General features: G+C 39.1%; 1 protein-coding gene and 1 long non-coding RNA gene across 3 annotated transcripts; one reads left to right on the top strand and one right to left on the bottom strand.

The window, feature by feature from the left end:
* Positions 1-28,503: 28,503 nt before the first annotated feature.
* On the bottom strand, positions 28,504-131,962 carry SPATA6 (spermatogenesis associated 6). Of its 2 annotated transcripts, none has more exons than XM_084787077.1 (13): positions 131,705-131,962; positions 109,775-109,912; positions 108,645-108,693; positions 92,382-92,423; positions 91,300-91,424; positions 88,240-88,320; positions 84,908-85,201; positions 80,646-80,733; positions 78,815-78,855; positions 67,946-68,130; positions 63,443-63,566; positions 51,123-51,214; positions 28,504-31,755 (listed from the first exon to the last, which is right to left on the bottom strand). In XM_084787077.1, exons 1-13 carry the CDS (start codon positions 131,753-131,755, stop codon positions 31,575-31,577), a joined length of 1,491 nt encoding a protein of 496 aa, XP_084643203.1. In that variant the 5' UTR covers positions 131,756-131,962; the 3' UTR covers positions 28,504-31,574. The 2 variants fall into 2 exon arrangements, with proteins under 2 accessions (XP_084643203.1, XP_084643204.1); XM_084787078.1 differs by having other exon boundaries at positions 63,515-63,566.
* Positions 130,077-135,330, top strand: LOC311600424. Its single transcript, XR_014780245.1, has 3 exons — positions 130,077-131,555; positions 134,068-134,247; positions 134,859-135,330. It is a non-coding gene; the product is annotated as an uncharacterized lncRNA (long non-coding RNA).
* The last annotated feature ends 8,849 nt before the right edge of the window (positions 135,331-144,179 follow it).

The following is a 144,179-nucleotide window of genomic DNA, read 5'->3' as shown; positions in this document are numbered from 1 at the left end:
ACAGAGAGTGCACTAAGTTGGTCAATCTGAGAACCCTTACTCTCCAGCTAGACTCTTGAGGATAAGGACATTTCTACTTCAACTCTTGTAGTGGAGTGCAAGATAGTGGAAAGGTAAGAGCCTCATGTGGGGAGTAAATCCACGTGAGTTTTGCTCCCAGAACCCCAGATCTGGATTCACCAGGGAGAATTCTAAGTACTGGTTTTTCAAGGGATTAGTGAGGTACTGAGTAGAGACAGGATCTGAGGAAAACAATAAAGTGATGTGACAAGAAGCTCACAAGTGAGGGTTAGCTCTGAAAAGGACCTCAGGGGAAAATGAAACTTACAATGAGGTTGGAACATATTTAAGATCCTATATGGTGTCAGCAATTACCATGGTACATTGAAATAAAAAAAAATGTTGCAGAGGTGATGAACAAGTCAACTTTGACATAGTGGGTGCAGGGAACCATGGAGTTGACCTGGCCTAGCATCATGAGAGGCCTGTGTCATGGGTTTTTCAGGCTAGAGTTCATGGTTCCTGGGGCTCCTTTCATTTTCTGAGAGTCTCAGACACTCCCTTGAGCAGTGATGTTTTCAGGATGCTTTATGTTTCTCGGTATGTTCCCTTGGAAGTTGAGGAAGCATACAAGCTTAAGAGGACAATTGGTCTTAGGTATTAATCTTGCTTATCCTGTAAAGTTTGCAAACTTCATTGTACCCTGGCAACTACAACCGTATAAAACAGTATAAAAAGTCTGATTGCTCTCAATAAAACTGTCACAGTCTCAGTCTTGCTGTGGTCCCCTCCAGCTGTCCTGGGTTAATTCCTCAAAGTCAGTATCCGGTTACTTTGGCCCAGCAAGTAAGCTCAGGCATTTGCAGGTGAGGCTGAAAGAAAATAGATATTCGAAATCCTGAATCCACCTCAAAGTCTTGGGTGGGTCTAACCATGGGTACACAAGTTGACCTCACGTGTGTGCGTGTGTGTGTGTGTGTGTGTGTGTGTGTGTGTGTGTGTGTGTGTTTGTGTGTGTGTGTGTGCAAGTGTCTATTAATAAATGTGTTTGTCTCATTTTTGTCATCTAGAGAAGACTAGAGATCCTCCCTCTACTTGGCACGATCAACCTGTTACCTCCTCCCCTGTACCTCCTAGCTCCTGCTCACCTCAGTGGCTTACTGATGCCTTCCACCTAGTGGTCTGTGTCCTTTTGAGTCCTCACTAGCTCTGTTATTTCCGCCATAAAAAATATCATGCTCACATCAAATCCCTTTTCATCTCTTCTTTACCATAGATCAACGCACTTTAAAGATGGGCACTGGGTCCACCCAGGGATTAAATATATCAAGAAATTTAGTAAATGCTCAAAAAGTATCAGTGAATGAGTGAATATTAAATTATTGAGTACATTTAAAATTCATGAATTCACTATATAATATTTTGCCTCTGTTAATTTTCTGATTTCTAACCATAACCAAGACCAATAGTTAGGAGCAGCTGAAAATCCTGCGGGGCATAGGGTCTCATTAAGATCCTATAACTTCTACAGGAAAGTAGGTAAGCCAGAGAGCCCAGTCACTCCCATATGAGCTGCAAGACAGCACAAGGTAAATGAAAAACAAAGAAGCCTTCACACTCAGAATCCCAGTGTATTTGGAGGCACATCAGGGACAAATAAAAGGTATTTCAAAGGCGATGAGCAATCCTGCTTTGACATAGGTTGGGCTGAAGGAAATGACATTTGGAATCCTGCATCCACCCCCAAGATCTTGGGTGGATCTACCTTGGCCATACAAATTACCCTCACTTGTCTGTCATTTGTGGATGGTCTCCAAAGTTGCACGTCAGCCTCCCACACTGCAATGCTTCTGTGTCCCCTTTACAGCTCTATCACCTCGCCATGCTCTCAGCTCTTCCAGTGAGGTCCTGTTCTGAGTCTCAGGCTCTGCCTTCTTATGTGTGAGTATATAAGAAGTCGCCCAGCCTATATCATATGCTATTTCAGCATTGTTCTGCCTTCAGTATGTATATGGTGAGTGTAGTGTGTGTGTGTGTGTGTGTGTGTGTGTGTGTGTGTGTGTGTGTGTAAAGATAATAAAAAACACTCTGCCAGCCAACTCAAAGGGAAACTGTTTGCCCACTATGCCAGCTAAAGGCTCTTCTTGCAGCCATTTAGGGGCCCTTGCTTCAGTCCTCCTCCTTTCACTGCAGGAGGAGCGGTAGCAGCTCAGGCAGTCAAAGCTGGCATCCTAGTTTGATTTTGCTACCTGTCTCGTGGTGTTCCCGCCATACTTATTTCGGTCTCTTCATTCTTTGATCGAGAGTGAATGCAAAGGTTTGATCCTTTCGGGCTTGACACCACGTATTTCTAGTTGGATTCCACACACAAAGAAGGCAGAGCCTGTGGGTGGTCATAAGGAGGTGAACAGGGGAAACGAGTCCCATGACGGATGAGTGGTAGCAGCACAAACTGTGCCACAGTGGAGAGTCATTTCCAGAGTGGAAACGGCTTTGCCATAAGGAATAAGGACATTAAGTAGGAGCTTTGCCCTGTGAAGGGACAGATTAAAAACAAATAGTGTGCTTAAAAGCATCAAGAAAAAAAAATGTTTTGAAGGCGATTTGCAATTGAGTTTGAACCACAAAAAGCACTTGGCTTAACATGGGAGACTTACGGTGATGTCCCCAGGTGTGAGCGTTCGCATCAGTCAGAAGAGGGCGGACGCTACTGGAAGGCCAGGTAAAAAGCAGTGTAGGGTTTCCATTAACCTAGAAGGAAAGCAGCTCTAGACTTCCAGCAGTGAGATGACTGTAATTTTCTCCTTGCTCCAGGGTAAAAGGTTGGGAGAACTTTAAAGGTTATATATAAATATAAATCCTAGTGACTTAAATTGAGGTAGTTACAGTTTACGTTCATATTTCAAAATCAAATCTCAGCTTTAGCCCAGATTCACAAGAGTAAAAATGTCGGACTTTTTACTGTGGTCTTATATTAAATCGACAGCTTTTGCTGAAAGGGGAAAAGGAGCGCTCTATGCCTTACCTCTTGAATAGAGTGTTAAGAACTGGCCCATCTCTTAGTGTGGTCTGCATATAAACTTCGGAGTTACAGATGTTTGGAAGGGGAGGTCCCCTAGAGGCCTCTGCTATGGCCCTCCTGGTCTCCTGGCCTGGGTCAGAGCTTTCCCAACATCTTCCCCACACTGTTCTAACTCTCTGTTCACACAGCTCCTGTGAACAGAGCCAACAACCTCCTGAGGGGCAGCATCCATCACCAGTGCCACATCTTCAGCTGGAAAGTTCTTCCTTTTTATCAGCTAAATTTGCAATTTTCAACCAAAACGAACACTATTAAAAAAAAAAGACTTCCAGGGAAGGATCTTCCCTGGAAGATCAATTTCTTCCTGAAGAAAGAGTCCAGGAAACGGGGAACTTGTTGCAGAGGTACACCTCTGTCTGAGATTGGAGGTATGGCCTGAGAAAGGAAAACGACAGCTTAAAAACAGTCTTAATAATTCTACAGAGAGCATCTTCACATCATCCCTCTCCTGTTCACTCTCAATCTCGTTCTGAGGTGCTGTCTTTTATAAAGAAAGAAACAAAGCCTGAGGGACGAAGGACAACATCCTCATAGCCCTGCCTCTGCGATGCCCTTCTAGTCCTCAAGCCTGGACTTCTAACTGCACAGTCAGCCCCGCCTCCACTGCAGCATCCGCTTTCATGGCATTCATTGTGGATGCCCTTCTCTGTCGGGCTTATGTGATAAATGTGAATGGTATATATTTTGGCATTATAGAGAAAATATAGGCCAGGCAAATAAAGACATCGGGCATTAAAAGTAAAGAACAGCAAACTACCTGGTAGAATTAGAGATGCTGCCTCCATGGGGGAAACATTTGTCTTAGATTCTGACCCTTAACTCTTTTTCGTGAGATTTCTGTGCAACAAAATAAGGTGAATTATATTCAACCCCAGGTTGGGGTGCGTTACAAAGTACAAGGCAAGACAGGTAAGTAAGAGGCTATACATTTGGGGACCCAGTGAAGTAGCTGGTGTGGCTGGAACACAGTGGAAGGAGAATAAGCCAGCTGAGCCCATAGAGGAGCAAATCATGACACTAATGACGGTGGGGTGCAGCATGATAGCGATGATGCAAGAGTGAGTTAGTACCAGACACCATAAAAGAAACTAATATATCCAGGAAGCATCCTATCTGTTTAGTAATACCATTCTGGCAACAGAGAGAATTATGGAGTCAGCAGCTCCTATAGGATGGGAATTTATGAGACCACTGCCGTATCACGGGAGCAATAAAGGAGCATTTCAACACGGGCTTGATAAACAACATGTGGTAGAGAACCATGAAGTCATAAAAAGGAATAAGCCTGTGCTATACACTACAGTATAAATGGGCTTTTAAAACACTGTGCTTGCTACAATAAGCCAGATGACACATGTTGCATAATTTCGCTCACACAAGATAAATCATAAGATAAAATCAGAGAAGTTGCCGGAGGTGTCAGAGAGAGGGATATAGGGCATGTTGAGACCCGAAGTATGATGATCAGTAAAGCTTCAACCGTGGGCAAAATAAAGGAGAGCTTGATTTCCATCATAAGCTAGCCTACACTATTTGTTACCATTAGATAAAAATAAAATAAAATAAATAAACAATTGCATAACTATTTCATGTTATGTCCAATTCATATGTGAATTTTATGTGCAGTTTTATGTTTTAATGTGTCAGCTAAAAGTTAAAAAAAATATCAAAGTGAAATTTAAGAATTAGTACACATAACAAAAGGATATCTTCCTTTGAATGGGAGCTGAGATTGGGGCAGTTGTAGGGAAGAGGGATCAGGGAGAAGTGAATCAAATGGAGCTTCCAAAAGCAATCCATTCCGTTAAGGAAAGTGCTTGACATTCAGAGATACAGGGCATATATCTGGCCTGGATAGGAAAACACACACACACACACACACACACGCACACGCACACGCACACGCACACGCACACACACACACACACACACGAACCAATAGACTCATAGATACTGTGAGGGCCTCACTGGTATAGCACTGTGTATCCTTCTGGGGCTCAGTTAAGAGCTGTCTTTATGTAACTGTCTTTATGAACTTTGCTTGGCAAAAACACTACCAATCTCACACACTTAGCTCGGGATCTGCAGCTTAGTAGGGGAGAGGTGGTGATGCTCCTTGTGTGGACAGAGATATACTTGAGACATTATCCTGTGGAGTAAATGAGAAAAGGAAGTGATGGAGCTTGTCTATGTCTAGCCATGCTTCTAAAGGGTTTTTACTGTAAATACTAATAATAAAATTTGGTGTGGAGTGAGAGTAGTGAGGACACTGGAGATGTGCCACCAGAATCTCAAAGAAAAAGATCTAGAGGGATGAAGGATGGCTCAGCTGTGAAGAGCACTGGCTGCTCCTTTAGACAACTGCAGTTCAATTCCTACCACCAGAGCTAGCTATTCAATTCTGGATGCTCTGGCGCCCTCTCCTGGCCTCTTTAGGTACTGTATGTAGACGGTGTACTTTCTCAAAAGCAGGTAAAACACTCATTTACATAAGTTTAAATTTAATTCTAAGGAAAAAGAGAAGAACTGGAGGGGTGGGTAGTGGCAGTTCGAAACAGAGACAGCCCTCACCTACCAGCCTGGTCAGGAGCTGCATCATCTGCAGGGTCTCCTTACCTAGGACTCACCATACTAAGGGCAGCCCAAATTCCAGAGGCTGATAAGCACAAAGGCATTGGCCACTTCAGCCTCACACAGGACTCTGAGAAGCCAGAGATTCCAGAGATTTTTGTCAAGCCCACCATAGACCTGGATATCAATTTGACATCACTATCCATTCCTTTACACTTTCTTACCCCACACTGGGAAGGATCCAGAAATACTCCTTAGTCAGCATCCTTTACTTCCACTGCAATCACGGAGTATGGGATTGGACCAGAATGGAGAACCAGGCTCATGCATCTTTTCATCTGCCTATGTGTAATACTTGCTGTCATCCCACGCTATGTCTCTGAAGATAGGCTCTGGCTGAACCACAAACCACTCCATTTCCTTTACATCATGGGGTGTAGCTTGTGGCTATTTTTTGTCTTTCAAGACAGAGTAGTAATCGGCTTCAATTAACCCAGTCAGACAAAAAGACTACGCTGTGTCCCACACGTGCCTTCTTCCAACCTTCCCTACAGACTCCCACAGCAAAAGCCATTAGGCCTTGTGTTTTATTTTCTCTCTGCTGCACCCCTGAAGTGTTTGCTGATATTTGAAGCCTGTTAATAATTGTTGTCCCCTAGCTATGTTTCTGAATCTTCAGCCAAGTTCATGGTCATCCCATTTTCTGAGTCAGACAGTCTAATCAACTATCTGGTCCTAAATAGCCTTGCTTCTAGACATAGAAGAGGGAGGGGAGAGGGGAAAACCTCTAAGTTTCAGGGTCACAAAACTAGTAGAAAAATGCTCCCAGTGAAAACACTGCGTGGTCACGGAAGCGAGGTGTCACTAATCAAAATAAATATACTTGTGACTTCTATGCAAGGACATGCATGGAGAGAATGATCAAAGATTAGAGGAGGAAGAGTTACAGTCCAGAATGTTTTATACCTGGGGGGTGGGGGGTGGGGGGTGGGAAGGGTGTGGGCAGTAATCTTCATTGTTTTAGTTTTCTTTGGCTGGTTTCTGTCTTTGAACCACAGCTAGGTAAGCACAGTGTGTCTTTTAATCTCATCTCTTGTAAAGATATACAAACTCCCACAATAAATAAAATTTCTAGGGAATTAACAAATTATAGGCGTAGCTGTCTGATTAATAGAGGCCGATCTCCACCTTACTGTGTGCCAGCCACCACGCAAAACCCTTCTGTGTGAATCACAATGCTGTATCCCCTCTGTGGTGTGTGGGGGGGGAGCTCCCATGGCAGTGAATACAGTAACCCTGAGGTTTAACATTATTTACAGTGTTTCAGATCAGGGAAGGGCTGAAGAGACCAGTCAGCCGACAATGCACACTGTCCAGCAGAAATCTGAAGGTGCTGATGGAGCCTACCTCTCCTCCCCTTCCTACACAGCTGTAAGGATAAAGAATTTAATAATCATGACCAGATGGATAGGACTAGACTCTGAGACTACTCTATAACATACATACTCTATAGCTAATTTGGAGAAGAGAGCCAAGTTCTTAAATAATAAGAATCACCAGCCAAGAAAAGATGAACACCAAAAATATGAGTGGGAAAAATAAAATCTATGTGCAAAACCCTAGGTTAAATCTCTCTAAAATGTAGAATAGGGTCAAATAAACTCATAACAAGGAGAGAACCAAACTGAGACAAACTAGCTTAGAGAAGGCCACACCGCAGATGCAAATGGCTCTTCCCTACCCCAGTATCCATGCAAGTACTGGCTGGTCCAACAGCTGCTGTTCTTACTGACAAGCCAAATTGTCCAGCGAATACATGTATCAAGGAATTAGACAACATGCCTTAAATATATGCAATTTCAATCATATTTTAATAAATCTAAAAACACGATATATGTTCAGCAAATTTAAGAAGACTGGGTTGAATTAGTTACTAGAACAAATTAAAATATATCTCCAGTTATTTGAGAAATTCACAAGGTCACATAGCAGACAGTTTGGTGCTTTATGAGTTAATATTACACAGAGAACAATAATTTTCTTTAAAGGCACTAAAGTCTTCTAATGTTGCCAGCACTGCCTTTCCCAACCCAACTTCAATAAAATCCTCATTGCTTCTCAGCTAGCTAGCTCATCTTCTTTTAATTCTCCTCAACAGAGGCATAACAGCTTTTCTCAAAAACACCTGAAATGGTGTGAACACTTGTGTAGACACTTTCAGAGGACATGAAGAGAGATGCAGCATTGCTGAGAATAAAGGGGTGATCTCTTTTTACACTCCCCAAACCCCAGTTTGAACTTTAATAGTTATATTAAAGAACTGCTATTTCTATTCCGTGAGTTGTGATTAAACACCACCAAGTAGTATCTTTATTATAGCCATCCATGTGGGGCAAGAATTCAGGTGCCACTGGAGACAGGAGTTTCAGGAAGGCCACGGACACCTAACATGCCAAAGTGTTCTGCAGTGTCTGCAGTCTGCTTTGCCACCACTTGACAAGCCTCACAGGCGAGGACAGGAACGAAACGAGCTTGCATGGCATACAAGATGCTGCCTCCACAAACGCCAAAAGGAAATAAAATGAGCAGCTGGGACATATGGCAGCAAGCTGACAGCGTACAGAAACTAGTTCCACACGAACAACAAGGAACATCTTGAAATGCTCCACACATATGTGTTTTGGCGGGGGGGGGATAAGACTGAAGTGTTTCATAATAAAAACAGGACAAAGTGAACTGTGAGCGCCGACTAAAGTTTTAATTAAAAATGAATTTCTAGCCTTCAATGTGAATATGCAATATGGTTCACAGATGGGTTTTTATATTTAAGCCTTATCCTAACCAAAAAAAGGAATGTGAGGCAAATAAAGCTTCTGAGAATGGCATTGAGGCTGGAATGTATGTAAACAGTGGAAAGTTCTGGAACAAACAAACAAGGAAAGAAGAGCAATCCTTCTGTCAGCCACTTACTGCTTGCACACTGCATAATCTGATCACATGACTTACCTTTGGTGCAAACACAGTTTTTCCAAGTTTAAACATGTGCTAAACAAACTAGGAAACAACCTAGTTTCCAACAATGATAAACTCTTAAATTACTTTGTAATATATCAAAGCAATAGCATAGAGCCAATACAAAATTCTTGTATCATTTTAGAAAAAAAGAGTACCTACAAATAAATATATACATTAAAACAGTAGGATATTTTCAAAAAGAAAACTGAATATTATAATGATATATAGAAATTTGCAGTAAAGTATGAAAAATATCTCCAAATTACCTCCACTGATTGGTTTGTTTGTTTGTTTGTTTGTTTGTTTTCATTTTTACTAATTTCTGCATTGGATTTGATTGTTCCTTTTATTTTAATCATTTTGAGGTTTGGCTCCTTCTTGTTTTCTGAGGCCCTAAGAAACATAATTGTTTAAGATATCCCAGTGTTTACTTTTTCTTTATATATGAGTACTTATAGCTATGAATTTCCCTATTAGTATTACTTTCATTATGAGGGTATGTGAGTGTATTTCCTCAAACAATTAATTAATGCAGGAAGACTCTACTCAGAGTTCACAGCACCTTCTGACAGGAGCCCAGATTTAAAAAAAATTGAGCAAGAGCAGGGCTGCTTTGGCCTGCTTGCCTTAGTTCTTTGTTGGTGAGTGCATCTGCTTTATTGTTACCAATGCTGCTGCCATACTTTGTTGACATCAGACAGAATCTAGTTTCTTTGGCCTTCCAACATGGACTGAATGTCAGCAGCAACCCAGAAGTCCTTTAGACCAGACTGACACTGGCACCTAACCTTTTGGACTGAGTGGGTGGCTGGGTTCACAGCCTCCCTGAATGCAGACAGCTACTTTAAGACTGCTCAACCTGCTTTATGTAAAACAATCTATATAAGTACATTTGTACTAGATTCATCTGTCCATTCTGCCCTTCTAGAGAACCCTCACTAATAAAGCTTGTGTGTAAGAAGAATAGTAAAGCTGTATAGAAGTTTCCTCAGAGGTTAGTCCTTCCGACTTGAAGGAGAACGTCTTAAGACATAAGATGTAAAAGGAAAGGGAATCAAGAAGATATTTTAGGGTGTACTGTTTACATGGAGGTGAAGCAACAGGTTGTTCTAGGGCAGCAGTTTTCAACCCTTTCCCAGGGGCTGCATATCAGATATCCTGAATATCAGACACTTACATTATGATTCATAACAGTAGTAAAATTACACTTATGAAGTAGCAATGGAAATAATTTTATGGTCGGGGGTCACCACAACACAAGGAACTGTATTAAAGGGTCACAGCATTAGTAAGGTTGAGAACCTCTGTTCTTGGGTAAGAAGAAGCACTTCATCCTGCAGGGACTTACCATTAAAACAGAAAGTAAACACCACAAAATAGCTTCAGGAAATACCTGAGTCTGAGCAGATTCGCTAGACTTCCCCCATTCCCCAAGAGAACATAAGCAGAAAAGGATGGAGTCACTCTCAGATAAGCCAAGCTGCAAAGAAGACTCTTGGACCAGCCAAGAAGCCTGAAGGAGGCAGAGACAAGCCAAACTGCCTAGAAGAAAGTAAGGCCAGCTAAACTGCTGGGAGAGAAGGACACTCTCCACCCTGTTGACCTGCTCCCTGTTTCTAACTCTGGTGAACTGCCACCCATGCTAGAGAGGGCTTCAGTGATACAGCTGTCTTTGAGGCATTTCTGCTCCTGTAGGTAACCTGCCATCCATCACCTGTAAGTAACCCCAATAACAAGCTGGACATGGTCTGTTATCAGTTCTCTATCTAGGATAAGCATGTGTGTGCATGTTGCATCTCCCCAGGAAAGTAACAACGTGTACACAGGAGTAGTAGGGGAACCAGACAGAATAGTCATACAGCCTAAGGGAGCAACATATACACTAACTCAAGGCTACTGCAAGGTGTTTCTGCAAGAGGGAAGATTCTAGAGTGAAATGTATTTGTGTGTGTGTGTGTGTGTGTGTGTGTGTGTGTGTGTGTGTGTGTGTGTGTAAGGGAAAGAGAGAGATAGTGAGTTTTGTATATATACAATATAAAAATAACTTCAAAACATAAAAATAAAAATATATTAAAATTTAAGAGTTAACATTTCTTCCATGGTGGGATAACTTTTATCTTCTCTCATTGATGTTTTCTTCTCCCTTATGTTGGAGTATGGTCTGGTGCTTTGTGTTTGTTAATTGTTTTTCCCCAGAGATTCTTACTGCAGACTATCACCTACCTCAAATAATTGCTGTTTAACCTTGCCTCCCTGTTTGATTAATAAAGAAAGCCAGTACCTGGGCAGGGCTGGAGGAAGGTATGCATGGTGAAGGTTCACAGACTTTGGGGGACAGAGAGGATCTTGGGAAAGAGAAACAGATGGGACCAGAGGAGGAAGAGGGACAAAAATTGCCACAGGATAGAAAAGAGCCACGTGGGCCCAGAGGAGAAACTCTGAAGTTACACATGGATTTTTAAAAAATGACCCAAATGAACAATCTTAGCCAATTTTCAGATTATGAATTGGAGGTAACCAAGATAGAAAATGTTAGAACGATGGCATGCAATAGAGTCTGAAGGATATTGGGAGGTAGTTTAGGGGGTTAATATCTGCCAAGCCTCAGGTAAAATAAGGCTTATTCTAAAATACAACAGGTGTCTGTGTCTTTATTGCTTGAGAAAGAGGGTTTAAAAATATGACTATAATAATTATAGTTTAATAATAAACATTTATTAGGTCATACCATTAAAATAGCAGCAACACCCTTGTGGTGTGTTATGTAGTGAGTTGTGCTGATAGACTTGTGTGTACAATTTTACATTTCACCATAAACCAATTAACCAGACATGGGGTACCTATTGCCCCCATGGAGCTTAAATTAGTTACCTTTTGAGTCTTTTGTGTTAGGATTGCACTGAGTCAGTGGTGTAGCTCTCAGTTCCCTCCTTGGTCTAGTTCAGCAACACTCTGGTAAAGGAAGGATGCCCATCTAAAGGGTTCTCACTGACCTCGGCAATGGCCTTAGGAGGAAGCTTGCCCTGGCTTCCCAGTGTCACACACAAGGCCCCTTACTTTATGCCCACAGAGGAGTATATGGCCCTTGGTTCCACAGCTCAATGCTATAGCTCTTCTTCAGCCTGTTCTGTGGTCCTGGTGTGTATGGGGAAAAGAAAGTGTAAGCCATTGTCAGGTGCTTCCTAGTGATGTAAGCTACACCCTGTTCTCTGCTTCAAAGTCTTCGGCTCCCAGGTAGTTCCACCAAGCTCGTGGTGGTTCCGGTGACTGCTTTGCATCTCTGCTGTGCAGACATGTGGGAGAGAGAAGGTATGCTAAAGTTCTCCACTGGCTTCACAAAAACTACTTGTGCTGAGTTCCACACACCAGTTCCCAGTTGCCCCTGACTGCTTCCTTGCACAGCCTTTTACCTGGATTGATAAATTCATTCACATCTATGTGCTTTGTAGGGACAAAGGCTGGGTACATGAGAGAGACTTATCATCTGCCATCTTACTTGGAAGATGAAAACACTTGCCATAAAACCCATCTCAGTCATTCCTTAAGGCCTGTCTTCTCTATCTTCAGAGTATCACCATACCACCCGCATCTTAAGCATTGTGTGATACCTGAACAGTGCATCACCACAAAGGGCATCATGGATGATGGCTTCATGGAAGATGTGCCATGAAGTTCTTCAAAAGTACAACTAAAGATTAAATCTTTATTTAGGAAATACTGATATGTTTATCAAAATATATTTTACTAATCTTTGGAGTTTAAGAAATGGTGCCTGTTACCTATATGGTTCCATTCTTGGATCCAAAGCAAGGAGAGTGCATACCTAAATGTCTCAGGCTATACACAATGAGTGATGTGTTCTAGTCACTCAAAGTACAGGCACCTAACGGACACTAATGTGACAACAACTGGGTATTCTGTTCTTTTTTCTTCTTGAAAAAAAAATTTTAATCCAAACACTTAAATCTACCTAAAGTCTTTTCTGTGTATTCAAACAGCAGGGGTTTAAGGTGAAAAATCTTTAGCAATGGGTTCAGGATTTAATGCCAGAAAATGCTTTTATATTATCAATATTTATTCTTGAAAGTTCACCTTAAGTTTGAGGGATTTTTCTTCAGGTTTTTAAAACACAGTTTAAGTTTTAACTTTTTTTTCTTTACATTTTTAAAAGATGGTTTAAAGGTCAATTCAGAAAGTATATCTTACAAGTATATATTACAAGAAGTTTAATTTCATTCAGAAGCCAATATATTTCTTGTAAATGATCTCTGATGTTTTTCTTCATATGAAACGTCAGATAAAAGCTCAGCTTGTCACTTATGGGCACATACCACAAAATTCCTAACCTTAGCTTTAATTTGTCCTTTGGAATATCAGGTATTCCTGAATAATAATACTGTGAGAACCAAAAGGCATTGTTTAAATGCCCAAAGATGGTTTTGGAAAGAAGACAAAGTTGAAATGTTATAGGAATAAAAAGAAAAAATTTGGATGGATTCCAACATGGATTTCAAGCATGCCTTGGACCTAATATCACCATTTTTGTAGGAACCAGGCCCGACTGGGCTGCCTGCCTGTCTTGCTGTTTCATGTCCTGTTTCTAGCAGCTTCCACGTCTGTGCTTATGTTGGTTAGCTAGTCATGTTTACTGCTCCGAGAACGCGCCCCTCCCTTCCTCGAGACTTTTCCTCCTGTGTGCGATTACCTCTTGAGGGATTTCACCTGGGAGAAGGATTACAGGTTTTGCTGCCTATAAGAAGGCTCTTTGGAACTCTGGGGCTGCGGCTGCTGCTCTCTTAGCACGAAGGACCCGCTGTGTTTGTGTGTGTGTGTGTGTGTGTGTGTGTGTGTGTGTGTGTGTGTGTGTGTGTTGTGTGTGTGTGTGTATGAGTTAAATCCACAGTCCCTTGCCCTCAACTCGGTACCGTGGTGGCGCAGGCGCCACACACTTTTGCCTTTGTCTTTTAACCATACTACACTGTCTCAATTTCTGAATGTACTGTGTTTCTTTGTGACTCCAAGCAAACTCTAAAACACACCTCTTCTCTCTGATAAAACCATCCTTTAAGATCAAGATGAAGGGCTGATTATTTGACTCCTCCCTTTATTGATTAGGGACGTGGTAGCACACACAGTTGTCTCCTACATTGCTTATGTCATGTATGCCCCTAGTGCATTTAACCTTTATAAAATTATTCTTTGAAAATTTCATACATTTGCATAAAACATTCTGGTCATATTCAGTCCCATTCTTCATCCTCAACACACCAACCACCCCTATCTCTTCCAACAAGTGCCATTCCCACTGTTTTACCTTTTGTTTTTGTTTTGCTGTTCACTGAATTGAACCAGGGCCTCCTTTGTTGACATGGGTGTAGAGCTACCCACTGGAGCATGGAGAACTCACACGTAGCTACCTCACTGGTGATGTAGGGGAAGTGGGGGCTTTAAGGGTAATGGCAGCTTTGCTGTTCACTCAGGTGAGACTGGGTGGAGGCAGATGAGCCGGTCGCTGTAGCTAGTCTATACTACAATTTCTTCCTTTTGCAAAGAGAATGTCTACTAAGTCGTTGTGTGCTAGATGCATATACATCATATGTTTTGTTTTATTTTACAGGCTCTTGTAATTAAAGATTTCATTTACTCTTAAAAGAGAGATATTAACCAGTACTGACACTATTGAAGACATATGGACTTTTGAAAAGAGAATAAGTGCACTTTGCATTATAAGATAGCCATGAGCCTACGAAGCCAGGGATAGAAGGCTGTGTGTGGACTAAATGGGAAATGTTTCCTTTATGCTGGTTTTTTTTTGGGGGGGGGGGTTTGTTGTTTTTTGTTTTTTTGTTTTTTTGTTTTTTTGTTTTTTGTTTTTTGTTTTTTGTTTTTTGTTTTTTTTTTTTGGCTACTTAGCCTTCACATGGCAGTGGAACTTGATCTGGAGCTGGAAAGTGGGTCCCTGGCATTGAACCTTAAATTTTCTTGGCCCAGCCCTACTACCCTCCATCCACTTCCTGATGGCAGGTGAAATGTGTCCAGCAACTTCAAGCATCTGCCACCATGTTTTTCCCTCCATGATGATCTGTGTCCCCTAGAAATGTCACCCTGTTCAACTTTTTTTTCCCCAATTTTCTTCTGGTCAGGTATTCTGTTACAATTATGAGTAATGAGTACACAGACTTTATAAAACCTAGGCTGTTAACATATTACAAACCTTAAGTGGAAGTAGACCTTCCAAGCACTTGGTGTTTGATAGGTAAGAGTCCCATAGAGCCAAATGTTCTCTTTGTACCATGTTCCCCACATAAACACTTGAAAATACTTCCTAACTGGCCATATTTCCCCCTTTTTTGGCAAAAACTCAAAACAAAAACAAAACAAAACAAAAAAACCATAGTTCTCTGGGTTTCCAATAGAACCAATATGATTTTGTGTGGTTTTGTTTTAAGATTATCAACAAAACCTCTCCAAATTATGCAGGCTCTATGCCAGCACAAATTCCTTATGAGGGACAACTGTAGGAATAAATTATATGAGATGCACTGCCAGGACACAGAAGAGAACAGGAAAGCATAATTTTTCCACTCTTTGAGAAAATTTTAAATATTTTTAGCCTGCCCACGTGAATGTGAAATGGTGTGAAATGGTGGATTCCTTTACAAAATAACTTTCTACTTAATAAGATAATTTATTTCTAAAAGGTGGAAGGAACTACATTAGGTGATTGTTTTAAAAATAAGCATCTTTAATGAATAATAAATTACCAGTTAGATGCTGCTGCTGCTGCTGCTACTGATGATGATGATGATTAATGTTTTTGTACATCTCTTAGTAGATGCATGACATTGTTTTAAGCAATTAGTAATTGATGAGTAGTCTTTAAAAAGTGGTAGCATCTTCATTTTATACATGAAACTGAGACTCAGACATTTGTCTGAGGACAGGTAGTTAAGCAATTGAATAATTTGAATTCATTAGTATGATTGCAGAAGCCACGTACTTAACCACTGTGCTACTTTTCTGGTCAGTGATAATTCTTTTGCAGTAATATGTGATAGCTAAGTATAATACATGCACATACACTCACGTATATATGCACAAGTATGCACACACTATAATCTTCCAAAAATTAGCATTGATTAGTCACCCTCACTAAAAATCACCTAGAAATCTTCTTCTGGACTACATATTCTAGTGTCAGTTCAAGAAAGTGATTATGTCCCACTGTTTTCTCCAGCGCGCTCCACAACAGAACTCTACAATTACTCTTGTAAAACATAACTGTGATAAACCCCTGAGATGTCTATTCTTGGTTATTAACTTGGCTATATCTGAAATTAACTAAAACCCAAGCTTCTGAGCACACCTGTGAGGGATTTTTCTGGACTGGATCATTTGAGGTGGGAATTCTCACTCTAAACCTGGGCCACATCTTATGGTGGTAGCCTATATAAAGGTCATGGAATAAAGAAGTGCTTTCTCTTCGTCTAAGTGGCCTGACTCTCACTGGCGAGTTAAGTCCTTCATTGATATTAGAGCTTACTTTTTTGAGATTCTAATGTATACTGAATACCAGCTGAGACATATAGCCATATAAACCAAACAGTTATTAGATTCTTGGAGACATTAGGAGAAAATGATTGCTGGTCTAGTAGGACTATACTCTGTAAGCTACTCTAACAAATCTCATTACATATACACACATATATACACATATATACATATATATATATACATACATACATACATACACACACACATACACACACACACACACACACACACACATATATATATATATATATATATATATATATATATATATATATATATAAAATTTCCTTTCTCAGACACCTTCAAATGAATCAAACAGGGAGGGAAGAGGAATGAGAAATCAAAAATAGGAAGGGATAACTAAAACTAAGAGCCATTTGAGAGGTATTATGGAAACTTAATACAGCAGAAACTTCCTGAAATATACACATATATGAAGGGAACGTCAAATGATGGAGAAGATAGAGCCCCAACTTGATGTCTCTTGTCACCAAATAAAGCTTGTAGTACCCCCCTTGCAAGTTGGAACATGTCTGCCTGCTTCAGTGCTAACAAACACAGCAGTGACAACTTTAGGGGAAAACCTGGACCTCCTCATTCCTAGAGGCCACCGTACTGCTATCATGACAGATGGAATCCATTCAGGCTGCAGTTTCCCTTTCTCAAACTATGCATGCAGTAAAAGCACTAGTCCCTAAACATGTCAGAAAGAGCCCACAAATACATTACCCCTTAGTCTTTATACTTCTATGAAAAAAAAAAAAACGGTGGTGTTTATCCATATCCTAGTCCATGAGTAATTGAAAATCAAGTTCAGAGAACTTGTAAGTGGCTGCCTGTTATAAGTGAGGAATTTGTTTCCTTGACAAATTTGGAAGCCTGAAAAGGTGCATCTATTTCTTTAACTCTCTTAACCTAGGTCGTAAGATGCTGTCTTTCCTTGATAATTTTGGAGGCCTGGAAAGATACATTTATTTTCAATTCTCTAAACCTAGGTTCTAAGATACTGTCTTTCATGAAAGGCTTTCCTTTTTACTCTGGACTATATCAAAGCCAAGAATACTACTAAACTTTTATAAGTTCTTATATCGACAGAACTGTAGCAATGCCTGACTGTGTGGTTACTCACCTTGCTGAAGAGGATGACTGCGTGTCCCAGAGAGTACCCCTGGTATCACTGCTGCTCTCTATGAACTCTCTCGGGTCAGTTAAAATGCATTTCTGGTGGCATTTCTTACAGACATTTCTCTTTCATTGGTTGATGGCCATGATCCCTTCTGAGCATTTGGATGTTAGAAATTTGCCATAGATTTTAACATATTTCTATGAGTCCACTTCTATTTTAATCCCTGAGGTTCCTCTTGAAGAGATACTGACTACCATTTGAAGCATAGGAAGGAGAACAGAGTGAGGCTAAAGTCTGTGGTTTGCCACTTAGTGCCTGGACTTACAGCGATGAGCTGCAGAAGTTTGATCCTTAATGTATAATCTGTTAGGGTGAGATTAGATAGTTCACTTAGTTTACAGATATGTAAAAATGTCAGATTATGAATGCAATGATGTACAGGGAGGAAAATAAATAAGCACATACTTCTTCCTTCCCCCAGACACCTTCAAATGGATCAAACAGGATGGAGAAGAAAGAAGGTGGGGGGGGGAAATAAGGAGGGGCAGATAAAACTAAGATATTGGAGAGGTATTATAGAAACCTAACACAGCAGAAACTTCATGAAATACATACACATATAAAGATAACCTAAACGATGGAAAAGACAGAGTCCCAACTGGACATCTTTTGTCAAAAAAATAAAGCTTCTAATATGGGGATTGACTTACATCTAATTGGCCAGCGGGGGTCTCATGGGGACACGCAAGCTATTGCCAAAGCTACTTGTTGCTTTTCACAAACTGACAGTAAAGCCCTGTTGCTGAAGACAATACCTACACAATCCACTGAACACAGAGAGGTTGAGCTGTTGTCTATCTATAGCCTTCATCCCTACAGACTAGTGTTCATAGTACTAGAAGGTACTTTTCATGCTACCAAAGGCAAAAGGCAAACACCATCTCAGCTACAAGCCTTTCTATATACAATAGTGATGCTATCTTGTGCAATAGTGGCATAACACTTGTAGGAGTAACCAACCAATATCTGATTTGACTTGAGGCTCACTCCATGAGATGGAACCCATACTGGCATTGCTTGGGTGGCCAAGAGTGAGACTAGGTTGGCAGGGACTGGGATAAAACAAAATACTACTGTTCTGTTAAATGAACGTAGCAATAAATGGCTCCTACTGACAGTTTGCTATTCTCATAGATCAGTACCTTGCTCAACCAACATCAAAGAAACTTCCTCCTCCAGAGGACAGGAATGAGGAATATAGAGAGCCACAGCCAGACAGTACAAAGAGAGGAGACCTTCGAACACTCAGCCCTAAATGCGATGCCTCCATCAAATCCCTTTCCTCAGCACTCATTAAACTGCAGAAGAGGAGGCAAAGTGTAAGAGCAAGAAGAGGGCATGGAAGACACAAAGGAAACATCTAGACACAACAGGGCTGGTGCACATATAAACTCACAGGTCTTCACCAAATGGAGTCTTAGAGGAAAAGGAGAAGTGAATACATGCCTTCAACTCTGACTTAGAAGCTATCTCCAACTGATAGCCACTTGCAAATGAAAACTTAGTTTTCTCCAAGGGAGAATCACTGGGGAAACAAGCTACTCTTAAGGGCAGACCCCATGCCCAGAAGTAGATGGCCAACACAAAACAAACTTAACAGTATCTTTGGAGGCTCTTTATTTCATAATATTGAGTCAGGGCATTTTTTTAACCTTACAGGTCTTCTGATATCCTTTTCAAAGTTTTTCTGTCAGAGATATAAGGACAAGTCATAGAGGCTTTGCTTGACAAAGTTCCAGAGACCTCAGACTGTCTAGCATGATTTATAGACATCCAGAACAGTTGTTGAGGCTTTGTTTGACAAAGTTCCAAAGATCTCCAGCTGATAACCACTGCCTTTAAATATTATAAATGGCCCAGGTGTTACTTTGCCTAAAAACTACTTTGAAATCTACTTTTTCTCCTGAAACTGTCTTTATTTATTTCTCAGCCCCAATTAAATTCATACTGGAAAACTTTTTCCCACAGAGCATGTTGAAAGAAGGCATCTGGTCAAAGGCTTGAGAAACTAAGAGAATCTTGGCTCTGACCACTGTGAACAGTCAGGCAGAAACTACTTGAAACTACTGTTAAGATCTTGACATAACAGTACCTGACTAGATACTGTTAGGTGTAGAAAAGTTTCTTTAGAATCTGTTTTGAGAGCAATAGAAGGTGGGGTTGGAACATCATGCTTTAAAGATATTTTACAATAGAAGACCCCTTGGCAAGTTTAGCCTAGGATAATACACCTATTAGTTTGAGACTCGGAGTAAATCAAGTTTTTTTTTTTTATTAGAGAACATTTAGTTCAAGCTATGTTGCTATGGCAATCATATACACACAATGGCTTATAGCCCAGGGACATTTATGATTATTTGAGGATATTATGAATGGTGGTGTTATTTCCCCCATTTTTCTCAGTTTATTATTTATATATAGAAAGCTACTTATTTTTGTGGGTTAATTCTGTATCCAGCTACTTTGCTGAAATTGTTCATCAGCTGTAGGTGTTTCTTGGTGGAAATTTAAGGTCACTTATATATTCAATCATATTATCTGCAAATATACTTTGACTTCTTCCTTTCCAATTTCTATCACCTTAATCTCTTCCAGTGTCTTATTACCTAGCTAAGACTTCAAGTACTAATAGGATGAGGATAGGAGACAATCTTGTCTTGTTTTTAATTTTAGTGGAATTGTTTTGAGTTTCTCTCTATTTAAGTTGATATTGGCTATGGGCTGGCTGCAAACTGCCTTTGTGTTTAGGCATGTTCCTTTTATCCATAATAGCTTCAAGAATTTTGTCATAAAGGGGTATTGGACTTTTGTGGAAGGCCTTTTCTGAAAACTTCTAAATAGATGATCATGTGTTTTATGTGTTTCAGTTTGTTTATGTGGTGGATTGCATTTATTGATTCACATAAGTTGAACCATCCCTATTCCTGAGATGAAGTCCCTTAACGATTGTGGATTATATTATGGATGAGTTTGTGGATTTGGTTTACATGTATTTTATTGAGAATTTTTACATCTATATTCCTAAGGGAAAATGGTTTATAATTCTGTTGGGTATTTATTTAGTTTGGGTATCAGGGTAATTGTGGCTTCATAAAATGAATTTGGCAATGTTCCTTCTGTTTCGATTTGGTGGAATAATTTGGGCAATGTGGCAAGTAACTCTTTTTTCAAAGTCTAGTGGAAAAGCACCTGAACTTGGGTTTTATTTTTTGTTGGTAGACTTTTAACTACTGTTTCTATTTCACTAGGGGTTATGGGTCTGTTTAAATTGCTTATATGATCTTGATTTGACTTTGATAAGTGGTATGCATCAAGAAAATTATCTATTTCTTTTGGATTTTCCAATTTGGTGGAGTGTAGATTTGTAAAGTATGTCCTTATGATTCTCTGGATTTCTTCAGTGTCTGTTGTTGACTCCCTTTTCAACTCTAATTTTGTTGATTTGATATTCTCTCTGCATTTTAGTTAATTTGGACTAGGGTTTGTCAATCTTATTTTCTCAAAGAACCAACTGTATTTTCACCGATTATTTTGTTTCTCATTATTATTTAATCACACTACACCCTGATTAAAGCCCCTCCCTTCTCTCCTACCAGTCTCACCATCATATGCCTCCCATTCTTTTCTCTTCTCCTCAAAGAAGGGTGCCAACCCACCCTGGCACATCAAATGAAAGCTGGACTAAGTGCATCCCCTCCCACTGAGGTCAGATAAGACAGACCAGCTATGGGAAAGGGTTCAAAGGCAGGCAACAGAGTCAGAGATATTTCTTGGTCCAATTTTTAGTGGACCTACATGAAAAACAAGCTGTACATGGTCTACATACATGTAAGGGGCCTAGGTCCAGCCCATGCATCATCTTTGGCTGGTGGTTCAGTCTCTGTGAGCCCCCATGGGCCTAGGTTAGTTGCCTCTGTATGTCTTATTATGGTGTCCTTGACCCCTCTGGTTCCCTCAATCCTTCCTCCCTCTCTTTCACAAGACTCCCTGAGCTCCACCTATTTTTTGGCTGTGGGTCTCTGCATCTGTTTCCCTCAGCTGCTGGATGAAGCTTCTCTGAAGACAGTTATGCTAGGCTCCCATCTGCACGCACAGCAGAGTATTAATAGTGTCAGGGGTTGGCTGTCACCCATGGAGTGGGGCTCAAGTTGTCCCAGTCATTGGTTAGCTATTTCCTCAATTTCTGCTCCCTTTTTTATCCCTACACTTCTTATAGGCAAGGCAAATTTTGAGTCTAAGATTTAGTGGGTGGGTTGGTTTCACCTTCCTTCCACTGGAAGTACTGCCTAGTTGCAGGAGGTAGCCATTTCAGGGTCCATATCCTTTGCTGCTAGGATCTCAGGTAGGGTCATCCCCATAGACTTCTGCCTACTGTTTTGGATGTGATTTCTTCTACAACTTTCAGGTGTGCTGTTCAATTTTAAGAGATCTCTTCCATTTTTTTTAATGCATGCACTTAGTGCTATGAAATTGCCTTTTCCAGCAGCTTCATTATCTCCCATAAGTGTGAGAATACTTTGTATTCATTTTCATTGAATTCTAGAGAGTCTTTAATTTCTTTCTTGACTCATTTTTCATCCAGTAGTGAGATGTTCATTCTCCATGAGTTTCTAAGCTTTCAGTTGTTTCTGTTGGTGATATACAGCTTTAATCTGTGGTGGTCAGACAGGATGTAAGTTGTTAATTTTTGTAACTGTTGAGACCTATTTTTGTGTCTGAGTAAGTGGTCAATTTTGACTCATTTTCAGGGCTTACTATAGTAGTTTTTCTGGGCTCTAGTGGAGACATACTGTCTTGGCTGTTTGATTGTGTTTTTATCTGGGTTTGGGAAGATTATAGTTCTAGGCTCTACTATCTCGTCTTGGTTGAGGTGTTTTGTTCCTGTTTCTGTTGCTCTCTCTTGTTCACAGGAGAACATCGTAGCTGTGTGTTGACTGCTAGAGAATTCTTCTGGGATCCTGCAAGATTTGGCCACTGAGGATTAAAGATAGAATGTGTTTCTAGGCACTGGGAGATGACCCTTAGGAATAAGGATAGGCAAGGGGGCTGAAAGTTTCCACAGGAGTCAAAGCAGGATGCTCTTACCAGGATCTTCTTAGTCCCCTGGGAATGAGGGCAGAGAGTGGGGAGAGGCCACAACAGATAGACTGTTAAAGAGCTGGGGATGGACCTGGATGAGAGGAAGGAGAATGAAAATAGAAGCTTGCCTACATGATACACACTGGCCTACTTGCCTCTTTTGCAGGCTTGACTGCTGGATTCCCAGAGAATGCTTGCTGGTGTTGGGGGCTGGGATAATGGACAGAATGGGAGAAAGAAAGGTTGGCGAAGAAGATATGCTTGATGTGCTGGAGATGGGAGCAGAGAGGAAAGGGAAATTGCACCAGGTGATCTGCTTTAGAATGCAGTTGAGACTGAAGGATGGGATTTGAAGGAGAGAAACAGGAAGAGCCATAGTTAGGCTCCCTGACCTGAGTAGCCTGTGGTTCCCAGGGGATGCCTGCTGGGGTTATGGGTTAATGGGTTGCTGGGATAATGAGAAGAGTTGAGGGAAATTTTGGAGGTAAAGATCTGTGTGATCCCTAGAGACTAGGGTGAGGAGGGAGATGTGCAGCAGGTGGTCTGCTAAAGAGGCCAGGGCTGAGATTAAGGGGATGGATTTGGAGAGGAAGAAGTGAAGATCAGCAGTTAGCCTACCTATGTTCCTGGTCAAAATGGCCTGGATCCCCAGGGAGTCAAAAAAAAAATCTATTTTCAATGAAAAGTTAAAAAAAAAAACGTGTCTTGTGAGTGAACTAAAATCAGATACTACACTGGGGAAGGAAATCATTTTCAACTTCATCCTAGGAACTAAGAAATTTGCATTTTATGGAAGGGATTTAAATTCCATTGGAATAAAAAGATGTTCAAATAATCCCAAGCCGGTGTTCCTGGGTCTACTGCATACCACTGTACTTATCACCCATTGCAACAGAGAACTAGGAGCTGGCTGTTCGTAAATAACTATGAGAATCTTGGCTTGCCAAGCAATGAGCAGAAAAGTAAAAATACAAGGCACACTATGAAACTTTTACAAAACAATGGAAATATGTCCTTCTGGGGGAAAAATGTTACTATAGAAAGAGGTCACAGAAAAGAGGAACTGTTGTTTCTTATTGGGTAATGTGATCTTCAATCAAGATTTCCTGTTCACCATTTCCAGTTCTCTCCTGAATACACATACAGATGGGATAGATAACGGTAGATTTTTTTTCAAGACTTCTCATCAAATCCAAACGGAATTAGATGTTTGCATGGCTATTACTGGTCCTTCATGTATTTTTGTCTTTTATATAGTCATTTGGCCAACACTGACTGAGCCATAGGGTACTTGGGTAAAGGGCCTGTAGGCATCACTTTTTCCAAACCTACTTTATTTGGGGTTCTATAATGCTTATACCTCCCTTCCAACCCACTACCCTAGATGGGAAAGAAAAGAGGTTTATGGGAACAGAAGTAGATCTTGTTGAATTCAGTTCCTGGGAGTGATTCCCCTGGTGTAGTTGGCAGAATTTCAGCAGACCAGCAATTCCATCAAAGTTGGTGCTGGAACCTGGAACAGGAGCTGGAACCTGAAGCCTCAACTGGAGCCCAAAGCTTGAAGCCTTCCCTGGAGCAGTTCTCTCTTGGATTGAACATCTCGAAGTGGAGCGACGAATAGCCAAACAATACCAAAACCCAAAACACCCCCAACTCCTGTTTTGGGCATATATATATATATTCTCCTCTCAGAGTCTGTACTAGGGTGTGTTTCAGCTGGCAAAACCAAGAGGTCATCTGACTTCTAAGTAGATAAACATCACCTGTTCTCTCACAAGTCTGTTCCCCATCCCATACTTGGGATAAAAACAAAACAAAACAAAACACGTTTACATCCAATACCTATCCCAAACTTGGGATCAAAACAAAAACATGTTTACATCCACTACAAAGACCTAAAACCACTGACCAGTTAGAAAAAGATGAATCAGTAATTTTACACACACACACACACACACACACACACACACACACACACACACGACCAGTTTGTGGAAATGGAAATACAGAAATGAAGAAAGGTGCCCATGGCAGAAGAGCTCACATAGAATATATAAATCATGGGTCATTTCTTAGATATATATTAATTCTAGCCATTTTGCATTATCCATCAAACATTAATATGTAGCCTAAGTTCCTTAATTTCACAGGCTCTAACTATACTGCCTACTATACTGAGTCTCATGTTTAGCACTTTGAGGTCATCTAATATAGCAACATGTATTTTCTTATCCTTGTCAAACAAATGAGATAAGTTAACATATAATATTATATGTGTTTTAGAGGTATAAGAATATGCCATAAGTGAGCATATCAATCATATTAATTAATGAACTATCTCTATATAGTTAACCCTTGTGTTGAGCTTTAAATTTTTTAGCAAATATTAGATAAGAGATTATTATCATCAGGCTGTACATTAATATAAAAAAGTACTCATCTTCCATGACTGAGACTTTACATCCTTTGATCACTATTACCCACTTCTTTTAATCTATGTCAATCACTCTCCTCTCCTTTTGAGGCTTACTATTTTGGATTCCCATATGTGAGATTATGCAGTATATTTCTGTTTTCTCAGCAACCATGAGGTCAGAAATGGCAAGGCTTCTTTGAAAACCAGAAATGGTAAAGGCTTAATACTATTTTCATTATATTTGTATTACATATATATACATATATACACTCTCAGATATATGTATATATGTATGATATGTATATCATACATAATGAAATTTTATATATATATGCATATTAATCTGCTGATAGACACATGTTGATTCCACCCATTTGCAATCATAATGCAATGAGGAATATAGAAAAGCAGAACTCTTTGTGATCCTGATTTATATGTGTGTGTGCATATATACATACATACAAATGTATGTAGTATGCCCACGTGTGTATGTATGTATCTCAAGTGGGAACTGTTAGAGTATAAAGTAGTTTGGATATTTTGTGTTTTTAGATGATTCATATTTTTCACCGTTCTGACTTTTCATCTTCACTGTTTTCTTTGCTATTGGAGCCTTATTCTTTTGTACACTGTGTGTTAAGTGGATCAAACAATCTGTTGCAAAGCAGATTAATTTCAATAAACTCTATTTTTCTTCTGAAACTCTTAGTTTCGAGTTTCTCTTCCATTTTGAGTTCATTTCTGTAAGTAGAATAGAATCTAAATTTATTTTGTATCTCAGTTTAATACAGCTTGCCAAACTCTAATTTTCAAAGAGCTGATTCTCCATTTTCAATTCTTGACATCTTTGCTGAAGGCTAACCAATTCTGTGTGGTTTACTTTTGAGCTCTCCACTCTGCTCTGTTTTTTCAGTGTGTTTGATTTTGTGCCAGTGCATGGTGTTATACTACAGCTTTCAAATGTAATTCAAATTCTGAAAGTGTAAGTACTGCCAGCTTTCTTCTGGTTCAATAGGTTTGGCTATTTGAAGACTTTAATGGTTCCATATGAACACTGTATTTAAACATTGCCACTAGGATTGTGTGGAAGCCTTTCTGGCCACAGAGCTTGCTTAGCGTGGTACAGACATTTAACAATGTAAATTCTTCCAAACCCTGAATTTATATGTCTTTGGATCCCCATAATTAAACTAATCAATGACTCATACATTTCATGTAGGTTTTCATCTCTTTAATTTCTTCATATTTTATTCTTGTTACAAATGTAAGTGGTATTGCTTTTTAAATTTTCCTATTTATTTACACCATTGTGGTGTCTAAAATGACACAGATTTTTATATATCAATTTTACAACATCATTGAACTTTTAATAGTTCCATCTTCCAGTTTCAGAAGAGATCTTTATGATTTCCTATCTGTGGGATCACGTCATCTAAAACATAATTTTGTATTTCACTCTAACATTGATCGCTTTTACATTTTTACTAGGATTTTCAGGAGCAGGCTGATCCTAACACATGGAGCAGGCATTTTGCCTCATTCCAAATCTTACAACGATGCTCTGTTTTCTCCTCTGGTTACATCATTGTTAAACTTCATGTCTTAAGCATCTCCAAAGGGGCTAAGCATTTTAAAGGACTGTTTTCCAGAGGTGAACTTTTGGCAAGTAGCAGGAACAAAAACTGGGCTCTAATGAGATGAGTGGTCTCCATAGAAGGACTGTGGGACACTTGTCTCTTCTGTCTTTCTGGTATCCTCAGCAGGAGACAAATGGGCTTAGCTAAGTCACATGCCGCCTTACACAGTATGCTGCCCCATCATAGGCCCAGAAGCAAGGAACTAATCCCTCATAGGTGGAACTTCTAAAACCATGAGCCAAAATAAACCTTTCCTCTTTTAAACTTAATGCCAATACTTTGTTATAGAAATGACAGACAGGGGTTTTCTTTCTTTCTTTCTTTTTCACTTGTTCTTTTTTTTTTTTTAAAGATTTATTTATTTATTTATTTATTTATTTATTTATTTATTATGTACACAGTGTTCTGTCTGCAGGCCAGAAGAGGACATCAGATTACATTATAGATGGTTATGAGCCACCACATTGAACTCAGGACCTCTGGAGGAGCAGTCAATGCCCTTAACCTCTGAGCCATCTCTCCAGCCCCAGACAGGGGTTTTCATGGGCATAAGTTTCTTGTATCTCTATTTTATTATGAAAAAGCTGCTGAATTTTGACAAATAGCTTACATCTATTGAGTGACCACTTGCTTTTGCATTCCAATCTGATTCTGCAGTCCATCATAGTGGCTGATATTTTCCAAAATGAACTATCACTGTATCCAAGGGATACCTATCATTTGGTCCTAATGTGTGATTCTTTGAATGTCTTCATACACAAAGCCATTAAAGTTTGCCACAGGCACAACAAAGTTAGAAAACTGGGACAGTGGTGGGAACTTTCCAATTTCAAGCATCATACAGTACACTGGCAACCAGGGCTGAAGTAGTTCCAGTAGGGGGTACAGGGGTACAGGCACCTGGGGCCTATAAAGGTTATTACCAAGGATCAAATATAGCAAAAGCCATGAAGATACATAGCAACTGGAAGGAATTTTGAGGGTCTCTGTGGAAAAGATTAATGGAGTCTTAAGTAGTAGGTGACTATACATTGGCAGTGTGGAGAGTGGGTACTGACCCTGACATGAACTATGGTGCACCATATTTGACCATTTCCCCTTGGTGGGGAGGCCTAGTCACACTCAAAGAAATAATAAGCAGGCTACCAAGATGAGACTTGCTAGGCTGTGACCATATGGTGGGGGAAGATGTCCCCTCTGTCACAGACCTAGAGGAAGGAAATAGGGTAAAAGAGGGAGGGAGGGAGGAATGGGAGGATACAAATGAAGGGATAACGAGATATAATCTGAATAAATTAATAAAAAAATTTTAAAAAGAAGTAGGTGACTGTACAACATGCTGGCACTGTGCCCATATGACAGCAATTCAAATACTAAATATATACTAAAAAAATGTGAAACCATCTATCCATAAGATATATACATATTCAAAATATATCAAAAGTGGGAAAACTTAGCTGTCAATCAGCAGAAGGGATGAACAAAAAAGTAAGTCATTGGACTATTTAGTAGGAAGAAGGATATATATTGAAACATGTTACACACACACACACACAGATCTTGAAAACATCATGCTACTTGAAAGAAGCCATACACAGCAAGTCATACACAGTATAATACTATGTATATAAAATATGCAAAAGAAACGAAGAGAGAATAGACTGGTGCTTTCCATGAGTTGGAGGCAAGGGCAGCAGGAAGTGGTTATTGTTCATATACAGGTTTTATTCTGGGGATGGTTGTTCTGGGTTGTGGTTGTACAGCTCAGAAACAGTGTAAAAACCACTGAACTTCATATTTCAAAGGGTTGTATCTCAGTAAAGCAATTATTAATAATTAAGTGCATTACCAGACCTCTGTATTTACTCCTGGCTTTTAATCTCCGAAGCCAGACTGTAACTCTCTTGCCTGGGACTTCCTGATCATTCACATTAATGCAGTAAACAATAACAGAGAGCTGAAGACTGTTTTAAATCGATCTCTTTATCACCACATATGTCTGAAGAATCAAATTTGAGTAAGAATTAATGATTCGAAATTATAACTAATAGAACCAGGGATTTTATTTCTTCATTGACTAACGCTTTTTCCCCTTAACTTTCCTGAGATGTTGCTTTTTGTTTTGAGACAGGATCTCACTCTGTGGCCCAAACTGGCCTCAAACTCAGTGATCCTCTTATCTCTGCCTTTTAAAATTAAATAGAAAAAAAAATACATGAAAGAGAAAAGTCTATTTTTCTTTCAAATGAAGTCCAACAATTATTTAGATTTATATGAGACACAGTAAATTTCTATTAATAATAAAAAAATAGTATTAGTCCTCAAAGGCATTCTTCTACACACACGATACAGTATACAAACCCTCAACAATGGAGGAACGGACCATCCTTCCCCCCACGGAACAGTGGACGGGCAGACAATCATCAAAGGTGTTACATGTGTAGGAATTTGTTCTCATCCTTCATAGAGATGCCAAAATGAACTCAAGCAAACGCCTTCCAGAATAGCAGCTTCCGCAGCTCCCTTTGGGACATGGCCTTCAGTGGCTCTCACCATACCTAATGGCAGTCACAAGTGTAGCAAGGACTTATATTTATTGAGGTATTTTTATGAAAATAGAAATGTTTAATGGGTTTTTTCCTTTTCTCTTTTCTTCTTTTTGAGACAAAGTTATATTATTGTGTAGTCCTGGATGGCCTGGTGGTCACAATATAGACCAGGCTGCCCTTGAACTTACAGCAATCCTCCTGCCTCTGTCTACTAAGTGCTGAGATTATAGTTGTGTCACCATGTTTGGCCAAAAAGTAATTTTAAATGAATTAACTTATAGCTTTTTCCCCCCTAAAGTAAAATACACCAATTTTCACTCAGGATGTGGAATGTATGTGACCATGTTTGTGTGCGTTTGCTCATGTGCGCCAAGGCCTGAGGCCACTGCCCATTAAGTACCCTCCACAGTTACTACCCAGTTTATCTATTGTGCCATGGTGTTCGCTCCATTGAAGCTCAAGCTCAGATTCAGCTGCATTCCTGGCCAGTGCACTTGAGGGCTCTTCCCTCCTCAGCACTGGGATTACAGAGGAGCACTGCTGCACTCAGCTTTTCCATGGATGCTGGGGATCTGCAGTCTGTCCTCCTGCTCATAGCAAGCATTCAACTAAGTGATCTCTTCAATGCCCAGATGTGGGTTTTTAAAAGTTCATTATTCATGTTAATCTTTAGAACATATTATAAACCATTATAATAACTAAGCTATGTTCAGGGAACTCAGTTTTTATATAATGCAGCATTTTGTTAGCCTGTGTCCAAACACATCACAGGACGCCATTTGGGGGTATGGTATAGGGCAAGGAGTGATGGTTACAGTAACAAATGTTCTTAGAAAATTCCCTAAGTGTTTAGGGAATATCAGTTGTGCATCAGATTTTCTGCTGGATATTAAAGCACACCACAGCCACTAAAGGTTCTAACGTGCAGGGCTCCCTGTGTCTGTGGGAACCTATGCCAAGGGTCAGCTTATAGGTGCTATTCCCACATCTGCAGCACCCTCCACTCCTAGCATTCTAGCAATGGGTCTCTGAGTGTGTGAGTGCATGTGTGTGTGTAGAGGTCAGACATATGTCCCCATACTCCATAGAGTGTTGGTTCTCATCCACAAGACATGCTTTGGGGCATACTCCACATTTTTCCTATGGCAACTGAGGAAACTAAGTGCAGAATTCAAGAGACTCAGCTAGAAAATGGCAGAGATGAGATGGAAGCCTCACTCACCCATGCCTTTACCAATAGTGTTTTTGATATATCACACACTGCCAAGCTGAAATGCTTTGACACATTTAAAAGTTCTATTACGACATTTCATAATGTATGTCATACTTTAATCTCATATTTAAATGGAGTGTGAGTCAAGGATTGTTTTCTTTTTACATCAAAAAAGTTGAATTAACAAATGGTGGAGTCAACAGTCAATGAGAAAACATTGCCGTGTAGACAACTCCTCACTCTTCAGGCAGAAGTTCACTTCTCAGTCCCAATTTACCTCTCTTTACTCTGGTAAAAATGGTAATCATTTTCTTTGTACTTACAAAGTGTCACTGACTTCATGAGAGTGGGGAGTGGGAGGAGACACATTTTATCAGCCCACCAATAGGATTATGAGTGTCTTCTGAATGACACCTACTGGGTAATTTCATTGCTCCATGGTCCCCTTAAAGTGTGGGTGTTAGTTGCCTGGGTCATGGGATACCTATGAAAATACCAGAGGTAATTTACAATATAATTCTTTTATTTTCGTTTATTTATTTTTAGTTTCTACATGCTTACTAACACAGGCTGCTTTATTTATTCTGTTTGCATCAAAATGTATTTCCCTAGAAGAAAATATTGCAAACAATTCAATACTAAAATATTAGCTACATTTGGGGTCATTCATAGTCTACTAGGGAACTAACCTAGCTGTCAGACATTTGGGTAACTCAGCGAGTCTTCCAGAGAACAGTGAATGCTTGTGTAAGTTTTACAAAGAAAGCTCATTTTTAGGACCTAAGAAATACAGTAGCCTCTTCTAAAGGGAAAAGGGTAGAAAATGTTGGTTAAAACAGGTTTAAACTCTTGAAATTCGTTTCTGCAGAGATCTTTTTGCTCATTACTGAGAACAGTGAGCTGATATTAGTTAAATATTACCCAGAAAAGATCACCAGCCAAGCAGATGAAAAGAAAGTCAAAAGGAAATGAAAATGAAAGAACATCCCAGAAAGAACCTATTCTTTAGTTTGTTGATGGGAGTAGGAGCTAATGTGGCAGGACAGCCTAGTCACAAATTAGAGGTTGTGACTGAATCGTGGACTTTTGACACTGGAAACAGCACATTCTTCAGTAATAAAGGCTTGGCTCACAGTTTACCACTTGAAGGAATATGCTGGTTCAAGTCTGTTACTCAGTGAACACCTGTTTTAAAGAAAGGCATACAAATATAGATCACATCAAACGCTTTCATTGAGAAGGTGACATGGATACAGTTTATAGTAGATGGTCTCAGAAGCTTTCCTGTGTATGAGAAACAGAACTACAGGCCTTTTTGTATAAGTTCCTGTACATCTTGTCCATGCTGTTCTCAAAGACAGGTCGGTGGGATTTCCCCTTAAAGGAGGCTGCTCTGTTGGGCCAGTATTCACCTTCATCCAAATGGAGAGAGCCACGGGGCCGTTGAAAGGTGCTATGGGAAAAGATGAGAAAAGACTGCCTTTTAAAACAGGTTAAAACAACAGTACAATGAAGTTTAAGGCACTAGTATGAGTTCAAATATTTACAGAGCACTTGATGTGTGATGCTCTGTTGGGACTGTGAGAAATAAAATGCATTGAGGCTTTTGCCTTTCTATAAAAGAAGACTCTCTATAAAGGAAAAACTAAACTGTTTATATGAAACTACGAAGCATAAAATAAAAAAACAAACTGTGTTGGAATTAAAAGTAAAGTAAAACAGCATAGAAGCCAGGCATAGTGGCACACACTTTAATCCCAGAACTTGAGAGGTAGAGGCAGGCAATCTCTGTGAGACTGAGGCCAGCGTGGTCGATATAGAGAGACCTTGTAGTAAAACAAAACAAAACAAAAAACAGCAGAGATACTGTGATACAGTCAATGTAAGAACAGAGTGTCTAAAGCCAAAATTCCTTGTACACTCTGGAACCCTGGGTTTTTAGTTTCAACCTCCTTAATTACATTTTTACATAATTTTACAATTCAAGAGAATACATAGAAAGTGCATGGCATAGTATTTGGGATAAAGAAATGATTATATGCATTAAGTTGAACACTTCTATATGCTTATCAGCAATCTCACATTTGGAAGTGGGTAGACAGATAGAAATTAATACTTAGGAAAATCCAGGCCTAGTGATTCATGTCTGCAATCCCAGTGACTTAAAGATAGAAAATTGGGCCAAAACCCTACCTCACTTATATACATAGTATTTTTACATAAAAATTTTCAAATACACAAAATATTTATATTTTCAAATCAAATCACACACACACATGCCACCTCCGTACAAGTTACAGAGGCCTCAGAGGCACCCAGAACAACACAGGCCATTGATCTTGGATGCCCACCATAACAAGAGAGTAAGATTCTGGACATCAGTAAATCCACTTCAGCAGACTAGGGAACTTCTTCCTACTGGTGCTATGCAGGTTGCTGGGGAGAAAAGACGCCATGGTCTTGCTCAGCACTGGACACTGCATTCTACAATACCAACCTGCAGGCAAAGATGTGCCCATGGTGCAACTGTTTTCTGATCAGACAGGAGGCTCCCTCCATAGAAATAAGTTCATGCCTTGTACTGCATACCTTGTAAAAGTTCATATCCAGGGAGGCCACAGGCCCTAGGGGAAGCCTACTGTTACTCTTATGCTACAGAGGTGTCCTGCCAAACTATCTTCCAAATAGTTATGTTTTTACTCATTTCTGTCACTCTCAGCTTTGCCCAGAGAAGCTTCTTTTTCCAATGGCTAGTGGTTAGTGCAAAGTAATAGCCAGTCAGAACACTGAGTATAAATAACTGAGCACTTAGCTGTGCTTGGTCATTTATGTCAACATCACCACCCCAACCCCTGCACCTACCCAAGGTTTTGTGAATAATATCACAGATGTCAAGGCAGAAAGTAAGAGCTGGGAGCTCAGGGAGGAGAGCTGTGAAATGCTGATTTGGGGACATGATACGGCTGTCACACATGTCACCTCACAGCAACAGTGGTTATGTGAAGAAGACTTGTACAAGATTAAGTCAGTGAAAATTCCAGCACAAATTGGAGAGGGGGCCTCAATGTTCCACCCTGTGCAGAGGATCCTAGCAACTGAAGGCTAATGTTTTAGCGAGTCGCTCTCCTTTGGAGACATGGCTGTTGGTATGCTGCTCCTGCACCACGTATAGCAGCCCACAGCCATGTACTCATGGTCAGCATTAATAGAGCTCAGAGAATTAACAAAAGGAAGGTATAAAGTTGGAAGGAAAATGGGATGGGAGGTACGAGGAGAAAGTGGAAAGGGGTAAATGGGTGGATAGATACAACAAAAAACAAATTTAAAAAAATATATGAAAGTTTCAAAGAATAAATACAATATTATTGAACATTTTATTTTGTTAGTATAAGCTTCAAAAACACTTTTGCCAAGTCTCTTTGCTAGTATTTTGACACAATCACATTTCTGTTTTTAGTTTTGTTAAGGAAATAGTCTAGACAATTTAATTAAAATATTTTCATATACATTTTCTCCAGATATAATCCCTATTGTCACTGTAACACTATTTTGAATATTTGAGTCATATACAGGAAAACCATAGACAAATTCATTAGTGAAAAATCTGCTTATATCTCTATTCTTTGTGACTAGATCTGCTAGCCTATGTGCCCACCTTCTCTGTCCCTCACATTAGTTTGCTTGACTGTTTTCTGACTGTTTGTCTTCTTTAATCCATGTGCTTGTTACTATTTTGCTAAATACAAATCTGTTTCTGCCTTACCGTGGCCCTCAGTCATCACCTTTACTATATAATAAGGTACTAGTGTACTTCTCTGATTACATGTTTTATTTAATACTAAGTACAGTGCAATAAATTTATTCAACTGAAGTTGGATTTACCTTTATAATTTAAATTTTGTATTTTTAAAAAATATAGAAGTACTGTATTTTTATCATTTCTTTGCCTTTTTCTCCCCCCTCCAATTCTAAACTACATCATTACTCACCTCTCTAACAGTAAGTAGTTAAAAAGACTACTAATTTTTAACAGTGGTAGGGGTTCTCTTTAGACTACAAACCAAATTTTTAATAGTTTTCATAAAATACTGTATTGTCACAATGGACTCACTACTGCTTTGGTTCCATTAGACAATACATGCCTCAAGACTGCCTTAAAATTATTACTTTCCTGACTTTTAGTCAATAGATATATGACAGAAACCCCTTTAGGATTAACTATGAACTTGACAAGGCTCTGTATAGCAGAGCTAAAGTGGCATTCTATCTGCCTTTATGGAATAAAACTGAATGTCATCAGCAGTAGAAACCACAAGAACACAAATCTGTGGCAACTAAACAACACACTATTGAATGAGAGTTGAGTCAAGGAAGAAATCAAGAAGGAAATTTAAAACTTCCTAGAATTGGATGAAAATGAAAACACACTATACCCAAATCCATAGGACACAATGAAGGTAGTCCTAACAGGAGTTTGTAGCACTAAGTGTCTTCATAAAAAAAAAAAAAAAAAAAAAAAAAAAAAAAAAAAAAAAAGGAGTGATCTCAACTTTAAAAATTTAATGATATACTTTAAGGCACAACAGCCATACACAGGTAGGAAGAGGTAATTAGAGCTGAAATTATGAAACAGAAACAAAAACCACAAGTAATCAATGAAATGGAGTTAGTTCTTTAAATTTTTAATGAAATACTTTTAGCCAAATTAACCAAGACACTAAAATAAATGGGTGAATTTCTAGATTCTTATGGCTTACCACAGTTAAATCAAGATGGGGTAAATAATTTAAACAGACTTATACCAATGAAATAGAAATGGGTAATTAAACATATTGCAACTAAAAAAAAAACCTCAGGGCCAGATGGACTTCAGCATAAAATTCTACTAGACCATCAAAGAAAAACTAAAAAAAGTATACCTCAGATCCCTGATACCAAAACCACATGAAGACCAAACAAAAATGAAATTGCAGGTAAATCTCTCTGATGAACACTGATACAAAATTTTTCAATAAAGTATTTTTAGACTGAATTCAAGAACCCATCTTTATATCATCTACTCAGATGAAATCTATTTCATGCCCCAAATTCACAGATGAATAAAATCAATAAAAGTAATCCACCCAACAAATTCAGAAAATGCATGCTCATTAGATGCAGAAGTGCTTTTAACAAAATTCGATACCCCTTCGTGATAAAAGTCCTGGGTGATCTAGGGAAACAGGTGCACATCTCAACATAAGACAACATAGAAGCCAACACCAATCTAAACAATAAAATCTGGAGCAAGACACAGATGTCCACCTTTTCTACTCCTACTCATTATAGTGCCTGAAGTATTGACTAGAGCAATAAAGGGGGAGAAAAGGAGAATATAAATAAAAATGAAGCCAAAGTATCCCAATTTATATTACAAACCCACTGAAAATCTTCCACAGACGATAAATACATTCAACAAAGTCATAGGATATAAAAATCATACATACAAACCCAGTTGCTTTCCTATATGCCGACAGCCTGCTGAGAAATTACGGAAAACAACCCCATTCCCAATAGCCTCAAAATGAAAGACCTTGGAATAAATCTAATCAATGAAGAAAAAGGCTTGTACAACGAGAATTGTAAGACATCAAAGAAAGAAACTGATAAAGATATCGGAGGATGGAAAGACCTCCGATGCATAAAGATTGGTAAGATTACCAATGGACATACTATCAAAATCAAGCTACAAATTCACTGCAAACTCCATCAAAACGCCAACACAACTCCTCACAAAAAAGTCTCAAAATTCATGTGAAAATACAAAGACCCAGGAAAAACAAAACAATCCTGAACAATGAAAACACTGCAAGAGGCATCACCATGATGCCCAAGCATGGTACTGGCATAAAAACAGACACACTTATCAATGGAATAGAACTGAGGACCCAAATACATAGCCACACTTTTAGAGCCACTTGAAGTTTGGCAAAGAGGCCAAATACATACAATGTAGAAAAGACAACTTCAGCAAATGGTCCCAGTCAAGCTTGATGTCTACATGTAGGAGAATGAAATCTCCTACTTTGCCTAAAGCAACTCCAAATGGATCAAGAATATGAACATGGGACCTAATACCTTAAACCATTGGAAAATAGATGTTCTTGAACTTCCAGGCACAGGAAAGGGCTTTTTCACAAGAATGCCAATATTCATACGCAGTACAGTCACTAAGTGACAAAGAAGATATCATATAATTAAAAAAAAACCTTATGAAAACAAAAAACTCAATTTAAAACAGGACAATGGAATTAAGCAGAAGGGTCTCAAAAAAAAAAAAAAAACGGCTGAGAAATAATTGTATGTTTGCCTTAATGGTCAACAGCAGGGAATGCAAATTAAAACTGCTTTGAGATTTTCTCTTACCCCAGTCAGTACAGACAAGATTTTTAGAGGAAGGGCTGCAGGCTATCCAGATGAGAGCTGAGAGGTGGGAGAGGAGGGCCCCACCTGTCACAGGCCCAGGGGAGAAGAATAGGGCAGAAGAGGAAAGGAGGGTAGGAACAGGATGATAAGAGCTAGGGGGTTACAACCCAGATGTAACGTGGATAAATTATAATAAAAATAGCTGTAAAAGGACAACAAATGCTGGTATGGATGTTGGGAAAGGGAACACTTAATTCACTGCTGGTGAGGATACAAACTTTTCCAGCCACTAAGGAATTCAGTTGAAATTTTCTCAGACAGATGGAAATACACTGGCTGTCTGATCCAGCTATCTGACTCCTTAAGAAATTCCCAAAGGCATTCTCCACCGTTGAGTGGAGAGTGAGGTCTGACTTTCACGCGAACTCTGGTGCCCCATTTTTGACAACGTCCCCTTGATGAGGAGGCCTGGTGGCATTCAGAGGAAGGATAGCAGGCTACCAAGAAGAGACTTGATACCCTATGAGCATATACAGGGGGTCCAGTCACAGTCATAGGGGAGAAGAGTAGGGGGAGAGGGGGAGGGGGAGGAATAGGGCAGAAGAGAAAAGGAGGATAGGAACAGGATGATAAGAGCTAGTGGGTTACAATCCAGATGTAATGTGGATAAATTATAATAAAAATATTTGTAAAAGGACAACAAATGCTGGTTGAGATGTAATATGAATAAATTAATAAAAATAGAAATAAAAAAGAAATTCCCAAAGGACTCTATATCGTCCTACAGGGCATCCATATTCATTGCTGCCCTATTTACACAATAGCAATAAAATGGAAACAGCTTTGATGACCATCAACTGGTGAACAGATAATATAAAATGCCATGCATATATACAATGGAATATTAAGTTGTAAAGGAAAATGAAATTGCTAAATTCACAGGTAAATGGATGCATGGAGCTAGAAATGAACATCTAGTATTCCTGACCCAGAAAGACAAAGGTTGCATGTACTCGCTTATATATATAAATGTTATTTTTGAAACTTTAGATATATGTGTCTAAATTATAGTACCCATATATATGACAGAAAACAAGTAAGGGGTCATGGGAGGGGGGTTCTGGGTAATGGGGGTTGAAATTCTAGGGGATTGAAAGCACATGGCATGAACAGTGAACGCTCAGTAATGATATGGGAAGTGTTAATGAGCTGGGTGTGAGAGGACGGAGAAATACAGGGAGGTATACCTCAATTCTGAAGACCTTTGAAAATGACATATTGAGACCTGTTATTATAGTTGCTTAGTAGACCCTACAACAAGGGGATGGGCGCCTCTCTCAGAAATCCAGTCTACCAGATAAAAAGCCCAGTGTTAGGTATGAATTACCCCTTTCTCAGTTTGTCCAGAACCCCACTCTCTGCCAATTCCCTCCTCAAAACCTTATAGGGTATTAACTATCACTCTTGAGTATTTCGAAACTTAAGGGCAAGGACCCAGTTGCCACAGATACCATATACCTGAGCTCCAGAGCATGGAGAAATCAAGCTAGCACTAGCCAGCACAATCTCTTTTTTTTTTTTTTCATTTTTTTTTATTAATTTATTCTTGTTACATCTCAATGGTTATCCCCTCCCTTGTATCCTCCCGTTCTTCCCTCCCTCCCATTTTCCCCTTACTCCCCTCCCCTATGACTGTTCCTGAGGGGGATTACCTCCCCCTCTATATGTTCATAGGGTATCAAGTCTCCTCTTGGTAACCTGCTGTCCTTCCTCTGAGTGCCATCAGGTCTCCCCCACCAGGGGACATGGTCAAAGGTGAGGCACCAGAGTATGTGAGAAAGTAATATCCCACTCTCCACTCTACTGTGGAGAGTGTTCCGTCCATTGGCTAGATCTGGGTAGGGTATTAAAAACAAGGACTTCCCGAAATTTGTGGATAAATGGATTGAGCTAGAAATGATCATAATGAGTGAGTTAACCCAGAAGCAGAAAGACTCAAATGGTATATACTCATTTATATCTGCATATTAGCCCAAGGGGCATGTCCCACGAAAGCCTTCACTTACCAGGAAACTGAGACAGAGGAAAGGACATTCTAGTGGGATTCTAGATGAGAGAATCATGGGAGAAAGGCAAAGTAGAAGGACCCAGAGGGTCCTAGAAGCCTACAAGTAAAACATTATGATAGGCAGATTTGGGCACAGGGGTCCCGCTCAAACTAAGGCACCAGCCAAGGACAATACAGGCGGTAAACCTTAAACCCCTACACAATCTCATCCTTATAGGTTTCATAGTAGAGAGGGAAGCTCTAACATCAGCTGTAGAGCGGGAAGGCTCTGTGCACACGACTCTGTGAGAACAATAAACCAACGGTCTGACTCAGCTATGAGCTACAATAAGGACTGGCCTGGCAAGGTATGACCACTCATGTTGCAGTTGCACAAATGAATATTACGGGAGAAGCCAACCACTTTCTGACTGAATTTAAAATGCTCCAACATTGGACTCGTATCTGGCACTATCGCTTGGGCCATAACCTATGGCTAAACAGGTCATATTCCCTAGCAGAGAGCTGAATGCCATTACTCTTCTGAATGGACATAGTAATCAGCTGTCCTTTAAGTTCCTATCTTTATACATACAGAGTAGTGTATTTTCAAACTCTACCAGGAAAACTTTTTTCAGTAGATAGAGAAAAACACCGAGGTTCACAACTGGTCAACATGCACAGAATAAGACTGTGGAGTGCTCAGCTAGAGCTGTATCATGGGACATCTGTATCATCTGTTTAACACCTCTTTCCAAGGCTTAGGTATCACTGTGGAAAAGAAGCAGATTCTAAGATCCAGAGGTAGTAGGTAGTAGGTGAACATCTAAAGTAAAACAGAATTTGCCAGACATGACACACCCATCACACAGGAACTCACAGCAGCTGTGACAGTCTGACACTTGCACCAGGACAGCCAAAATCCCAGCATGGATGAGTGGTGCTCACAAAGTCCCATCCATAGCTGAAGAGCTACTGGCAACTTGTGGCTGTTGGAAAGGGTATGGCCCTGAGAGGCTAAAGGTGCTCTATTAGATGACCCTCCATCCACGAACATACAGATTATCGTAAGAGAACTCAGTGGATTTATAAAACGGAGTACATAACATTTGGAAGTAAAAGCAGAGGTGAAGGAATAGTGAATGGGAGAAAAAGGAATAAGACTGTGTGTGTGTGTGCGTGTGTGTGTGTGTGTGTGTGTGTGTGTGTGTGTGTGTATAAGTAAAGGTCTGAATTGTAAAATACCGAAGACCTCATTGAGCACAATGAGCCTTAATATGAAGTCTATAGAGAAGTGCAAACACAAACATCAGGATCCCAAGCACAGTATTATTTATCTCCAGATATTCTAGAACCCCCTATAAATTGTGAACAACTGAATTAATTTTTTTAATTGCTGTGTATTATTGAATTTAAAATGTGGGTAAGGCACTAAAAATCATATCATAGAAATGGGCTTTTAGAACAACTTCACTTCTTATTTTATCAATAATATGCTTAGCACCTGTTCACATATCGTTCAGTAAATCTCTGCTACGTGTTATAAATACTGCATCAACTGGCTTCAAAGAAGGGATGATATTATTGTAGTATATGCAGCACATATTTCCAACAAAGTGACTATTTACTTGAATAGACAGCTCTTTATTGAACTGTGATATTGCTATGCAGAAAAAAGACAAAAAAGGACAGAGGCAAAGATAAAAGAACTAAATAATTTCAACTATTAATAAAGTATAGGGGGGATTCCAAGATGGCGCCGACCAATAAGCCGCGTATCTGATCTACTCCGAGAAGACCAGGGACATAAATAGAGAAACAGATTGCTGGACTTTGAGAACTGTAGGTGAGTGGGGCCCCAAAGACTGCAGTCCAAACAGGGGGCCCACCCCCCTCCCCGGGGACAAACATCCTGGAGGTGCAAAACGCACTCCCCAAACTCTAGAACGGAATCCACATGCAAACTACAGCTGCATAGAAAGCACCGACTCGCTGTTTGGGGAGGGATTTTCCGGAGACTCTAACCAGGAGTCTCAATGAAGAGGGGAAATCTGCCCTAGGATTCCTCCTTCCACACCACCCCAAACTGCAGAGATCACCCTCCTGGGGCGAGTGGAAACGCCAGCGGAGGGTCCCAACAGGTGGAGGGACTGCAGCTCGCTGGCTATCCAGGGCCCAACCTAACACCAATCATAGTGGATTGAGCCTGCAAACAGCGGCAGTGAGAAGTCAGCTTGGAACTGCTTCCACAGACATATCAGGAGACGTGGGTCTTGCCTAGAGCGATAGCTGAGCGTCAGAGCCCGGCGGGAAGACCTGGTTCCGACCCGCGGGTTTCCTCCAGACCTCTGCACCGCGATTGTGCCTACCCAGCCAGTAACAAGGCACTGGCCCTGCACTCCCTGAACTAGAGAGCCGATCCGGGGCCCTTGGCCCGACCAAGGCAGGCACTCTCACATTATCGGGAGTCGAGACTTGGGTGGGTCGTGTTTGCAGTGTCTAATTGCTGACCCAGAGCATTAGTGGAGCATCAGAGCCCGGCGGGAAGACCTGGTTCCAACCCGCGGGTTTCCTCCAGAGCTCTGCACCGCGATTGTGCCTACCCACCCAGTAACAAGGCACTGGCCCTGCACTCCCTGAACTAGAGAGCCGATCCGGGGCCCTTGGCCCGACCAAGGCAGGCACTCTCACATTATCGGGAGTCGAGACTTGGGTGGGTCGTGTTTGCAGTGTCTAATTGCTGACCCAGAGCATTAGTGGAGCATCAGAGCCCGGCGGGAAGACCTGGTTCCGACCCGCGGGTTTCCTCCAGAGCTCTGCACCGCGATTGTGCCTACCCAGCCAGTAACAAGGCACTGGCCCTGCACTCCCTGAACTAGAGAGCCTATCCGGGGCCCCTGGCCCGACCAAGGCAGGCACTCTCACATTATCGGGAGTCGAGACTTGGGTGGGTCGTGTTTGCAGTGTCTAATTGCTGACCCAGAGCATTAGTGGAGCATCAGAGCTCGGCGGGAAGATCTGGTTCCAACCCGCGGGCTTTCTCCAGAGCTCTGCACAGCTTTCCTGCTATTGTGCCTACCCACCCAGTCACAAGGCACTGGTCCTGCACTCCCTGGAATAGAGAGCTTATCAGGGGCTCTTGGCCCAAACAAGGCAGGCAATCTCACAATATCAAGAGACAAAACGTGGGTCTTGCTTGCAGTATCTAATTGCGGACCAGGAGCGACCTTGGTCCCTCCAGGCATAGAGTTCTGGGAGAAGGTGAACACCTCTACAGGGTATAGAGACAGACCTAAAAGACAGCTACACCTCCAGAAGATCTGATTTACCTGGGATCTTGACTACAAAGCCACAGGAAGGACAGGCAGCAGAGATCAACCTACACAACCAGAACGTCTGTGTGTGGACCTTAATCTAGGTCCCAAAACTGCTGATCTGAATCACAGCAGTAAAATCCAAAGAGAAATCTACTTTGGATGACTCAGCCGGGAGCCCACGGTGCAGAGGAAAATCACCAGAAGGGAAACCAGATCAACTACCTGTTCCACGGAAATACTCCTTGATCCCCACAGGCAAGAGCACCTGACCTATAATCAGTCATCAATTAACCACTCTCAACCAGCGAAGGTCACTACAAAATATCTTCCAACATCAGAGACATCAAAATGACAAGAGGACAACGAAAGAATGCTAACAAAAACCAAAACAGTTTGGCACCTCCAGATCCCAGCATTCCCAATGAAAACAACCTGGAGAACCTAACAGCAATGGATAGTCAAGAAAAGGACCTCAAAGCCCTAGTGAAGACAATGATAAAGGAAGAAACAATTAAAATCTGTAAACAATTGCAGGAGGAGGCAAACAAGAGGGCTGAAGAGTTAAAAGAATCATATAAAGAGGCATTTGAAGAATTTCAGAAAAATATAAATAACCAGATGAAGGAAATCATTAAAACAGTCCAAGACATGAAGATAAAAATGGAAGCTATGATACAGGAACACACAGAAGAAAAACGTGATCAAGAGGCATCAAAGAAGAAAACAAAGATCTCAGAGGTGGCATTATCTAACAGATTGCACGAGATGGAAGAACGAATATCGGGACTTGAAGATACAATCGCAGAACTGGAATCAACCATCCAGGAAAATGCTAAATCTGAAAAGCTCCTGACACAAAGCATTCATGAAATAAAAGATAACATGAAAAGACGAAACTTGAGAATAATAGGGATAGAGGAAAGAGAAGGCAACCGACTCCACAGTCCAGAAAATATCTTTAATCGAATAATAGAAGAAAATTTCCCCAATTTGAAGAAGGAGATGCATACGAGCATACAAGAGGCCTACAGAACACCAAACAGAATAGACTTGAAAAGAAAATCTTCCCGTCACATAATAATAACAACGCAAAATATACAGAACAAGGAAAAAATATTAAAAGCGGCAAGAGAAAAAGGCCGAGTAACGTATGAAGGCAAACCTATCAGAATTACTCCTGACTTCTCAGCAGAGACCATGAAAGCCAGAAGGGCCTGGACAGGGGTTCTGCAAACCCTAAGAGAACACAGATACCAGGCAAAACTACTATATCCAGCAAAATTATCAATAACCATTGATGGTGAAAACAAGATATTCCATGACAAAAACAAATTCAAACAGTACCTAGCCACAAATCCGACTTTACAGAAGTTACTAGAAGGAAAACTCTACCCCAACTGGTCTACAACCAAAACTACATAGGAAATGGGTAACTATACCATTGCAAAATCACAACCTCACAAAATCTTGACTCTTACAAATACCAAAAATGAAGGGACTTACCAATCACTGGTCATTAATATCTCTCAATGTCAATGGTCTCAATTCTCCAATAAAAAGACACAGACTAATGGAGTGGTTGCATAAACACGACCCAACATTCTTCTGCATTCAAGAAACACATCTCAACCACAAGGACAGACATTGCCTCAGAGTAAAGGGTTGGGGGAAAATATTCCAAGCAAATGGTCACAAGAAACAAGCTGGGGTAGCCATTCTAATATCTAATAAAATAGACTTTCAACCAAAATTAATCAAAAGGGATGAGGATGGACACTTCGTACTCGTCAAAGGTAAAGTCAACCAAGAAGACATCACGATTTTGAACATCTATGCTCCAAATACAAGGGCTCCCACATTTGTAAAAGAGTTATTAACAAAGCTTGCCCCACTTATTGATACCCACACATTAATAGTGGGCGACTTCAATACCCCACTTTCACTCAAGGATAGGTCTTTGATTCAAAAACTAAGCCAGGAAATAACCTCATTAACCAATGTCATGAATCAAATGGATCTAACAGATATCTACAGAACTTTCCACCCAAACGCAAAGGAGTATACCTTTTTCTCAGCACCCCATGGAACATTCTCTAAAATTGATCACATAGTTGGTCACGAAGCAAACCTCAACAGATACAAGAAGATTGAAATAATACCTTGTATCTTATCAGATCACCATGGTCTAAGGTTGGACTTCAACAACAACAGAAATAACAAAAAGCATACTAACACGTGGAAACTAAACAACTTTCTACTTAATGACACATGGGTCATGGAAGAAATAAGGGAAGAAATTAAAGACTTCCTGAAACTCAATGAAAATGATGGAACAACATATTCAAATTTGTGGGACACACTGAAAGCAGTGCTAAGAGGAAAATTCATAGCACTAAGTGCCTTTAAAAAGAAAATGGAATCATCCCACATAAACAACTTAACAACACATCTGGAAGCTCTCGAAAAAAAAGAAGCAGAAACACCCAAGAGGAGTAGACGCCTAGAAATAATCAAACTCAGGGCTGAAATCAATAAATTAGAAACAAAGAGAACAATCCAAAGAATCAACAAAACCAAGAGCTGGTTCTTTGAGAAAATTAACAAGATAGACAAACCGTTAGCCAACCTAACGAAAAGACAGAGAAACACTATCCAAATTAACAAAATCAGAAATGAAAAGGGAGACATAACAACAGATACTGAAGAAATACAAAGAATCGTAAGAACCTACTTTAAAGGCATTTATGCCACAAAATTCGAAAATTTAAGGGAAATGGACAAATTTCTCGACCGATTCCATTTGCCAAAATTGAACCAAGACCAGATAAACAAATTAAATAGCCCTATTTCGCCTATAGAAATAGAAGCAACCATTGATAGTCTCCCAACCAAAAAAAGCCCAGGGCCAGATGGCTTCAGCGCAGAATTCTACCAGTCCTTCAAAGAGGAGTTAATACCGATACTAGTCAAGCTATTCCGAAAGATAGAAATGGACGGAACATTACCAAATTCCTTCTATGAGGCCACAATTACATTGATACCTAAACCTCACAAAGACCCAACAAAAAAAGAGAATTTCAGACCAATTTCTCTTATGAACATTGATGCAAAAATACTCAACAAAATACTCGCAAAGCGATTACAACAGCATATCAAAGACATTATCCACCATGACCAGGTAGGATTCATTCCAGGCATGCAGGGATGGTTTAACATACGGAAATCCATCAATGTAATCCATCATATAAACAAACTGAAAGAGAAAAACCACATGATCATCTCTCTTGATGCAGAAAAAGCATTTGACAAAATCCAACACCCACTTATGTTTAAAGTTCTGGAGAGATCGGGAATACAAGGCACTTATCTAAACATAATAAAGGCTATTTACAGCAAACCAACAGCCAACATTAAATTAAATGGAGAGATACTCAAGGAAATCCCTCTAAAATCGGGAACCAGACAAGGCTGCCCTCTGTCCCCATATCTCTTCAATATAGTTCTTGAAGTTCTAGCCAGAGCAATAAGACATCAAAAGGAGATCATGGGGATCCAAATGGGAAAGGAAGAAGTCAAATTATCCCTATTTGCAGATGATATGATAGTGTACATAAGCGATCCCCAAAATTCCACCAGAGAACTCCTGCAGCTGATAAACACCTTCAGCAAATTGGCAGGATACAAAATAAACTCGAAAAAGTCAGTAGCCTTTCTGTATACAAATGACAAACAGGCAGAGGAAGAAATTAGGAAAACTACTCCCTTCACGATAGCCACAAACAATATAAAATATCTAGGAATAACTTTAACCAAGCAAGTGAAGGACTTATTTGAAAAAAACTTCAAACCTTTGAAGAAAGAGATTGAAAATGACATCAGAAGATGGAGGGATTTACCTTGTTCATGGATCGGGAGAATTAACATAGTAAAAATGGCCATCTTACCAAAAGCAATTTACAAATTCAATGCAATCCCTATCAAAATACCTACAAAATATTTTGAAGATATTGAAAGATTAATTCTCAAATTCATATGGAGAAATAAAAAACCCAGAATAGCAAAAACAATCCTATACAATAAAAGATCCTCCGGAGGAATCTCCATACCTGATCTCAAGCTGTACTACAGAGCAACAGTAATTAAAACAGCATGGTACTGGCAAAGTAATAGGCTGGTGGATCAATGGAATCGAATTGAAGACCCGGAGATGAACCCACACACATTTGCTCACTTGATTTTTGACAAAGAAGCCAAATCTATTCAATGGAAAAATGATAGCATCTTCAACAAATGGTGCTGGTCTAACTGGATGTCTACATGTAGAAAAATGCAATTAGACCCTTATTTGTCACCATGCACAAAACTCAAGTCCAAGTGGATTAAAGACCTCAACTTAAAACCAGAGACATTAACTCAGTTAGAGGAAAAAGTGGGGAAGAGCCTGGGACACATAGGCGCAGGAAACAACTTCCTGAACAGTACACCCACAGCCCAGGCCTTAATGTCAACAATTAATAAATGGGACCTTATGAGGCTGAGAAGCTTCTGTAAGGCAGGTGACACTGTCAAGAGAACAAAGCGACAGCCTACTGACTGGGAAAAGATCTTCACCAACCCTTCATCTGACAAAGGTTTAATATCCAAAATATATAAAGAACTCAAGAAATTAAACACCACAAAACCAAACAACCCAATCGCAAAATGGGGCTTAGAACTAAACAGAGAATTCTCAACAGAGGAATATCAAATGGCTGAGAAACACTTAAAGAAATGCTCATCCTCGTTAGGCATCAGAGAAATGCAAATCAAAACGACACTGAGATTCCATCTTACACCCATCAGAATGGCTAAGATCAAAAACTCAAATGACACCACATGTTGGCGAGGATGTGGAGAGAGAGGAACACTCCTTCACTGCTGGTGGGAATGCAAACTAGTACAACCACTTTGGAAAGCTATCTGGCGTTTTCTCAGAAAAATGGGAATAGGGCTTCCTCAAGACCCAGCTATCCCACTCCTTGGAATATACCCAGAAAATGCTCGAACACACAACAGGGACATATGCTCAACCATGTTCATAGCTGCTTTATACACAATAGCCAGAACATGGAAACAGCCTAAGTGTCCCTCAGTAGAAGAATGGACTAAGAAACTATGGTACATTTACACTATGGAGTATTACTCAGCTATTAAAAACGAGGAATTCCCGAAATTTGTGGACAAATGGATTGACCTAGAAATTATCATAATGAGTGAGTTCACCCAGAAGCAAAAAGAGACAAACGGTATATACTCACTTATATCAAAACACTAGTCCAAGGGATACGTCCCATGAAAAACCTTACTTACCAAGAAAGTGGGTCAGAGGAGAGGACATCCTATTGAGACTTTAGGCGAGAGTAGCATGGAAGAATGGGGAAATAACAGGACCCACAGGGTCCTGGAAACCTACAAGAAGAACTTTATGACAGGCAGATCTGGGTCCTGGGGTCCTCCTCAAACTAAGGCACCAGCCAAGGAGAAATAGGCAGTAAACTTCGAACCCCTACCAAGACCTAGCCGACGAACACGATATTCTCCACTGTTGAGTGGAGAGTGAGATCTGATTTTCACGTGAACTCTGGTGCCCCTTTTCTGACCATGTCCCCTGGATGGGGAGGCCTGGTGGCACTCAGAAGAAGGATAGCAAGTTACCAAGAAGAGACTCAATAATCTTAGAGCATACATAGGGGGAAGAAGTCTCCCTCAATCACAGACATAGGGGAGGGGAGAAGGGGGGAAGTGGGAGGGAGGGAGGAATGGGAGGAAACAGGGGAAGGGCTAACAATCAAGATGTAATATGAATAAATTAATTAAAAAAAAATAAAGTATAGATGACAAATTACATACATGTTTTATTGACGCCTATAGTATATGAATAAAAGAGAAATGTTTTAAGCAATTTGGAATGGACTAGGAAGAAAAAGGATTATTGGTGATTAATTTAGAAAACAAATGTGAACCATTTGAGGCTTGGGTAGTTGTGGTTTTTGATTTTTTGTTTTGTCAGTTCAAATGAAAATCAAGCTTACAGCTCTCTACACACAGCTAATGACTCAGTTCTCATAAACTGTCTTCAGATAAAATAAGTATATACACATCTATACATAATACACATATTTACATAAAATGGAGGTCTGAAAATGGATACACTAAGCAAACAATAGTAATTCTAAGAAGCAGCCAGGTGGTTACACGTGGTTTGAATGAGGATGTCCTCTATACTATCCAGCACTGGACACTTGGCCGCAGTGGGTGCTATGTGGGGAGTTTGGGTGGTGCAAACTGACTGAACGCAGGATGCTACTGAGGGTGGGCTTTATGAGTAGAGCACAGCTACTTCCATTCCTCTCTTTCTGCTGCATGCTTGAGGTTGAGGGTGTGAACACTCAGCTTCCTGCTTCAGCTGCCATGCCTGCCTATCGTTGCCATGCATTTCCACCATGATGACTCTTATTTCTCTGGACCCATAAGCCCAAATAAATAGTTTCTTCTATAAGATGCCCTGATTATGTTGTTTTATCACAAGAACAGAAAAGTGACACATAAGTAACAAAATACAATGTACTACTTATACTTAAAGAATCAGAACTGAGAAAGATTTTAAGATGCTGGTATGCTTAGCACTTTAAAGTTGTAACATTTGAGTTTGTATGATTATAGGTATTTTAGATTGTAAGATATGGGCTTTTTGTCATACAACTCAATAAATAGTTTCTATCAAGTAAAAATCACAGTGAATAAAACATGCAGAAAAGTCCTGAGCATGCTGTACATGCTCTAGACAATGGATGGATGGAGCGATGGATGGATGGTAGGAGGAAAGGAAAAGACTCAGTCTGAGGCTTTAGAACAGATAACAAGGAACGGCTATATTATGGTCTGATAACATTGTTTTAGAAATGCTATTCAAAAGTGAATCTTACAAACCATTGTATGTATCAATAAGACTTAGAAATGCTTCTCAAGCATTAATATGCACCAGAGTCACTGTCACAGTTCAGGTTGCTGGGCCACTGCCCAGGTTCCCAGTAGAATATACCTCAGGTGGAGTCCTTAGACTTTGGATCTTTAAGAGGGGATGTAAATGTTTCTAATATGAACCACACTTGGGAAGCATTCAAAGGCATAGTACTCTTAAACATAGTCAGTAAGTACAGGGAGAAAATGCTATGTTGCCATCTTCTATCTCTTTTCAGCATTAGCCAAAAGTCGGCTCATAAGGATACACTAAAGACTAGTTACTCATAAGTCAATTATTTTTCTTCCTTAAGGAAAAAATTCTCAAAATGACTTTCTAGCAAGAAAACCTTTCATGACTTGCTCTGAGAAGGTGCCTACTTCTCAGTCCCACTTAACAGGAAGCATGGGAATTGAAGATGAACTAAAACAACACACTGATACCTGAGGAGGAGTTTCCAGGGCAAATATTTGAAACAATCCTGTAAAAGATTCTGAAGGCCTGACTGACCCAATCTTTGGCCCAAGAATGAACATAAATGAAGGACACCAAAAATGAGCACAGAATTTAACCATTGAGCCATTTCTCCAGTCAAGTTAAATCTTTCATTTCTGAAGCTTTTTAATTTTAATTTTGCTTACTTAGGGTTTCTGACTAAAAAGGTTCCCTCCTCTCAGTTTGCACTGAGTTGGCAAAATACTAGTTGGCATAGCAATCTAGAGAAGAGTGTTTTAAGAAAGAACAACAAAGGAGAAAAGGCTCTGCATAAATTGTGTGCTTTGAACCTGTTTTTTTCCTCTTTTGACTGTTTTACTTACAAATCTACCTACAATAAGAGGCCCAGGCTACCTCTTGACTGTTAGGTAATGACGTTGGGAAAGGAGATCACACTCATATGCCATGCCCTCACATGTTAATAGAGGTTCCAGCCAAGCTTACCACGGAAAAGATGAGAGATTTTGGTGCAAATTCCAGATAGGAAGAAATTAATTCCACTTCATAGAGAATAGTCCCTAAAAAATTTCATAATGAAAAACCCATAAAGTACTCCATGGTACGGCATCAATGATGACTGCAAATACCCATGGTTCATAGTTTTTAATTTTGCATCTTATGGCCATTTGAACAGAACTTTGAAAATAAAATTTGCTAGTATAATCTTTCAAAAATATTTTCATTACTAATATCCCTGAAATTTTAGAACAGATTTCTTTCTTCCGTTACTTTGAAAAGAGTAACTTGTCTAAAATTATTATGGAAACAATTTTTAGTTTAGGATAAATGTATGATGAAACATGTGGATTTGCTGACTAGTCAAATAAATCCCAAATGTATCATCATGAGTTGGCCATTTGTATGTGTATATGAATGTGAGTGCATGTGTGTGCGTACGAGTGTGACCACACATGTGCAAATGGATGAGCATGTGTGTGTCGAGGCAGAAGTCAATGTCTGGTGTCTTTCTCAGTTGTTCTCCACCTTATTTGGAGACAAGGCCTCTCACTGAATCTGGAGTTCACCAATGCAGGTGCACTACCTACCCAAGAGGTCCCGTAGACCCTTCTGCCTCTGCCCTCGCAGTGCTGGGATAACAAACACAAGTGCACAGCTGGATCTGTTTTCTGCCCCCAGCACGGATCTGGGGACTGGAAAGTCAGGTTGTTTCCAGTGCACCGCAAGCTCTTTACTGAGACATCTCCCTACCTTCCGAAGTGTTTTTATTTTAAAACAACAACAAAAGCTTCAGTAATAAAAAGCTTTAGCTGAGCTGGAGGGCTGGCCCAGTGGTTAAGGGTGCCTACTGCTCTCGCAGGGGACCCACGTTTAGACCCCAACACCAGTGTTGGGGGGCTCACCGCCATCTCTAACCCTAGCTTCACGGAGGTCCCGTGTCTCCAGACCCTACAGGCATGTGCACTCACACACATACCCACATGCAGACATGCAGACCTGTAACTAGAAAAATAAAACTAAAATCTAGAAGAGAGAGCAATGTGTGATTTTTATGCTAGCTATGAGAAAGATCTCCATACACAAAAGCAAGTCCATACCTGTATTCAGGGTCACTGTCATAGGCAGAGTCTCTATATAGAAGACCTCGTTTCATTTCCAGTTCCTCATCTTTCTCTGTGTCTCTCTCATCCTGAAAAATTAAAAGATTTCCATTAGATTTGCATCCCTTCCAACATGGTGGCTACGATTCTGCAGAAAATGCCCCTCCCGTCTCACTGAATCAAGTACTTGGATATCCAAGGAAAGAAACTGTGGCGAATGCTTTATTTCTCAGTAACATTTTTAAAGTTATTTCTCTTGTTTTTAGATAATCCTCCCACATATCCCTCATCATTTCCCTTTCCCATATATGTATAAGTATATATATTAAATATAACCTCAATCTGTATAATGTTACTTATATACATGTTTTCAAAAGAGCACATTATTTTTATTCTAACTGGGTTGTACTGGTTAGTAAAGACTATGCGTTCAGAAAATACTTTATAAACAGTGAAAAAATGGTAGTGGATGTATCAAAATATGCAAGTTAATAAAGCCATATATATTTTTATATAAATTCCAAAAAGATTATTCTTGTACTGGTTAGTAAAGACTAGGCATTCAGAGGATACTTTATGAGCAGTGAAAAATGGTAGTGGATGTATCAAAATATGCAAGTTAATAAAGTCATACATATTTTTATATAAACTCCAAAAAGATTATTCTTGCCTTCTGAGGCATAAATACTAATACTTGAGAAAATTACACACAAGCAAGCATGCACCCGTGATTTACAGAAAAGATTTACTGATGATAGGCCAAAATGATAAATAAGAAAAAAAAACCTGAAATGTGCGTTAGTTGGCACAAACACACAGAGCCAGTGTGCCCATGCTTAACTTCTTCTAGATAGTAGGGCATTGGAAACAGGGTCATCTGATCTAGTTTTGCAAGTGTAATTGTCACAGTCAGTTCACAAGTGTGTTTCCTATAATTTCATATTAAATATTGTTCTAACCTTGGCCATCACCTCTCACTCCTTTGACAACATGAACAGAAGTAAAAAGAGCAGGTAATGGAAACACACAAGGAATAGCATTGGCGGAGAAATGGCCCATCCACTTCAGGTAAAAAAAGACAATTATTGCCAAAACACCAGTGAATAATAAACAATTAAGTTAATCCTTTTTGAAAATATACATATAATTTTAGCTGTGAAGACTTTTAGGTTTTATCATTATGAATAATTCCATATGTTTCTATTGGTTCTTTACTTTTTAACATTTTTTTTCTACTATTAAAAGAGTTAAATTAGTTTCCTTTTATAGTTAGTGCCTAAGTAAGTATTTAATCATCAGTTTTCAAACTTCCCATTAGGGCTTTTTCTTGATTGTCACATAGCCAGGTGACAAAGATTGACAAATGAAAAAATAAGTAGAGGGGCTGTATTAAGGGGTTTAAGAACACGTTGCTAACACCACTCACACAGAACACTGCCCATCTGGATCAAGTATGGCATGGCGGGGAATTCTGACCCTAGAGACAAATCAGACTGCAATACAACATGGTTCCCTTCTAGTTTTCAGACTACAAATAGGAATATTCATCTCATGTATATACAAACAAGCCAGAAGGATCTGACTAGAAAGAGTGCTCAGAAAGACCATGTACAGATACAGCACCTATTACTGAGACGGGTGAAAGGAGACAGGCATACAACAGTTACTTTTAAATTTTACCATGTACGGCCCTTGTTAGATCTCTAATCTACAGAAATATAAGATGATCAATTTGAGTCAATAAAGTTATGAATAATATATGGAATCAATAGAAAAAGCATAAAGAGACAACCCCCCCTCATAAAAACATACACAAATTCCTTGGGGTTAGGTGGGATAATTTATAATGGCTATTTCTGTTGCAAACTAGGAAAGCTGGAAAAATAGACACCATTTAAGACATTGGGAGCAAAACCAATGATAATCACAGATGTTCAGCTATCAGAGAGGCAACCCTTTCAAAAGTGGGCTTACAGTGTGCATCTCTTTTTCCTGAAGCATTTTAAGTATATCCAGAACGACACCTAAATATTAAACACAAGCAGTGCACCTGGAGCCAGGATACCCCTCACTGCTAAGAAAAAGTAAAAATGACAAAGATGCAAATACAAACATATTTGAAAAACTGAATTTTAGGAGATATGCATTTTAAATTATTACTTGTGATTAATAGGATCAAGAAAATTGGTGGGAAGTTGGACAAACTGAACATACATTTTAAGAATTTCAGAAATGAGTCCATGAAGATTAAAAAAGATTTAAAATTAAAAACATAGTCAGTGAAATAAGCAATTTAATAGATAGGTATAACAGCACACTAGAATCAGTAGAATTTCAAAATTAATTTAGTTTCAAATTAAGTTGCCATAATAAAAGCAAGCATACTGATAACTGCAAAGAGTCCAGGGCTCAAGAGATGGCTCAGCTGTTGAGAGCACTGGCTACTCTTTCAGAAGACCCAAGTTCAGTTCCTAGGACCCACAGTTAGCTTACAAGTCTGAAAGTCCAGTTCCTCAGATTTAACACCCATTCTGGACTCAGCAATAACCAGACACGCAATGGTATACAGACAAATACGAAGGTAAAACAGTCATTTATACAAATTAATACAAATAATATTGAAACTTTAAAAAGAGAGTTCAAGAAACTTGTGAGACAGAATCAAACGATCTAAAAATATAATCCAATGTCCAAAAATAAGAAATGATGCTTCTTGGCCATTCGAGATTCCTCTGTTGAGACTTCTCTGTTTAGCTCTGTGACCCATTTATTTTGGAACTCTTCTAGTCATGCTTGCAGACATAAGGGGCTAGAATCCTAAATAGGCCCTGACTGAGCATGCTGATCTGGGTTAGCAACTACCTCACACTTTTACAACATGGATAAGAAAATCAAGAATTCAGAATCAGAAAGCATCTCTCTAACCCAAAATTAAAAATGCTTCAAGATTCAAATTCTCTGACTGTCAACAAAGACTTCACAAATGGGTCAAGATTTTAAAAGTTCTTAAATTATTTTATATAGTACTCTTTAGGTGTTAGGTATATTAGAAGTATGTAAAACAGAAATGAAGTTCATGCTAAGTTCACCTCATCTTTTCCCTGTCCTCTGCTTTTTCTTGTTTCTTCTTTCCCTTTCTCCATATATATGTACATATCTTTATACATATGAAGGTACGACGTATACACACATACATAAACACTATTTTCAACATATGCACATCCAAATTCCTTGTCCCCCCTCCAATAAGTCCTTCTTAGTTACATTTCAAACTAGTATGTGTACATCAAAGGACATACACAATACTGTGAACAATAGAACATGTGCATTAGCCTCAAATAATAAATACACTGGATAAACTGTAGCATCCTTTATGAAAAGTCAATCCTCACACCTTTTGTTGTGCCCATAAATAGCATGTAAATGAATGAACATATCTAGATTGTAGGACATAATTTGCTGAATCAATTTGCAAAGAAAAAAAGGAAGACATGCATGTTACTACACACACAAAGATCAGCTAAAGAAACCAGACATAAAATCAGTATGTAATTTTGAATATTCAAAACCATAGCAAACTAAGCTCAATTCTGACATATATTAGAATACTGTGTTGTCTAGTGAAAAGAAGGCCTGTCAGGCATTACACAGGATAACTGGGGGTTCCAATGATGTTGCAGCTGACATAGATGCTGTTTTACACACGATACACACTTTGTTAGAATTCATTCTCTTACACAAAGGAGTAAAACACATAACAATGAGGTAAAAAAATTTAAAACTACCCAATAGCAGCACTAAAAATCCATGGCAAACACACACAATTAAATGACAAGACAACGTGTTAGCAAGGCACCCTAATTAATAAAGGAGGCTGGTGTCACCACCTGTGAAGGAAAACTTGGTATTGGGGGAGACGTTGCATCCACCTGATGACTTCAAAAGTCTCAGAAGCTCAGTGTACCAACTTAAGCCACCCAAAGCAGATGTTTTCAACTCCTCCAGTGGTGAGCACAGAGTTACAGGAAATTCCACAGAAGCAAGAGACACCTGGGATCTATTAACTCGCAAAACTAATGGTCAGAGTTGCCTTTCTTCATAAAAATCACACAGTAAAATAACACCTGGGAACAGATCCAAATTAAACTGAGAAAAAAAGGAAAGGAAATTAAAATTCTATGCAAATGGGAAGAGAAAGAAAGCACGATATCCCAGAAACTCCACTGTGCATCTTGGGAGAAAAAAAAATATTTAAAAGAAAAAGTATTATCAAGCTATACACTTTATAAAATACACTAAATTATATTGTTTCTTAAAAAGTATTGATAAAAATGTTAAGTAAAGACAAAAATATCTCATCAAATAATTTCAAAACAACAAGCCACACACAGAGAGAAAGAAAACTCACTAGTCAGGCTTGGGAGTGTTAAAAGACAAAATCTGGTCTGTTACAAGTAGGGGAGAAGACAGGTTGGTTGTGGGAAGCAGCTCAAGCAGAATGGCCTTTCAGAAATAAGCTTCATTAGGAGGGAGGGCAACCATGGACACCACGGTCAGTCCTGGAGGCGTGGGAGCATTAAAACTGCCTACATTACTGTATAGACATGATGAAATTTTTTCATTTCATTAATTTCTTCAAATTACATCTCAGTTGTTATCCCATCCCTTGTATCCTCCCATTCCTCCCTCCCTCCTGCTTTCACCCTATTCCCCTCCCCTATGTCTTTTTTTTTTTTTTTTACTTTAAATTATTCCTCTTAATGAAGCTATTTCCAGGTTTTGGTCCTTGTCTTGGTTTGTTGTTGTTTTGTTTACATTCATGGGTGTTTTGCTTGCATACAGTTCTGTGCCCATGCCTGATGCCCTTAGATGCTGTGGACAGAAAGACAGGAGTAATCCTAGTGTAGTAACTTTAATGTAATGCCCCCAAACAAAGAAAATTCTCTTTTATATCCTTTCATAGGGTGATGGGACATTGTACAGAATGTGTTTTAATCTAGGGTAGCCTACATAACAAGGAGAACAGAGGAGCCAGGTACTGGGCAAGACTGGGTAAGCAGGTGCAAGAACGACAGCACAGTAGGGCTTCTTAAGCTTCTGAACCCTCTGAACCCGAGAGATGGGGGAAGGGGCTTTAAAAAATTATTCCTGCATCATCTTCATTCTATGCGATCTGGACAAATAGTAGCCATCATCTTAAAGGGGAAAACTTCAGCAACCATGGCTGATGCCACTGCAAAAGCCCAGCATGTTTTCTTTTCTTTTTTTTTTTTTGAATTTTTTTTTATTAATTTATTCTTGTTACATCTCAATGGTTATCCCATCCCTTGTATCCTCCCATTCTTCCCTCCCTCCCATTTTCCCCTTACTTCCCTCCCCTATGACTGTTCCTGAGGGGGATTACCTCCCCCTCTATATGTTCATAGGGTATCAAGTCTCCTCTTGGTAACCTGCTGTCCTTCCTCTGAGTGCCATCAGGTCTCCCCCTCCAGGGGATATGGTCAAAGGTGAGGCACCAGAGTATGTGAGAAAGTAATATCCCACTCTCCACTCTACTGTGTGTTTTCAAGGAGACTTAAGTCTACGCTGATGGTGGAAGACAAGGAGAAAATAATAATGAATTTGGGCCTTCCCACACAACAAGGCATTCTGTACCTAGGTGGCCATGCGTGTCACTATGGAATCCCTTTTTGGATTTTTCAAAAACAATCTGAGAAAGACATTTCCCCCACATCCAGCAGGAGACAGTCTCTTAGTGACACATATGCCATCCTCCCCAAACAAATGACGTTCTCTGTGTGATAAAAGAGCTTTAAAAAGCCAAATTTTGCATCTTAGTAAAACTTGATAAAATATTTCTGTATGCACTGTGCATGAGTTCAGCTATGAAGCCTGCACCCTCTCCTTGGCATTTGCAGCTCCTCAGCTCTTGGTGCCTACTCTGTTTTTGGCATCTCTGTGCTCTGCAGGGTGCTTGTTTGTTTTTCTTTTCTCTCATCAGGGATGTCTCTCCCTTCTCTGCAAGGCCCTTTATAGGCATTAGCTCCTGTTTTGAAGGCACAGGATTAGCAGACAATTCTGTGGATCTTCTGCTGATTTGCTCTTTACCTTGGCTTTCTCTCTTTTTAAAATTTTGTTTTATATTCTCATAGGTATCAAGTCTCTTCTTCGTAACAGTCACAGGGGAGGGGAGTAAGGAGAAAATGGGAGGGAGGGAGGAATGGGAGGATATAAGGGATGGGATAACAATTGAGATATAATATGAACAAATTAATAAGATATTTTAAAAATGGAAAAAATGTTTTATGTGTATGCATGTTTTGCCTATGTGATGTATTTTTAATATATTTATGTAAGTATGTGTGTGTATGAATGTATGTATGCTATGTGTGTCTGGTGCCTTTACAGGCTAAAAGAGGTGTTGGGTTCCCCTAGAACAGGAGTTATGAATAGTTGTGAGCCATAGTATGGGATGGAAACTGAACCTAGGTCATCCTCCGGGGCAACAAGTAGTCTTAGCCACTGAGCCACTCTCCAGGGTTGGGTTTATCTCTCTTAGCGTCTCCTTCCAGCTTTCTTTGGGCATAGTGGGGAGGGGCACTGGCCCTGAACATATAATCAGAGGCAATGGCAGGACCTGTCCATCTGTGGAACATCACACTTCTTCGCAGTGCTGGACTCTAGAGGGTCTGTGAGTTTATGGAGCACTGGAAGTACCTCCCCCCACCCAGCTGGTTAGGAGGTGCATGATCTTAATCATTAATTAGATGCTTATTACATAGTTATCCTGCTAAGCATGCTACATATACTAAATATATAAACACTTTTAACACCTATGAAAAAAAGTATAGAAATGTATTTGACAAAAGTCTGGTTCCAAACCATGCATAAAATATCACTTAGTTTAGTGCCTGGCCTAACTTTATGGAAAATAAATGAATTCCAACTAAACACAGATTTCTATTTCAAACTGTCAAATCTAAACTACATTATTTCCTGACAAATCACACGTCCTTTCTGATGGATTCCTCCTTCATACTACTTTGGTACGTGTCATTCCAAACTCTTATTCTTAGCCTTAACCAACTTCCCACTCACTGTTACCAAGTTAATCGGCTTACCAAATTAAATAAATAAATAAATAAATAGAAAATGAAACACCTAGTAGGTCGGCATCATGTCTCTATATTCACACTGACTTATTTTTGAGCATGCACATACACACATCTATGGCTCGCATATGTTTAAGCTTGGCAACATCTCTGTGCTTAGGCATTTGAAGATGTACTTAGTAATCATCACTGTAGAAAGCAGTGGTTAAGATCAAGGATGTTACCTGGATGCAGATCTTGGTTAAAAGCATCTCCAGTGGCTATGTACCTTACACATGCCACAACATTTCTGAATGTCAGCTTCCTTGTCTTTGAAATACTACTTAATTTACAAGATTATTGTAAGGAAAAAGTAGACTAATGTGTGCACAGTCCCTAGCCTCTAATAAACGTTACTATTCCTATATGCCAATTTCAGTTTTTCTCTGAGAGAACAATAAGCCATGCATATGCTTTGCATTCATATACTTAATTGCATGCTGTAGCACACTGGGTTTTTTTGTTTTGTTTTGTCTTTTACTGTTTCATATTCATTCAGTGGTTTATTAAAACACTGTGTATGTTCCTTATGGGGACACAGTTACTCAGGGAGGCGGATGCTATATGAATGAACACAGGCAGGAAATGCTAGCTAATTATAAGTTTGTGCTCTGCTGCTGGACTGTATTGAAATTAGTGTCTAGCATAAGCCAACATGAGCATCATCATCAATTAGAGGCAAATACAAACTTAAGTTTTAAAAGTGGAGTGAAAGTCTCCTACTTCTGAACAGGATGGAATAGACTGATTACATTAATTCTTCTGCTATTTTAAATCACCAGAGAGCTGCTCAAACAACTGTAACTGTGTTGACAAGACTCTCCAGAGGAGATAACCCCAAAGTTGTGAGATAATGGGCCACCTGGCTTTTTCCTGCGAGCCTCTATGGATCTTTAGCACAGAACAAATGCCAAGGCCCTATGCTTTGTTCAGCAGGTATATTGCTGGGGGACAGACAAATCAGCAGGGGGTTGGTAATCCCCAATGCTACATAGACAAAAAGTAAAGTTCTAATCATCAAGTTCCAATGATACTCTCTTGGTGCAAAGCTGAGCTTGCTGCCCCTTGCATTGGAACCTGCAGAGTGAGGGAAGGCACTAAAGCAGAAATCCCGGCCAAAGTGAAGGAAGTGTGATCCATGCTGAGCCAGCAAAAATTATTCCCAGAGCCTGGGAGGGGAAGGAAACCTGGAATCACATCAACTCTTGTTAAAATTAAGAGGGCTGAAATAAAACTCTCAAGAATGTTTTACCTTTTAAATTTTGAAATACAGTTATAAATATACAAAAAAGTTACAAACGTGGGACAGAACAACACACAGAAACACTCCTTTTATTGAGGGTCTCTTAATGTGAACATCTGACATAAGCATGGTACAATCAGAAAAAAAAAAAGCTCTCTCATTGGTACAATACATGGCTGCCAACTGTATTTGGACCCAAGTCTTCTCAACAATGCCCTTGTACTGACACAGGTTCAGTACAGAAGACTTAAGTCTCCTGCAATCTGTGACCACTTACTTGCTAATTTGGAGGACTTTGTATTTTATGATTTTGCTTATGAGCCTAGCCTTTAGTGGTTGAGCCATCTATCCAGCCCAGTGTTTGCATGCTTTAAGGACATCACAGAGATGAACCCTTCACATCACAAGACACCAAAGAAAACATGATAATCATTTGGGATGTGGCTTTGGCCTCTACTCCTCCTCCCCACCACGCATGGGTCTTCATATCAAATCCAGGCCCTACCGAAAATATTTTTAACCAGACAAAGTCTAGTTTTCTACCAGTAACTTCGATTAGGCAAATATATAAAATTTATAAGGTCCAACTTAATTTGGTTTTGTCTGCTATAGGTTGTCTCATTTCAATTTAAACTGTCTACATTTTCTTCTATGCTTTCCTTTGAAGGTCTTATAATACATAAGGTCTCTTGGTCTGTTGTGAATTAGGGACTGAGAGAATTTTGTTGTTGTTGTCGCTGCTGGGTTGTTTTGTTTTGCTTTCCTACAGAACCATTTGTTCACAAGACAAAAAATACAAAGTGTTTGTTGGGGAGACAGTTGAGTCGATGAATTGCCTACATTGAAAACCAGAGGACACGAGCTTAACCCTCGCACCAATGTAAGCAATGCCAGGAGTGACTGCATATTTACAATCTCGACACCAGGAAGTAGAGACAGCTCTCCCTGGGATTCTGCTTAATTGACTTTGCACCCTTTCCACTTATCAGCTACAGCGTTTGTGTAAGTCAGTCTGTGGAGTCTCCATTCTACTCACTGGATATGTCTGCTGCTTAGTGAATACTAAAGTGTCCTCAACAGAATCAACTGCTACAGCTGGATGGAGTGGCCTCCAGTTTTTTTATTTTCAGAATAATTTCTATTGGCAGTGGATAGTTGTTGGGAAATAGAGAATCATTTATTAAAAGATGTAGCCATTGGTAGGTTTCCTACACTTCAGTGCTAAGTACAGATAAAAGTGGACTAAGTGGGGATTTTTAAAAACATTTAGGCATAGACACGAGGTGGTAATGACTTGTGTTGGACACATGTGGGAGGAGTTAGAGGGAGACATACGAGACATGATCACATTTCATTGTATACATTGTAGGAAATTCTTTAAATTTTTAATTTTTTTCATTAGGTTATTTATTCACTGCATGCACGTATGCCTGTGAATACATGTGTACAGGGACCTGGTTGTCAGGCTCGGCATCAAGCACCTGTATTTGCTGAGGCATCTCATTGATGCTTGTCTTGATTTTGGAAGCTCCTTTGTTTTTCTATCTGTCTTTTAGAATATGCTTGCCAACATTCGGTTTTTAAAACTATGCTGGGGTTTTGATTAAGACAACATCAAAAGGTAGCTGGCGAGGGGACTCAATAGGTAAAAGCACTTCCTTCTCTCACAAAGGGCCTCAGTTTCTAGTTCCCAAACATTGGCTTTCAAACAACCATAACCACAGTTCTGGGAAATTCAGTGCCTGCTTCTGCTCTTTGTGGGCAGCAGGCACAAACATGACAATCTTACATATAAAACAAAAATATTGTTACAGATAACATCAAACAATCTAGCGACATAGCTCACTGGTGGGGCATTTACCTAACATGTACATGGCTCTGGTTTTCCTTTTCAGCACCAAAAAGAAGTTAAATTATGACATCATGGGATCTAAAGCCCACCAAGGCTTCAAATACGAACCCTCCATCATTCTGCTGGCCTGGCACATTTCTCCTTTTACTATTCTTCTTTCATTCACGTTGGCCCTTCATAGTATGCTAGGACTGTATTTAAACACTTCAATTTTATACTGACGGAAATACTCTGGATTCCAGTTTAAAAGTCTCAATTTCTCACTGCTCATATATAATGAGGAATAGGAAAAATATGAGGCTAAAACAGATAATTGTTATTTTATGAACAATAATAACTTATGTTTTATAGAGAGAAATAAGACACATGATAATAAACATACAAAAAGGTTACACGCCTCAATACTATTAGAAAAGTGATCAGAGAAATAATCTGTCATGTATATATGTTGGAACAATAGGCCAAGTAATAACAGAATAGTTTTAATAATAGAATAATTAAAATGGTAAAAAGAAAGGCAGATTATAAATCTTAAATCTAAACAAATGCTATAATAACCTTCATTAAAAGGCTAGATTTTTATTTTTGTAAAAGAAAACTATTATGACTTGAAAGACACAAACTATGACAAGTAATTATTTAAAATAATGAATGAAATTTAAAAACCTAATACAAAAATATTACACTGTTATGGCTCCAAGTTATCATGAATGCAAATGCATGTTTACCTTATCTCAGAAAACATTATGTCCTACTCTTCCCAACCTGCTCTTCTTTCTTTTGTGCATCCCTCACATTGAAAGGGTGTGTCCCTGTATTTTCAATTGGTAATTCTGTGCCTGAAGTGAGCCAAGGGCTGGCAGGATTTAGAATGTCACTCTATGGCCCATCACTGGTTTTCTAGGTTTTCTACTTGTAAATGCTTGCTCTTCCTCACCTGCCAAAGAACGACCCATAAGAGATGGATATTTTACTCCTGATTGGTTCAAGCTAGTATGTGACTTTTTGTGTAATAAAGAGCTGACAGGCCAGAGCGGGAAGCAGGAAGTAGGGAACTTCTGGGCAGGCAGGATGCAGGCGGACTCAAGGAGAGGCCCAGAAAGGAGGGAGGCAAGAGGAAGGCTGAATGGCGCTGTAAGCAGACAGTGAGAACCACATGGAGAGACAGGATGACAGAGAAGCTGAGGGTAAGTTAGCTATCTGGCTCAGAGACTCCCCCAGCAAACGCCCAACAGTTTTAAATTATATAAAGTCTCTGTGTCTTTACTAATTAAACCACTAACAAGATCTGCAAAAGCCCAGCAATAGAGGTCCTACACACATCCCCTACCACCACAGTCTACCTAGCGAATCAAATGCACCTTCACCAAATGCACAAGTTTCCACATTATGAAAACTTCTATATTGTTATTACAAAGTAAACATTTAGATTTTATAAGATAATAAGGACTAAAAATGCTTATAGTTCCAATGACCAGTGTTAAAACTGTAGTATGTTAAATAATTAGTGATGTTTAGTATGTTAAATGTTTAGTGTTAATTGTTAAATATTTAGTAATTGTTATGACATAATTATGACTACAATGCTTATAGTTCAGATGACTTAGGACCCGAGGATGGCTCAGGCAGTAAAGGCACTTGCTGCCAGCCCTGATGACCTTATTTTAATCCTCAGGACAAATATGGTGCAAATAGAGAACTGACAGATTGATTCAGCCAAGCTTATTCTCTGACCTTCACATATGTCATAAAACACTAACACACACACACACACACACACACACACATACACACACGAGAGAGAGAGAGAGAGAGAGAGAGAGAGAGAGAGAGAGAGAGGGAGGGAGGGAGGGAGAGAGAGAGAATAAATATAATAAAATACATTAAAGTTGTGAACAAAAGACTCTGGCCAAGCAGGAAGTTAGTTATGTTGCTTGTAGAAACCCCACAGATTCCTTCAGAGAACTTGTTTTCCTTCCCCATAACTAAGAATCACAACCTGAAAGCACCTTAGCTGGTTTGGGGAGCCTATTAAAAAGCCTTTAATAAAAAGAAAATTTTAGAAACTAACACATATATGTCTTGCATGCGCATGCGCATGAGCATGAGCATGAGCCTGATGTGATTTTAATACGTCTTTTACCCGGTCATGGATCTCTTCACAGTTTGGAGATGAACACCAATCAGAGTGGAATCTGTGGGCACAAAGGTAAGTAACTGTTAAAGAGAGAAAAACAATAACAATTAAAAAACTTTTCCTAACCTTTATAGGCATAAAATAATTTCTTTGTTTGGCCAAATATGAGGAGAAAGAACTTATATATACACTCATTCTCAACTACAGTATTAATTTTCTACAGTGTCTAAACATAGTCTTAATAATTAATTTTGACATGTATTTGGGAGACTAAACCTACATATCTGATCACTTTAATGATTTTGATACATCTCTCTTTAGCACATATCTATATATAAAGATGTAAAATTTCATATCAGAAAAATAATTCCACGTACCATGTCTTTAAAATTAGTACTTATTCTCAAATAATTTAATATACTCTGAAAATATATGTGGAAAAAACAAGAAGCTACACATACAACTTACCAACTTTATGAATTAAGCAAATTGTATATAGGAAATTAAAATACTTAGAATCTACTCACATTTCCATTCTTTCAGAATAGAAAATAGTCCCTTCTCAACAAAGGTGATGTCATCTCTCTATCCACTATGAGAATTATATTTTTTAAAAGAATGAAATATTTAAATATTGATGAGAAAAGTATGGATTTAATTAGAGTCTGTATTTTGGGATTTAAAATGTCAGAGAAGAAATAAAGTATCTATTTCTCTTCATTCTGCTCTTTAATTCAAAATTGACATTCATATAATTAAGCTATTTTATTTTATTTTATTCAAGTAATCATAAAAATTTCCAAATCCCATTAATAATAATGCATATATTTTAAGCATTGTTGACAATTCCCCTATAAAGAAATTAGAAGTATATGCATAGATTACTTAAATTTGGCCTCTTTTTGTTCTCAGATTGTTCTTACAAAGTTAGAATATTACATTATCATACAAAGTACAGATTATTAAAGAGGTAAATGGCTTTAAGGATCTACTTTAAAGGACATAATCAATAGATTATCAGTTTAATAGATAACCTCAAACTAAATCTCTCACATAGATAAAAGGAAGATTAGCTGCACCTATGCAGGTGGCTTGGTGGAACAATTGCCTCAGCATATGAAACCCAGTGTGGAATTCTGAGGAGATGCAACTGTGCAACTCCAGGCCTTCCCCAATGGCACTATGAATAGGTCCACTAGTCTGTGCTATGGTATAAGAAATGCTTGCCTCACAATAGTTTAATATGATTCACAAAAGAAAAAGAAACACTTGAACAGGATATAAAAGGGTACCAATCCCCTTTTAATTAGATTATGCTAATATTCAAGCCTAATTTTAGTAACATTATAAAGTGTAAAACTAATCTGGATTAATAATATTAATATTTATACTTAGAAATATGCTTTTGAAATACTTATAATCAAAATCGAAACCATTTTGTGGCATGGCAATTTCTGAATGTATTTTTTAAATAGGTGAAAAGAAAAGAATACCTTCACTAAAATAAGAATTCATTGGCTAAAACTGCCAAAGTTTTTTAGTCTGTTTATTTAAAACATGATTAAAAGGTTACCATTTTCAATCTTAGAGAAATCATAATTTTCATGAATACCTATACATATAAACTTCTGTAGCTATGGCTCTGACATACATACAATTACTAGACAAAACTTCCGATGTTTCCTGGAATATACAATATACATTTACATCAGTTTATAACTGTATCAAGACTTCAATGAATTCTGTAAACACCTGCAAATATATTAGTAATGCCCTAGAAACACCAAACCTGAGACTGCAATCCATTTAAAGAGGGCTGCTGAGTCCTGAAAGGAATAAGACGTCTTTGCTCCTAGCAATATGAGTTGAATACTCAGAGTGTGTCCTTCTTTATAAATTAATTGCATCATAATAGAGGTGCTACATTCTCTTGGGGAAAAACTTCTGCTTGCCACAAACAATACATTAATAAAACTTTAACTTATTTTGGTAAGTTCAAACTAGTTCACCATTTATTTTTAAGTATGCCTTACTTTCATCCAGTCAATAGTAAAACAGGCAATGTCAAATATTAAGAACGCTCACGTTATTTTAGCAAAAAGCTTAAGCACATCTATTCAGCAGGAAATACAGTATCCTAACCCTCCCGAAGCCAACTCAGGGATATCAGCAAAGTTTAGGCCAGCCTGGTCGACATAGCAATTTCCAGGTCAGCTGGGGTTACAGAGTGAAACCAGGTCTCATAAAACTAGAGGGGAGGTGGAAGAAAGAGAATGTAAGTAGTAATATTTATTCTTAAGATATTTCTTCCACTGAAATATAATTGAAAAGCTAATTTTAGCTATACTCTATAAAGAATTTACAGTCAAATTGTATACACAGATAAAATAACTCAGGTCCCTTCCCAATTGATACTGTGCTATTCCAGTACATTTAGAATTGGAGAATGTTACAAAATATATTTAAAAAATTAAAAGGACACAAAACAATATTCACAAAGGCATTCTTGAAAATGTATATATATATATATATATATACATGACAAGTATCAGAACAAAACCACAATAACATAACTAAACAGAAGGTTTAGCAGATACATTCACTGTGTTTAAATATCTGAGCAAATGCAGAAATAAAGCCCCTGATAGTGAGATTCAAGTTATCAGACTTCTTCAGAAACCCCCCTTTCAAGAGCTTCTAAGAAACTTCTAAAGTGAAGGTGTGTGTGTGTGTGTGTGTGTAACATATGTGTGTGTGTGTGTGTGTGTGTATGCACGTACCACATGGGAGCTCTCCTTTAACACAATGCATGATTCTAATGAACTAGAAATGGTATCAAACAAAATTTTGTATCTCACTCCACAAATGGTCAAAGTGCAGAAGACAGGTGATGGCAAGGTGCCCAGCTCCAATTGGTACATCTACAACATAACCTTACACTTAAGACTCAGGAACTATGACGGAAGAGCGAGTGAAAAGGTATTAAAGTCAGAGGGCAAGTACACCTACTACAAGATAGTGTATCCAGCAATGAAAGGGATGATGCGCTCATTTAATCTCAACAACATGGTTCCCCAAATAAGACTTCTACAATTACAGTTCTGAGTGACATGCTGAAATGGATGGGAAGACTTTCCCAAGGCTCCAATCCCTAGAAGAAGAGCTACAGGAAGTCCATGGCCACTAGCAGGAGGAAGAATCAGATTTCTCCAGGGATGATACCCTGATAGGTCACACAATCCCAAGTGGTCATCCCTAAGCACATGTATATACAACCAACACAAAATGCATGTAGTAGGGATATATATATATGTACATATATATATACATTCATAAGTGTATAACAATAATGATTATAGAAGAGGTGATAATTTAAGAGCAGGAGAGCAGTTGTAGGGAGGGAGGAGAGGGGAATGATGTAAATATAGCACTAAGCATAAAATTTTCAAAAACCAATTTTAAATTAAATTAACAGTATTCTGTATCTCAGCATCAAGTAGCCAGCATCACAAGCACACTCACATTCTCTCCCTACCCCCTCCCTCAGTCTAAATGCATACAAAGCTTATGACGAAACAGATAAGCCTATCTGCTCAGAACAGGACGTTTTAATACAGCAGCCATAAGCTTGCTCAAAGTAGCTACTTTCAGCTGGACTATTGCTAGAGTCTCTACAGCTAATTAAGCCTTTGTTAATTACGTCTGGTGAATGAACTTAACATGCCTTAAGAATTCAGTGGCTACTTTTTTATGCCACTTGTAAAAATGGAATGTGAGAGACAAGGCATTACAAGAATATTTCTCCAGTTTCAACCTCTCTGTGAAAGTTTTTGAAATAACCTGGATTATTTAATGGGATAAGAATAGTTTTATATAAAATGGTGGATTTTCCCATGCCCACATATAACCAGCCCTCTGACCGGGGATATAAGCATTCCTAGAGTGAGAGCTTAACCCCTCCTGTGATTTAGATTCCCCTGGGTTGCCTGCAGGAGATAAATGAGGCCAGATGCCACCCCACAATGCATGCTTCACCATTGAGACTAATTCAGCGTAGACTATCTATATACGTATGGTAAACCAATTATAGTAAACCACATGGGCCTACTAAAACAACCTATCACACACTCAGTCAGATTCTCATCTTTAAGAAATGACATTAATTAGGAACAGAGAACCATATATGCTTAATAAACTCACTTCCAGTAAATTGTGCCAGGGAGAAATATCAACACAATATATAATATTTTCCTAACAAACAATTTAAGCATTAAAACCAAATTTTAATTTTATAAATAATCAATTCATATGAATGTACTGTTTTCTGCTTCTAGTTCTGAGTATTCAAAGTAGGAAAGGTATAACCTAGGCTGGCCTTGAACTCATGATCTTCCTGATCAAAAACAAAAGATGAGGAAAAACAGAAACTACACTTACCTTTCCCTGAGAGAGGCTCTATTTAGCACAGGGCTTGGACAATGCTTTGGTACTGTTGAGGGTGCTGAATGGACGAGTAAGGTCCTTGCAGAATGCTGGGGTTTGTTACATGTCCTTGGGCTCAAATATTCTTCACACCTCTCAAAGGGATCCTCGAAGTCTCTCCCATGTGGTGACCTGATAACCTGTTTATTTAAAAAAAATGTGTGAATCCATCTGTATACATACATACGTACATACATACATATACACATATACATACTATATAAAATGTGTATAATGTATTTTTACTTATTTCTTTTATTTTTGGAAATTGTAATTATATCATCTTTCTACCTATTTCCTCCCACCAAATGTTCTATAAACCATCTACCTTGATTGCCTTCAAATATATGGCCTCATTTTCATCAATTGCTACATGTATATTTCTAAATACATGAAAACACCTTGCTCAGTCTAGGCTGTTGACCACTGGCTAACCAACTTGTGTGTTTTTCCTTGGTAAAACTATTTCTCCTACTCTGAGCATTATTTGGTTGCCTATAGTTCTGTGTATGGTTGAGGTCTCCTGCTTTCCCCCAATCCACATAAGCATATCTATTGTTGTCCTTGTACAGGACATGTTTAGGTAGTCACAACATGATACAATTTCATTAACTCAGAACATTTTTAGTAGGGCTGGGACAAGTATCTATATTGGTGTATATAAAATAAAGAACACATATGACTAACCCACTGATTGCTTAGTATAGCTATTGTGGAACTTGTCTTCTAGTAGCAGAATTCTACTAAGCAGAAATAGCTTTAAGACATTAAACAGATAACATAATACATAAGTAAAATAAGAAGCATTCCATCAGAGGAAGTAGAACAAGAAATGCTGCCATAGGAAGCAGATGGAAAGGAATTATTTTAAAAGGAGCGGTCAGAAGGGACTTCACAATAAGGAGAACATTAAGATAAGGATCTGACGATATAATGGCCATGTCAGGGAAGCTGCCCAAGTGTCCACTAACGGTTGGATGCTGAATAAAGACAATGTGGTATATAAACATAAGAGTTTTATTAAGACATAAGAACACAAAAGTACATCATTTGAAGATAAGCGGATGCAACGTGAGTTTGTTGAATTCAACAAATCTAATAATGTGTAACACATTAAGGGAAAAACATATACCTAAGTGAAATAGGAGGACCCAGAATACTTGCATCCATTTGGGTTAATTTTGTGAAGAACTAAGGCCCACTTTCATGCCACATGACCGTCTCCTGATTTTTTCAAGGAACTTTTAGCCAGTAAAACAAGGCTGTAAAGTGGTAAACGCCTTCAGTACTTATCACAGAATTCACCATAATAAGGCTCAGTCAGCAATTGGGTACCCTTCTCAAAATAATACGGATTCTTCTCTTTGTGTGAGCATGCAATTCCTTTCTCAAAACAGATGATCCCTTTCCTTCACTGTTCACCTTTTAAAAATATTTATTTATGTATTTATTATGTATAGGGTATTCTGCCTACATGTACACCTGCATACCATAAGAGGGCATCAGATCTCATTATATATGGTTGTGAGCCACCATGTGGTTGCTGGGGATTGAACTCATGACCTTTGGAAGAACAGTCATTACTCTTAACTGCTGAGCCATCTCTCCAAACCCTACTATTCACCTCTTATGACTTGCTAAGTGGCTAGCCTCAGTGTTTATTAACCCTAAGCTTTTATATACAAACTTTACCAGTTAGATTTGCATATTGAAAGTCTTCCATTAAAATGTTCATGACTCCAAACCCTACAAATATCAACTCATAACCTTTGATTTCAGAGACACTATGGCCAAGGTGGTGGCCTCTCTTTCTGCATTATACCCTAAAAAGTTTCTCTTGAGATCAATAGAGCATATAGACTGGGACAGACAGCTGGTGAATTAGCTATTGACAACCCTGGCACACTAAAGTCTACAATGCAAAGATCTTAGATCCAGAGAAAACTCTCAATGCAGTAACAGCCCTTCCCTCTAAGATACTCTAAGATCCCTTCAGCCTCCCTTCTCAGGAGTCTCTCTAGCTGTTATGGTGAAATAACTCTTGTAGTGGGTTTGTTAAACTAAGTTCAAAGCTAAGTTCAGTTTTCTAGGATACTAGACCCTCTTAGTGATATTTTCATGTGTTCATTAGACTTGAAAACTGTGGTAAGGAATTGCTAATAGTTCTACACTGTATCTATCTGGTATTTTCATCTAAGTTTTTGGAGCGTTTCATCTAAGTGAACAACTATAAATTGCTAAATTCACCTTTGAGCCAGGCCCAAGGAATTAGAGCTTTGGTTGCTCTCTTTGCAGTAGCGCCTTAGGATACTTCTCAGATTATGGCTTCTAGGTTTGTGTTTTGGAATCTGCTGTTTGTTAGCTTGCTTGCTTCAGAGGTGACCTGCCTCCTGAATAGTTCACCTCTGACCTTTTAGAATCATAGATTCAAGTCCTAAGTTTGAAAAACCAATAATCTGAATGAATCCCCAAATAGTTAGTCAACACTGATAAACTTTCCTGCACTTGTTTCAGTTTGGTACACGCTCCTTCCAACCAGATTTAAATGCTTCATATGTAATAAGGTGTTCATGCTGTGGGCTATTTACTTAACAATAATCTCCAAATTGTCTGCTCATTTTAAATGATATAATTTCACCAATGATTCATTAGACTCACAGACCCCAAGGTCTTCAAGATGCTGTACCAACTCTTGATCATGTCAAATCCTTTAGCTTTTAACTGTTATATTCTCTTACATGCTGTGTAAATGCCCATGTAATAAAGGATTAATCCTCAGAAAGGCTTCACCAGAAGTTGGTAGAACCATTAAGGGCGGCATCTACTAGGTGGTTTTAGGAGACTGTAGAATCCAGTGCACCTCTCTCATGCACCCCGGCTCCTGAGGGAAGTTGGTTTGCTTTGCCACATGCTTTCACCATGATATGGCCCCTCATCAAAGCACAGGGCCAATGAACTGTAAACTAGAGCTAAAACTCTGAGTCAGAACCTTTTATAAAAATAAGTAATTACCTCAGGTCTCTGTTACCATAATCAAAGATGGAGCTTTGAGAGAGGGTTCAGATGTTACAGCACCTGTTGTTCTTACAGAGGACTCAACTTTGGTTCCTAGCACCCGCATGGTGGTTTACAAAAATCCTTAATTCAAATTACATGCTATCTTATGCCCTCTTCTGACCTTCATGAGCACAAAGCATACAAATGATATACATGCAGGTAAAACACATCAAATAAAATAAAATCTAAAAAATGTTTATACAAATGGAAAGGTGGTGAGCAGAATCCTTGATATTTATTATGGTCCGAATACACACGGAATCTGTGAATATGCACATTACTATGAAATACCAACAAGAGTGGAGGCGACTTCTACTTTCGTTACATTTTTATTTCCATCGTGGTAATTTCAGTCACAAAAGCCTTGTCAAAGAGCAGGAGAGAAATTCACATCTAGAATACGATAGAAGCCACTAGGCACCTATCACAACTCATCTTGTCCTGCTCCAGAGTAGAGATGGTGCTAAGAAGCAATCTTTGCATCAAGGGACAAACTGTGGTCAGTTCTTGGCAACCAAACATAGACAAGTGCCCATTCCAAGAGCAGGCTCGTAGGAAACGGAGCCTGCTCCACAGCCGCAAAAGGCCTGTGAAGCTGCAGAGTAAGGAGTGCCACAAATGGACTGATGAATAGAATGGGACAGAAGTTCAGAAGCATTTCCTATTTGTTAACTGATTACATTTTAAATCTCTACTATATTTAGCTTCTGAAGTTAGAACCTTATTTGTATAACAAATAGCATTACCCTGAGCAACCCAGAAGTTGATATTTTAATATACTGGCCTTAACATAAAGCTAAATATTCATTTATGTATTCCTTGGGAGCAGGCAGCAAGGGAACAGATATTTGGGGTTAGAAAAGTTAAGATTCATATAAACGGCAGCAATAGAATTAATAAAACTCTTGCCTGCAATAGGTTGAAAAATAGACCAAATAACTTCTAAGCTTATTCTCTAAGGAAACAGCGGGGAAAGAAATATGAGTTGGGCTGGCTTTTATCTGCATTTAGCAGAGTCTCTCAAAAAGTAATGAGCATATATGCAATCAATTTGTGTCCATCAACAGGGGAAAATTGGGAAAATTTGATAAATATAATGGAATATTATGTGACCTTTAAAAAGGAAATCCTGCTATTTGCAGTAAAATGCATGATTCCAAAGTCATTGTACTAAGTAAGCCAGACTCAGAAAGACGACTGACTAGGACCCCACTTACCTGAAGAATCTGAGAAACTCAGAAAGAGAATGTAAGTGGAGACTGTTAAGGGTCACAGTGGGGAAACCTTTGGTCAAAAGGGACAGAGTTCCAAGTAGAGAAGATGAAAGAAATACAGAGATCTATTGCACAGCACTGTGACTACAGTTAAATATATGTACATAATATGTGAAAAGTGCTAAGACATTAAACATTATCAAGAACAATGTACATATATATATGTAAAGCATCAAGTTCCATACAGAAAATATATAAACTTTGTCGTTTATATCTTATAAACCTAGGGGTGATGGGGAGAAAGTGATGTTCTCAGGAAAAATTATTTTAAGAACAGAAATTAAAAGACAGGCATAAAAATGAAAAAAACCACAAATGGTATAAGGTTAAGACAAAAAAAATCCTTTAAGCATTAAAACGAAAACAAAACATTAAGGCTTTTCTTAACCAGAGGAACTAAAAGAAAGGCCAGATTAAGAGGTTGCTCTACAGGAAAAGACCTTCTAAAGGTAACACTGGCACTCAGAAGACTCATAAATGGGACCTCGTGAAAAGGAAAAGCGTCTGTATGGCAAAGGACACTGTCATTTGGAAAGGGTGACTACAGAATAGTTAAAAGGGGATTTTTAATAGCTACACATCTGAAAGAGTGATAATATTGAATATAGATAATGAACTAAAAAGAAATAGCTAAACATGAGGAAACAACCCAATTAAAAATGGGGAAGAAACTATTGCACTAACCAAGGACAATACAAGTAGTAAACACCAAACCCCTACTCTGATCTAGCCAACGGACAGGACATCCTCCACAGTTATGTGGAGAGCAGGGACTAATTCTGACATGAGCTCTGGTGCCCCATATTTGACGACCTCCCCTTGGAGGGGAGCCCTGGTGCCACTCAAAGGAATAGGCAGACTACCAAGATGAGACTTGTTAGCCTGCGACCGTAGAGTGGGGGAGGAGATCTCCCTCGGACATGGACCTAAGGGAGGGTAACAGGGTGGGGGTGTGAGAGTAGGAGGAACAGAAGAAGATGAGTGATGGGAGGACAATTGAGTTGTAATCTGAATAAATTAATTTTAAAAATAAAAAACCAAAAATAAATTAATTAATTAAAATGAGGAAGACGCCAGCCTGGTCGACAAAGTGAGTCCAGGACAGCCAAGGCTACAGAGAGACCCTGTCTCGAAAAACCAAAAAAAACAAAAAAACAAAAAACAAAAACAAAAAAAATAAAATAAAATGAGGAAGACATCTAAACAGAATTCTCCAAAGAGGAAACACAAATGGTTAAAAAGCACTTAGAGAAAGGGTTAACATCCTTAGTCATCAGGAAAATGCAAATCAAAACTACTTTGAGATTTCACCTTATACTAGCCAGGATGAGCAAATCAATAAGACAAATGACAGCTCATGCTGGTGAGAATGTAGAGTAAGGAATGTAGAACGGCAAACTTGGGCAGCCGCTATTAAAATCAGTGAGCAAGTTCTACAGTTAGACGGGAACTGATCCACCTCAAGATCCAGCTTTACTTCTCCTGGGCATAGACCGAAAAGACACTTCACTCTACCACAGAGACTCTTGCTCAACCAAGTCCACTGCTACTCCATTCATGATAACCAGAAACTGAAAACCGCCAAACACTTGTCAAAGGATGAGTGGATAAAGAAATCATGGTACATGGGAGGATATAAGGGACAGGACAACAATTGAGTTGTAATCTGAATAAATCAATAAAACAAAAAAATTTTAAAAAGAAATCATGGTACACTTACACAACAAAATACTCATCAGCCATTAAAATAGAAAATCGTAAAATTTGTAGGTAAATGGGTGGAACTAGAAAAAATCGCCCTGGATGAGGTAACTCAGAAAGACAATTATGGTATGTATTCACTTGTATGTGGATGTTAGCTGTTAAGTCATTGGTAAGCAACATATACTCTATTATACCCATAGAGGACACATATAGAGTGAAATGGATCCTCCTAAGAGAGGGAAAGAGATAAGATCAGCTGTTCCTAACCTCCTAATACTATGAGCCTTTAATACAGTTTCTTATATTGTAGTGACTCCCAACCATAAAACTATTTGGTTGCTACATTATAAGACTAATTTTGCTCCTGTTAGGAACTGTAATGTAAATATCTGATATGCAGGCTATCTGAATGTAACTCCAAAGGAGGTAAAAGGCCCACAGGTTGAGAACCACCGGAATAAATAGTTATAGATGGCCAGGGGGTGGAGCTTAGAATTGGAGGATCAAATGGGAAGGAGTGGGATGGAAAAAAAGGCACGAGAAAGGGAATATAGACAGAAATCACTAAAATTAAGGGTCACTTTAAGAGGTCATATGGAAACAATAAAGTAAAAGTAAAATATATACATGCATTAAGGTGATCTAAATGAAACCACAAACACCAGGGAATATAGAGCCCCAAGTGGACACCTCTCATAACCAAAAGAAGCCTCCAGTACTGGGAATAGGTTACATCTAATTGATTTTTGGCCAAAGAGGTCCTATGGGAACCCTCAAACAATCCAAGCCATTGACAAGGCTATTTGTTGCTCTTCACAAACTGACAGTAAGGCTATATATCTGAAAACTATCTATACAGTGCAGAGAGGTCAAGTTGTTGCCTACCTGGAGTATTCACCCCTATGGACTAGGTTCATGGTTAAAAAAGGTACTTATTATGCTACCAGAAGAGAAAGGCAAAGACCAACTCAGCCAGAATCCCTTCAATCTACAATGGTGACCTGTAGCAAGATAATCTGGTGCAACAGCGGCACAGAGCTTGTCAGAGTATCCAATAACTGATTTCAATTATAGCCCACTCCAAGAGATGGATCTCATACACAATAACACATGGGTAGCCAAGTATCTGAGTCTAGATAAGTCAAGTACTGGGGGAAAAACAGATAATACTGTTCAGCCAAGGAATGTAGCAATAAAATGATTCCTAATGACATTCTGTTGTCCTCATAGAGCAGTGCCTTGGTCAGCCATCATCAGAAAAGCTTCCTCCTGCAGCAGGTGAGAACAGACACAACAATTCACAGCCAGACATTATGCAGAAAGTAAGAGGACCTTGGAACATTCAGCACTAAATGGGATGTCTCCATCAAATCTCTCTCCTCAGGGCTCATGGAACTCTGCAGAAGAAGAGGAGAAAGTCTAGGAGCAAGAAGTGATAGAGGACACCAAGAAATCAAGGTCTTTTAGACGCAGCAGAGCTGGAGCACACATGAAGTCACAGAGACTGGGGCAGCATGCAGAGGGCCTGTATGAGGCTGCACCAGAGGGAGCTACAGGATGAAAAGGACAAGTGGATACATGTCCCCATCCCTAACCCTGATGCTATCTCCAATTGATAACCACTGACAAACAAAAGTTTAGTTTTCTCCAAGGGAGAAACAAACCACTCTTATGGGTCAGTTGCATATCCAGTAGATGGCCAATGCAAAGCAAACTCAGTGATAACTTTGGAGGTTCTTTCTCTCATAATGTTGAGTCAGGACATTTTTCTTTCTTTCTTTCTTTTTTTAATTGAAATGCTTCTCAATGTCAGATTAATGACTTCCTATTTACTTTATATAAAGAGATATAATAACTCCTTAGTTCTGAAACTCTCAGAAGTCATTTACCCCAAATACTTCCAGAATAATGGTAAGGATGAGAGGCAGCATTCACTTGAGTCAAACAGTAAAAGGAAGAAGAGATGACATGGTGGAATGTTTGGGGGGGGTGTCTGTGTGTGTGTGTGTATACATGTGTACATGAATGTGCACACATGTGTTTTGAAACTTGGAAGAATCAAACAAGACAGCTTAATTACAAGATATTTAACACATGTTTTAGGGAAAAAAAAACATTATTACACTACCACTAGTTTACAAAGTAAAATATGCCCAGCGGGTGGTGGTGCACACCTGCAATCCCAGCACTTCGGAGACAGAGGCAAAGGGATCTCTGTGACTTCGAGGTCAGCCTGGTCTACAGCAGCCAAGGCTATACTGAGAAACCCTGCCTCAAAAAAATAAAAGAAAAAAAACAATAAAAATCATGGTATATGGTTTTAAAGAAACAAATTGTATACATGTATACCTATGATTCAGTACACTTTAAAATAATGTTTTAAAAAACTCACTGGGTTTTGTGTAAATGCCAGACTCTAGGTCCTGACAATTAATTAACTATATGCTGTCACCTTTTTAATATTCTTTGAGGTTCCTGAAAGCCATGTGTGATATGAAATCAATCTTTACTGTTTCAAATTATCCTAGTCTTTACAGAACATGTGTCAGCTCAGCATATGCCAAGCCAGTTCCCTACATACCTGTAATAATATCACAGTAAATACAATGTCCCTTGAAGATGCCATCCCCCATGAGAACCAATGTATTAAATGAGTACCTACTACACACAAGACATGTGCAACTGCACATGAGAAGAAAGAAGACACTGGCTCAGGATGGAGTAAACAGTAAAACATAAATTAGAATAAGTGAATAAGGATGAAAAAGCTGATTATTATGCATCAACATTAAAGAAAATCGAATTTGTTCAAAAGAGTAGATCAAGACTGAAATTCTAGAAACTGTCCAAAAGGAGACAGAAGGCATACCAGGTCAGGGGCAGTCTCAGGGATAAAAAGGTATATCCTTTAGCACACACCACATTCAAATTCATCAATAATTTCTCTTTTTTGCATGAACACTGTACCTACTCCAGCATCCCCTCGTGTTGCTCTGCTGCTGCAGACTCTCATCTCTCTCTTCCTATACGTATCTGGAGCCTCAAGAAAGTGCCCTTTTCTTTTCTTTGTTTTGTTTTCCTTTTTTATTATTTTCCTTTTTCAAAATATACATTTATATTATTACCCATAAATACAATAAACTACATACAGCAAGATGAACCATGAAAACAATCAGGAATTATAAAAACGTTACATTCATGTTTTGGCCATTTGAATTTGGCAACCTTGGAGAAAACAGCTTTCCTATCTTGGTGAGCTTAAAATTCTGAATGTAAATCAACATCGTATCTTATCTTTATCAACTTAAAACATCTATCTAGACCTAAATGTATCAACTCCTAAACAACTAAGCTTAATTGTAGCACTAAACTATCTGGCCTTCATCCCCATCAGAGACTTGAGAAGGAATAAAACTCAATTACTTGAGTAAACCAGAAGTGCAGGTTAGCAGCTTCCAAAATGAAAAATGATAGAGACAGTTCGCTCCTTTTCTATAAACTTTCTGGAACACCCCAAGCTTCAGAGTTTTTTCTTGTTGAATACTTCATTTTTCTACTACCTGAGTATTTATCCACAAACTACTATTTGCCCATAAAAAATAATCTTTTACTATTTCCATAGTTGATGTGATAGGTGCATTTCCATGAAAAAATTCATCCTGGATTCAGAAATAATCTGTGAATTTACTCACCACTCACCATCTCCAAGGAAAGCCCTAACATAAAGAATCTAACAAAGGGCAGGAGGTTAAAGATGCTTTAAAGCATAGTTCTTAGTAGAACACTCTGAGAAGAGAGTCTTCACACCTATGTATGTCAACTTACAGCCAGATAGTGGCATGCAAATTTTATCCTTTTTTTCCATATTTGGATGTTTTAACAATCTATTAACACAATTTCGTATATTATATATTATGCATATATGTTATATATCAATATACTAGGCAGTAGCAATTATTAAGAAGCAAAATCAATAACATACTCAACAGCCTGAGAGTTATTGATTAGTAAAAGATGACAGATGAAACACATATAATCAAACTATGGAACATATTTAAAGGAAATTAATGAAGAAAATTTGCCTTTAGAATAACCAAGGAAGCCTCCCTATTTCATGTAGGATATTAGATATGATATTATCTCACCTGTGTGTACATGTAAGTATGTGTAGACACACATATGTGTATGTGTACATATATATAATTTATCACATATAATACATTAAAACACTCATATTATGGACAAATGTATTTAATGCATTACATATATGCATTAAACACACATTCATATTACACAAATCAGTGTTTGTGTTGGTACCCCAGATGCATCACATACACACACACTAATACATTTAAAATCAACACTTTTTCCAAATGGATAATGAAGCCTACAGCATATCTGTAGGAAGACATTCATGAAGGTCTATTGTATCCTTGGCAGCTACCAAAACCATGACATTCCATGCTGTGACAACTACTGCTTTCACATTATTTTAAAAAATGAAAATGATAATTTGTCCGAATTTATATAGCAGAAATATATTTTTTAAATATTTATTTATTATTTATATAGTGCTGTGCCTACATGTACTTCTACATGCCAGAAGAGGGCATTAGATCACATTATAGATTGTTGTGAGTCACCATGTGGTTGCTGGGAATTGAACTCAGGACCTCTGGAAGAGTAGTCAGTGCTCTTAACCTCTGAGCTATCTCTCCAGCCCAGCAGAAATATACTTATGCTGGTTGAAAACCAAGTAAGTTGCTATAACAGAATTGGTTTACCATACCTTGTAATCCTTGGATCTGCAGCAGTCAACGTGATGATGATCTGAAAAAGATCGTACAGAACAAAGGATCAATATGTAACATCAGATAGGCAAGGAATTGGTTTCACCTTTGATTTTTACTATCATCAGCATTTCTCAATCCCAAGTCATTCAGCAGGATATCAAAAACACTTTAAAATCCTTCAGCAGAGTTACAGTGCTAAAATGGCAACCTAACAAGTTAAATTTTGTCAGTTCTTCAACAGCTCTGTGATTTCACAATTGCTATCTCCATTACAGTAGGAAGTATCATCATGCAGAGAAATAAGAATAATTTGTTTGGTAAACCATTAGAGTCTGAAAAAAATACGTGATTTCAGTCACTAACCCAGTTTATCATATGATATCTGTGGTAGGGTGTAGGGAGCCTGCACATTTTGGTAGGGAGTGGCCGTCACTTAACACCTCAGGCTCCAACACTGACTCTATGGTCCCAAAATCAATCTCCTTAAACTTTTAGGGATATAGGAACTCTGTACTGTTCCTACTTTTGTATGTAAAGACATCAAAATACAAAAATCTACAAGGAAAAATGTGATTCCTATTGACGTCCTCAAAGTATTTCCACACTGGAAGCTGACAGCTTCAGTCGGGCCATTAGGGACAATAACCATTTTGCTGGCCACTGTCAAGTGACCAGGCATGTAGCATTGCAAGTAAATCTACCCAACACATCTACCTAGAAGTTACTTCTGTTTACCTCAGTCATACAGCCCATTTTCTATGTCACATAGGGAAACAAAGTGCAACAGTTGTATTTTATTATCACATAATCTACTATTCTATATATAAGGAAAAATACCTTATAAAAATTCAAGCTGAGCATCGTGGCATACATCACAGCACTTGAGAGGCAGAGGCAGGAGAAACTGTGAGTTTGAGATCAGCTTGGTATACAGAGCAGGTTCTAGGATAGCCAGAGCTATTTATAGAGACCCTGTCTAAAGAAATAGAGATGGTGGGGGCAGTAAGGAAAAGAAAAAGGGAAATTTTTTCAAGAAACTATAAATATACTAAGTCTTCCATCAAATATTCTGATGGAAAATAAAGATATTCAAATTTAACCAAAATTAATTTTCTTTATTGGTGCTTAAACAAACAAAAAATCCTCTGTAAAAAAAAAAAAAGAGCCTATCATTTTCTCATTTAAAAAGAAGGTATACACTGTAGCTAGAAACAGAAGGTATCCAAGCTTACTACACGATATGATTCAATTTTTCTTCCTCATATAATTTCCTTCCACTATGACTTTCTCAGTGTGTAATAAATTAACATTAAAGGTTGCCAGTAAATACTTACTAAGCTGCTGGCCACTATCTAATGATATTAATATTCAAATATACTTCACTGTACAATGTCATCTAAGCATCTTCAAAAAGTAAAACAAAAATCAAACAAACAAAAAACATTATGCCGAACATAAGAAATTTACTTTGTCACAGAGACAAGGCTAATCATTAAAATAAATTCTTATAAATTAAACCCAAAGAATCCATCATCTTAGCTATTATTTGCTAAGTGCATGTGCTCACCTACTTTTCTGGGTAACATTACCCATGTTATCTCCAATCCTTATTGACAAACTAATTAATGAGAGAGTTAATGTTACTTTTCAAGAATGCTATATATATGAAAGAAAGTGGCAGGGAATGTAATATACGTTATATCATTGAATATATATAATATTATAATATATAATATAATTCACCAAAAATTGTGTTTTCATTCATCAGTGCCAGGTAAGGCTTGACATCTTAAGCAGCTAGAATGGAGAGAGACAGCTTGCCCTTACCGCTGTGCATCCTGGCCCATCCATCTCGTTCACAGTCTCTGCCAGGTGATCCATATAAAGTATCAGCCCTGGGACTGGGGGGATCAACCTAGAGGAAAGAGAACTTGCAATGTGAAACAGTGCTTCAACCTTCCCTTCCCACTCTCAATCTTACAGCACTGCTAAAGGATCCGAGCATATGCCACACAGCAGGCGAATCCACAGTGCTGCCGTGTTCCAAACTCAGGGTTGAATCACACATGAACAATGTATTTGCAACAAAGCTGAAATTAAATGCTACCAAAAAAGAACAAGTTTGCAGTTAAGTACTAGGTACCCCATTTCACCTTTTGTTTTTGATAACAAAGTTACAAAAATAAAAATATCCTAGAGTGGCCTCTTCTGCCTTACTTACAAAGTTTACCAGTTTCCCACCTGTCTTAGCAAGCACATGGAATTCAAATAGTGTCTTAGCTTTGCTGAGCAGTTTACCAGTTGACAAATAAGGTCAACTGTATCTTCTAACTAAAAATAAATATGTCACGGTGATATAAATACATCAAAAAGATAGGCCTACTGAAAAAACTAAATTCTTTTATGAATCAAAGAACAATAAAATGAGTAAAAAGTGAACTCAGGACAGCAAAAATGTTGATCATGTATCTGATAAGATCATTACCTAAGTCATATGAAGACTTCCTACAAGTCAACAGTAGCAAAAAGGAAATGATTATAAGATGAGCAAAAGGCCTGAGTAAGTGTTTAAAAGGATACTTATGTGGTGGCATGCACCTTTAATCCCAGCACTCGGGAGGCAGAGGCAGGTGGACCACTTTGTGGTCTACAAAGTGAATCTAGGACAGCCAAGGCTACACAGAGAAACCCTGTATCAAAAAAAAATTAATGAATGAATGAATAAATAGATAAATAAATAATGATATTCACTAACACAGGAAAAGATAATTAACACCATCATTCACTAGAGAAACACTAACCAAACCATAATGAGATGACACACTCACTAAGGACCAGGAAAATTAAGCAGGCTTGGGCTAGTGCTTGCCTGTATCCAATGGCCCTCGCTTTAGTTCCTCACTACCACAGAAAAACCTGGCAAAACAAAACAAAAAATAAAAAACAAAAAAGAGAAGATGCTGGGAGAATGTAAAGAAACTGCAACTCTCTTACATAGCTGATGGGAATGCAAACTGTGCGGCCACTCTGAGGAACAGTTTGACAAGTCTTCAGGTTAAACATACAATTGCCACATGATAACACAGGTCTATTCCTTGGTCTTTACCCAGAAGATTTGAAAACAGCATTATTCAAATACTTGTACACATATCGTTCATTAAGGTATTGCTTATAGTAGCTAAGGTGTAAGCAACACAAACATCAACAGACATATAAACAAAGAGACATTTATCTATACAATGTAATATCCAGTAATAAAAAGATCAGGTGCAAACGCCTGCAACGTCAATGAGCTGTGCTACGATAAGTCATACAACTCTAGTTAGGTGAAAAGGCAGAGCAGGCAGCCTTATAGAGACAGGGTTAGGGGCTTTGCGGGTGGTGGGGATCAGGTAGAATGAGCAGCACTTCATGAGCACATGGTACCAGATGGGGAAGGTCCTAAGGCACGACATGAAATTCCCTTGGTACCACTGAATTGTACACTTTATAACAGAGTGGTAAGTGTGTGTGTGTGTGTGTATGTGTGTGTGTGTGCGTGTGTGTGTGTGTGTGTAAAACCTCAAAAGATTCTATTAGCCATAAGTGAAGAGATGGCTGACTCGTCTAGGAAAACTGCAACAATGTATTTCAAGCTTATTAACTGATTCTGAAAGTCGCTTCTGACTTAGGATTGTCTTTTTGACCATGGACTATTTGTTGCACACAGGTGCATAATATTAAACATCCTTTGCTACCAGTTTTCTAAGCACTTCTTAAACAATAAATGGTTGTTGGGTCCCTAAATTTCTTCTAAATCCAATGCCTACTCAAACTATAGACAATTTGAACATGTATACTTAGAAGTATACATTTATTTTCACAGAAAAGCTCTAAAATAAAAGTCATAAAATCTTTTGTTTGCTTTTGTCTCTTTGTTTTTGAGAAAGGATCTTACTAGTACTCCTGGCTGTCTTAGAACTTGCTCTGTAGACCAAGCTGCTTTTGTACTTGGAGATACACTTATCTCTGCTTCTTGAGTACTAGGATAAAATGTATGTACCACCACACCCAGCACTTAATATCTCAACAGCATCATTACCTAAAAAGTACCTGGATAATCATGGTAGTAAAATGCTAACATGGATAGAGATAATTGCACAAGATCCCTATCATGCCTTAACTCAAGAGCTACAGACAGCTTGAGGCTTCCGAGAAGGAGAACTGATTTTTTCCAAAGACAAGCCTTCTGATGGGTTGTGAGTGTGTGTGTGTATGTGTGTGTGTGTGTGTGTGTGTGTGTGTGTATAATGTTATATATTATATAATATACATATATTACATATACTATATAGTATTAAATATATTTTATATAAATAAGCATATATAACAGTAATTATTGACGAAGTTATGTATTTGAAGGATGTCAAGAAGCTAGAGAGATAGGGAGAGAAGTTGGTGATGTAAATACAGTATTCATGTATGAAATACTCAAAAAAATTTTTTAAATTTAAAATGTAACTTAGAAAACAGATTTTATCAAAAAACAAAAACATTTATAAAGTATATTTTCAAACACTGCCATGGAAAATATTAATAAACACTTCAAGAGCAGTTGTGTCTCAACGTTTTTGTGTATAACACCCATACTCCTTCTTAGCTTTCATATACAGGCATTTCAATTAAAATGCAATTCCTTAAAATTATTCTTTAAAATTAGAAGATAGTATATACTTTTTTCCATTTAATTTTTAATTCAGGATAGTATCAAAGATAAAGGCATTCTTAAATTCCCATCATAAATACAAACAAATTAATGTCTGAATAATGTACAACAGGACCAAATGTGTGAACCAACTAGAGAAATAAGAATATCTCTAAGGCTAAAGAGATGGCCAGCGGATAAGTGCACCAGCTCCTCTTCCAGAGGACCAGGCTCAATTCCCAGCACCCTAATGGCAGCTCACAACTGACTGTAACTCCAGTTCCAGAAGATCCAACACCCTCACACGGAAAACATGCAGAAAAAACACCAATGCACATAAAATAAATGTATACATACTTATATCTTTAAAAGATGTTACCATAGAGATGTATTATTATTACACTAACTTTTATAAATAAAATGTAGTTTGTAGATGTTAATTTAAAAATCTTAACTTAGCTTGAGAGAAAAAGGATTGATTCATAGACAAAACATAAAGATGGCAAGAAATGCCACATAAATTCAAATTGTTAAAATTATTAAATTGTTTAAATTTAAAGGGTGTCACAGAGAAAACTCAAGAACTTCCAAAAGGGTCTATCCCAAATAATAGTTCTAAAATAGGTAAGTAGTTTAGAATTTAGAAAAAGTAACTACTTGCTTCTACAGGCATTTAAACCTAGAAGTTTATTATTAGCATATATGCAAGTATATAGTGTTTTTATTAAATAAGGAAAATTTTGGTAGAGTGGCTTTCAAGGTAAAAGCACTTTACAAAACTTGGAGGAGCTGAGAGAGCCTGTGATGCAGTGTTCTGACCATAGGCACTCCAGCTTAGTCAACGTCTGACCATCCTGGACACAAAGCTCTAACTTCCTCCATAACACACGGCTGTGCATAGAAAGGTTAGAACTAACTCACCCACAGCTCCTAAGGCCCTGCTACGCACGCCCATCAAAGAATGGCTGGATTCAGAGATTCAGGATCCGGAGGTTTCCCAAAGGACATCTACTTCTACTGTCACTCTTTAAAAGGCTGGAAGGAGCTTTCTTTGTATAGGAAACATTGTTTTCTCTTTTAAAGTCCTACTTTAACATTTTAGTATCAATATCAGTTACATCCAAGTTCAATTGTACCGTTATAGCACTGCCCACTGTGTAAGGTGAGAGGGAGTGGGTACTTGGACGAGTCATTAAGGCATGCATAACGGAACATGATCTGTCAGCATTAAAGGCATAAAGGGGGAACACACAGTTTTATGTTAGCTTTCAACCTTTAGCTGCTGGCTAAGATTTCAAGAAAAAAATATTTATGTGAGCTGCTTATTGAAATCTGTTTCAGCATAATATTCTAGTGGCTGAGTAGATTTGATAAGCTTCAAATGGAAATGCTTATGAGCACATACATGTCTAATCACAAATGGAGGCTTATCTGTTTCCTTTTTGAATTCGTAGGGTCCCAGATTTAAATGGGCCAGCCGCCGCCTGGTGTCTTCAGAGAGCTCACACATCCGTCTCTTAGTGTAGGGAGATGGAGAATGCGACTTTGAAGAAATCGTAGGCTGTTCATAGTTCTTGGTGTTTATGCAGTATTTACTTCTCTCGGGTGACTTGGACTTTTTCTTCTGTGATCTTGATGTTCTGCATGGCAGTCTGCCGTGGCATTTTTCAACTGGAGCTGAATGGTAAGTAAATTTATCCTAAACATAAGAAATAAATGTTCATGTGGGCAGAAGGCACTTTTTGAAACTGTATACATATGATAAAGATTTTTTAAAAACCAAAAAATATTTAAGAGTAATACACACAAGGTTTAAAAACAAAAGCTACCAAAGCCAACTTGATCGATCATTACATGTACTGGCCCAGGAATCAAATCCATATTCTCCTAGTTAATAAAGTTTATTATATCAAACTTCCTTCTTAAGTCTAAACATGGGCTTAATAAAAATTAAGGTCAATGCTTAATCACTTGAAAAATTTGAAGGAATAAACATATTATAAAAACAAGTCAAAGATTTAATTTTTTCAGTAAAGTAAAAAATAATGTACAAACATTTATTATTTATATTTACATATTCAAGAAATGGGCTATAAAATTTAAAAGAACTACATTTAATTTTTAAATGCCCATGCTTAGTATGGTGAGGCCACACATGTCTGATCCTGGCTAGGATACTGAGGCAGTATGCGCTTGGGCAACAATCTTGTCTAAAATACACTTGTGTAGCCAGTTGTAAAGTCATAAAGAAAACTACAAAAAAAAGTCTAATCCATTTTACTATAAATCATGTATACACAATAATCTATAACAGTTTATATTTTACTGAGGTGTTTTACTTGAATTACAAACACTATATAGGAGTATAAGATCCAAGTGATGACAATTCCATGACAGATAAAAATACCACTTTATTTCTGGACTCATATTTTTATAAAATAATATATATATATATATATATAAAGAGATTACAAACTTTAATAATTAATATTTCTATCTTATTATAAATCTTGTATTAGTCTGAAATTTTTAAGATAAAAAAATAAATCTGAGCCAGGCTCAGTGGCATATGACTACATATCTAACTATGTGGGAGGGTGAGGCAAGAAAGCTTCCAGATCCTCAGTTTTAAGTCAGGCTGGGCAAAATAAGTGAGGCCTTGTCCAAAATAAGATGTGATAAAAATGAAAGCAACTCTGATGGCTCCAACTTTGCTGCTATTTGGATAATCCTTCATTCTGCTACACTCTGCTTTACAAATTCCTTTTGTTGTTGTTGTTGCTTTTGTTTTTCAAGACAAGGTTTCTCTGTGTACCCTTGGCTGGCCTCAAACTCACAGTGATCTGCCTGCTTCTGCCTCCAAAGTGCTGGGATTGAAGGTGTTCGCCACCATGCCTGGCTACAAATTCCTTAATAGATTGGAAGTAAATCTATTTCTTCACACACTCTCTAGAGTCATATGGGTTTTAGTTAAAATTAAAAGCTAAAGATCTTTGTCCTCCAGACTTCAATCCCTTGAAAAACTACCAACCCAATTTTCTCTATTTTCTCAACTACCTTAAGTGCAAGGACTAAGTGATTAAAATATAAATATGAATCAAAATAAGAGTCAGTTTTTCCATGTCAGAGATACAAGGAAGAAATAAGAATGTCTCTAATGAGAACAGTCTCTGAGTTCTAATCAGGCCAGTACATCACGTCGTTTTCTTTCTCGTGTGCTTCTTGGCATGCCCCATGGTGTTCAATGACTCCAGTGGGTATGGAAGAACCGTTCTCTCCCTTTATCCACCTCTATGGCATCACACTGATTCTCATTAATTAAGACATTCTAGAACTACAAAGACTCTTTGAGGCTTCATAAAACATTCAAGCAGTAAATCTAACACCTGGAATTTGGCTCATCTTTAGTTAACCCTGTTAACCACATCTTAGATTTCACCTCTATACAGATCCACTGTAGCTACAGTGTGTGAATCTCTTGCTGAAAAAAATCTTTTACTCAACCTATTTCTACTCTGTGTCTAATATTAACCCCATTTGTCCCATCAGTCCCTGACCTTCTACCTCCCAGTTCTTTATACACGGTTGGCTTCCTAAAGCAGTGCTTAAGTTGCTTTTTACCCACCCACCTCTGATTATACCAAATCTTAGGATACCAACTCCACCCCTTCTCTTCAGCAAAGTTTTTGACTGATGAACATTAATGAAGTTACAAACTTCACAGCATCCATTACAAATGCATGGTGCCCACAAACAGCCAGTCCTTAATGTCCCTAGTTTTGCCTACAAAAACTTGAGATACTAGCTGTGTGTGCTGTTACCAAAATGACTTCCATAATTTCCTTTCCTTATCTACACCCATGGTAGTTTCTCCTCCGGGGAGATAAAGAGAGAGCAGAATCTAAGGGAATGACCAACCAATGCCTGGCCCAACCTGAGACTCACCCCATGGGAGACAGCCAACCCTTGCCATGATACTCTGCTATGTTTACAGAAAGGAGCCTAACTTAACAGTCCTCTGAGAGGCCCCACCCAGCAGCTGACTGAATCAGATGCTGAGACTCACAGCCAAGCATTAGGTGGAGTCCTGTGGGAGCGCAGGAGGGAAGGATAGGACATGGAGGGGACAAGAATGCTGCACGAAGACCAAGACTCAACTAACCTAGACTGATGGGGGCTCACAGAGATGGAGGCACCAACCAAAGAGCATGCGTGGATTGTACTCAGGCCCCCTACACCCATGTAACTGATGGGCAGTTTCATCTTCATGTGGGTCCCCTAGTTAGCTGAGTGGGTGCTGTCTATAACAATGGCTTTGTGCCTGATTGGATCACTTTGCCCTAACTGAGCTGCCTTGCCTGGCCTCGGTAGATGAGGATGCAACTTGATGTGATGTGACGGGCCAGTGAAGGGAAGGGGAAGGTGGAAGAGGGGACGAGGGTGGGAGGGAGGGACCAGGAAGAGAGGGGGGGTGACGATTTGGATACAAGGTGAATATATAAACTAAAAATAAATTTTAAAAGAGTCCATGACAAAATAAATAACCAAACAAGCAACATGGTGCCCTCTGCCATGGGGCTAAGCTTAGCCTTCCCTATATTCTAAGATGCAATCAAGCTGCTGAGCACTTTGCTAACTGCTTTACTCAAACCAAGGATTGTGGGGGGAAATGATGAAAGGAGATACAGGCACCATCAACATGAATCAACTGAACATTAAGCAGTTAATTATTTTAACCTGAGTGCGGCACTTCCTTGAGCTTATCAGACATTCTGTGATCACTGAAGTTGTAGAAAATTCCAGCTTTGGAGCAATTCCCTGTGAAATTAACAAATACATTTCCATGAAGAGATAGTAGTGAAAACAGGATCTACAATAACAAAGACTTGTCAAGAGTGAACACTGCATTTGTTAGTTTGATCTATTTATTACTGTAAAGAACATAGTAATGATAAATGTTACTAATTAGCAGTTTCATTGCTAATGATTTAGTTAGGAACAATTATATTGCTTTTATGGAATAATTAATTGTTTTCATTTTCAAGTGTCTCTCTGTCAAAGTATTTGAAGATTTTAAATTATGACATATTAGTCATAAATATGTGAGTGTATTTAAGTGATTTCAACTCTCTTTATATTTATAATTTAAGACATTTAACTATATAATCAAGAAATAATTATTAGCTTTATTTAGCTATTCCAGAAATTCTACATACATCAAAACACCATTATCTTTTACATATACAATATTTAACTGTCCATTAACTTTTTATTTTATTATATTTTAATATATTTTAATTAAAACAGAATTCCATTACTTTCCCCTTCTGTTTTGTCCCTCCAGTACCTTCTAAACCACCCCATTATATTAATACTTTTAATGGAATAGTCTGAATGCTTCCTAGATGTGCAATTTTCAGATGGAGGAGGTCTCTGAAATTTTTCCAAAGCTTTTTTCCTATAATATGCTTTATATTCAGGTACAGATATTAATATGTATTCTATTTCTATCAACATTCCAATGTTAGCTTAAACAGTTTTGAGGTAAGTGGAGAAAAGAAGACAGTTCAAAGGACCACCAGTTACAAAGCACCCAAGGAAACCACTGGAAGCCGTTATACATGCACTGTTAGCCATGTCGCCTATCCCTACAGTAGCTTCTCTGTGACGCAACAGAAGACCAAGCCCTCTGCCAGCCCTGTCAGTGACCACCTAAGTTTAGAACTTAAAACACATCCTTTACAAAGGGTAACTCTGAGTTGCCTAAGAATCAATATCAATGATATCTACTATATTCAAGTGTTGAGTATCTACTACTATACACAATAGATTTGTCTAAAGCTTGGTGTCATTCATATTCAAACACTCAGAGCTAGGCTACTTCTTCAATGGATATATATATCAATGCACATATATATGTACATATATATATACATATACACATTTATATGCAGTCTCCCTTTTGACTATAAACTGTATTCCTCTTACATGCAAAATACACTCATACTCCCTAAAGAAAATAAAAACAAGAAGTCTTAACCTTTTCCAACTTTACAAACTCAGTTTAAAGCCCAGTGTTAGCATGTAAAATGAATCCTTAAATAAGTAATGTTCTTTGGTTTCAGCTCATTATAGCTCCTAGGATACAGTTCTTCAGACCTGTGAACTAAGGAGACAAGCTGTCTATATGGCAAAAGCCTACCGCACACATGAGCAGCAAGCACAGGCCAGTCCTGTGGATATTCCTGTTCAAAAGGAGACAAAATGGAGACAAGAACCACTGGTGCCTAACAATACTGAAACCCAGAGAGAGGGGCATATTAAAGAATTTCTGGAAATGCCATCATGTATCACTTAATGATGAAGATTCAGACTGAAAAATATGTCATTAGGCAATCCATCATCATGTTTACTTCCAGAAATCTGGTTAGTATGGCTTGTTGTGCAACTAAACATGTGCCATTAGCCACCACTGTAAGAACAGTCCAACTGTAATAAAAATGCCAAGACTGCCTACTATCACCACCTGGCCTGTTGCTTTCCACTTTCCATTTCCATGCTATGAGTTCTCAATATTTAACCCAGTATTTTTCCCAACCCTTTGTGGTCTAGTATACAACAGGACAATTTATATACACAGATTTCTCTTAGGCCATTAATTCCTGAAGTTAGAAAAGTGGAGACTAAAGACTAATCTGACAGACTATTTGGGGTGTGACGGTCTATGGTTCTGGCTGGAATATAAGAAATCGTTAGGATTTCTATTACTTCCATGAGGGAGAATTCTTCCTCCTTCAGAAAACCTCAGAGTTTGCTATTGCAATCTTTCCAACTTGATGAGATGAAGGCCACTTGCATTGTCAAGTAGCAATCTTTATGTGAAGTCAATTGTTCATGAATCTTCACATCATCATCAAATTCCCTTACAGTAACATCCCTATTACTGCATGGGCACTAGAGCCTAGCCAAACTCACAAAATGAAATCACACCATGTCAGATGTAAGTTTCTCCACAGTCAATTATAAGAAGTTATTCATTCACTGAGTTCAATCAAGAGGCATCCGTTAAATGCTACTTCATAAGATACTGAATATGAGTATAGTTCAAAGATGAGAATGCTGTGGAACTCAAGAGTGTACGGAGAAAATAACCATGGCCACTACCACCATGGCAACCACAGTTAAAACATATGATCATCTTGCTGTTAAATCAATCGACCCATGAACCCAAGCTATCTACAGGTAGGTCACTGGGCTTTTTCCAAGCTTACTAAGCAAAACTTTAAGTGACATGACTTAATTTCAGATAATGGTTTGAATCCTTGTCATAGTAGTGGGACTCAAAGATAGTAGTTCACAATCACAAGAACTCTAAAGAGTCATTGTTGTTTGCCAGGAGCACAAACCACTGACTAGAGCACTTATGTTTACTTATATGCAAATACAATTATTGTATTTTGTATATGGCTGGATTTATAACTCAATTTTGATGTTCAGTTTATATCCTGTTCCATGTCTTCTGGGTTCCTCAGTTCCTTATAGAAGCCACCCTGTGCATCCCCGCCCCTGCTGACTTTCAGTGATATGTGAGAAAATAATAAATTTGATGATAAATGCTTTAATTTTTGCTATTTTCATTACATTCATGATGCTTAAAATAAAACAATTATATGAAACAAGTTTAAAACCAAATTAAATTTGAATTAGTTTTACACATACAAGGTACTGAGACCTACATGGTGGTTTTCACCCATGAGCCTGCATCAAGAGCTGATTTGGGAAAGCAGAATCACTTACTCTTAGGCCAGAAATCCTTCTCATGGTAACCTGGCGGTTTGAATCATGGTGTCCAGAAATTTGGTTTGGACCCGGGAACATGAAATCTCGTGTATTTTCATCATAGGTAGACAGTGTTTCTCCCACTATAAGAAAGATATCCTATGATTCAAATTATAACAAAACATTCTATTTAGAAACAAAATCATCAAGTATAATATATATATAATGCCTGATGCCTTATTGTATGCCTGCTTCAAGGCAGTGTTTATCTTCTATAAAAGGAAAAGTAAAATAAAGATACATTAAGTAATTTAAGACATTTTTTTTCATTTTCAGAAATACACTATTAATTAGCAGTTCTCTGCCTCACACCTTTGGAGATCAGGGATATTCATGTATACTCAGTGAGAAGTTAGGGAATCTTAGAAAATGAAGTTCTTTAAAAACAAAGTTGCATGAAACTTATACATCCCAACCTTATAACCATCTTTAGCCTCTCTCCTGTCTTCTGTCTTTTCTGTCTGCAGTCATGGAGTAGGACAATACACTTTGTAGACTTTGTAGCTAGTGAATTAAGTATATGTGTAATACTGAAAATTCTGAGATTACTTGTATTTAATAAAACATAGTTATCTGTTGCAGAAACAAAGATATAACTAAGATTTCTTTGATAATCATAAAAATTAATATCCACAATAAAGTCTCTATACTTTCTTTAATAGATAATTTCTCTCCTCAGGAACCAGTATTTGCCTTGTAAGTAGGGCTACAACCCTCTTCATTCCCAATAACAGTCAACATGCAAAAGCAAACAAAAACCCTACTTAATTATCAAAAATATGTATTTTTAAAAATCTCAAAAATTGAAAAAAATCAACATCAAATATTTGAAAATTATCTTAACATACTTAATTTCATAACAATGCATTAAATTGCCATTTATGTTCACCTTTCTGTATATACCTTTTTTTTTTTTTACATAATAGCAAATCAGTGGTCTAAAAAATAACTTGGTAAGAAGCAGGGAGAAGAGATATTTAGAAACATTTCACCAGGATGAGCTCCATTAAGAGTCATCCTTTCAGTAAGCAATACAATACCTGGTGGAACTAGCTGTATCAACTCGAACACTGCAGTATCATCTGAAAGTTTGAAGGAAAATTTCCTTAAGTCAAAAAGTCAATAATGACAACTTGTTTTAATCTATTTCATTATAAAGGCATAAATGCTTCCTTCCTTCCTTTAACTTTTACTGTTTTCCATGAATGAAAGTCTCATTCACCCTTCTATCCATGTAGTCTGCTATGAAGAAATATTAATTTCTCCACTCATGTCACAACTTGAGGCTACAATGATGAAATAAATACGGCTCCTTCTTATATTCTTCACTTATGTTTCCCAAAATAATCCAGTATATGGATGGTGGATCAGTGTATATGAGCATTTGTCACCATGCCTGAGGACCCGAGTTTGATCCCTGAGACCCATATAATTGAAGCAACTTCCCAAGTTATACCTCTGACCTCCATATGTGCAATAATACAGGAACAAGTGCCCCCCACACAATAATTAAATATTAAGATTAAAAACTAAGGAAATAAAATAGAAGATCCAGAAACTAAGTCTTCTATATACTCAGAATGTAACACCTATGCCACTTATGACAGGAATTTAGTGTCCTTTAAGAGAGTTGCTTAAAATGTGCTATAGGACTTAGAGTCTACGATGTAAGCTGCTTGGAAGGCTTGACTCCAGCCTAAGACTCAGAGATGAGCGACCCTTCTGAGGTGGCCTCAGGACAAAGGAAGGGGAAGGGGAAGAATCATAACAGAGTAGAAATACAGACACAGAGGCCTCTCTGGCAGCTTCAGGGAAAGAGATTTTAGTTGTGCGTCAGGATCCTCCCTGTGAATGTTGGGGAAAGTTCTAACTCCCAGGGGAAAGGAAACATTTGGGAGTATGCCACAGCATTCGTAACAGGCCTGCTCTCTGGAAAAAAATATTTTCCTCAGGTTCTATCCATTGTTGAACTTATTTTTACAAAATGATGTTTGTTTCCTTTAGCTTATTTCTTAACTCAGCTATCACACTAATAGTTGAGGCTCTTTTATAATACAAGGCTTCCCAACACAACCTGCGTAGTTTAAGTCTGTTCTTAACTCTCTGTGTTATTCTGTCTTACCCCCAGCAAACATGGCAGCAACAGTTGCACTTTGTAGCTGTCCTAGGCTCTGGCTCTTTCTTGGACCTACACCACTGGCTGAATCCCCTGCTTCCTCTTTAACTCCTCCTCCACAGGCTGGCAGGAAGTCCAGTCCTACTCTCTCCCCTGCTCTTCAGTTAGCTGTAAGCTGCTTTACTGGCATATCAAGGAACAATTGGGGAGCAGTGTTTATACAATATTTAGACAGGATGTCAGAATTCAAACTACATAATAACCTAATGCCTACTATCCACCAGATTCTTAACCAAAAAGCCTAATCGACTTGATACAAGTGCAGTCCCAAATGTAGCCAACTCCAAGCATCTACCAGGAATAGACGGAATATTCAAGTACAATACCACCTTTTTTGTAGGTGGGAGAAATGAGATAATGAACTATCAAACACTTCTGTCCTAGGGAGAAATAGGGTCTGGAAACACTGGTAGAGTTCCAAAACAGGAGTGTGGGCTCATCAAAGGGTAGCTCCACTTATAGAACATGAAATGATTTCTCCTCAGACCTTACCAATACATGACAGTGGACAACTAACAGTTTTTTCCTCAGTACCCCATGACTGGCTTTCAACAAGGTGCATGGCAAACTAAACATGAACGAATAAGAGTATGGCATGAGGATCTTGGTCACACAAATGGGGACACTAAAGTTATAGAATCAAGAAAAAAAAACAGCTGGGGCTATAATGTAGAGAGTTTGCTGAACATGTATAAAACCCTGGAATTTATTCCACTACCAAAAATATCTCCACAATTTTAAACAACTATAAAATTCAAAGAGATCTAGTAGAATAAGTAAACAGTTTGCAAAAATAAAAAGGTTATATAGGCATGTAATCAGAGATAGAAATTCTAAGAAAGAAAAAAATGAAAAAAAGAAACATAATGAAATGCTATAGAGCAAAACCACTACAACTGAAATAAAGAATGAGTGTGGTAGGGTTAGTGGCAGGTGTCATATGGCTTGAAGAAATCTCAAAGCTTTAAGGATTTGTCAGTTAAAGAATTCCAAATCACTGAAAGGAAAAATGCAAAGCAAAGAATACCTAAGAATTGTGGGACAACTACAAAATATGTAATGTATAATAATAAGATCACCTGAAGAGGAAAAGGTAGACGAGACCCCGATCCTTACAAGGAAGGAAGGGCTGGGGCAGGATGGATTACTAGAGTTACTGGCAGTTTAGTGAGGCAAGTAAAAACATAAAGACATTTGCCAAAGACAATAACTGCTACAAGATAAGAAAAGGGGTGGGGCAGCGAGAATATTACAGGTTCCCAAGTTTCATGAGTGACATTAATATAAACACCCAAGAAGCTCAATGAACTAGAAGAAAAAGTCTTCAAAGCAGCCTGAGAGAAGAAACTTAGCATTTTGAAAGCATCTTTTAAACATCCTTGCATCAGAAAGGGCCACAAGAAAGTCTGGAGGCCAAGCAGCCATAAGCTGACACTTGCAAAATGCTAAAAGAAACATGCAGTTAAGAATATCCAGTTTTCTTTAAATGTCTTTCAACAGTGCTGGAGAAATTAACATATCACAGGCACACGATCATGAATGTAAAAAGGACAGCTGTAGAGAACAAAGGAACACACTAGACTGTGTGGTAGAGAAATGGGAGTGTGTAGGATTGAAAGTGGCCGATACACATTGTGTACACGTGAGAAACTATCAAAGAATACATTAATTAATAAACATGTCCCCAGATAAACAAAAGATGAGGGATTTTTGTTAGCACTAAACATCCCATGCAATGAACATTTACAAGCATCTATGCTAACCTCAGACAAAATTCTTTAAATTAAAAAAAAAAATCTTAAGCAAAGCAGGGAATACATGAATTAAAGGTTTGCAACAAGGAAAAGGAACAGTTATAAACATTTAGAAATCCAATGGCTGACCAAGAAACTACATGAAACAAAAACCATCAGTAGAAGGGGAAATAAACATACAACAAGATAATTGACTAAATAACCTGCTCTCAATAGTTGGTAAAACAACGAGATAAAAGATGAAAATTCTTAAAATTAAAACACCATAAACATGAGATTTAACAGACATATATGAAACACTCTACTGGCTATGCGTGGTGGCACACTCCTAATATCACTCAGAGGCTGAGTTGGAGAGTCACAAGTTCAAGGCCAGCCTGTGTTCCAAAGTAGCCTGGGCTATAGAGTAGATAAGAGTCTTGTCTCAACAAAACCAAAAGATGGTGGAAGACCAAGCTGTCAAACAGCCACATAACACTCTACAACAGGGCATATGTTTTTCCTAAGCACACACAAGACATTTTCCTGACTAGATCATATATTAGGCTACAAATTAAGCCTCAGTAGATTTAGAAGGACATATGCAGTTAACAAAAGTTAACCTGGAAAAGCCTATTGTTGGACAATCAATCAGTTAAATAAGATATCATTAAGGAAGTTTAAAGATACATTGAGATAAATGGAAAAAATAGAGTATGTATCAAAACTTATGAGACAGAGAAAACAATGTTAAGGAGAAACTTCTAATTATGAATGATTAAATTAAAAAATAAAAATTATCTAGGCTGAGCATGGTAGTACATGCCTTTAATCCTAGCAGAGGCAGAGGCAAGAGGATGGATCTCTGTGAGTTCAAGGCCAGCCTGCTCTACAAGGTGAGTCTAGGACAGCCAAGGCTACACAGAGAAAATCTGTCTCAAAAAAACAAAAGATAAATAAAAATAAAAATAAGTAATCTCAAATGAACTGCTTTACAGCTTTAAAACCCAGAAAATTAGGAGTAAGTTAAACCCAAACCCAGAGAAAATAAGATTAAATATTAGTACAAATATAAGTAAAACAGAAAAATAATAGATATCAATAGAATCAAAATTTGCTTTTCTAAATATCAACAAAATTGTCAGATATTTTCATAAATAAAGATGTTTGTTATTACTGGTTTTTTTAAGTTATGAATATTTGTTCACAAATAGCATTACCTAGATGAAACTGAAAAACAGACAACTAAAAACTAATTTTTTAAAGCAGGAAATATGTTCTGACTAGTAATGAGATTTCACAGCAGTCAGAAATCCCTCAGGAAATAAAGTGTTGGACCTGATATTCACAAATGAATACTGAAGAATTATCTTTCTCAAATTTGTCAGGATAGGTTGAAGAAGAGGTGATATTTTGTATCTCATTACATAAGGGATGTATATCTCTAAAACTAGAGTCAAATGCATAAGAAAGTGCTGGGAGCAATTGCATGCTGGATTGGCAGAAGCAAGTGAGCTTCCTGGAGGCAGCCCACTCGTTTTTACACAGCTGAGGTATGGATGTAGCCCTGGTTTAGGCAACGCTCCAAGGATGTTGCCTCAGGACTGCTTAGTGCTGCTGTACTGCCTTTCCATGCTTGTCTGAAGTATCTGATTGGGCATGGCAGAGACCCTCACTGCCTATAGCAAAATAATAGTCCTCCATAGGTGCCACTCTCTCTGTTGGGCACATTTCCTACAGATGATTTTATAGTTCCTGATAATGGTTCCTAATTGATTCCATTAACTTTAAACCCTCCTACAATATAGCAAAAACTGTTAGAAGCTCTATGAACCTACATGTGAGTTACACCAAGGAGGAAAACAAGTTAGAAACAAATTAATAATCAAGGAAATACATTCATTCTAGGTTTAGTCCAAGGATGACGCCCAGGTGTACAGCACGATAAGACAGGCCATATGAATATAGGAACAAAGAATAAATAGTCAGCTATACAAGACAGACACAGCTATTTCTCAGAAAAACCTTGCCTAAAAAACTCTTGCTTTGAACATATAACATACATTTGAAATAAGAAAAAGATAAAACTGCTTTGAACTCATAATGAGCATATAGATAAAACCATTGTTTTAAACGTATAATAAACAAAAATATCTAGTTAGATAGTTTTAAAGAAATAACTTAGAATCAATAGTCCTACTGTAACTCCATTTTTAAAATTTTTAATTTGTTCACTTTACATCCCTCCCTCGTTGCCTCCTAATCCCACCCTTCCTCTCATCCCTAGTCCTCAGAAAGGGGAGTCTTCCTCCCCTAAAATCTGACCCCAGCCTCATCTGGACAGGCTGTATCCTCTTCCTCTATGGCCTGGTAAGGCCACCCAACAATAGGGAAGTGATCAATGTGTGGGGGCCAGAGTCCATGTCAGAAGTAGCCTCTACTCCCCCTATTATGGGACCCAAAAGGAGCTGTGCTGCCTATCTACTACATCTGAGCAGAGGGACCAGGTCCACACCATGCATGGTCCTTGGTTCATGCATCAGTCTCTGCAGCACCTTGTACCTCTGCCCAGATTTGTTGGCTCCATTGGTCTCCTTGTGGAGCTCCTGACCCCTCCAGGTCCCTCTGTTCCCCACCTCCTCCGTAAGACTTCCTCTGCTCCACCCCAGTTTGGCTGTGTGTCTCAGCATCTGCTTGGATCTCCTGTTGGATGGAGTATTTCAGAGGACCTCTGTGTTAAGTGTCTATTCTGTTTGCCCTTCCGAATGAGAATTAAGCATCCTCCCTATGGTCCTTCTTGTTATTTCGTTTCTTTAGATCTATGTGTTGCAGTGTGCATATCCTATATTATGTGGCTAACATCTGCTTGTAAGTGAGTATGTATCATGCATGCCTTTTACCTCACTCAGGATGATCTTCTCTACTTCCATCCATTTGCCTGCAAATTTAAAGACTTCCTTGTTTTTAATAGCTGAGTAGTATTCCATTGTGTAAATGTACCACAGTTTCTCTAGCCATTTTTTGGTTGAGGGACATCTAGGTTGTTTCCAGATTCTAGCTATTATGAATAAAGCTGCTATGAACTTAGTTGATCAAATGTCCTTGTTGTATGGTGGAGCAACTCCCTTTTTATGTAACAATTGCATCTATTTTTCAATGAGGTTTTTCATAGATGATATAAAAACCCAGGACAGAAATAAATATGTGTCTGTCTGTCTGATCGTCTATGTCTTTATGTATGCTTATGAATAATCTGTGGGAGCTCCCTATGTTTGTGTGAATATATGGTTTTCTCTTTCTCTCTTTCTCTTACTCTCTTTTTTTCTTTCTTTTCTTTCTTTCTTTCTTTCTCTCTTTCTTTTTGCTGTAACCAGTGGCCCCAAATACCAGCCTAAGATTTTAAAAGTTAAAGTATAAATATGAGAGAGTTTCTGGCCTGACCAGGGGCCCCAAATAGCGAGGCTACCCCCTGAAAGTGCCTTGCCAGGCCACAGGAGAAGAGGACTCCCTTAGTTCTGATGTGACTTGATGAGCCTCCCCTTTCCAGCCACCCCAGCTCTTTTCTGAGGAACAGGGAAAGGAAAGGGGAGAAGAGGGAGGAAGGGGATGAGCGGAGAGGAGGGAGGGGGCTATGACCAGGATGTAAAGTGAATAAATTAATTAATTTTTTCAAAGACTTAAACTACAGCAGCCAGAGCATCAGCCTGACAGTTAAGAGTTAAGAGAGTTCAGAGTTTTGGGACCAGTGGCCCCAAATAACCTGAAAGTTTGAAAGTTAAAGTACAGCGAGAAACGCTAGAAGCAACCAGCTCCTAGGCTCTGTCTCACGGACTCTGCTGTCCCACCTCAGCCACCCCTGGACCTCATGGATGTGTACCCTTGGTTTTTTACAAGAAAGCTATAGAAAAAAGCCCTTATGCTAAAATTCTCAGTAAATCGTAGTAAGCAGAATTCAGCAACATATTAAAAGTATTTTATATTGTGAACATTGTGGTTTGAATGAGAAATGTCTTCCATAAGTTCATGTTTGAGCACTTGGTCCTTCTTGGGAAAGACCATGGAACCTACAGGAGCTATGTCCTTGCTGGAGGAAATGCATCACTGGGGATAGGATTGGTGATGCATGACTTGGCCCCACTTCTGACCTACTTGTCTTCCTCCTGACGGGAAGCCTGGCCTTCCCTGCCATGGAGGACTGTATTCGCTCTAGCAGTGCAGTCCAAATCAAACCCTTTGTCTCATAAATTACATTTTGTCTGGGTATTCTATCATAGCAACAGAAAAGCAACTAATACATTAACAAAACGGAATATATCCCTGAAATGCAAGGGTGGTTCAATATATGAAATCTGATTGCTACAATATACTTCACTAAGAAAATAAAAGAAGCTGGGCATGGTGGCGCACACCTTTAATCCCAGCACTCAGGAGACAGAGGCAGGCGGATCGCTGTGAGTTCGAGGCCAGCCTGGTCTACAGAGCAAGTCCAGGACAGCCAAGGCTACACAGAGAAACCCTGTCTCGAAAACTTCCCCCCAAAAAAAGAAACAAAAAGAAAAAATTATCATCTCACTTGAAAAATAAGTCATAATAAAATTTATCAATATTTTATAAAACTGAAAGAACTAGGAATACGAGTAAACTAACTCACTCTGATGAAAAGCACATATGGAAAACAGTAATAGACTGTGCTCAATGTTGAAAGACTACACTTCTCCTCTAAGACCAAGAACAATGCAATGATGCTTATCCCATCTATTCAACTAGAGTCCTACTTAGAGCAAAGAGGCAATAAAAATATACAAAAGGCATTCAAATTGGAAAACATGATTAGCTGTGCTCACACACAGCATGAGATTAGCTTTAAAGCAGGCATATATACCAGTGAGCTAGAATAGAGAAGAACTCAGAAGTAAAATCTTACAAATAGGTGCTTTTGATAAAGTGCCCATACCATCCAGTGAGGGAAAGGAGCACCTTTTCAACAAGTGGTAAGGAAAACACAGTGTGCACATATGCAAGAGACTGACTTTACACCTCCACCTATGATACAAATTGTCGGTTGTGGTGGCGCATGCCAGTAGGATTTGCTGAAGGAGGCAGAGGCAGGAGGATCACGAATTCGAGGCCAGGCTGGGCTACACATGACAGGAGGTGGTAGCACATGCCTCTAATCCAAGCACTTGGGAGGCAGAGGCAGGTGGCTCTCCATGAGTTCAAGGCCAGCCTGGACTACAGAGCGTGTTCCAGGACAGTCAGAGCTGTTACAAAGAGAAACCCTGTCTCAACCCCCACCCCAAAAATATACAAATTATAAAATCAACTCAAAATGACCAAGAACTAAATCTAAGCATCAAAACTTTAAAACTCATAGAGGAAAATGTAGGAGAAAAGCTTTACAACATTGGGTTTGGAGATTTTCTTTGATAAGCCACCACACACAAAGGTGACAATAACAAAAAGTAGAAAACCTTAATTTTTTTTGTATGTCTAAACACAATATCGACAGAAAATGCAATATTGGCAAAATAAATATTTAAAAATAGTTTGATATCCAGGATAAATAGAAATCTACAATTGAAAAATTAAAAGCAAACAACCCAATTAAAACATGGCCAAGGGGCTAGAGAGATGGCTCAGTGGTTCCCAGCACTGGCTGCTCCTTCCTGAGAACCTTTGTTTAATTCCCAGCCCCCACCTGGCAGCTCATTCCTCAGTAACTCAGGTTCCAGGAGATCCGATGCCCTCAGCTGGCCTCCCCAGGCACTGAACACGTTCACGGACATACCCACAGGCAAATCACCCACAGACAAAATAATAGGTGGTAAATAACTTTAAATGATCCTAAAACTTGAAGAGACATTGCTCCAGAAGAGATACATGCATCTCTGATACACATAACTTTTTTACCACATCACTGACACTTAGGAAAAACTAAATCAAAAGTAAAATCATTTCACACTCTTTATGAGGCTTGTGCAGTAAATGGGGATGTAAAATGGTATAGCTGCTTTGGAAATACTGATTCCTCCAAAAATGATTAAAAAAATTTAAAAAAACACACAAAACAACTGAAAGTACTCAGATATTTGCATATTAACATTCATAGCAACATTATTCACAATACTTAAAGGTAGAAACAACTCAAGTACCCATCAATAGAAAAACAGATATACATACAACAGAATATCACTTATCCTCAAAAAGGAAGAGACTTCTGACATTCCATGACAAGAACCTTGAATGTATTCCATATGAGAAAAAGTCAGTCCCCAAAAAGGTACAAATACCAATTTCCATTGATAAATGACATTTCCATGATCATAGAAACAAAGCAGAATGGGTGGAGAATAAAGTTATTGTTTAATGCTTAAGTTTTGAAAGATAAATTGGGGAGTTAGAAAAAATACATGGGGGTAATTGTCATACAAAATTATAAATGCATTTAATACCACTAAACTGTACACTTGAAATGATTAAGGTGGTAAATTTCATGTTATGTATATTTTACTACAATTAAAAATACTTGTGGGAGAATGATATTAAATTATTAAAGGAAAGCTTTATATAGAACTGATCAGCTGGAAGCCCAACAGTAAGTTGATGTAAACATACCTGCTGCAACATGCAGAATAATTAGTCTCATTTTATGGCCTCCCATTATTGTATAACTAAGAACTATGTTCCTACAACCTCTGTAAAAATTCTCATTTACTTGTATATTGCTGGTGTGAGTTACAAATTAAATGCATTACAATATTCCAGAAATTCTAGTCACAAGCAGTTAATCAAAAACCTGCAGTAGCTATATCAAGCAGAAGTGTCAGAATGCTGTTAGCTTTGGTTCCGGGACACAGACTGCTATGATAATTTGCTCTAAATGTCCACTTACAGGCTTTAAATTTTAGAATGTACTTGTGCACTTAAAATAAAGCTTAATTCCCACAAGCCTCCTGGGGATTTACGCCAGGACACCCCATTTACAGACACTGAAGGATTTATTCTCTGACCTTAAATGCTCGCCTGAAATCACTTTCAAGATCAGACACCAGCTTAGTTCCTATAAACTGAGAAGTACCAGATCTAATGAGCATGCTACTTTTTTTTTTCAGCAGGCAACATAACTCAGTGAGTCCTGGTAGTCTACTGAAAAATAAATATAAATCATGTCTTTTCTTTATTGAATATTGGAGGGACTGAAACAAACAGATCGTCCATTTTAAATCCTCAAACACAAACATGCTCCTGAGGAAAGTATCACAGCACCACAAACAGGTGAATAGGATAGTTCCAGGAGTCATAAAGTAGTAAGAAAGAGGGATGCAATGTTTATATTATATTTAATATCTTGAGTATCAAATATATAGTATGCTTTCAATATAGTTATATTCACTAGAATCACAGAGTAAATAAAAGAGGAAAAGTGACTATCATCCTATAAAAAGAAGTAAAACTAAATATTGGTGCTAGAAACTGTTCGTTGTTTTTGTTTGTACAGTAGTGTCCTTTTTGCATCTTTTTCTTTGGCATTAATATTAACAAATTTGTGTTAGTTTCCCATTAATGTAACAAAATAACTGAGGCAATTAACTTACAAAGATTAGATAGATAGATAGATAGATAGATAGATAGATAGATAGATAGATATACTTTTTTAAAATGTTGTATCTGAGTTCTTAACTCTGGAGGTTCCAGCCCAAGATCAGCAGCCTTATCAGTTTGGACATCTGGAGAAGGAAAGGCATCATGGCAGAGCAAAAACCATGGCCTCAGGAGCCGAGAAGCAGAAGATAAAGGAAAGAGACCAACTTCCTACAATTGCAGGCCACACCCCTAATGACCCAAGGACTTCTCATAGGCTCCTCCTTCTAAATGTTGCACACCTGTCAATAGTGCTACAGCAGCAATTGAGCCTTTAACATAGACCTGGGAGGCACATGGTGTATTGTATTAAGGGTATGAACTATTTCCATAACCTTTCACTCTTAAAATATCTTAGTATAGAAAAATTGGCTCCAAAGATGTCCTAGTTAGGGTTTCTATTACTCCGATAAAACACCACAATCAAGCAACTTTGGGCGAAAAGGGCTTATTTGGCCAATACTCACACATTACTGTGGATCATTAAAGGAAGTCAAAATGGAAACTCAAGCATGCCAGGAACCTGAGGCAGGAGCTGATGCAGAGGCCATGGAGGGGTGCTGCTTACATGGCTTGCTCAGCCTGCTTTCTCATAAAACCCAGTACCACCAGCTCAGGAATGGCTTGGCCCTCCTTCATTAATCACTAAATGAGAAAATACCTTACAGGTTTGGTTACAGCCAGATTATAGAGGCATTTTCACAATTGAGATTCTCACCCAGTCTGCAGTGACCCTGGCCTGTGTTGACACTAAATTAGCCAGCACAAACGGTCACAGAGCAAAGACTTCACTACTAACAAGTGTGGGGAGTTCCTAATATAGGCTGGGAAAGAAGACCTGTCTGATTATGATGACAGATTTGAGCAGTGACCAGAAAGCAGTGAGGGAGCAATTTTCAGCAATTTACTGTCATAGCCATGTGCCTGTGTGTCTGTGTCTGTGTGCTTGTGCCTATATGCCCATGGGCCTCTGTAGGTTTGTGTGTGTGTGTGTGTGTGTGTGTGTGTGTGTGTGTGTGTGTGTGCATGCATGTATGTATGTGTGTGTATGTGTGAGAGAGAGACAGAGACAGAGAGATAGAGAGGAAGAGAGACGGAGAGACAGAGAGATGAATATGTACACTTCAGAAAGATGAAGAATAGAATGTTATGAAAGAATTTAACAAGTTGATGCATTGTGTCCATCAAACGACCTTTTAAAAATTTATGTTTATGTCTAGATTAGTGCCATTTTCAGCTTTGTAAAAGTGACACTAATATACAAACATAATATGCAAAAAACACAGAAATAGAATGAAGTTGAAAGACTTGACTTACACAGCCTAGCTTCAAAGTTTCTGTAAGGCTAAACTGAGCAAGCCAGAATCACTTAAGGATAAATATGTAGATGAATGTAACAGACCAGAGAATCCAAAGGAACCTTCATATCCACAGTCAGCTGGCTTTTAAGTAAGGTACAAAAGGCAATTTGATTTGGAAAAGGATAATCCAGCAACAGTGTGACAACTGCACATTCAACCATAGGAAGAAAGGAGGAGGAAAGGCTGTACTCTGGCATCATCAGGCCATATCTAAAAACTAACTCAGAATGTATCATACCTCTAAAATCCAGAACTTAAAACTACACAGTTTTAAAAGAACAGGAAAAAAATTGTGTGACCCTCACTTGACCAAAGTTTCACAGACACAATACCAAATGCAGAAGTCATAAAAGAAAAAAAAACTGACACAATAGACTAAATACATTTCTCAAAAGGCATAATTACGACAATAGAAAAATTCACAGACTAGAAAGAGATTTAAAATTTTCTCCCTTGGTACAGGGGTTACATTTGGAGTATTAAAAATTAACATCCATATAATTTAACATGAAAGCAAACACCATTCAAAAACAGGCAAAATATTTGAATAAGCATTTTATAACAAAATATGAATGGCTAATAAGCATGTAGAATGTTCAAAATCATTAGTGTTGAAGTGCAAATTTGAAATACAATGGGATATGGGTATACACCACCAAAGTAGCTATACCGCAAAACACCAACAATATCAAGTCTTGGAGACAATATAGAAAAGCAAACCTTCATAAATGTAAAATGGTGTAATGGCTTTTTTGAGATGTTGACTACATATTTAAATTTTAAACACAATGCTTAGCCTACAAACCAATAGATACTTATAGATTCATTATCTATTTACTGTAGCTAAACAGTCCAAATGTTCATCAAATAGAATAATGTATGTAGAAAAACTGAATGACTCTCAAAAACATTACTCTAAATTAAGAAGTTTCAGGGGGAAATGAGGCAAGTCTATAGAGAAAAACAGAAAAGGGGTTGCCAGGAAGTGGAGGCAGACACAGGGGTTGACTATAAATAAACTCAGAGACTGTTTGAGGGTGACAGAAATATACTAAACTGGGTAGTGGTGATGTCTCACACTTGCGTAAGTGTTCTGAAATTTTCTGAACTACAACCGCAAGGGATGGATTTATGACATGTGAGTTTGGCTGAAGCTATTTTACAAGAAAGAACAGAGATATTGTAGACGTTCCCTGCCTCTAGGACCGTATCTCAGAAGAGCTGGAGTGCTGATAACAAAAACATAACAGCAGTCTCAGGTAGAGACTGTTTCTAGGTACCGTAGGTGTGTGTGTATTTCTCCTGCTTCCTTTATTTTTGTTTTTATTGGTTTTCTAAGGGGTGCCTACTTGTTTAGATGCTTAGATGGGTGAGGAGGTAAAGAAGATCTGGAAGGAGCTGGAGGAGGGGAAATTATGATCAGAACATATTATATAAAAATTTATTTTCAATTAGAAAAAGAAAGAAAGAAAAATTATAGTCTATCGAGATGGTTCACCAGGCAAAGCAGTTCCCATACAAGCTAAATACCAGAGTTCAGTTCCCTGGGAACCAAAGAAAAATGCCTGTGGGAATAGTGGTGCTCACCTATAAGCCCAGCAGGCAGGAGGCAGAGACAGGGGATCCCCAGAGCAATAAAGTACAAGCTCCTAGTTCAGAGGAGTAAGGGATCCTGTCTTAATATATAAGGTGAAGAGTAGTCCAGGGTGACATCACACATCATCTACTTTTGACCTACACACACACACAGAGAGAGAGAGAGAGAGAGAGAGAGAGAGAGAGAGAGAGAGAGAGAGAGAGAGAGAGAGAGAGAGAGAATTTTGTTAGTAAACAGAAAAGAATGGTGTATTATAAAAATAACACTTTGCCAACCTGAGTGAAAAAGATGGTTCTCAGCAGATGCCAAGGCTAGTAGATCAAAAGCTGACTAGAAAGTTACCATAAAGGTTTCAGGAAAATGCTGCCCAGAACAGACATGACCAATCTCTGCATTACTGAGGACAAGATATTCATGTCACTTGACATGACACAGTAAGCACACAACAGCAACTACCAAGGACTCTTGCCAAATAACAAAACAAAATGCAATAATCCTGAATCCAAACACCTCCAGTTCTAATCAGCAGCTTATATAATATAAGCAATAAACAAGCCCAACAGAGCATTGGTAAGGAAGCAATTAGCTAATATAAGAGATAGGACATTCTGAAGGACCTAGTTTTCTCACTCCCAGAATTAAAAACAAACAGAAAAATGTGGAACACCATTACAGACAAAGAAACTAAGAAATAAATAGCCACATACTGTCAGCACTAAAGCCTGTGAAGATCCTCATTTTAAGAAACTAAGTTTAAAAAGACATTTGAGGGACAGATGAGGAAATAGGACAATAACTAAATGGCTTTATTGAAGAACTGTTGGTTTTGTTAAGAGGGGAAACAACATGGTGGCTCTTCTTTTAAAGAGCCTGCATCTGTTACACACCTGTAGTACAATAACACAATGTATAAAATATGCATTTAAACAGCCCATCTATATTATAAGTGGCTGGCAGAAACACGGTACAAGATTAATGAAATCTCAAAAACGACTGAAGCCAGGTGATAGGCACACGGGCATCACTCCACTGAGCAGAGTGGTCTCTCCACTAAGTGTATTCTTCATTTGCCATATTAGAAATCATTAGAGAACAAAGAAGACTGTACAAAAATGAAAACGACTAAAAGAAGAAAAAAGATTTTGTAGGTGAAGATGCTGTGGAAGTCATCTGAGAAGGGGCACACAAGGCCAAACTAGATGCCATGAGGACAGAGCAAAGTGAAGTTCAGAGACGTGAACAATGGAACACCAACACGTGAAGGTATGGGACAGGGGAAATCTTAACCGGCATTAAAAAGCAGCACTTTACTTCATGAGTAGAGGATCAAGAAAAAAAACTGAACCAGGGAAATCATGATTTTTTTTCTCTTTCTTTTTCTTTTTTTTTAATTGAAAAATAAAATCATTCATATTATATCTCAATTGCTATCCCATCCCGTGCATCCTCCCATTCCTTCCTCCCTCCCGCTTTCACCCCATTCCCATTCCCTATGACTGTGACTGAGGGGGTCCTCCTCCCCTTGAATATGATGCTAGGGTATCAAGTTTCTTCTTGGTAGTCTGCTATCCTTCCTCTGAGTGCCATCGGGCCTTCCCATCAAGGGGACATGGCCAAATAAGGGGCACCAGAGTTCGTGTGAAAGTCAGTCCCCAGTCTCCACTTAACTGTGGAGAATATTCTGTCCCTTGGCTAGGTCTAGGTAGGGGTTTGATGATGACTGCACATATTGTCCTTGGTTGGTGCCATAGATCAAGCAGAACCCCTAGGCCCAGAGCTGCCCACATAATTTTTTTTCAAGTAATAATCACCAGTAACTAGTAATCTGATACCCTAAAATTTCTAACCAAATAGCAGGGAAAACGTTAAGTTTCATTCAATGGAAAAATATTTCAAATGAGAGAAATGGTTGCTCCAATGGTTCTAATATATAGTTTCCCAGGTACTAAACAAAATGTTCAGCAAATACTAAATGCATAGAGCTACAGGCAACAATTATCACTGAGCTTCTTTACCACAGTGGAAAATACAATGTCAGGTCCTAGAACAGAAATGAAATAACAAGATACTGGCACCTGGTACAAAGGAATATCTGGATAAGTCACTAAGCCATAATTCCCATGAAAACAAGCAGGTGGGCTTATTTGCACTCTCTCTCCTAAGCTTTAAGCCCAGCGCCAGGTGCCATGGGGGTGGGGAGTGAGGGGGAGCCTGAGGGCCGCAGGAGTGATGGCCAGCACCAGTGCCACCGCTGGCCTTCCGAGATGCAAAGACCAGTCGGGAATCTCAGACCCTTTCAACTTCTAAACATTTTACAACTAGAGCCTGAGTGGGCTTTTCCCAAGGGTACACACCTAACACTGATGTGGGTGTAGCTTTTCCAGCTGAGCCCTAAGGTGATACGAAGAATGCACTGTCAACCCGAGCCTTGAAGAACAACTGATGCCACCTAACGTAAGGGCCCTGATGTGTTCAGCCAGGCCACCTTGCGCTTCCCTGAGGCTTTTGACTCCTGTGACTCTTACACTGTCTGCAGGGCAAAGCTCCACCTACCGTGACCTCCATCAGAACACTCCAAACCATCTTGATCAAAAGTCTCAGTTCATTCACAACAAAAAGATAAATGCTTTACTGTTTCAAGTGGACTTTGAAATTCTAAAAATTATGAAAATGTCTCAGTTCAACACTTTTGAAACCCTACTAGACCTTTTAAACTTTTATTTAACTGCAAATAAAACAGCATAAGGATGATACTCTGAAATATTTTCAGTCAGTAAGTAAAATTAAAAACTTACACTCAAGTTGTGCAACCACATCTCCAGGGTCTACTGCTTCAGGGAACACCTGCAATGAGAGGGTGGGAGGCGAGGGCACAGCAAGGCCGGGGTGAGAAGAGGAAGACATCAGTAACTGACTGTTTTTCCCATTCATATTCCCAAAATGTCTCTCCTTGCACAACCAAAGAAAAGTCTTGGTTTGTTTGTGGGTTTCGGTTTGTTTGGTTTAGTTTTGGTTTTTGAAAGAAAAATTCATTATGTAGCCCAGGCTGGTCTTGAACTCTCAATCCTTCTGCCGAAGCCACTCAAATCCTGGGGTTACAGGAATAAATCATCACGGCAACCCTCCAAACAAATCTTCAACAATAATGAGAACTGCCAGTTTCTCTCAGCTCCCCATGATTTCATAAATATGTTTTCTCACTGGATCTGTCTCTCAGCAAAATAACTCCTCACAGGAAACCATTGTTTGTTAGCTCTCTACTTACAATTCTCTCCCACCAGACCTCCAGATAACTGCTAGTGTGATTCAAGCTCAAAATACCATAGCCTTTTTTAACAATTTAAATATATATTTCTCTCATATTCTCTCATCCTTCATGTATTGTATTTATTTTGAGCTTCAGGAAGACATAGTTGTACCTTATTTATCATGTGTCATCAGTATCTACAACAGTCCATAGAACAGAGAAGAGAGTGAGCAAAGAGAAAAAAAAGAAAGCAAAGAGGGAGAAAGGGAACAGAGTGGGGAGAAGGGGAGTTGGACGGAGGAAAGACTGGAGGACAAGACACTAGCAGGAAAGGGAATACAACTGAAAATAATTACCAATACCTGTTCTTTTAAGGAAAATGAAGAGAGAAACAGAAAAGCACAAGGTATTCCTAAGTAAAACTCAAAATATGCTCATCTATTTGTGCCTTATTTTGTACAAAGTTACTATTCGGCAGTCAGGATGCCATGCTTTCCATTAAGCGTAATAAGATGTTTTAGAAACAGGCTTTAGAAAAGTCAACAGACTCAGTGCATAAAATAAGGAATATTTTCAAAAGTCTAAATATGTTACAACTTGTCTTTTGAATTAAACCAAAGCACATAGTCAGCACTTTGATTTTTGTTGGCTAATACTTGATCTGACTTTTGAACTCACCTTTTCAAACACCATTCTGGCATTGAAGACCAACGGAAAAGTGGCTGGGACACATTGTGTCTTTTTGTATTGGCCAAACACACAGATACTAAGATAGATGTCCTCCTTGTCTTTCAGCACCACTCCTGGACAAGTTACCTGAAAGCAATTAGATAAGTGGCTGTAACTGCATTGTAATTCACTGAGTTAACCCACTAGCATGCGGCAAACAGCTACTCCTCACCCAGACAATTCACTAAGTTCTGTGAGATGCCTTCCCTCTTAGAAACCTAGCACTTTCTATCTGGTAATTTGTGCCACATCTAAAACCATATATACTTGTTTGGGGGACATGCCCTAATAATTTAGTAATTTTAAACAGTCAGCCTTTGTCTCTCACTTCTGCTGAATGCATACATAAAGTTATTCAATATCGCTTATTCATGAAGGAGTAGCACTCAGCAGAAATAAGCCATTATACTCAAGGACAGGAACAAAACCGCAAATTGCATGGATCTATTCCCTATTACCATGAAGAGTAGTCCACACATCCTGTCATCAGAACTGATAGGATAAATTTTCAAAGCCCGAAAAATCATTTTCTAGACTAATCAAGTATATTTTAAATAATAAATAGCATTTACCTGTCCTCGTTGTTTTAGTTACTTTTCTATTGATGTGATAAGGCATTATAAATTAAACAACTTATAGAAAAAAGTTTATTGGGGGCTTAGAGTTTCAGAGGGTTAGAGTCCATGGTAGAGAGTATGGCAGTAGGCAGGCAGGCATGGCACTGGAGCTACAGTAGCTGGGAGCTTACATCTCGATCCACAAGCACAAGGCAAAAAAAGCTACTGGGAATGGCTTGGGCTTTTGAAACCTCAATGCCCAGCCCCCTTAAACACCTGCTCCAACAAGGTCACGCCTCCTAATCCCTCCCAAACAGTTCCACTACCTTGGGATGAAGTACTCAAACATAAGAGCCTGGGGAGACCATTCTCACTCAAACCACCACACTCTTTATGATTTCCAGAAAGTGTGTAGAGGAAACGTTGAGTTCCCAAACAGCACACAGCAGTCTCTTCAATCCCTGACACATTCCAGCATCAGTGTTCAGCCATATCATTAACAGGATATTAAAATTCTTTTAAGACTTGAATCCAACATAATAATATTACATAATACCCTACTCCCTAACAGTGTATTCAAAATATAAGGAACCATTTTTAGTAAGCCTAATGCTCAAGGCACTGAGGCAGGAGGATCATAAGTTCAAGGATATCCTGGGCTACATAATGAAAGTCTGACTCAAGAAAGAATAGTATTTTCACTTTTTTCTAAACATATAATCAATTTCTTACCCAACGTTCTTCCATTGCCTACAAAATAAAAACGTGATAGAAAGTAAGAAGCAGGGACTGTGCTCCTTACTCTCCCATCCCATTTCCTCTGCATGTACTTCTGCCATCCACCGAGCCACAGGTCACTGTCATTTCCACCCAAACCATGTCGACTCACCAGCTATGATAATTCAATTTCATTCAAACATTTGATGCTACCTTAATACTACACACATATGACTGAAATTCTAACAACACTATATAGTTCTCTTACAGTTAAATCACAATCTGTATGCATCTAAGAAAGTGACACAGATGTCTCATCTCTTTAATCTGGTTATACATTCCCTGAGGAAAGAGGTTTTCTTTTCTTCATCATTTATACCAAAAATATGAACTTTCAGAATTAAAAACTTTAGATACTATTTAGTACAGCAATAGATATTTCATACATAAGAACATCAGGACCTAAGAAAGCTAAGGTGGTTACCAATAGTGCCACAAGGCAAATGATTGATACAATTAAGTCAGTACATGTAGAGCACTTGGGACAGTGCCTGACAGTTCATCCATGTAGTCACCAATACTGTTCTTAAAACAATGAAATTCTCATGGTTTGCCATGTTAACACTCGCTACATTACACAGAGGATAGACACTGCATGTCCCTTGGTACAAATAAGTCAAGAATATTTTGGGGAAGGGGGTATTTTCAAGACAGGGTTTCTCTGTTGTTGCCTTGGCTGTCCTGGACTCGCTTTGTAGACCAGGCTGGCCTCAAACTCACAGAGATCCACCTGCCTCTACCTCCCTGAGTGCTGGGATTAAAGGTGTACACCACTGTGTACAGCTAGAAGTCAAGAATACTTTTATGCCAGATATTTTGGCTCCATTTTCTTCTCTACTATTCCATTTTTTACTTTTCCCCTAATAATTTACAACTGATCATGAAAACCAAGTTTCTCAGCAAACTTCATTCTGTTAGCTTTATTTCCCACTCTAATAAAAACTAAATTTGTCATACTGTCCTCATTGGAGTCCCTTTCCAATTTGTAAAATATACAAAAGTGACGGCCAACAAGAAGGCTCATGGGTAAAGAAACCTGGTGACCTGAATTTAAAAATCAATAGACATTCAAGAAGACAAATCTTAAAAGCAAAAGGAGAGAAATATAACATGAACCCAGAAAAAAAAAAGGTGGAATGGCTCAGCTGAAAAAAGAAAATTTTCAAAAAATAATTTAATAAAAAAAATGTTCATCACAAAGGAAAGGAACTAAGAGGCTATCAGATTAAAAACAGGGGAAATACTAGCACAACTCTGGTACAAAAGCAGTAAAGTCTTTCAAGTAGACGTGAGAGGGAATATCCAGGAACTCATGTCCACATAAAGAAAGAGCAGTAGAGCCCAGCTGTGTGTTATATATTTTTCTTCCCTATTGAATCCTATCTATGTAAAAGGCAATGGCAAGGCTGGGACAGAAGCTCAGTGACACAGCAATTGCCTACAGTGCATGAGGCCCTAATTTCAATCCCCAGTACCTATGGAAAGACAAAGAGATATTCACATGGAATAACAGCTACTAAACTGCTACAAATCAAGTTCTCTGGGTCACTTAAAGAAAAAAAAAGGACACTAAAGTTAAGAGGCGTCAGGAAGGTGAGGAGCTAGGGGAAATGGGAAATATGACCAAAATACACTATATACAGATATGAAAGTCACAAGTAATTTTTATATGTGCAAGGATGTAATCTTTTGATAACAGTACTATAATAAAGGTAGAAAGCAGAACAAAATAGGAACAAAAATTTTAGCGTTACTAAAATGAAACTGGCACTAATCCATATTGGATTAATAAAAATGAAGATGTTAAATGTAAGCTGGGCACAGGGGCACACATCTGTAGTCCCAGTTCTCAAGGAGGCAGAGGCAGGTGGCAGATCTCTGAGTTCAAGGCCAGCCTGGTCTACAAAGCAAGTCCAGGACAGCCAAGGCTACACAGAGAAACCCTGTCTTGAAAAAAAATTAGCAAAAAGAAACTAAAATGAAAAGTAATTAGCAAATTGCAACTGACACCAACTTGTGAAGAAAAAATTAGTTTTCTCCAATAGAGTCTGACTGAGTATACAGTGTACACACAAAGCACATCTGAGGGAAGGCCTGTGCCTAGCAGTAGACGTCAACACAAAACTAACTCAATGGTAGGTTTGGAGACTTTTGTCCCACATTGCTTTCTTTGGACAGTTTTTTTTTATCTTATTGTTCTTTTGCTTATATATTATAGTTTCCGATTTAGTGTTTTGTGGGGGTTTTGTTTTGTGTATATTTCTAGTGGAGTCTTGGGGGGGAGGGGTGTTTGTTTGCCTGTTTGTTTCCTAACAGAGAGAAAGAAAGGGCATGGAGTGGGGTGGATGGAGATGTGGGGAGGATCTGGGAGGAACCAGGGAGGGAAAAGTGATCAGAATATATTATATGAAACGGTTTCGGTAAGAATTTTTTAAATGTTATTGTGAACCTCATATCCAATCAATCATGAAAAAAACTAAAATAAAACAATAAAAAAAAAGTTAGAACAAAAGGAGGAGGCCGTGGTGGTTTGAATGAAACAGCCCCCGAGGCTCACAGGGAGTGGCACTATTGGAAAGAAGTAGGATGCAATTAAGGCCTTGTTGGAGGAAGCGTTTCGCTAGAGATGGGCTCTGAGGTATCAAAGCTCAAGCTCAAGGCCCAGTGGCTCTCTCTCCTCCTGCCGCCTGCCAGACTCAGATGTACACCTCTCAGCTACCAGAGACAATAATGGAAATAAGCAAAGTCCTAAGACACAGACTACAAATAGCAAAATGACAGCAGTAAATCTATCTTTCCTACAGTTATATTAAGGGAAAATCCACTAAGCACACCTATCAAAAGGTATAGGCAGAATCAGCTCTAGCAGTTCACATTGCTAGAGGTGAGTACGTGCAGAGTAAAGGAGAGCAGCTGGACCAAAAGACGTCAGGCTGCAAAGCCCTTCCCAACAGTAAGTGCTGAAAATCTGCAGGGAAAATTCACTCTGTTCACTGTGAAACATGGAAGATGTGAGCATCTGCTAGATAAGAACCCACAGCCAGGTCCAGACTTAGAGAAACAGCCTCATGGATGAATGCAAGCCCAGGACTACAGCAGTTTAAGACGCACGGAGTAAAACTAAGGGAAGTAAACACGGGCATATTCAGAAGCTCCACAGAAACTCCTGGGGATGGAGGCAAGTTGTATCACCCAGACCCCTGAGAGCACACACCATCCCCTGGTGGCCTCGCACCAAGTGAAAGCTCATCCCAACTCCAGTTAGTCCTCCTGGAGAGATGCTCTGTGGTGAAGAGCATCCACTGTTCTTCCACTTCCATTCCCAGCAACCACCTCAGGTGGCTCACAACCATCTCTAACTCCAGCTCCAGGAGATCGGAGCCTTCTTCTGGCCTTCACAGGCACCCAGACACGTGCAGTGTACACACACACACACACACACACACACACACACACACACACACACACACACACATTTAAAAATAAAAGATTCCAAGAGAACAGGTTGGGGGCAGGCCAGAATTAGTTATTTTGGGCTTATGTCAAGATCCAACATATATGGCCTCCGTTCCACTTTGTTAGCTCAATTCTATTTCTGCTGATTGTATGTATGGGACAGAGAGGAAAAGCTAGACACCCAAAGTCATACATATTAGCTTCTATTCTGGGACTTATGTTTCAGCAGTAAGGAAGAAGTGATACAAATGCAGAACGTGGATGGATTTCAAAAGAACTGGGTTGAGAGAACCAAGACATAACAACTACTGCTCGGTTCAGATAAATGTAATTACAAGAGCATTTTGTACTGCAAGATATAGTGTGACCTATGGAGCATTTTAATCTAAAGAAAATTAAAAGCCCTACAGCTTACTTCAGAGTCGGGTTTCATGGTTTTCCTTTCCGTCCAACTCTGGAAGGATACAGATGCCTTTAACAGACCTCTCTAATCTACCTGAAGTTGAAAGACACCAAGGAGAAGCACTACCTGTAGCCCCCTCCTGAGTTTCTATAATCTAATCTCCTATCACAGCAGGAAAGAATGTAGTCTGACACACTGGACAGGCTTTTATTCTGTCCTGTTATGATTTCAATCTAGGATGTGCCCCATGAGCTCATATTTTGAGTACCAGGTCTCTAGCTGGTGGCAGTACTTTGAGAGGTTGTGAAAGTATGGAGATATGGGGCCTGACTGGTGGGTAGAGACTTCTAGGAGCAAACCTTTGAAAAGTATAGTGGCCACTGGTTCTGATCTAGCTTATGGCCTGCCACTGTGTGTGGAATCTATCACGTGCCCATCCCTGTCATGGTGAATTGATGTCCTTCAGAAGCCATGAGCCAAAATGCCCCTCACAATGTTTCAGCCATGCATTTTGGTGACTAAAATATGACATTGGTATGACTGCTACTACTAAATCTGACTTACGGTTTTTAGGCTCTGGGTACAGATTGGGAAAGGACTATGGAAAAATTTAGAGGTACAAACTGGAGCAGGAAGAGTTAAGATAGATAGATAGATAGATAGATAGATAGATAGATAGATAGATAGATAGATAGATAGATAGATAGATATCAGTACCTACAGGTATCAGCTGGGCACAAGGACTCTATAGAGAACAGAGCAAGAAATCTGCTTCATTCTGCCCACTTCCTAGAGTTTTAGGTTAATCTAAACTCAAAAGCACCAGAGTAATTTATTTTGTGGAAGAAATTTCCAGACAGCATGGCTTCCAGGCTTGAGCATGGCTATTACTGGCTGCTTTAACCAGGTTTATAGTGACAACTCAGAGCCAAAACAAGAGCAAAAGTATATAAAATAAATACAATTCGGAAGCATTGCATTTAATGGTGTAGACTGTGTAGATGCAGATTTTGTAACTGTTAAAGAAGTTAGCACCATTAAATAGAAAATGTAGGTAGCTCACACTAATAGGAAAGGTGCCTGAGGATAAGACACTTCATCTTAAAGCCCCAGACTCTAAAACTGAAACCCATTTGAAAAAACTCATTTGGAAAGCTAACACCTCTATAGAACAACAGTGCTGTCAGGCAAGAGGTTAGTTGTAAGAGGGACTGACCTGAGACCCCCTGCCGCAGATATGACATAAAAGACAGCAGGCAGCAGTGGTTGTACAGCATTATCCTCTGAGCTCAGAAGACCTCTGATTACTTCAAGAGAACCTCAATAGTAGGCTTGCTTAGTGTTAAGTTCCCTCATAGAAGGAAGTGATGGGGTGAGTCACTGAACTTGTAAGATTCCAGATGCTCAAGTCTACACCTGGCCAGCTGCAAGTACTTCTGCCCTAACTGTGTGTAGCCTTGTGGTCCTGGGAGGTGGTAGAGTATATAAACTGTTGGGAGTTAGCTGAAGGGAGGCCAGGTATGTAGCTATGCGAACACAACATCCACAGTGGGTTAAGACTTTCTGGTGGTGAGGCTGCTTTGGGGTCACCTACCGAGGAAACTCAATGGTTTCCCAAATTGGACTCTGATGGAGTTATGCTTTGGTTTGTCACTGAATCATGTAAGAAAGGGATAGGTGTTTGTTCATGTCTCCCAGAGGAATAGTGCCAACAACAGGAAGTTACTCCATCTTGGCCATAAAGATAGCACAGGATGGTCACCTGAAACGAGATGTGAAAACCATCCATGGAGGTCCGTCCAGATGGACAAGCTCAGGGCTCCCAAAACAGGATGTAAAGTCCAATTAGTGGCAGCAGTCTCTGGATGGGTCAGTTAAAACCAACTTGCTCGTGGTCCTCATGGGATGCATGCACCAAGTGCTATTACCCTTTACCTTAGAGAATTTTTTGACTTTAGGAATAACTTAAATTCATACTTCCTTTTTCTTTATTCAAAATAGAATGAGTTATGGGTAAAATGAACTTTCTGGGAAAAAATGGCACACCCATTTCCTGGAAATGCCACCCTTGGGAATGGTGCATAAGAGGGAATAACAGAAAAGAAAGGCCCCATGCCCGCTAGGATCACAAGCATTGCTGCTTGCCTAGGCTTTGCTCCTTTTCTAAAGAGCACACTCTTGCTTCTTTGCTTGCTCTAATTAAATTCTTGGCTGCTTCATCTACTACTGTGTCCCATCAGAATTCTTCTCTTTCAGGCACTAAGAACATATACTGTCTCTCATGTCAAGATCAGAGGAAACTGGAGCTGTTCCCCACAACAGTGTCACACAGGGAAGGGTCTCCCATGCTGAACACAGAGGTCAGTCACTGCAGCCATGTTCCCAGAAGGTGCAGCACTATCTGGATCTGGCAGCAGTATCTGCCATCATCCGCACTGTACTGGTTTTGCAGAAATTCAGAATGTAAGACTGAGGGGGAGGGGTCACTGGAGGCCAAGGTTTAAGAGGGAAGACAATGCATAGCAGGGTCTGATTCCATGCACAGAGTTCCTCAGATCGCATAAACATTGGAGGTGACATAAGAGGCTGAAGATGCCGGAAACATGGACTATGTGCTGAAGAAGGCTACAAACTGAATGGTGATGGTCTAAGAGATAAGCGACATGTGTGGTCAAAAGTAGCACCATAGGGATCAAGAAACCCAAGCCAGCAGGAGTCCAGTGGTGCTAGCACATGCCCCGGTGCTGGAAATGGAGCCATGGCTTTTACCGTCTGCCCTGCTGGGTTATGGTCTTCATTTGGTGTCATTGACTCCTACCATCTTACTTTTCCTCTTTTGGAGAAGGGGAATGGTCACATATATTAGCATTGTGTAGCTTGCTTTTGATTCTATATGGGCTTCTGATAAAAAGAAAACAAAAACTACTTGCATTTTAGATAGCTTCAGCTGTCAACTTGACCCAACGCTGAGTTGTCTGAGGGGCCAGTCCATCAGACTGGCCAATGAGCATATTTGTAGGGATTTTCTTGATTGCTAATTGATAGAGAGCCCATTCCACTGTGGGTACTGCCTAAGAAAGCTAAATGAGCATGCCAGAGAAAGACAGGCAGTAAGCAGCATCCCTCCATGGTTCCTACCTCCAAGCTCCTGCCTGAATTTCCTCAAAGATGGACTTTGGTCTGGAAGTTTAATATGAAGTCAGCCTTTTTCCCCTCGAAATTCCTTTTGGTCATGTTGTTTATCACAGCAATAAAAAGGTAAACCACAAAAGAAATGGATACCAGCAGTGAAGTTTCAGAGGGAAGTTTATGAGAGTCCCTCAAAAACTCTGTCAAGGTGATTCATATATTTGAAGTAAGAATCTAGAAGTAAAATTCTCTAAGCTTCCGTGGGACAATAAATACTGATCATATGGGGATGAAAAATTAGTTGTGATTAATGGAAGGTTGACTTCATCAAGGTATTGCGGAAGCTAAAGCCACAGGACATCCACAAGTTCAGAGGCCATTGTGGAGAAGAGCTGACTTGAGCCTATGAGACAAGCTGTGTGTGCTAAGACAATGAAGTGCACTGACCCTAGCCCTTTAAAGCCCAGAGGATCATGAGTGAGTCCAAAACCTCAAGACCTCAAACACTGAGCGACTTAGACTATGCTTTTTCTCTGTTCTTACTGTAACTGCCATGGTTCTTTCCTCTTGGAATAAGAATGTATATAACTTGGGGGAGGTGCACGGTTTGGCTTGCTTGTGTTCTTTTTTAGCTTTACAGAAGCCCGGAGTTAGAATAGCATAGGTGTTTAAATCAATAGAATTTTTTAAAGACAGTGGGACTTTAAAGTTATACTGTATTCTATATTATATAATATTAGCCTGAGATCTTAGGGAAGACAAAAAAAGGAAAAGTTATGCTTTAAGGTGACATACTGGTATGCCAAGTTGACAAGGAATGGAATTTCCTAGATAATTTCAAGTGTCAACTTTTTATCTGAGGTAGTTCCAGTTGGAGAACTGCCTCAATCAGATTGGCCAGCAGACATATTTGTGGAACATTTTTTGATTGCTAATTGATTTAGAAAGACTTAGCCTACTGCACGTGGTGCTATCCTAGGCCAGTGGGCCTGGACTGTATATGAAATGGAGTGAGGAAGCCAAAGAGAAAGATGCAGTAAGCAGCGTTCCTCAGTAGTTCCTACCTTCAGGTTCCTGACTTGAGTTCCTGCCTCACTTCCCTCAGAAAGGGACTTTGATCTGGAAGTGTAAGATGAAATAAGTTGTTTCCTTCCCTAGTTGCTTTTTATCATATTTTTTATCACAACAACAACAAAAACAAACAAGCTGGAATTCCTTGAGTCTGAACCATGTTAAGACTATGGTGGCACTTAAATTCTGACCGAGTGTATCTATGACCTTTAGGTGAAGTGTCACGATGCATAGCTAGACTATCCCCCTTCAGCTCCCAGTTATGAGCATTTCATTTCCCACTGAGCACTTGTGATGGTTGGGAAGATGCTGCTAACCTCAGGTACAGGCCGGTGAGGCAGGGCTTTGGAGGACGTTCACACCTCAAGCTCCCATCCAGCTGCCACTTCCTTCTGTACCATCACATGCAGAACCACCTCGTTCCCACTGCCATGAACACTGCCAATGCCCTTCCTTCCTGCCATGATGAACTAAAACTGTGAGCCAAATAAATCTTTTCTCACTTAGCTATTCCTGCCAGGCATTTTTGGTCACAGCAACACAAAAGTAACTAATGTAAATACCAGAAAGTCTTATTTACAATCCATCTGTTCGGGGAGCCAAACAGAATTCTCACAAGGACTTTGTATAGTCTCCAAGCCAACTGAGTTCTCATAAAATTTTTAAACTGTTTCCCCGACTCTTCCCTGTGGTAAAATGGAGCATATAAATTTCTGAATTATGTTAAGCTATAAGTACTCACAACCCTTTGGTACATTCCTCCTTTATACATTAAGAAAATTTATGACTTTAGATGAAATTATCTGCATTTAGTCCTTCCTCGTTCCCTTATAAATATCTCTTGATCTCATGAGATTTCTTGATCTCATTTCTTTGTTATCCTGTACCCACATGTACAGTTGTTTACATATATAATTAGCTAAATTCTGCATATTAGAGAATGTGGTTTATTCATTTCTGAGATTATGTGAATGCAAGTAGTAGAGATGAATTATGAAAGAGGATTAAAGCTAATTGTTTTTCTAGTTCAAATTCTGTGACAGATTTTTGGGGGGTTGGGTGGTAGATAAGAACATAAAATATATTTAATACTAAAAGTTTAAAATTTAATATGAAGCTTCACAGCATCTATGCTGAATGTCCATTCTAACTGTATATAAGTTTATTATTTGCATAGATTTGGGGGCTAGTGAATTTTGGTGTGTGATATTTTTATTTCTTTGAAAGTTTATTTTATAGTAAAGCTTATAAAAAACAGAAGCTACTACCACTGGTTATATAAATTATATAAATATCTGTGAGACATTTGAAATCAAAGACATAACTGACCATAAAAAGGTGGAAAACATTGTAATCAAGCAGCAACCAAAACATACTGACTACATTAATAAACAAATATGCAATGAAACAAAAAGTGTTACTAGAAACAAAGAAAGGCAGTTAATTATCATATAACAATTGGAAATATATTAAGAAATATATCAAGATGACATAGCAATTATAATCAAATAGAATTTACAGAACCATAAACACATGAAGAGTATTAGCATACTAAATACATGAACCAAATGAACATCTCTCCAAAGTAGTTAAATAAATCTGAAAATATGTTCAACATTGGTTAAGATTAGGAAAATGCAAATAAGCCACAATGTAATTATCTCCACCAGTTATTAGGATGGCTATAATAAAGTATGGACAACAACAAGAAATTGTAACTTTAATATGTAAGCAATACACATAAAAATCATAAACCTACTATGGAAAATATTTGAAAGTTTCTCAGAAGCTAACCGTGAAGTCCAGCAATCAAACTCCTGGATTCTTGTGACCACTGAAAGCTTAATCCTACATAAAAGTGTATAAATCGGTATAGAAATATTATTCATAATATCCAAATAGTGGGTACAATTTAAGTATTGTTCAACCAATAAATGGATAATGTAGTATACCTATAGAACAGATTATTATTTGACTGCAAAAATGATTAAAGTACCACATCCATGGCATCCCAGGGATAAATCTTAACTACATCAAGCAAAATGACAAATGATTATGTAATTCCTTTTATAATTTGTACACAGTAGTCAAATCCTTAGACATAAAATTATCCCTCGTGACAAGCTAGAAGAACAGATAACAGATGTGACAGTGGTCAGCTCTCTGAGAAGGGAAGAACATTTCACATTTATTTCACACCTGATTCATACTGGATTCTATTCCACTTCAAAGAGAAAACAGGAATTTATAAAGTTAGAGTATGAAAATAATATTTGCCTCATTACCATCAACCCTATGCTCCCCACGTTGCTTTTGGTCATGGTGTTTTCCACAGCAACAGAAGCCTAATTAGGACACCACTCCATGCATAAAAGACACGTTGTAACATTAAATATTAGGAATTTCCCTTCAGTTCTTTTTCTACCATCCAGGGGTTTCTTCACAAAATGTAAGGCCCCTCCTGTAAAAGCTCTCAAGAAACTAGGAACTGAAGGAAAGTTCTTTACTAATAAAAAAAAATATCTAGGAGAAACCCTAAATCTAACACCAAACACCATACTTAAAGAGTAAATGCTTGCCCCTGATATCAATAAAATTTGACACTAAATACTACAAGGTTCTCTCTTGGTTCCAGCCAGTGTACTACGAAAAGAAAAAAAATTTAAATGAAAGAAAATAATGAAGTTCAAAGAAGTAAAATAATATACTAAAGACAACATTATTACTTGTGCTCAATTACAAGTAAGCTTCTTGAATTAAGTTAAATGAAGCCAAAGGCCATTATATATAAATCAATTGTATTTCCACATTGAAAAATGACATTTAAAAGAGTTTTTTTAAATATCACTTATAATAGCTTCAAAAAAAACATAAGCTACCTGAGACAGTCCATCTTCTTTGTCAGCTTGACTGGATTTATAGTCAGCTAGGAGGCGGCTAGTGGGGAATGCCTGCAACAGTATGGGGGAACTTCTAGAGCGGACTGATTGCTATGGAGAGAAGACCACACTGACGATGGGCAACACCATTCCTATGTACTGTGGGCACAGACATAATAAAAGATTGGAATGTGAGAGCCAGGCTAGTGCCAATGTTCTCCGTGAACTTCATCCAAGCTATGAAGAAAGCACCTCCATGTCACACTTCCACCACGACGATAGTCTACACAACATCAAGTCTAGAAGCAGAGTGCTAAGTGACCATGGACTACATCTTTTGAACCTGGGAGCCACAATAAAGATTTCTCCTTTTAGTTGTTTCCAGTTTCCATCGGCTGTTTGGTCAGAGAGATGCAAGCATATGGAGGGAGAAGTAGGGCCATCTCTATAACTAAGTCCAACTTTGTAGACTGAAGTCTGTCGGAGGAATTTGGAAGTTTGGGGAAGTAGGCTAGAAAAGGGTTTAATCGCTGTAAGCAAAGCTTAACAGGGGGTTCTGGGGGGAATTCAGAAGACTAAAACATGGGTCAGGAAAGCAGCGACAGCCAGAACTCATGAGGCTTCAGATGGGAACAAAGGCCTGACTGGAAATTGGACTGGAGGACATTTTATATTTGGGCAGAGAAAACATTTTATTGTATCTTAAATTTTTTGTAGCAGGTCAAGTTCAAAGTCAACATTTATTTGGCAAACGAAGTCTCTAGCCACCAAGTACTCAAGATGAGGCATGGTTACTGCTGGTTGCTGTCTGCTAGATTTACTGTTAGAACTGGGAGCACAAAACAAAGGACAAGGGTTTGAGAAGTTTCCAGACTGGCCCAAAAGGAGCAAGTTGAGAGTTAGGGGTTTGCCAAGGCAAATTATCTGGCCAATTCCTGAGATGTCCTCAAAACATGTTTCCCATGTGTCTAAGTGCACTGCTTCTTTTCAATGCCGCTAACAACCACACATTCTTGTCTGCAACTATTTAATTTCTAGGTGTTTTACTGAATTCCATCAAATGCGCAAGTGTCTTCCCACTCTAAGCCCAGCTCATGGAAGACAGAAGCAGTAAAATATCTGTGAGGTCCTGGCTAGCCTGGTCTACACAATGAGTTTAGGTGATTAAGAGCTAATCTGTGAGCTTGTGACTAGCCTGGGCTACAGAGTAAATTCAGGACAGCAAGAGGTTAGTCTGTGAGCTCACAACTAATCTTATCTTCAGAGTGAGCTCAGGTTGCAAGAGCTACACAGTGAAACCTTGTCTCAAAAAAAAAAAAAAAACCTAACTAACATGTATGTGTGTACATGTAAGTACACATATGTAGTTACAGTATGTGAAAAGTAGAGCAGGAAGGTGTGACTAGAACATACACATATAAATCCCATGAAATTGGAAACTAAATGTGTAAACAGATCATAAGCTATAGTGGGAAACAAAATAAGAATTATAAACTATTTGAAGTCATATAATTAAAAAATGATACTAACATATTTTTGAGATGGTAGGCAGGCCTCACTTGGACACAAATCAAGTGCCTTATGCAGATATTATGATGAGAAAAATACTGAGAAATGCAGAGAAGTGTGAAAGATTTAGGTGGTTAGCCCAAAGAAGTGAATCAGGTATTTACTTAAAGAGGTAAATACTAGAAGCTGCACTCTTATTTGTAATATTTACTTCTTAAACTGGGAGCAGGTAATTTTCATTATGTTATAGTTTGTAAAATTTTGTATATCTAAAAACGTTTCAAACAAAGTTTTAAGAGTAAAAATAAATATGCATGTAACTCAAAACACTAAAGCTCCCAACTAAACAACAAATGATACTAAACTTAAAATTTTCCCAGTCCAAGCCAGCAAAGCAGAGTGAAAGCATTATATACTAAACTAAAAATAATTTATCAAAGGAGCAAGAGCTCCATGTCAAAAACACACATGCTGGGCTGGAGAGGCAGCTCAGCGGTTAGAGCACTTAATGTTCCTGTGGAGAAACCACACTCCTGTCAGATGATTCATACTCTAGTTCAAGGGGATCTGACACCCTCTTGTGGCCTCTGCAGGCACCTGCATTTAAATACACATAATCACACAAGGAGATATGCACAAGTCCATGTGATTAAAAAGATAAATGGATAAAATAAAATACTTTTGTGTCTAGTTTTACAACTATGGGAACAATATATAGTTCCCTTAAATTTGAAAATCATTAAAAATAATTCAACTAGAATAATTTTAAAGTTAAAAATAAAAGCATACTACAGTAATTCAACAAATGAAAGCCTTACAGTTGATCTTATATTGGGTTGCCTATGCATGAAATTTCATTTGGAAGATGTCATTAAACAAAGAGTATTATTAGCCATCTCATAAGAATCAGTCTACTCTCATGGGTAAAAATTCAGAATCATAACTTCTTAAACTCAGAAAGTCTAGATAGATATCTGTACTTTTACATGCAACATTACAGAGAAGATTCTAGGCAATAACATAAGGACAAGTGGAAAAAAACAACAAAGGATCAGTCAGGAGTAAGCAAGGCTATCTTTATTTGCAAATAAAATGGCCTTCCACATAAAAACCATTAGAATTGATAAGAGACATCAGCAATGCTGCTGAACCCAAAATGAAAATCCTGAAAGTTCACAAAGAGGTATACAGGATTTCATAGCAGTGTTGCTTGTGGAAGCTCTCGTTGGAAATGTTCATCAGCCACAGGATGGACAAATAAAAAGTGGTAGGTTCACATAAGGGAGCCAGAGCCACGGCTTACAGGATTGTGGAGCTCCCTTTCACAAAGTTATATGTGATGAGTTATTCATGTATAGACAGAGCAAAAGTTCCAAATACATTGTTAATAGGACGGGAAGGGATGGGAAGGGAGGGGAACAGGCCAGCAGATGGGGTGGTAGCCCCCTCACTGCTGCTGATTACACTTGGGATTGCACACATTCTGAATATATGCTATACTTCATACACTGATTTTAAAAATCAATAGTACGTGAAAAATATGTGAAACGTTTATTCATCACAGTAAACATTTAAGTCCACAACATTCTTTACCAGCAAAAAAAAAAAAAAATAGAAAATAGAAAGAAAATATTACTGAAGAGAAATGGGGAAAAAAGCTTTTCCTACGAGATCACTGAAAAGTATATTACTTGTCATCAATAGATGTTTAAGTATTCAAAATATGTTTAACAGGAAAAAAATAATAAAACCTTATATTCATTCCTTGGGGCAGAAGACTGAACAGGGCCAGTCACAGAAAAGTAAACTGCTAGGATCAGAGGACCCCAGTTACTTAGTGCAGTCCAAAACACTCCTAGAGCCATCAGATTGGTGTCACTTTTATGGTTTTGGCCTCCAGAAATGTGAGGAAAAAAAACTATTTTAAGGTATGTTTTTCATGGCAGTCCTGGGAAACTAATATGAATGATACCTAAAGGCTCAAAGTTCCTGTTGTAAATGTACTCGCTGGTTAGTACTTGCAGGGCCTCCACTCTACATGACCCAGAAGCACTGAGGTCACAGTTCAGTGTCAGAGCACTTCCCTGAGATGCTCATGACCCTCAGTACAACAACAAAAGAACAAAACAATGACAACAAATAATAATAATAATAGTAATAACAATAACAAGTAAACAAAACTAAACATTCCAAAGCTTTCTTCTTTTTTAATATATTTTATTAATTTATTCATATAACATCTCAATTGTTATCCCATCCCTTGTATCCAAAGCTTTCTTCTTAAAGCAAGCATTGTGCAACTGATCTACACATATAACACATAAACCAAGCATCCTAACAAAAGAGAAAAATAAATAAATCACACAACAAAGGCATTTTTACATATTAATTATTTGGCCAGGGCTAAACTGGACGGTATGTTGCACCTGTATACAGCATCTGTGGGCATTTGTTGCCTTAACTCACAGGCAGAAGATAGAAAAATAGGATCAAAGGAAACACGGAGAGGCCTGAACTACATATGTGGCATTTGATTTCTTTAAATGAAGCAAACCTAAAATGCATCAATTGCTGAATGGGGAGGTCATAGTATCTATCACCTATATTTTTTCTGTTGTTAAACAGAAGGAGTCATGTTGTCTCCCACTTGTATTTTTTTCTGTCATTCTCAAATATTATGTAATTAAAAGGCTTTAATGGTAGCATGACAGTCCCTGATTTGATAAGGATCTCATGTATGAAGTGTCCAAATGGGTAGAGCCTGGAAAAACTCAGCTCTGTTTGCTGCATGCCGTCATTAGTTCCAGTTAGGTAATAAAGTGAAGTAAATATGGAGGTGAAAAACTCAGAATTATATCAAATAACCCAAACAAGTCTTAAAGAAACCTCCTCAGTCTCCTTGCTGATCTAATTAAGCTCTACAGTACTTTCTTCTATTAAAAAAAATGTGAACACTGAAATACTCAATAATAAAAAGTACAAAGTTGAAGCAGCAGACGTACCCCTTTTCTGTTAAAGATAAGTGTCCAATACTAAACATATAAAACCCTTGGGAAGTGTAATTCTCTAGATGCTTTGTAAAAACATGTGACTTGGTATACCATGTCATTCCTGAAAGATTCCTTGAGAAAGTCACACTTTTCTCCCAGCAATATATTTTCTCGCAAGTTATATGGCTTTGTTGGACAACACAAAATGGTGTGTGATCTGGCCCAACCTTTCCTGTCTGCTGTTCTTTGCTCTCATCTTATACAGCACTACAGGTCACACCTCCAACGTCACCCCAAGTACCAGAGTGAAGCAAACAGGCATGAGAGGGAGGGGAGAGAGTGTGATGCTGCATTTGCAACACACAAGCAGAGACTCCTAGCTTAGAAGAAAAGTAATATTGGGAAAAATATTAAATTTCAGCAGAAGAGAAAAAATAGGCAACAATACATCATGGGATATTCTCTACTTGAGCCTGTTCTCTTCTAAAGGTAATGTCCATGAGAGATTTTGTAAGAATGACTCTTCAGAGCATTACCATAATTGTCACAAACAGGATACAATACCTATAAAAAGAGAATAGACAGCATCAACGCACAAAGCCTCTTCAAATCAAAGGAAACAATTAACAGTGTAAAAGACAACTAATAGAATGGAAAAATATGGATAAACCATATAGTTAATAATGGTATCAACATATTAAAAGAACTCAAAAACAAAAAGACAAAAAAAAAAAAAACCAAATCACTCATTTTAAAATGGGCAAAGGTCTTGAATTGATAGTTCGCTAAAGACGACATACAAATAGCTAACATATACATGGAAAGGTGCATCCACCTCTGCTCATCAGGAAATGCCAATCAAAAATTGAAATACTACCTCACATGAGTTGAATTAGAATAGAGAAGGATATTTTCTATAGACAGCCATCTGGATAAATGGGAGCCTTTGGATGCGGATGGTGGGAACACAAATTAGCATTGCCATTATAAAAACAGCATGAAGAATCCTCAAATAACTAAAAATATAGCTACCTTGCAACCTCACTTCCAGATATATACCCAAAGGTAATGAAACCCGTATACAGAAGAGACATCTGCAACACCCGCGTTCACAAGCAATCAACCTTAGTGTCCATCATTGGATGAACATAGTTTTTTAAATGGACTAAACATTTGAGACATGGTTGACATAAAGGAAATCCTAGCATTTTCAATACATACATAAACCAGGCACAGAATGACAAAGTGTGATCTTACTTGTAAATAAAATATTTTTAAAAAGTCAAACTCACAGAAGCATAAAGTACAATTCTGGCTGCCAGGAACCTGGAGGCAATTGAGGGGAATATAGAGATGTTGGTGAAAGGGAACCAAGTTTCAGACAGGATGAGTAAGTTCTACGGATACATGGCATGGTGGTTATGGTTAAAAAAAAAAAACTATTATAAACATGAAACTTCCTAAAACAACATATCTTAAATGTTCTCAATACAAAATTATGTGAGGTGATAAGGTGTGTAAATTGTTTGGTCTAATCACTTCATAGTGCGTACATGCATCAAAACATCACTGCTATGGCTTAAATATAAACTGTCCCCCACTAACTCGTGAGTCTCAGCACTTGGTCCTCATTATATGATCCTATTTGTGAAGGCTGTGGAACCTCTAGGAGCACGATTTGGCTAACAGATGCCGGCCATTAGGTTACAATCTGTCCCTGCTTCTGACCCTGTCTGCTTCCTAATCTGCCAAGTGTGAACTGCCCTCAGGGGGCAAAGCCACCCCTACATCCACGCCTTACTGTCCCTCATACTGTAAACCAAAGTAAAACCTCTTGTGGGGGTTTGAAAGAAAAGCATCCCTTATAACTTGGTCTCCCGTTGTGGCAATGCCGAGGTAGATGAGTGACTGGAACCTTGATAAAGCTAAGCTGGAGCCTTGCTAGAAGCAGTGCATCAGTGGGCCAGGCGTTGGGGGTTTGTAGTTTCACCCCATTTCCTCTTCTCCCTCTGCTTCGTAGTCATAGATAAAAATGTGATCGGCTGTTTCCCTGCTCCTACCACCGTGCTACCTATCCCTGGCTGATGCCATGCCAACCCAGCCAGAATAGATTCCATCCCTGTCAACCCAGAATTTAAAATAAACTCTGTCCTTGGGTTGGTTTTGAGCATGGTATTTTATCACAGCAACAACAACAAAAAAGTAACAAATATACCCCCTCTGCCCTCTTAATTACTTCTGTCAAGTCACAGCAAAAAGATAAAGAAAATACAGCCACTTTGCACACTGTGAAGACAGTATGTTTTTATTTGTCATTTTAAAACAAGAGAATGTTGTCATACATATACAAGAGAGCATTACCCATGATTTAGAGGACAACTCCCTGAAACAGATGACATTACTGAATCTCAAAGTCATGATCAGCAGAAGTCACCTGACATAAAATATTACAGTATGTCCCAATACGAGCTTCCAGTGTTGACACACTAACCTAAGCTGAGAAATCAGAACAGCAGCTTCTTTCCAGTGTGGGGAATGGGGGAACTCCATAGAGTGATGTGCATTTCTAACTATTGATCTGGGTAACGATCAATGTGTGAACTTAACAAAATCCACTGGTAGAAAAAAATAACACAGAAATAAAGAATTCTCTATAATAATACAGACTTCAAGACTAAGAATCAAATGGATCTTGGTTTAAAAGTAAGCTAAAAAATTATCTTTGTGATAACTAAATATGTACACAGTATTAAGATACTGTCATTAATTACCCCAATTATGATCTCAAAATTGGGTTTACGTACATACCCTCATATTAGAGTATTTGTGACGCAGTACCTAGTAGTATCAGCAATTTGCTTTCAATTTTTCACCAAAAAAACCTTTTGCATAGTACATGCACCTCTACACAGATGAATCAAATTAATGTACACAAGTCATAACCAAGAATTATTCTTTAAAATACTCATTTAATTACTCTGTTGGGTTGCCATTTTAAATTTAAACAGCCAGGGAGAAAACAAGATGGCACTCTTCACAGACACAGAGTGATCTCCAGGACATATTACATAAGGTACAGTTTATGTAATATGCTGCCTAATGTGTAAGAAAATAAATAAATATATGTATAAGTATGTATCTGTTTATATCATGACAATGGCAGTGGTTACCTGTAGTTATGAGTAATGTCAAAAACCTGTCTTACATAGGGCTTCTCATAGCACAGCTCTGACCTCTATATCATGTTAAATGTGTAAAAAGTTTAAACATAAAATTACAATTGAAAAGATATTTAAAATATATGTGGCCCTGTGATTCCTCTATCCAATTAAAGCCAAATTAATCTCCCTTAACTTCTATGATTAGTAATGGTCACTTTTGCTCCTTCTGAACATGAGTCATTTAAAGGGCTCCTGCTGGCTGGAAAATACAGTATCTACAGCACACAGAGTAGTTAAAGAGATGAAATGCAATGCCTTGGAAGATTTGGGGAACTATAAAATATTGTAACTCGAGTGTTTATAAACATAAATTTGCACCAGCATGCTTCGGCGATATAGCTATCCATTTTCTTCAGTGAACCGTATACTAAGAAAACAGCATAGTGGGATAAAATGTCTCTGTCTCCCTCGGGCTGCAGTCACAACAGAGTACTTCCTCTTGGCAGAGGATTGGTAACCAGGGCAGCCAGCCTGCCAGGCAGCTGCACTCCTTCAAGCCGCTAAACCATTGGTTAGAAAGAGAGGAAGCAGCAGCAGACAACGAAGTTACAGAGTGGAGTTCGGAGTTTTATTACCTGCTCTAGCGCATTTAGAAATCGGTTTTTGCATTGTTTTCGTAAACTATTCTTACTTTGAAGGAAAAAAAAAATGTTCCCAGAAAGTCAGCTTGTGATGCAAACACAGACGGACAAGGACAGTATAGTTTCTGAATTAAAAACCTCTGCGTCTTGAACATTAGTTTGAGGCCTAGAAACTCACCAACCCTCCACTCCTGCAGTAGTACTCTGCCCGACCCAAGCTTCTCCTTAAGGCTGAACTAAAGCCCTGAAAGAATTTTGTGACCTCTAGGCTGGTTTAAGTTCCTGTGCTGCTGCAGCCTCAAAGAGAGGAAGGAAGGCCCTAGAAAAAGTGGGTGCGGCAAGCATCGGGTAAGTGCAGAGACGAGCCTAGTTTGGAGGCCAAAGGGAAGAAAATGCAAGAGAGCTCCTTGGGACAGGCACAGAAAATGGCAGAGACTGTGTACCATCATCCCTACTTATTCTGGGATACCAACAAGAAGACTGAGTCTTAATGCGGGCACTTCAAGGATGAAGGCGCGAAAAAGTACAGGAGTTCTAAGTGGAGATAAATTTCTCTGAAATGACGCTGAAAATCTCAGAACCTGGAAAATCTCAGAAAACTGCTGTTATCAAGGGAAATGAGGGCCTCTAAACACCTTGAAAGGCCTGAGACCCTCACTGGAGGTCAGGTGGGGCTCCTAGTCTTGGTTGGATTTACTGAAAGAGACTGGACAGAATCCCCTTAAGGTGCGGAGTAACTGAGTGGAGTTACAAGCTTGAAGTAGCTGCTGTCCGGAAAAGCTGACCCAGTCTTTCGCGGGGGGGGGGGGGGGGGGCGATTGGAAGAAGGATGCAAAGGGACCCCTCCCAAAGTCAGGAGGGCTTGGGGACTGGAGGGAAGGGCTGAAGTGGCTTCTGAGGAGTTGGGTTTGTCCTGGGAGGAGGCAAGAAACTTTGTGCAATGATGTCACAAATAAGTTGTTTTTGTTAGGAACTCCACCTCGATTGAAAAGGGGTTACTACGCTAACTGGAAGTTTGGGAAGAATCTGAAAGCCTGCAGCGATTTGGCGGGAACGCCACACACCCACAGATTGGAGCAAGGGTCCAAGAGTCCCTTACTAGAACAGGAGTAAAGCGGAATTCAAACTACTGTCCGTGGGACCGGAACTCTGAAGTGGTATGGACTAGATACGAAAGCGCTCCAGGAAGTTGGGTTGAGGCCCCCTTAGAAACTGGAGTGGGAGGGCACTCGAGATTTCAAGGGGTCCCCAGGGCCAGGGCGGGAGGCGGACATGGAAGCTGGGGCGGGACGGGGCCGGTACTCACAGAGCGAATCTCCAGCGCCAAGGCGCATTGCAGCGCCTTTACCTTCGGCATCCGCGCAGGATGGGGCGGCGGGGAGGGACCCCGGCCTCCGGCCCGAGTGCAGCGGGAAGACGCGGGGCGGGACAGGGACGGGGAGGAGATGAGGTGGCGGCGGCGGTGGCAGCTTTGGCCCCCAGGCCGGGGCCCGCGGTCCAGCCTGGGTCCCGCCGGAGCAGCAGCTGAGCGCGGGGCGCGGACTCGTTGTCATGGCAGCCTAGAGGGGCGGGGCCGGAAGAGCCGCTCCGCGGAGGGACACGCCAGAGCGAGAGGCAGTAGGCGTGGTTCTGATTCTGGTGGGGCGGGGCTTATGACGGGGGCGGGGCAGCTCGTCTGTGATGTCAAGCTGTGAACTCTTAACAAGTAGGAAAGGGAACTGCTGTGAGATGGACCTGTGCTCAGAACTGGAAATCCCTGAGTTCCAAAGCAGTGATGGCATTATGGGCATGTGGCGTCAACCTACGGCCTCAATATCCCCAACTATACTATAATTAGTAATCTTCCTTAAGTTTGAACTTTATGATACAGTTTACAAAAACAATATAAGATACAGGAAATTATCCCCGAAGACAAAGGCAAAAATATGACTGGAACCCAGGATCTCTCAAGTAAAATTCCAGATGTCTCCCAGCATCACTATCATAGTCATCTTCTTAGTCACCTGTTCTGTGATTCTCTTTCAGCGTGGACCTATTTCCCTTCAAGATTTCCTGTCCAATTCCCCACTATGTGAATCTCAGTGCCTGTTGCTCAGTCTGAACTCAATATAACGCGCCCACAGATCTTCAAAGATAAAAAGAGCCTAAAAAGCTGTCCAGTTAAAGTCCGTGTTAAAGTTATTTCACTACAAAATACATTAACTTTACTGAAGGGTATAGAACACATCCTAACAATGGAGGGGAAAGTGCCTGTGTTTTTATCATTCAGTTAAGAAACAGGATGTTATTGAGCCCAAAAAAAAAAAAAAAAAGGCCCTCAGCAGTGCCTTACCAGCTTTTCCCTGGGAGTAAACCCTGCAATGACTTTCATTACAGTAAGTCTTCTCTTCATGTATCCATTTCCAAACTACATTACTGTTCAATTTTCTTGTTTTACATTAAATATATTTAATACTCATATAGCCTTCTGTGGTTTGCTTATCTCCTTATATTGTAGGAGCCATCCAATATTGATGCCAAGTATTTGAAGTTTCTCCCATTATTAGACAACATCCCCAAACAGAAATGTATATTGATTTATAAATGTACATTTTTTATTCTAGTCCTATTGATGATCACTTATATTGTTCATATTTTAGCTCTCATTAGCAATACTGTTATGAACAGTCTGGAATATGTTACCACTTGAGAAATGGTTCGGCAGCTAAGAGCACTTGCTCTTCCAGAGGACTAGACTTCAATTCCCAGTACCCTCTTTGGGCAGCTCACAACTGCCTGTAATTCCAGCTGCAGGAGACCCAGCATGCTCTTCTGTCATCCTGGTACAGTTATGTGTATACATGTACACACACACACACACACACACACACACACACACACACACACACACAATTTATAAACCTTTAGAATGTCTATTAATGTGTGGTAAATAGGAACGGACACTGTGCAGCTTTTGCATATGTGCTATTTTTAAGGTAATACACTACTACATCTTCCAAAGCTACACCAACTCCTGCTTCATCAAGAAAAATATGAGTGCTGTTTTTCACTCTTGCCACCATCGGTGTTTGTTTTTACTCTTTGTGGTTTTGGTGTTCGTTATGGTTTAGTTTTGCGTCTCTGACTACTGCTGAGGTTGCACGCCTGTGCATGACTTCATTAGCAGTCCACTCTCTACAAACTGCCTGGTAGCCCCAAGAACCGCTTTTCATTCAGTTGTTTCCCTCGCTGTTTTTCTTTTGTCTATTCTGTGCGTTGCAAATATAATTCCTTCTTTGTACTTGATTTCTGATTTCTCATGCGCAAATTATGTGTATATGTGTGTGATGAGCAGAGAAGTGGCTAAGTCTTGAAGTGTGAACAAATCATTCAGCTGACATCTGAAGGCCACAGCCCCGTACTATTCCTCCCAACAGGGCACTATTGAGCTCTCGTGGTTGCCTCAACATGGAAAGTACCATCTTGCTTTTGATTTTGTCAGGTTACTAGTGATCAGTACCTTCTTTGTTTGGGTTCCTTTAACGATTACACCTGCCTTCCAATGCACTTGCCCTAGATAGGAGACAGGAGAGGTTAATGGGAACAGGAGAGATAGACCTTTTTACACTCAGTTTCTTGGAGCAATTCCACTGGCGTAGTCGGCAGGGTTCCAATAGACCCCTTAAACAGCAAACCAGCGATTCTGCGAAGGCAACTGTAACTGCAGCTGCTGGATTCCGCAGCAACAGCTGGAGCCCAGAGCAGCAGCTAGAACCCTCAGCCTTGAAGCCTTCGCTGGAACACCATCTTGAAGTACAGTGATGAACAGCCAAGACCAAAAAAGCCCCACCTCTTGATTTGGAGATGTATGTATGTATATATATATACACATATCCTTTTAGAGTCTATACTAGGAAGTTTATCAGTTGGCAAAGGCCATGCCCCACAAGAGGCGGTTCCTCTTCCAGTGGACAAATATCACCTGTTCTCTCACAATTCTGTTCTCAACAGAAAAACACTGCACACCCTTATATAAGTCTGTGTCACAGCCCACATTTGGGATCAAAACAAAAACACATTTACATCCACTACAGACACTTCTAATTTTTTCCCAAACACTTCCACTAACTGGTGACCATGGGGTTTTTCTTTCAAACCACCACAGTCTGTGTTTGAGTTTCTCACATTTTGAGAAAACTACAGTCATAGTTTTTGTTTCCCTTCTGGTAACATGTTTTCCCCGTGCACATTATAGATTTACTTTCGTGTTTTGTTTCTGAATAAATGAAGACTGGTTCCTTGTGCATGATGTTCAGATAAGCCAAGATTCAGTTTCTCCCCTGACCAGACTAAATGACATTTCCCAACTCGGTCTAGTAAACACTCGGTGGCCCATTGCTCTTTGTATTCTGTTCCAGTGTCATGCTGATTGTTCTTCAAAGATCTGTAGTGACTTGTTACTCTGGTTTCTATTGTTACAGGAACCAGGGCTATTAGAAGAATTCTTGGAGGAAGCTGTTGGGGGAGGAAGAGAAGGCCTCCGAATATCCAGACAACGAAGATTGGTATAGCCCCAAAGAACCAAACTACCCTAAACAGCAGGAAGTAGCCAAAGATTAGCCACGCCCCTTCTCCCCACTACTGTTTTTCTCCTACCTAGTGTTGGGATGTTGGCAGGGATTCAAGTGGAGAAGGGAGAAAGAGAGATAAGGAACAAAAATATAATAGATTTTAAAAGTATGGCTACAGGTCTTGTTTAGCTATGGATGAAGAGATGGCTCATCAGTTATAAATGCTCGCTTCTCTTCTACAAGACCATTTCCCAGCCCTCATGCGGGGTAGCTCAAAACTGCCTGTAACGTCAGCACCAGTGGATCTGATGCCCTGTTCTGGCTTCTGCAGATGCTTGCACTCATATAAACATACCAATGTGCAGATGCTCATATAGACATAATTAAAAATAAAAATAAAGATAAAGTATTTTTAAATAGTCCTTATTTAGGAGTGACATATTTTGAGGTAGTTATGAGTAAATATTCTCCTATGACAGATAGGAGAAGAATTGGAGAAGAGAGAGTTGGGAGTGGTGTGTGAACAAACCCCATATATGCATATATCAAGTTCTCTAACAATATATATATATATATATATATATATATATGAAACAAATTAAATAAAATACTCCAGTAAAGTGGTAAATGGCAGCTGATGGAAAGGTATAAAGACAGGTGTTATCTAAATACATGATGACTAGGTCCAGTCCATGCATGGACTCTCTCTCTCTCTCTCTCTCTCTCTCTCTCTATATATATATATATATATATATATATATATATATATATATATATATATATCACACACACACACACACACACACACACACGATGCTGAAGAGATTCAAGGGCCGTTTATGTACTAATTATTGACCTGATTGTATAATAAGTTGTTGCCATTTACGAAGTAAATTACATTAATAGATTTCCCCAATGGTATACATTTCTTATACCCCCTATACACACACCATTTTATATTATGAACTGGTTTCATGCTATGTATATTGGCCAATGTTGAATTTAGGATTTTACAGATGTATATTAAGAAAATGGACCTATATGCTCCTTTTGTGTCTCTTTCCTGCCTATAGACTCTGGATTATACCTACATTACTAATTAAAGAAGAAACCATGTGCCTTTACCCACGGATCCCTGAAGCAAAAATTCTTTCATTCTTTAACTTTTTTCCTTTTACTCTACAGATTGTATAAATTCTATTCATCTTTTGTTTGGGTATCTGTATCTTCTAATGTCTTCAATCTACTATTAAGTCCATTTAGTTAGTTTCCATTTCAGCTAATATGTTACTCAGTTCTAGAATGTCCATTTGTCAGCTTCTACACATCTATTAAGATCCTATACCCTTTTATTCCCTATGACCACTTTTTCCTTTACATTTTGAACATATTTTCTCTCAATTTGTCAAATATGTCAGTCATGGTGGTATACACTGTTAATCCTAGAACTCAGGAGACAGAGGCAGGTGGATCTCTGTGAGTTCCAAGCCAGCTTAGTGTAAGTAGCAAGTTACAGGTCAGTCAGGGCTACATAGTGAAACCTTGTCTCAAAAACACTTTTTTCTCAAACATGATTGCAGTATCTGCAGCTTTAAAGGGTGTGTGTGTGTGTGTGTGTGTGTGTGTGTGTGTGTGTGTGTGTGTGTGTGTGTGTTATGCATGTGTGTATGTTGATGCTCCAACCATGCAGGTATGTGTGGAGGCCAACTGATTCTCCACCTTGTTTCTTGAGACAAGGCCTCTCTCTTAATATGGAGGCCTCTGTTTAGCAACCCCACCTGGCTAGTGAACTCGTAGGATCCACCTGCCTCTTCCCTCCTATTCCATCCCTCTGTGGAGAAGTTACAGATATACACAGTCACACCTAGCCTTTATGTGGGTTCTGGAAATCTGAACTCATGTACTCATGTTTACGTGTTGAGGTGCATATGATGCTCAGAGGACAACTAGGCCATATCCATTACCGTGGATTCCAGAGATCAAACATGGATCATGAGGCTTGCATAGTATGTGCCTTTATCAGCTTAGCCATCTTCCTGGCTCCTGAATATTTTAATAATACACTGTGTAACATTGAATACTGCTTTTTTAAAAAGTGTTGATTCATTTACTTAACTGGCTTCATACTTTAAAGCTAAATAGGCCTAATGGCATATCTTATTAGTGAAGAGCCTATGGTGTTTCTAAAGCCCCACTAACTGATAAATTTAACTTAGTTTCTGAGTCATGTTTGCCTCTGGGTTTTGTCAGGCTGGTTTATAGGCTTTGCTGAGTTGAGTCCATACCTTGGGGCATGGTTCCCATTGCTGAAGCCACCTTTCTTGACTTAGTCAGAAGGTCTCCATAGATGGCTTCCTTGTAACCCCTAGACAGAAGATTAAGCAATGTGCTGGACAAGAAGAAAGTGTTCTCCTTATAACTCGGGCCATGTCTTCCTTCCTCCTTCCTCCTAGAATACAGGGAGGCCAGTGACTCCCAGGATTGATACACACAGAGCTGAGTGCTCTGTGGGCCCCATAGCTGTAGTGTGTACACAAGACCCCATCCTCTCTGTTGCAGCTTTGCTGGGTCTGGGAGGACAAACTTAACACAAATCATAGATTACTGCTTATACTTCCTGCCCGTTTACAAGTAACATGCTTGCCTTGCCTGGCGTCTTCTATGAATGTTCTGTCTCATTGGAAAGGTTGAATTTGTGTCAATCTAGGAACTTCTGCATTTACAAACTATTGTGGGGGAGAGTCTGTCTGTTTGGGAAGGCTCGGAGTTGCACTGCTTGCTAGCATAGCTGATCCTGTGTATTTCTGTGCTGTCTCACCCGTAGCTGCCACCTGACAAGCCTCCATGCAAATCAAACTTATTTCCCTGCCTTGAAGTGTTGAGGAAACTCCTCATAGCTTCCTGTGGTTCTTGCTGCACAGCCCATTGTCCCCAGATTCCTTGAACTAAAGATAACAGTAGCCCCAGCTACCAACCTGTCCTAGCCTCCTCAGTCCAACGGGTCCATTGCTTGAGTACCAGCCCTCTGTCTATACATACTTCAGCTTGAAACTCTCCCCATGCAGAGCCCGGGACTCACCCTGTGACCCGACTCATACCACCCGTCATCCAGTGTTTGAAACCAGTCTCTTTGTGGGTTTCTTCTAAGTCTACACTTATTTAAATCAGGAGAGCTGATGTCAACCCAGCTATTCCAGTCTAAGAAGCTGAACCAGAAGACCACACCGTTGCTTTTTAATATTAAAGATATTTTTAGCTTAAGTACATGTTTACCACTAACTTGTAAAGATTAAATGAGCGGCCTGCTTCAGAAGGAAGTTTAAAAATCAGTGTTTGAGTTAAACACTGTCTTGGATAATACATGCTATCAAACAAAATAAGAATCCAAAGAGGTGTTAAACACCTCTTTTTTTTTTAACCCTTTCTAACCTCTTTTTGTAACTTGAGCACCTAGTTCTGAAGATTATGAAAATCCATAATAGGTTTCATTTAAGTTGAGCCATATAATAAAAGAAATCAAATTATTTCTAAAGATCATGAATATCCCTTTGCCAAGCATGATGGTGTAGGCCTTTAATCCCTGCATTTAAGAGGAGGAAACAAGAGGACCCTGAATGCAAGGCCTCACTGAGCTGCAGAGTGAGGCCCTGTCAAACAGAGATTTTTAAAAGATTAAATCCCTGCTCTGTGTATGGTGAGGCTGGGCCTGAGAACCCAGAACTGACTTTGTGTGTTTGTGATGGTTACTTGACACAGTTTGGAATCTCCTGGGGAGAGTCTCCGGTGAGTGACTCTCTGGATCACGTTGGCCTGTTGGCATGTCTGTGGGCCCGTGTCTTGACCATGTCAGCTGATGTGGGTAGACCAGCCTAAAAGAGAGCAGAGCCATCCCCTGGGACATGGATCTTGACTCATATTGAGAGCAGATAAAAAAAGAGCAGAGCTGCAGACATGCATGCATTTCCTCTCCCTCTCCCTCTTCCCCTCCCCCCCCTCCCTCCCTCCCTCCCTCCCTCCCTCTCTCTCCCTCTCCCTCTCCCCCTCTCCCTCTTCCCCTCTCCCTCCCCCCCCTCTCTCTCCCTCCTGCTTAAAGTTCCTGCCTTCTTGACTTCCCTGCAATGGTGGACTGTAAGCCAGATTTGTGAGCTAAAACAAAGCCTTGCTCTCCTAAGTTGTTTTCCAGGATGTTTTATCCTGGCATCGGAAGCGAAGCTAGAACAGTACATAAGAAGCAAGATGTGGGCTGGCTCTCTGGAGACCTGGTTTTCTATCCCTACTCAGATACTCTATTGGCGCTAAGTCCACTTTAATTGGGTCACTTCACCCCTTAGCCCTCAGTTTCCTCAACTGTGAAATGGGTACCATAATACTCCCTACCTCCTAGGGTTTATGAAGGGTTAAATCAAGTACCAAACAGTAAAAGAACTTGCCCATGGACCGAGGTGTGAGTTAAATGCTTTATCGTATTATTTTATAGGGTTTTATTTACATTATAGTCTTTCTAAAATATCCACTGGAAAATTTTCTTCTTGATAAAATGTCTCAAAAGATTCTAATTATCTCACACTGCAGGTGAGAGCAAGGGGAACAGGACTTAGAGATCAGGTTAACTTGGCCTAGATCTTTTCCCAAGATTGTAAATGCCCATTGGGTAGCAGTAGCAACTTAGCTGTCTTTGTATTAAAAAAGTTTGCATGCAAAATGTCCTTAATTACAAGTGTGTTGAGTTAAATTGCAGACATCCTGGGGAGGAGGGGAGCCTTTTGTTCCCAAGGATCTCTGAAATTTTAGCCTTTAAATTCAAACTAACATGAGGATGCTGCTACCTTTGCCACCTGCCAACCCTGTGACCTGGCCTCACCTTTCTTGTATATATTCAGTCTGCCTCACATACTTCTACAAAATTAAAACTACTAAGCCCATGACAGCAGGACACAGTGACCTCCAGACCACAGGGTTGAGTTCCCTCTTTCCTACTCTCAGATCAGTACCAGCCAAGGCAGAAGTCTAAAGGCCATTAGATTCGGTGTGAATTCTTTGAGCCAGCCTTCAGCCATGAATGGGAGTGTCCCTGCCTCAGCACAGACCTGTCTTTGTGTTCCCTCTTCTCTCCATGCTGGGACTGACTCCCACGTGTTCCTCTAGCCACAGCCTTAAAGTGAGCTGCTGCTTCCCGAAGCCCTAGGCGTAGAATTTGGGGGGAAATTCTCAATGTGAGTGGCAGCACCTCTAGGGGGTGATATCTTGGGAAGATTTAGTGTGGGGAGAACTAGAACAGAAATGGCACAGCTTCTGACCCCCCCTCCCCCCCGCTTTTTATCCTTGCTTTCTAGGAAGCAAGTCCAGTGGAAAGTGTGAATCCTAATCTGCTAGCTCATTTAATGATCACCTGGAGAGAACTTTTTCTTTTTTATTTCCTTTTGTTGATGTTGTTTTGTTTTGTGAGACAGGGTTTCTCTGTGTAGCCTTGCCTGTCCTGAACTCGCTTTGTAGACCAGGCTGGCCTCAAATTCACAGAGATATGCCTGCCTCTGCCTCCCCGAGTGCTAGGATTACAGGCATATGTCACCGCCCTAGCTGAGAACTTTTTCTCTTATACCATCTATTTTGCATTTATTTGAGTGAGGACGGTAACTCAGCCAGATGATCAGAGGCATTTTTAAATATTTCTCTTGATGACTAACATTTATTCGAACTCAGTGTCCATAAGGAAACTGATCCTTAACACTCACTGCCCTGGTTAGTAAAGAGGACATTAATAACAATAGCCACCATCACTATCCAGTGGCATCCAGTGTATCAGGCATTGCATATGATTATTTTAGGAACATAATGATATCATTAGCATGATTCTGCAAGGTTTCAGTATTCCTATTTAAAAAACAGGAAGCCAACTTGGAATAAATTAGTTTACCCAAGAATAATGACAGCACCAGGCAAAGCAGAAATTTAAAGTTACAACTGTCATAGTTCAAAGGCAGCTCTCTTTTTGCTAAAGAATGGCGATTCAGTATTGTGTATTTTAGTATTATCAGTAACAAATATGCCAATTCAGTGAGGCAAAATACATCAAATACTCATGATTATTGTGGTCATTATTGTATTCATCACAGAACAGCTGTTACATAAATAATTTTATGATCTTGCACTTGAATAGAATTATTGTTAAAAGCATGTACCTATCATCTGAGTTGATAATTCTGTGCACAGTAGAGCAGAAATATTACTAAACCTTTAACACTATGCTTACTTATCACTAAGAACACTATGAAAGGTTGAAACAGAAATGAATTTTTTTTAAGTCTCTGATATAGTTTGCGATGAAAAGATAAAACAGAGTCTAGGGAGATGGCTCAGTCAGTAAAGTGCTTGCCATGTAAGCACGGGGGCCTGAGTTTGGTTCCTACCACTTCCACAAAGAGCTGAGTGAAGTGGGGCACCTGTAACCCCACTACTGAGAACACCAAAGCAGGACTCCAAGGAGCTAGCCTCTCCTAACCAGTGAGCTACAGGTTCAGTGAGAGACCCTGCCTCAAAAAACCAAGTTAGAGAGTGATACAGACACTACTGCTGACCACTGGGCTCCACACACACGGCACACACACAAGCATGTGTGCATCCCCACGCATACTAACATATCCAGACACATGTAAACACACTAAAGCAGAAATCACCATGTTGTACAGATTTTTTTTTTTTTTTTTTTTTTTTTTTTTTTTGTATAGAGGAGCCTGGGCCTTTATCTGAATGTGGAGAAGATGTCCCCTCCCGGTAAGCTTCAGCTCAGAAATAAGCAGCTGTTCCCTTTGCTGCCAACAGTCCACAAGACCAAAATGTGTTAAAAGGCTAGTTCCTTGCAGGGACACTTCCAAAGCAAACCAAACAGACTTTAGGCCAAGACGTGTCAAAAGCTGGCTATTTGAATAAACACATAGCAAAACTATGGGAGGTGTCCTGGATGTGGCTCCTGTAATTCAGATACCCTTGGTTTAAAATCCCAGAGGTCTGGGGTAGGAGTGTTGACTCCCCGTTTCTTCCTCTATAGCTCCCTGTCTTTATCTTTATCTTCACTAAGCTTAGTGAATTAAAATCTAGCTCTTCGACTCTTGACTGTCTTTATTTTCACCAAGTGCAGTCGTTTACCTGCCCTTTTCCAAGTCTGAGGCTCCCTTCCCCAGCTGGGAGGGGCACCGACTCACTCCCATTGTCTCAACCCATAGCCAACCTGAGCTCCCTCAAGCTGCCACTGGGGGAGGGGGGTGCGAGGGAGGTGGGGGGGGGGGGTAGGGGCGGGCGAGGCGGCGGTCTGACCGGAAAGTTCCCTCAATGCTGAGGAGGCCTTCCTCCTGACTGGTTCACCTGACAGAGATTTCGTTAGCTAGCCTCCAGAAGGCTGAAGAAAACTCTGTGACCAGCGTTTCAGGCCAGCCTCCTGGAGAAAGGAACCCACTGAGGAGTATGAATTGTACCCTTTGGGAAGATACATTTGGGCTGTTACATGCCATAATAGATACCCAGGATAACGTTTTGTTTTATTTGTATTGTCTCCCTAAATAAGACGCCATCACAGTCAATAAGAATTAGATTGCCGTTCTTCTAGATGAGCTTTAGCAAGTAACAAACTAGTGAAGGATCACGTCCACTTTTTTTTATAGCAAGCTCAGGGTAAACAGACGTGAGCGATGGACTAACATGCGAGTGGAAGGGGCGGCGGGGGGAAGAACACAGGATAGAATTTGAGTCCTGGTTACAAGCCACTTTTTAGAAGTGGGCATGCCTTCTGACCTCTTCAGGCACAGTACTACTACTTTCTCCACTACAAAACAAAGAGCCTGTCGGCGCAGTTCTCACAGAGCTGCCAAAGGGGTCTACGTTTAATCACTGCAACCACTCAGTGTGAATCCATCTTGTCTTGGAAAGGAGGTTAGGATTTTGACATACAGCCCAGTGCATGCACCACGGGCAAACAGCCATCTACACACTAATGAAAGAGGGCTGTTCTAGTTGCTTCCTGTAGCTGTGGTAAAACACGGACCAAAATGACTTGGGAGGAAAGAGTTTAATTTGGTTTGCTGGCTACAGTCCACCGTCAAGGGAAGTCGAGGCAGAAGCTGGAGGCAGGAACTGAAGCAGAGACCATAGAAGAATGCTGCTGATTGGCTTGTTTCCCACGACTTGCTTAGCCTCTTTTCTTTCTTTTCTTTCTTCTTCTCTCATGTAGCATATCCTGACTGCAGTTTCTCCTCCCTCCCCTTGCCTCAGTTTTCCCTTCTGGCCTCCCCTTCCCCCTAGATCAACCCCCCACACTTCTGCTCCCCTCAGGAAAAGGCAGGCCTTCCAGGTACATCAACCAAATATGTCAATCTGTTTTCTTATACAAGCCAGGACTACCTGTCCAGGGATGGCACCTCCCACAGTGGTCAGGACGGACTCACATTAATCATTAATCATGAAAATACCCCGACAGACTTGCTCACAGGCCAATCTGATTTTCTCAGCTGAGGTTCTCTCTTCCCAAATGACTGTAGCTTGGGTCAAATAGACAAAAACAAAAACAAGCAAACCAAAAAGCCTAGTCAGCGTAATTGATCCTTTGTCAACTTGACACATAAATACACTACTGTTAAATCAGAACCTTTCCTTTCTTGTTTCTCCCCAATATGTCATGTTAATACGTTGCTGTTAATTTAAAAGTATAGACTAATAAACTTTATTATAAGGCTTATAATTATTATGGCAGTTTTATCCAACCCACTTTCACAATTAATAAAGACATCAACACCTGATAGATTTTAGAATAGCCTTATTTTACCTTCTAAGTTATCTTCCACTGTCTCCCATCCTCTATCCCATGCCATCTGCTTTCATCATTTCTGTCTGGGCTACCTCCCATCCAAAATTCCTTAAATACTTGCTTATTCTTGGCTGCTCCCCTCCATCCCTGCCGATCTAGCCATGTATCCCCTCCATGCTAAACCATCATGGTGGCTCTGGGATCTGCTCCCTTCCTCTCTTGATACCTGCCTCCTCCTACTTCTTCTTCCCAAGATCCTTCTCTTCCCAGAACCCTCAAACTTTGACCACTCCTACCCCATTCTGCCCTGCCCAGGTTTAGGCCTTTTAATGAGCCAATCAGGAATAATTTCTTAGGCAAGGTTATAAACATCATTTTGAGGTACGTGAGTGTCTGACCATAAAAGACAGCAAGTAGACATGGGGGGGGAGGGGAGG

Source organism: Acomys minous, assembly GCF_964271855.1.
Source record: "Acomys minous genome assembly, chromosome: 6".
Taxonomy (NCBI): domain Eukaryota; kingdom Metazoa; phylum Chordata; class Mammalia; order Rodentia; family Muridae; genus Acomys; species Acomys minous.
Note: the sequence above shows the minus strand (reverse complement) of the source record. Positions and strands in the feature narration are given on the sequence as shown.

Coding starts and splice junctions, on each gene's coding strand:
- SPATA6 (XM_084787077.1), bottom strand. CDS start 131,755: ATGCCGAAGGTAAAGGCGCTGCAATGCGCCTTGGCGCTGGAGATTCGC. Junction 92,424..108,644: donor TGTGGTTGCACAACTTGAGT/GTAAGTTTTTAA, acceptor TCAAACTTTCAG/ATGATACTGCAGTGTTCGAG. Junction 68,131..78,814: donor GCAGATCCAAGGATTACAAG/GTATGGTAAACC, acceptor TTAAATAAACAG/GTTATCAGGTCACCACATGG.